The sequence below is a fragment of the Amphiprion ocellaris genome, chromosome 19, assembly GCF_022539595.1.
Source record: "Amphiprion ocellaris isolate individual 3 ecotype Okinawa chromosome 19, ASM2253959v1, whole genome shotgun sequence".
NCBI lineage: Eukaryota > Metazoa > Chordata > Actinopteri > Pomacentridae > Amphiprion > Amphiprion ocellaris.
The window spans coordinates 20,968,387-21,110,750 of record NC_072784.1 but is presented as its reverse complement, the minus strand read 5'-3'; the positions used below and the strand labels follow the sequence as shown (position 1 = coordinate 21,110,750).

General features: G+C 39.3%; 8 protein-coding genes, 2 long non-coding RNA genes and 1 pseudogene across 13 annotated transcripts in view; 5 read left to right on the top strand and 6 right to left on the bottom strand.

Moving 5' to 3' along the window:
- Positions 1 to 16,154, bottom strand: part of brd4 (bromodomain containing 4) — a 30,181-nt gene extending 14,027 nt beyond the window's left edge. Inside the window, exons 1-2 of the mRNA XM_023288611.3 lie at positions 15,498 to 16,154; positions 2,642 to 3,032 (exon numbers count right to left, since the gene is read on the bottom strand). Of these exons, the coding sequence (XP_023144379.2) occupies positions 2,642 to 3,032; positions 15,498 to 15,595 (489 nt within the window). The 5' untranslated portion in view covers positions 15,596 to 16,154. The remainder of the gene's footprint in view (positions 1 to 2,641; positions 3,033 to 15,497) is intronic.
- A 10,259-nt stretch (positions 16,155 to 26,413) lies between these two features.
- On the top strand, positions 26,414 to 28,942 carry LOC111580745 (protein PET100 homolog, mitochondrial). Its single transcript, XM_023288619.3, has 4 exons — positions 26,414 to 26,924; positions 27,103 to 27,189; positions 27,302 to 27,334; positions 27,750 to 28,942. Exons 1-4 carry the CDS (start codon positions 26,898 to 26,900, stop codon positions 27,837 to 27,839), a joined length of 237 nt encoding a protein of 78 aa, XP_023144387.1. The 5' UTR covers positions 26,414 to 26,897; the 3' UTR covers positions 27,840 to 28,942.
- A 1,762-nt stretch (positions 28,943 to 30,704) lies between these two features.
- stxbp2 (syntaxin binding protein 2) lies at positions 30,705 to 45,245 on the top strand. 2 transcript variants are annotated; one of them, XM_023288614.3, is made up of 19 exons: positions 30,705 to 30,802; positions 35,230 to 35,279; positions 35,367 to 35,448; positions 36,035 to 36,111; positions 36,225 to 36,300; positions 36,403 to 36,506; positions 36,791 to 36,939; positions 37,026 to 37,110; positions 37,660 to 37,790; positions 37,915 to 38,022; positions 40,133 to 40,190; positions 40,286 to 40,351; positions 40,556 to 40,636; positions 42,249 to 42,390; positions 42,877 to 42,983; positions 43,068 to 43,166; positions 43,291 to 43,376; positions 44,283 to 44,440; positions 44,538 to 45,245. In XM_023288614.3, the coding sequence occupies exons 1-19, from the start codon at positions 30,766 to 30,768 to the stop codon at positions 44,615 to 44,617; spliced, it is 1,776 nt and encodes a 591-aa protein (XP_023144382.2). In that variant the 5' UTR covers positions 30,705 to 30,765; the 3' UTR covers positions 44,618 to 45,245. The 2 variants fall into 2 exon arrangements, with proteins under 2 accessions (XP_023144382.2, XP_023144381.2); XM_023288613.3 differs by having other exon boundaries at positions 30,706 to 30,802; positions 44,280 to 44,440.
- Positions 45,246 to 45,393: 148 nt separating this feature from the next.
- Positions 45,394 to 52,110, top strand: LOC111580740 (uncharacterized). 2 transcript variants are annotated; one of them, XM_035956499.2, is made up of 14 exons: positions 45,394 to 46,200; positions 46,548 to 46,691; positions 46,785 to 46,925; positions 47,041 to 47,200; positions 47,532 to 47,686; positions 48,101 to 48,250; positions 48,418 to 48,562; positions 48,758 to 48,837; positions 48,993 to 49,151; positions 49,399 to 49,552; positions 49,641 to 49,789; positions 50,156 to 50,308; positions 50,712 to 50,750; positions 50,844 to 52,110. In XM_035956499.2, exons 1-14 carry the CDS (start codon positions 46,147 to 46,149, stop codon positions 51,099 to 51,101), a joined length of 1,941 nt encoding a protein of 646 aa, XP_035812392.2. In that variant the 5' UTR covers positions 45,394 to 46,146; the 3' UTR covers positions 51,102 to 52,110. The 2 variants fall into 2 exon arrangements, with proteins under 2 accessions (XP_035812392.2, XP_035812391.2); XM_035956498.2 differs by having other exon boundaries at positions 45,547 to 46,200; positions 48,668 to 48,837.
- LOC111580735 (myosin heavy chain, fast skeletal muscle-like) lies at positions 51,685 to 56,002 on the bottom strand (annotated as a pseudogene).
- A 130-nt stretch (positions 56,003 to 56,132) lies between these two features.
- LOC129347598 (uncharacterized) lies at positions 56,133 to 70,739 on the top strand. Its single transcript, XR_008599796.1, has 2 exons — positions 56,133 to 56,789; positions 56,883 to 70,739. It is a non-coding gene; the product is annotated as an uncharacterized LOC129347598 (long non-coding RNA).
- Positions 70,740 to 74,294: 3,555 nt separating this feature from the next.
- Positions 74,295 to 85,749, bottom strand: LOC111580729 (myosin heavy chain, fast skeletal muscle-like). Its single transcript, XM_023288597.3, has 40 exons — positions 85,600 to 85,749; positions 85,246 to 85,468; positions 84,974 to 85,117; positions 84,708 to 84,864; positions 84,567 to 84,594; positions 84,364 to 84,478; positions 84,183 to 84,275; positions 84,037 to 84,100; positions 83,853 to 83,951; positions 83,656 to 83,759; positions 83,423 to 83,561; positions 83,187 to 83,305; positions 82,933 to 83,082; positions 82,676 to 82,846; positions 82,284 to 82,590; positions 81,861 to 81,937; positions 81,684 to 81,771; positions 81,463 to 81,580; positions 81,234 to 81,357; positions 80,995 to 81,131; positions 80,603 to 80,858; positions 80,149 to 80,391; positions 79,807 to 79,983; positions 79,576 to 79,721; positions 79,373 to 79,463; positions 78,889 to 79,278; positions 78,238 to 78,364; positions 78,047 to 78,165; positions 77,696 to 77,892; positions 77,387 to 77,570; positions 77,133 to 77,298; positions 76,914 to 77,038; positions 76,488 to 76,796; positions 76,204 to 76,407; positions 75,959 to 76,084; positions 75,672 to 75,842; positions 75,441 to 75,545; positions 75,270 to 75,365; positions 75,049 to 75,180; positions 74,295 to 74,396 (listed from the first exon to the last, which is right to left on the bottom strand). Exons 2-40 carry the CDS (start codon positions 85,447 to 85,449, stop codon positions 74,379 to 74,381), a joined length of 5,820 nt encoding a protein of 1,939 aa, XP_023144365.2. The 5' UTR covers positions 85,450 to 85,468; positions 85,600 to 85,749; the 3' UTR covers positions 74,295 to 74,378.
- Positions 74,295 to 108,561, bottom strand: LOC111580733 (myosin heavy chain, fast skeletal muscle-like). 2 transcript variants are annotated; one of them, XM_055005313.1, is made up of 41 exons: positions 108,512 to 108,561; positions 108,258 to 108,307; positions 107,942 to 108,164; positions 107,670 to 107,813; positions 107,416 to 107,572; positions 107,224 to 107,251; positions 107,024 to 107,135; positions 106,843 to 106,935; positions 106,704 to 106,767; positions 106,377 to 106,475; positions 106,191 to 106,294; positions 105,954 to 106,092; positions 105,718 to 105,836; positions 105,463 to 105,612; positions 105,201 to 105,371; positions 104,809 to 105,115; positions 104,291 to 104,367; positions 104,114 to 104,201; positions 103,914 to 104,031; positions 103,671 to 103,794; positions 103,437 to 103,573; positions 103,066 to 103,321; positions 102,628 to 102,870; positions 102,339 to 102,515; positions 102,081 to 102,226; positions 101,879 to 101,969; positions 101,395 to 101,784; positions 101,152 to 101,278; positions 100,949 to 101,067; positions 100,557 to 100,753; positions 100,248 to 100,431; positions 99,994 to 100,159; positions 99,683 to 99,807; positions 99,259 to 99,567; positions 98,962 to 99,165; positions 98,711 to 98,836; positions 98,424 to 98,594; positions 98,162 to 98,266; positions 97,997 to 98,092; positions 97,766 to 97,897; positions 74,295 to 74,396 (listed from the first exon to the last, which is right to left on the bottom strand). In XM_055005313.1, exons 3-41 carry the CDS (start codon positions 108,143 to 108,145, stop codon positions 74,379 to 74,381), a joined length of 5,817 nt encoding a protein of 1,938 aa, XP_054861288.1. In that variant the 5' UTR covers positions 108,146 to 108,164; positions 108,258 to 108,307; positions 108,512 to 108,561; the 3' UTR covers positions 74,295 to 74,378. The 2 variants fall into 2 exon arrangements, with proteins under 2 accessions (XP_054861288.1, XP_023144369.2); XM_023288601.3 differs by lacking the exon at positions 74,295 to 74,396 and adding an exon at positions 97,508 to 97,628.
- A 4,119-nt stretch (positions 108,562 to 112,680) lies between these two features.
- Positions 112,681 to 117,289, top strand: LOC129347599 (uncharacterized). Its single transcript, XR_008599797.1, has 2 exons — positions 112,681 to 113,296; positions 113,990 to 117,289. It is a non-coding gene; the product is annotated as an uncharacterized LOC129347599 (long non-coding RNA).
- Positions 117,290 to 118,075: 786 nt separating this feature from the next.
- LOC111580732 (myosin heavy chain, fast skeletal muscle-like) lies at positions 118,076 to 129,516 on the bottom strand. Its single transcript, XM_023288599.3, has 41 exons — positions 129,460 to 129,516; positions 129,206 to 129,255; positions 128,890 to 129,112; positions 128,618 to 128,761; positions 128,364 to 128,520; positions 128,172 to 128,199; positions 127,972 to 128,083; positions 127,791 to 127,883; positions 127,652 to 127,715; positions 126,937 to 127,035; positions 126,748 to 126,851; positions 126,511 to 126,649; positions 126,275 to 126,393; positions 126,019 to 126,168; positions 125,760 to 125,930; positions 125,368 to 125,674; positions 124,850 to 124,926; positions 124,673 to 124,760; positions 124,473 to 124,590; positions 124,239 to 124,362; positions 124,005 to 124,141; positions 123,634 to 123,889; positions 123,189 to 123,431; positions 122,900 to 123,076; positions 122,642 to 122,787; positions 122,439 to 122,529; positions 121,955 to 122,344; positions 121,712 to 121,838; positions 121,509 to 121,627; positions 121,117 to 121,313; positions 120,826 to 121,009; positions 120,572 to 120,737; positions 120,225 to 120,349; positions 119,816 to 120,124; positions 119,532 to 119,735; positions 119,322 to 119,447; positions 119,035 to 119,205; positions 118,835 to 118,939; positions 118,647 to 118,742; positions 118,402 to 118,533; positions 118,076 to 118,204 (listed from the first exon to the last, which is right to left on the bottom strand). The coding sequence occupies exons 3-41, from the start codon at positions 129,091 to 129,093 to the stop codon at positions 118,187 to 118,189; spliced, it is 5,817 nt and encodes a 1,938-aa protein (XP_023144367.2). The 5' UTR covers positions 129,094 to 129,112; positions 129,206 to 129,255; positions 129,460 to 129,516; the 3' UTR covers positions 118,076 to 118,186.
- A 12,835-nt stretch (positions 129,517 to 142,351) lies between these two features.
- The window catches only part of LOC111580731 (myosin heavy chain, fast skeletal muscle), an 11,073-nt gene continuing 11,060 nt past the window's right edge, over positions 142,352 to 142,364 (bottom strand). Inside the window, exon 41 of the mRNA XM_023288598.3 lies at positions 142,352 to 142,364. This exon is cut by the window's right edge and continues 116 nt beyond it. The gene's annotated coding sequence lies outside the window, so the exon portion shown is untranslated.

The following is a 142,364-nucleotide window of genomic DNA, read 5'->3' as shown; positions in this document are numbered from 1 at the left end:
CTTGGAATTCAAAAGGTTAAAGCGAGATTTCACTTTTGGTTGCTCCTCCTTTTCCGTCCCCCTTTAAAAAAAAAAAAGTTACATTCCATGAAGAACTATTTAAAAAAATCTGCTGATCATGTACTGTTTGAGGTTATCACCGTGAATTATTTTTCCTGAATCCGTTTCCGAATATTTGTATTATGGAGAAAAACTATCAGTGTTAAGTAGAGTAACAGAAGTGAGTGCACCCCTGTGCAACACTAATTAAACTTCAACTGATTCAATATTTTATCACCTTACAGTAATCACATTATTTATAGGTTGAACGTGAAGATATTTTCTCTGATGTCAAATTAAAGACTAGCAGTTTGGATTTATTATATTTAAAATACAGGCCCCACAGTAAAAATTCAATGCAACAAAAGTCAGAACATCTTTCATCTTTCTTCCTCTCATGTTCTTTATTTCTGAAGACAGTCCTCCTCAGTATGAAGGATTAATGTGTTGCACAAATTTCTAAAGCATTGTTCTGTCATTCTTCAGGGACTATTTTTTCTAGCTGTTCCTCGCTGGAGGGGGCTGTGTTGCTCTATTATTCTCTTTAAATACCTCAAAGGTGTTCTGTTGGATTGAAGTCAGGCAACATACTTGGCCGGGTCAAAATGTTCACTTTTTCCTTCTATAGAAACTCTTGCGTGATTTTGGCAGAGTGCTTTGGACCCTGAACTAGCTGGAATATTGTTCTTCTGCCAAACTTTGGGAAGCTGGGAGTCATCTTGTCAGCCAGTATTTTGGCATATCCACAGGCATCCACGCTACATCTATAAATATCATCACCCAAACACCTTTTGCACTTACGCAGGCCCATATCATCACACTCTCACTTCGTCTTTTACTGTTGGGACTAGGCATTGATTGTTTTTGTGTCCAAGCTGTCGAACATGCTGGAGCCTATCTGTGACTTAATTGTACTCCCTGCGTGAACACCACTGATAAGCAGTTGTTACTATTATACTACTTTTGTTGTCCCCTGGAGTCCACTTGGAGGACTTTGTTCCATACATGTGCAGTGAATTGTAGCTACGTATTCCGCACAAGCACACTACTGCCAAGCATGCAAGTAATTGCTCTTGTACTATCATCGCTGCATGGGCCCACGTGGAGAAGATGGACTTTATGTCATGCAGACCCTCGAGCATTTGCATTTCAAAGTATAATACTAGCCTGAGCTGAACAAATTCACCTGGTTGTGTCATTTTGAGAGGACGATCACTGGTCAAGAGGTGTAGAATTACCCATAAAACCACTAGCTGCGGTCTTATGGCTAATTCTACACCTCTTGATCATGACTGCAACAGTGTTTTGACTGATTTCTACTATGCCACAGATACTTCCTGTATCCTTTTCCATCTTTGCCAAGCCTTAGTTTTTTCACCTCCTCTGGTAATTCTTTGAGTGGACGCATGATACAGACTTGGACATAGACACAGCCCACGGTTTCAAAGTTGAATAAAATTGTGGTGTATACAGAGCATTTCTTAACAATTTTAGGCTAATCAGAAATCACGCATGTGCTTCTTCTTTCCAGTGATCACACATTTCTTAACATGTGGGTCAGAGATCACAGGTACATTTACTTTTGTTACATTTAGTTTCTTTGGGACCTGAATTTTCAATATAGTCTTTTCAAAGTATTTGTTTCTAGTGGTTAGTCAGCGCAAAGGAAATACTCCACTGATTATCTTAAAAATAACAGAATTACTGAGAGGTGAGTCTGGTCTTGTACCAATCTGTAACTTAATCTAATGAGACAAAAGACAACCCCAAATCCCTAACCTCAATTTATTCAAAAAAAAAAACCCCTGTTGCTACACATGCTACTACTTTATCTAGCTGTTTCTGCTGACAGCTTGTCCGTGTAGCATTTATCTGTGGAAGTTAGTGTTTCACATAAATTTGCTGTGACCATGCAGGATGACAGTGTAATAGCATTACATGAACAGGGACTCTATTTTACTTGTTTTTCTTTTGTGACAGCAAACACAACACACGGACTTTTAGTGACTATTAAGCTTATCCAAACACATTACAACTGACTACAGCAACTTTACTACTGGTATAGCAACATGTAACTCTGACAACCTGCTGGTACTTCTCTCACAAACTAGAACAGATTCACTTCCTAAAACAAACCCACTAGAAACTGAAACAGTGAAAGATTTGCTTAAAGTGATAGTATGTATGTATTATCAGGTAAATGTACTATGGTATTAAAAGGCAAAGTATTCATGCAGAAAAATGTCTCCCTTGACGGTTGTAAAACTCGGATTTTACTCGTGTAGCTTCCCTAAAAGACTCTGAATTACATTTTTTAAGGGCGAGAATCGACAAACATATTCAGAGTAATTAATATACAAATGGTACCCAGTTGTATACAATCTTGATGTATTTGATATTTAAGTGATGCTGTACAGTGAGGTACTTACTTCTGCTGTGTATGGAAAATGAAAGGAGTGAGTTGGGTGGTTTGCATATGAATAAATACAACATACATGAAGACAAAAATGTGTGGATGCTGAGAACCTGTTGACAGTCTGTATCAACCAAAGTATTGAGGTATATGGCATTGTACACATAGAAACAAAGTACTCGTACTCACAGGCAGGTTAAGTTTTAATGCATCCACTGGTGCATGAAAAGGCCAAGCAAACTGGTGCTTCCACAGGGATTTGACCACCACCTTAAGCAGGTACTGAAGCTGATTGGTCTGGCGTTTTTGTCTGTTTGGATCGATGTAGTCTGGGGGTGGGGGATTGCCCGATTGTTGGGCCTGCCCCTGACTGCTGCTGCTGCTGCCCGACATCTGCGCAGTGTCCAGGCCATCCCCCATTCTGGCAGGGTAGGGCGTGGGCTCGGGCCCCGGAGCTGGAGCTGGAGCAGGGGCAGGGGCAGGGGTAGTGGTGTTGGCAGGACACCAGTTCAGTCTTGGCCCCGGCACAGACTCCACTGACAGAGCACCACTGATCCCATTGCACTCTTCACTGGACTCTCTGGAGAAAGACAAAAAACATACTCTTATCAGAATGACTGTAAACACTTTCCTTTATTACACTTCATTTTGTTGTTACACAATCATTAACAACATTTTACGAAAGTTATTTACCAGTGCAGTCTTTGCCACACATTAATGTATTTGTTGCATCACAATCTCGACATTGACCGCAACATATCGATTTTCTATCTTTTTTAAATATTTAAAATCAAATTTAATCCTTTTTTTACTGCAGAGCTGCACACAGCCCACTGATTCCCTCAGTCCCTCTCTCACAAACACACCGTCAACAGACTTGTTTGTGAATAGTCTCTCCTCTCCACCCATACTGAATCTAAACACGAGCATACACAGAAGGAAGAATTGCTGTTGGCTTCTCCTGGCAGAAAAGACAGCTGCTGATTTCTTGATGAGAATCAATCTTGACTTCACAAATGATTGGTATCATGAACACCTCTGCACAAATTTGTCCAAACCTGATGCATCTAAACACAACACACAAAGTAAATCATAGAGACCCAACATTTAATAAAAAAAAATTAGCAAGCATGTTGAGAGCCTAACTAGTAAGGACAGCAACAAGTTAACATTAGAAAACAGCTGGGTTGTCAGGATTAGCATGTATCAACTGCTCAGGCAAGAGGACAACATAATGTTAATTTTTTAACTCTGATACTGAATGCTTGCTCTCTCAGTCCAGATGAATACTGAAAATTATTGTTTAAAGACTCAAAGAGGCTTGTTCTGAGGAGGTACAAAGACATTCTGGACCAGGGGGGTTTTCAGTCATTTGATACAAACAGAAGCAAGAGAGCACTGTACTTTGTTTGTTTGAAACAAAGTGAACTAGTGTAGGTGTACATATTTTTCATATTTACTACTGTTCAAAAGTTTGGGGTCACTTAGAAATGTCCTTATGTCTGAAAGAAAAGCATTTTTTTTCAGCGAAAATAACATTAAATGAATCAGAAATCCAGTCTAGACATTGTTTATGTGGTAAATGACTATTCTGGCTGGAAATGGCTGATTTTTAATGGAGTATCTCCATAGGGGTACAGAGGAACATTTCCAGCAACCATCACTCCTGTGTTCAAATGCTACATCGTATTAGCTAATGGTGTTGAAAGGCTAATTGATAATTAGAAAACCCTTGTGCAATTATGTTAGCACATGAATAAAAGTGTGAGTTTTCATGGAAAACATAAAATTGCCTGGGTGACCCCAAACTTTTGAATGGTAGTGTATGTATTTGTCATAAAATACTTCGCAATGGAACTGAGCACTACTTATACTGCCATTGCTGCTGAATTATAGTTTGTCAAGTATGAATATAACTTAAACTCATGTGATTCCATTTGTCCTGACAGACTACAGCCCTGCTTCATTTATGGGTTGCAGGCAAAATATGTGCACAAATGCAGAGAAACTTGTTAAATTACTCCCAAATTAGTCTGAATAATAAAAAAGGTGACAAAACACTTATAGTGCCTTCAAAAAGTTAACTGAAGGCATCTTATATTGAGCATTTAAAACACCCATTTGACAAATCTAATGCATTTTCAGTAGCACCTAAGTTGGTAAAATACAAACCCAGAAAGCTACAAGATACTCTGGTGAATAAGATATTCAACAGCATGTCTTAAACATCCAAACATGGTCTCAGCTGTGTTTAATGCTAACATTTGATGTTTCCTGTTTACATTTTACTAGAAGTTCAATGTACTGCCTCTCAGCAATACACATAATTTCACACAAGGTCATGACAATGAATCTATCAACAATGGCTGAGAAAGAAAACAATTGAGACTGTAGAAAATCACAGTTCATGCCATGGCAATGAAAAATATAAATTTCCTGATGGATTGTCAAGTAAAATATAAAGAGTCAATAAAGACAAATAAACGTCTACTGAGGGACAATGTTACTAAAATTCTAAAAACATCACTGCAACACTGAACTTCTCTTTGGTTCATTCTTTGGTATATTCCATATACAGCTTAATCTAGCTGGTTTTCTTGTACAGTGGAATGCTATGTCCTACCATGTCAGTTTTTCACCCCACCTTTGAGTGTGGCTATTTGGAGCAGCTATAAACATGTCAGCACATATTATTTAGTTATTTTTGAGCATTCCCTATGCTAAAAATGTAATGATAAGATACTGTAAATGAGATACACAGTACATTTCTTAAAAGGTAACAGCACCATCATAAAATAATTACCGGTACATCACATGATAACTAGGGCATTAAATCCTCTTGTGCAATTACTGAATAACTGCATAAAAGATTTTATATTCATTGTCTCTTTTAGTCTGTACTTCACTTTTGGAAAAGAAATGTTCTAAGGAACACTGGAAATATTGTGGCATCTTGACTGTTAGATATTCAGTGCAAAGATTATTTCTTTTCACATATTTCAAAATCAATATGCTCATAGTAATTTTTTTCGATTGTATGCACGTCATCTATAATTAGATATCGAAGGATGGTGCTGCTTCTGCCTTACATGTTAATGGGATAACACCTTGAAAAGAGAATTGCAGTGACCTGAGGTTTCCTGTGATACTACATTCCACAACTACATCCACATGAATCCATTTTTGTTTTAAAACGCACAACTTTTACATAATTTACACTTAAGAGTCCACACATCCCTAAAATTAGGACTTTTAGCAAACTTTGCAGGCCACATTTTAGCTTAAAAACTTCAGGACCGCACTTTTGCAAATGATGACTGCATTCGTTTTTTGATTGGGTCTTTTTAGGCACTGCCTGTCCTTTCGTGATTCCTCATGCCCTTGTCATGAGACCTTACTCCGGGACAAAACAAAGACATCGGCCTTCGACCACTGATTATTACAACTGCTGCTGACATTGTCATCTATGCTAAAAATGTAAATAAAGACATGTAATTACGCAAAAAAATTCTACAATTAATAATGCTACTACTACCTTCATGTGCAGGAGCAAAGCTGTTACTCAACAGCTCCCAATCTACGTTTTCCACTGGCCCAGCGTACATGAATGGTCATGTAAGATGCAAATTAATTTTTAATAATAAACCCGATAGACTTCTCATCCCTCTTCTCTTTTTTTTCTTTGAAGGAATCAATGATTGTATAAACATAGTAGGACAAACTGTTCCGGACTGAATGCTAACATAACAACAATAGCTATCATGTAGAGTACTCCAACGACTGTGGGCGATTAGTCACAGAATCAATGCTGACGGCATCAATATCTTAAACTGATGCACGTTTTTAACATTTTTCCCCTAAAATAATTAAATTCACTGTAATGTAACTCACAGAACTTCGTATGTCTATGCAATTTATGCATAATGACAACAGTCATTTGTGGCTCAAGACATCTCTTTTCAGTGTAAAAGTTTCCAAAGACCCAAAGCTTTAAATATATAGGTATACTTAAAAAGTTAAGATGAAACAATAACGTGGTCTGTACACTGTGCAAAGCTTCAATGGCACATCACTGCAGCACTAGAGCAATACATGGACATCAGAGGAGAAAACACAGAGGCATTTTTCTAGAAGATGCACTGCCTATTTATTAGCAGTCAGTGAATATCTTTTGTTCTTGTAGATGCTAAATACACCCTTTAAGCCATGAAGTTATCTTCTTGCCATTTTAGAATTTTCATTGAATAAATGTTTGAGAAAATGTTAACTTCTTCCACTTTGACTGATGTGTTGTTTGCCATCTAACTATTATTTTAGGAACTTTATAATCGTTTAGATTAATCGATAATCTGTAAAATAGCCAATAGATTGATTTATAGAATTTTTTTTCTTATTGCAGTGTAATTCTTCTACACTGTAATACATCATTTCTACATCTGACAAATTCGCCTTTTTTTTTTGGAGGTAATGTATGATTTCATTTACTATTCAGATTCACACAGTTTCAATTAGAATACTAGGATTATGCTGTGGTGTCCCCAAATCCCAAAACTTACTCACAACCTTCTGATTTATATTATAATTCAAAATGACAGTGAGCTGGTGGAATGGAAATCTCTGTGTGCTTCTGGGTACTAGGATGGGAAACTGGAATGACTTGAATAATGTATTTTTTAGGACCATATCAATTTCAATTCAGGAAAAAAAAAACCTAAATCATGTGCAGTAAATTAAAAGTTGGCATCTTCTTACTCCGGCTATGAATCTAAGGCTAACCGTCAACCAATTAAAAAATGACACCACAACACATCTACACAGTATTCAGCAGAGCTCAGATGTTTAGTCTTGGTCTCAGCATATGTGTGCGTCTTTTTAATGGATCTTTGTCTTCACACTCTGTCTCAGGACCTGGGAGTGTTTAGGGATGTGGGTGGACAGGGTTGGAGAGTGGGGGGTGAGCTGGCGTCATCTGGCAGCTGAGAGACTACGAATAACTACATGCTCAGTCCTACACGTCCTTTCCTAGGAACATCACATTCAAATTACACACAAAGGCTGTTAAGGCAACAAGGCCAAATAAAAACGTAGAAATATTCAACTAAAAATAGACTTAGAGAAACAATGTTGTGAAATAAAAAAAAAAGCACTGATCACAAGACTGTGCATTCAAGCCTCTATTTGATTCAAGTTCGTTTCCCAGCCTCACACCCTGAAGTCCACCCACACAACAGAGTCTGAAAAGATAAACACACCACTGTATAGATCTGTGACTAATCTTATTCTTGATGAGTCATTTTCTGAGAAGAGGGAAGTATTTGTGCACCACATGATCACTGCCTTGGCTTCCCAGAGGCCCTTCAACTCAGACTAACTGGCCAACATGTTGAATGACCACACGTGAAAAGAAACAGCACTGGTCTAAGTCAGATGGTACTCTTGTGGCTGAAAGCACAATGATCAAACAAACAGAACAAAACAAAAAGAAAAACAACAACACAACAAAACGAAACAAACCGGTAATGCATACTTTGATGTTAAGTTCCAGCTCAAATTTCTGGCTAAAAATCTTAGTTTAAGATTTTGTTAAACTGGCTTAATACAGAGATTACAAAACGACAATAACTAAAACAATCTTGTCCTAAAGACTTTCAATGCAATGTGTAAAAATAATGCGAAAAAGAAACTTTATTTCTGTCTTTCAGTTTTAACATCTTGCAAATCATCCAGTGTGTGGGGTTCTGGGCATAAACTAGGAAATAAATGGCAAAAAATGCTAGAGTGCGCTGCCCTGTCATTGTAATAAAAAAAAAAAATCGTTACATAGATTGGCTTTTGACCGCTGGCACAATGAATCGGGAGGCTCTTTCATTTCCTACCTGTTATTAGGAAGGGAAAAAGTGAGCAGGGCACATCAATACTTCTTTGACAGTATTGTCAAGAGCTATTGCACTCCACTGCACCTAACTGTGAAGGTATTTATGATATTGTGTCTAGCGGCTAGAGGGCTTTGTGAAACAAAGGGGCTAGACTCTAGCCCCTTTGTTTCACAGCCTGCACTAGACAACTTCAGTTACATTAACTTTTGCTGAAGATATTCCAATTTTTATGCGTCTAACAGCCTTCATCATCAGATCTACATTAACTGATAACTGGTTGTCAAACACATGAAAACAGCTACAGAGAGACAGAAACTGTAAATGTCTTACCGCAGATGACATTTGCAACATTTGTCTCTTCCAAGCAATCATAAGTAAACACTCTATACCTTCTCTTCGGCTGACAAAGTTTTAGTTGGCGTTGTTAGTCACGATTATCCCACTCCCATTTCCTGACATAAGCGGTTCCTGATTCTACACCTTCAAATTTGGTCCTTGAACAGTTTTGGCTGAAAAGGGGTGGGAAAAAGTCGGGTGGCCGATAAAACCAGATAGACTGAGCCGGGCTAAAGAATGCTAAATATTCTTTAAAAATGTGATAGCTTTGAGAATCATAAAACATTTTTATACTTCCTTGACAACAGGTAGTACTCTGTTCTGTAGCAGCTGGGTTTTGATAGCATTTTTAAAATTGTGACACAAAGGCCAAAAAAAAAAAAACTGTCCTTGGTGAAGATTATGGGGAGAAAGCACAATTTTATTTAGAATAACACAGCACAAAAATAGTTCTAGTCAAACTAGATTGACAACATTAGGGCAAGTTATCAGTAAGTCAGGTTAACTTTCCAGGAAGATGAGCACTGCCAACATCACAAGTTTGCAATCATAGCTGTAAAACGAAAAGTAATATGTGTGTGAGTTCATCAAAATCTTTTAACTGCTGTTATTTAATTTATTAATCACCAAATGTATTTCCTGACAACTGCTTGCCAAATTAGTTTTAGCATTTGAGTAGTTTACACTTGTGTAATGGAATGCTGTGTCTGAAAGGTCATAGGCAAGTTAAGACCGCTTCAGAGAATTAGGGTTGACTGTCCATGGGAAAGAATAAATTAATTGTACATATTAACCTGTGTAAAATTGTGTATAATGTCGATTAATCAACTTATTTGATTACTTGCAAATCCCTAGTTGGCGGTGAAGATGATGACACCACATGCTCTGTCCAAACACTGCTGCAAGCAAATTAAAAAGGAATTCTATTTAGCGTTATTACTGAGATGTCATGGAAATTTACTATTGCTCTAATAGCATAAAAATATCAAAGGTTGGTAAGTTAGGGAAAAAGTAGCAAGTAAGAAGTAAGGCTGAACCTGAACTCGAGTTGTAACTCACAATTATTTTCATTGTCAATTCATTGTTGATTATTTTCTCAATTAACTGACTGACTGAAGAGGTCAATCAGTGTTGCCCAAAGCCCAAGATAACATCCTCAAATGTCTTGTTTTGTCCATAACCTAAAGATATACAGTTTACTATTATAAAGGAGTAGAATAACCAGAAAATATAAAAATTTAAGAAGCTGGATTAAAGGATTAAGATATTTTTTCTCTTTACAAAAAGAGAATTCACTGATAATCAAAATAGCGAAGAACTTATTTATAGTTGACAACAAATAGATTATTCGACTAATTGTTGCAGCTCTACTGGCAACACACAAGAGGCAGCATTTGCCAGAGACACAAGCAGGTACAGCAGGTAGGGATGTGAGACAGACAAAGACCTCTGAAAATCTTTTACAAGGACAAAGTCAAAAAAGATATGAGCCAGCACCAGCTGGCCTCCAAAGCTGCAGGGAGCAAAGTCCCATCATATACACACAAATACTGCCAGATGGTCCTAAACAACTCATTAACATCAGTGCCAAGCACACTCACAGTGACAATCATTGACATTACAGCACTGTAACAATGACAAGTGTAAACAAACTTCTTGTCACATAGAGACAGATGCAATAAACAGGCAAACAAGGATGACACCCCTTGTAGGATTCAGGCATCTGCAATACAGATATGCAGTACACAGTATTTAATGAAACAATACTTTCAAATGACGTCTGTAGTGCCACTGACAATAGTCTGGTTTGTTGATACCTAGTGCTCCTCAAAATTCTCGCTCACGTGCACAACTGAACACATAAAAATTTGCGTGCAACTCAAGTTTGTAATCTGCATGTTCTGACATGTTCTATTTGTATTTATATCTAATTTACCTAGCTTTCATGTACATTTGTGAGAGAACCATGAAAATCCTGTACTATGTGTCTTTACATAGACACAGGTTTTCAATCACCTTGCAACATGGTAACTGTATCAAGACTATGTGTTACCATGAAAAATTCTTCTTAATTGATGATTGATGATACTCTAACCTGCTAGGATCAGCTGACCATAGAGACACTTAACCCTTTGATGCACAACATGGGCCAGAAGTGACTCATATTCAATGGAAAATGGGTATCTCTTGACGCAGGTTTTGCATCAAAGGGTTAAGGACAATACCATCTACTATCTCTTCAGGAACTATTATGATAGTCAGCATAAAGTTTTCGCTAATGTTTTCTGCTAAGTCATATAGATTACGTAACGAAGACAAGTATTTGATTATGCCTCACTGAAACACCGAAGAAGTGACAGAGTTCAGAGCAAAAGGTATTTGACTTCCTTTAACTACTATATTTATGATTCATGATATGACTGTGCATTGCATTACTTTACCAGGGATTTATTTACAGTTTAAATTTCTGAAATAACTTACTACACAGCCTGTATTATACTTTCTGCCTGATCTAGGTTTTGCAGTTTGTTAAAGAATAACCTCTTGTAAATCCCTGACACTGTACGTCTGTTATGTTAAAAAGTGATTTAAGGACAATCTACTGTAGGCATAAGGAAGCATGTACAGTAAAGCAATTTTTCTGAGATCAGCCTATCTTTTCAGCTACGATGCTATGTGAGCATTGCATGCTTACACTATGCTAAAAATGGCAGCAGAATGACAAGGCGCTCAGCATCTATTCCACATCCAAGACTTGAAAAATGTTCATCTTGCATAAAACACGGCACTTGTCACTATAATTTTTTACCCAGCCGGCCGTTCAATACTACACTGACCAGCCATCACATTCTGTTTGAGCAAGTGTTGAACGACGACTAAACAATAATGGAAGAGCAGTCAATATTTTTAGACTGAGTATTCATGTCTTGATTTCTGGATGGCCACATGATTAATGTGACAATACAACGCAAAGGATCATTTCACCATGGGTCTACCAGGTCAGCTAGAGTCAGCTAGTTGATCAGTTCTTGCAATTACTTCTGCAACCATTCTTTATCATGGCAACAAATATGTGTAAAAATAAACACAGTGCCTCTAAATTATCCAGTAGTCCTTGTTGGGCATTTTCAGAAGGGCGCATTGCTTTTTCAACTGCATTAAAAATGGTTAGGTACAGAGTCTAAATGTCATGCAGCGTTTTCACCCAAACAGTCCCAGGAATCAACAAGCCTAAACATGAGGCTTTTCAACTCAGCAGGTAGAAGTTTTTACATTGAATCTCCACTGAATCTTAAGAACGACAAAGGATTATGCTATATAACAAAGCAGTGGTTTGGTTTGTGACCTGCATTGTCATTTGTACCAAGACAAGACAAGACAGAAGCACAACAAATATGAAAAAAGCTGACGTTTGGGTTGTTGTCTTTGCTGCTCTTTAAAACGCTACAACTGATGTTGATGTAATATTTGGAAAGGGATCCATCTGAGCCCGTTTCTTCTGGTCTCCTTTATGTTTTAGTAAGGAACAATAACAAACTTACTACCAGTAAAGTGAAGTTACAGGTTAATTCTTTTGTTTTTTTCATTTTTCTCAACTATATTACTGCCATTAAAACATAAATGGCATAAAACCATTTCTAGTTTTAATAAAACATTCCCTAGTTTCAATATTTATACTTACAGGAATATTATTAAGAATACCTTAATATATTATTTCATTTAAATATTGATCTGTTAATTATTTTTTCAGTAAATACATTTACTGTAGAACATCTCATAAAAACACTGCCTTCTGTCGCTCTACTTACAGGCCATTTAATTTGTAAATACAGTGTACTTAGAGTAAATCAAGACCAAAACTAGGTAATGATGTCAAGCAGTTATGTTAAACAAACTGTACACAATACACTGATTGTTAAGAATGCCTTATTTAAGGTACAATTATTTCTCTGCAAATGCAACCATTAAAATAAGAACATTCCTAAAATTCTAAAAACATTTATTCCTAAGTGTATATGTCACATTTAAGTTAATAAACACATACGTACTTTAATCCACAATTCCACTGCATTTAAAGTGTTACTGCAGTTTTGGAAGCATCATATTGATTTTTGCTTTCATTTTAATCTTGAGTAAATCTTGATGTCGATGTCAGTTCAGGATAAACCAGTCTCAATGACCTGCTGTCCTGGTGAAACAGCAATGTTGGCATGTGACACTAATCAAGGCTGCAGAAGTCCCAGACAGAGATCAATCAAAGAGTTCACCTCCTGCTGCTGCATGGCCTACATCGTTTTCAGCTCTGGAATAACAGTTGACCTTTAACCTGGACATACATCACTGCAGACTGCTGTGGAATGTTTTCTGGGGAGGAAGTGGTTCTAGTTACTAGGGTGGGGGTTCTCACACCAGGAAATCTGGTCCTGCGTGTAGCCTCACAATGACTGTCCTACATGAAAAGCGGAGAAAAACATAATAGCAAGACGTCTGTGTCCCCCGTGAAAGTAAGCTATTAATCATTCATGCACGAGAGTGGGGGTCGATTTCAAGCAAAAATGTAGGCCTGCGGATTCCACTTGAGGCACCCACTAAGTGTCAGAATGATGGCTTATGTTTTTCCTGAAAGCAACAAAATAAATAATTAATGGGTCTACAGTGACAAGGCCAGGAACGCCACTCCCTGTTTATTCACCACCCTTTCACTCTTTCATAAAACCACTTTCAACCAGTCTCTAGCAAGCAGCTCTACTCTAAATCCACACTGTCTGCCACTATACGTTAATGTATTGATCCTACTGACGTTCTTATTCATTGGTCTCTTCGCACTTTTGTCTTAGATTGGTTAGTAGATGGTTATTTTGTTTATGACTGTCTTCTGAGCTCACTTGGTTTTAATAAGTAAATGGGTTTAAATTGGCTTTACTCTAAAAAATATTGACAAAAGGAAACTTTCTTCTGAGGTGAGGTAAGGTGAATACAGATACAGATCATTATCCCTCTGAGAATCATGTGTAGAGCAAGGAAGAAATGAATAACAAGATATGCCCTATGATAAAGTAAAAGAATCGTTCATCAATCATCATTAGGAATTGAAGTCATCATGAAAATGTACTGTAACCAGTTACTGTAGTCCTTAGAGTATTTCCCTGGCACATCAATTACAAGTGTTTTTAGTTGCATCAAGCCATACCAAAACAATGATGGCACACCACAATGCCAGACAACAATACTAAGGTATAATGTGGTGCTTTCCTTTGCTGTGACACTGTCAGTTTGTGGCCTGTGACCCTCTAACTTAAGAAAAAAAGAGAAGAAATTAATGGAAAAACAATGAGAAACTACACTAAATGAGTGACACTGTGATTTCCTAAGCAGAGAGCTGTTTTTCTCCGCTGATGATTCAAACGTGCAAACAGTATCAGCCACACCAAAAATTACTGGAAAAGGTCAGCAGCAGACCACTGCCTATGACCAGATGGCATCTCAAGGACAACTGTTGATTCAATGTGTTAAAGCCCTGCATGCTGTGCTCTTCAATACAGCTAGTAAACCGCCTAGAATTATATTTCATCATGTCATCATTTGTGAATAATGACAGGCTAAGTCTAAGCAGCAAATTGAAATGTGACAGCATTATTTAATTAACTGAATAACCAAAATAATAGAGAGCTAATTAAATTCATGACCTAAACAGTTTACTTGTGCTGCTGGAAAACACACAATAAAAAGCTTTAACGAGGGGAATACATGTAGGGATTTTTAAAGAGTTTAAATGATTTATTATTCATCACTGACTGATGATCTCTTAGGATAGGTTAAGCTCTAAATTTGCATATCTATTTCAGACTGTGGAGTGTAACTTCTTTCTTTCAAGAGACATTAAGTATTTAGCAGGGTAAGATATTCTTAGTATGCTTTGTATCATGTGTGATTGGCCTTTTGCTACCTTTTTTGAGCACCTCTGAAACATGGCTCAAAGAAAAACAAATGTTGCCGATGTTTCTATGGCAACACTTGTTGGCCAGAACGCTATATTTTAATTCTCGATGGTTCCAGATCCTAGAATTGGATGCTTACCAATTCAACAGTAATCACCCGTGACCTGTTCTACTTTAGCTTCTCGACAAATTCAAGCAAAGTACAAAGTGGTCTTTATTTTCATCTGTCTGATCGCTTTTTAAAGCAGAAATGATTAATTCTAAAAGGATTTGTTGTTTTCGATAATTCCCTGAATGGTTGCCAACTTAAAGAAGTTACCCTTGTGTTACTTACAAGTACTTTAGATATGAGTCAGTGCATGAGCACGCGAACTGACTCAAAAAGTCTAACCATGAGTCAGGCACATAACAGGAAAAGGCAAGAATCATGTTGGTTCTTTGAAGCGAAACTTCCAGCTGGTTAGGATAAGCAAGTCAAACCCTGCCAGGAATTAGCAGACATTTCTACTACAGCCACACACACACAAACAACCCAACTCTTCCTCCGTAGTCCCCCTTCCACCATACCCCCCTCTCTCTCACCAGGAGGTAGGTTCATGGCTTCTGGTTGAAATCTGGATAACAATACTATTTTCAACACAACACTGAAGACATACTTCTAAACTGGATTGGGGAGCTAGGCCAGGGAAAACCTAAGATAGTGCTGCCCACATGATAGTCCCAAGAACCATAACTCCAGGCTGTGCTTAATTCTTTTTCCTCCTCAGCTTTTTAACCATGTATTCAAACTGATAACATTTTGTATACACATAGATGTTAAGACAACAGAAACTCTAAAACATATCTGAAAATTTCAAACTTCAAAGGAGAATCTTTTTCTTCAAATAACATTACCTTTTTACAGAGACTGAATGTGCAATTTTTTCCAGAAGGGCATCCAGTTTTTGAAAATCCAGCAAATCGTTTGACTTGGCATGCATTTTGTAATCCATTTATGAATTCCACTAAACAAAAACAGAAACCAAAAACCAGAACTGGGCACGAAAGAATTACACAGAAGTTTGTTTTTCCTTTTCTCTCATCCAAAACACAAAAGAGATTTATTCTTCAGGCTCCAGTATGTATCCTAAAATCCCACAGAACACGGTGAGTAATCCTTAGCGTAGTCCAAGCGGAGTTTGAGGGTGGCTGTTCCAGGAAGAAGGCCTCTGCCTGGAAACAGTGTGTCCAGGCAGGGAGGAGAGGCTGTTGGAAACCTACAGCCGGCAAGCTGTGTTAGCTGTGTGAACCGGTCCTCTCTCTACCCCATCCCCCTCTCAGTAGTACAACGGCCCAGTTGCCACAGGCTCTTCGCTCCATTGTGTGTCCTCTCCAGGGCCTCCCCAACTTAAATGGACACAAGCAGCAACCAAGAGGTAAAGAAGGAGGAGAGGGGAAGGCGAGAGAGGGGAGAGGGCTCCGATAAGATCCTGGAGGAGCACTTTATTCCTCTAGCTCGCTCTCCCTCTCTCTAGCACAGGCAGACCAGCATGCAGTTACTCAACAGTAAAAATGGCTCTGCTGCTTCCTCATTCAGCAAGCCTCAGCCCACACACCCCTCCCTCTCTCTCCTACACGCTCTCATTCCACCCTCCCCTCTTTCCCCATCAATAGCTTGAGGTCCTTGCTCTCTCCTCTCTCTCTTTCTCACTCTGTTACACCTTTAACACCCCACCCCCTTCCTGTCTTTTTCTCTGTCCATTTCATCATGCCCCACCCCCACTCGCTCTCTCCCCTTAGAGTAATCTCGTGTATGCCTTCCCCCACCAATTTAAGGACTCCCTTATCAGTGCTCCATCCTTTCCTCAACCAGCCCAACAAGCATTCGTATTGTGGTCAGACTACTTCAATACTTGTTTTTCCTCGTGCAAACTGTTGAGTGGAAAACATATGACAATAAGCCAGATTTATGCAACCAAATCTGGAGTCCTAGAAACATCAGTGTACCTCTAAATCACATTTAATTCAAAGAACTTGATCACAGTTAGCAAAGTGATCACTTCGTCAAAAAAGTCAAACTTACTGAAAAATGTAGATTTATTGATGCAATCTACAACACTCATAAATTCTAAAATTTCTTGATTTGTACTTATTATTCTGAAATCTTACAAATGAGAATTAGTTTTTTTTTTTCTCAATCCAGTTTTGAATTCTGTCCTTGAACTATCTGTGCAACCCACGCCAGATTGTAATTTTTCCATATGTGTGAATGTCAGTCTGCTTGGTTTTCTGTCTGTGTTGGCCCTTGACCAAGGTGTATTCTGCCTTCACTCTAAGTCAGGTGGGATGGGATACAGCCCCCAAGCAACCCTAGAGAGGATAACACGGGGCATGGATGGATGTAATTACAGTAATTGATTTCAATACTCTCACTGCCAACAACATGCATGAAGGCAGAAGCTGCACAGTGTACATCAAGACTACAGGTAAACTTGTCACAAATCTGAATGCAGGGTATATCATAAGGAAGTGGAACAATAACAAATGTGAAGAAACCAAAACTGATCTGAAGTGTAACAGGCTATATCCACACTAATATGTTTTACTTTTGAAACAAATAACTTTTGACAAATTCATGCCTAGCATTCACACTACTCTAGTGTTTCAGAACCCCTAAAATTAAGACTTCTGTGAACACTGATGAGTCCGTCTTACTTTGAAAACTTCCAAAAATTTTTGGAAATGAAAACTCAGACACCCATGTTTGCTTTCCCATAGGATTGTAAATATCACTTCGTGTTTCTCCTTGATGCATCATGCTCCTATCTAGTGAGCTTTTTGTAGAAGACAATGAAAACATCAGCCGTGCCCGTGGTTAACCCTGTATGGACAACAAATTCCATTCATTGTTTATCTTATTATTATTATTATTATTATTACTGACAACTGCTGGACAGTTAAGGAAATCTCGTGACTTACTTTTGGTCATACGTAAAAGCTGGCTTCATTAGTCTGTTTAAATGATTAACATAGGTCACTTTACCGTTAATGTTCTTTATGGTTTCATTCAGACTTACCCAGAACCGTGACAGAGAAAACCATGGTATGAATGCAATTTTTGTCATTCATACAAGATTGGACAGTACATCAAGTAATGTATGATAGATAATAATGGATTCTGATAGCCTAGTTTATTTATGATTTATTACACAGAAAGTTCTGTTCATGTGGGATGATAATTTGACTACTTTTTTTAGGAACAGTAAGATAAATATTACAATTACAATTTCATTTAGCAGATTGTATATATCTTGACAGCTGTGATGATGACTCCCATGTAAAAAATGATTTAACTGTAGCTTATACACTATGACTCTGTCTGTGGCAGCCCACCTGTCTGATGTGAAGAAAGTACACAATGTGACCTGCCATTAGATCCTGACCCAAGGCTATCTTGTTTTTGCATTGGGAATAATTTATTATTTAAAGTAATTACTGAAGTTACCTATCTTTCTATCTTCATCACAGTACATTTTTATTTTTATGGACATTTCAGACTGTGATAGATGTGAAATTGTACAGAAAGGATAACTAAAAAGGTGTTGTGATTTTGGCTTGCAAGCAGTGTCTTTAGTGCTCTCTGACATTTTTGGTACTGAAATGTGGATAAAGTCTTTTTTATCTTCTTGAAGTACATTACTTGTGGAAACCTATCTGTTAATGCATGGCATGCTACTAGGTCTGACCTAGTAAGATTGCTGTTGCTACGACAAAGTGACCAGGCTGCTCATTCAGACAGAGTTCAGTTCAGTTTCTGACAGATTAATTGCAAAGGAGTGAATGTCTGAAACGGGCTTAAGCAACCAAGTCCCTGCTTTTTGTTTACATCGGCATCTGCATGCCCAGTGTATGTGAACGACCACCTGACGTGTTTTCAGGTGTGTTAGTATGCACTGAGATTAATGTTGGAATGGTGCTAAAACATGTGTCTGTACAGAGATTGTTTTCTTTTTACAATTAAAGCATTAGTGTGGATGTAGCCACAGAGTGTGTGATAGAAAGAATGCAACAAAGTGAGACCACCCACTGGGCATTCCTGTAGCAGAGCAGCCTCCAATAAGTATGCTCATGACAGTACGGTATCCACACTGGATTGGCAGCAGAAACAGGAATTTTCACAAAATAATTAATGCTTTACTGTCTAGATTAATGTAATTTAAAATACACTCGAGGCCATATGCTTTTAGTTCATTTCAGGCAAGATCTTTTTAGGAGATATAACACAGTAATTCACAAAATCAAGACTCGAGTTCACCAAAAGGTCAGGTAAATTCCTAATGACAACTTGTAATATAACTACCAAAGTAAAAAGGTAATTATATTACAAATATACTACTTTTATATGAGTACATGTAGTCTCATATAATATGCTAAAAGCCTATAAAAGAGCCAAAATGAACAAGAATCCTTCTGTGTAATGGTAGAATCAATCTACAGATGTAGGCATAGCTGCAAGGCAGGAGTCACTACTCAAGATGCAATCTCAAAAAACAGATGGGACATACAAAAATCCTCAATTAATTCCTCTGAGTTTTTGTCTTCACTACAATATACCCAACTATATTGTATGCTTAATATACAGTTCCAGAGGCAAGTTGACCACTGACCTCTCATTTCTCTATCAATCTTAAGTCTCATATGCATAAAAACAGACACACCCTCACTTTCAAAACTGGTCAGATGTCAAGACCTCAAGAGATCAGGCAATTAAAGAGCCACGCTGTACAATGTATCCTGGTGAGTTGTTGAGTGCAGTGCACAATGTTTTCTCATATTAAGCATGCAGCAGCAGCACTTTGTTGCAGCAGCCACACTGATGGTGTCCTCACAGACCCACTTCGCTGTCCACGTGCCATATCCACCATTCCCAGAGACAATACAGCAGCTGCCAGAGTGACAAAGCTCCAACCTACAGCAATTCAGAAAAGCCCAAACCGATGGCCGTGTCGCTAGAAGGGTGGGGGGAGATCGTATTCAGACATAGCGAAGAAGGGAGGGAGGGGATGATAGCGAGAGCAAGAGGGAAAGCAAAAGGACTGCATTGAGACTGGGGGTTGGGAAAGAGGGAGACTGGGTAGTACACAGAGATTCTCCAAGAAAGTCTGTGAGTGCTTCCATTAATCATCACAGTACCGGAGCAGCTGAAATCTACAGGGAGCAAGAGCAGAGAAAACAGGGAATAGGCAATTTGCCATGAGAAGCTGTAGCACACACGTGTGTACATTCATTTATATGTTGTGAAAACAACATAAAGAAAACAGGTGGTGAGAGATGTACATAGTAGTAATAAACCATAGCCATTTCTTATTTGGGAATTTCAAATGTAATAAAGAATGCCTCTGTAGAAAAATGCTGCTTTTTTACATCAAGACCTGTGTAACCCCATGCATTTCTGACATCTTGCCTTAAATTCAACAAATATTTTATACACCTGTGTATTGTTTACACTAGTGCAAAACACAGTCACAAGATCCAGGGTGAGGAAACTGCCAATCCAATTCACAGCGGCATCAACTTTACTAACATGCTCATTTGTAGGAATACCCTTTAGCCTGTGAAATCAGTTCTATAACTTTTTTGTACCAATGAGAGATCTTCCTGAAATATGAATCAAATCAGTCTGATGATATCATCAGACTGATATGATTATTTCATCTGGATTTTTTATTTTTTTTGCTTCAGGCAGATCTCTCATAGGTACAGAAATGATCTCATCAGGCTGATGATATCATCAGGCCTATCTCAGCTTAGCCTTGAAATTAAAATTTTCTCAGAAAGCACTTAAGTGGGCATTCAAAAGGCAGGGGGATCAAAATAAAGAAATGCCGGGGCACACTCCTGACTAAAATTACTGTCTCGTGTTGCAATTTTAACCATTCATTTTTAATTTGTGCTTTTTAAGTGCTCCAACTTTCTGATTATGCCAACTGTACTACAGCATTGGCCATTGGGACATACCTCTGTTTTGAGGCCACGGTTCAGTAAGTGTTCTGTACTGGGAAAACATGAAATACGTGCTATTAAACTGGCCGCAACCTACCCTACTAATAAAGTGTTATGTACTAAATAAATATTCTTTCAAATAAAATATAATAGAATAAAAAATCCATTAAGATAACAAATTCAGAAGATTACCCGTGCTTAACCTGTACCGAACGTGTATTGACATTAGCAGCTTTCAGCTTCACACTTTGCCTGTGCAACACAAATATTGTTTCAAATAAAAATACATAATATCCGTTAAAGCACAGCATTTAGAAAATTAACCACTGGAAATGCATCAATACAGTCATTTGACTCTCAGTATCCCTAGATGTCCTCCCATCAGTCGGGAGAGCGACAGCAGCAGATGGATAACTTGTGACAACTGTAGGTTGTGTTTGTTTATAAAGGGATGGTATGACCTGCTGGCTCAAATACGAACATGAGGGAACTTCGTAATGTGGCTCAAATACTGTCAGCATGTGGTTAAACCTGTATTTTCAACAACAGAGACTGTGCGCATATCTGTTGCTATAAAAACACTTATGGTATTTGCTATCACTTTGGCCCAGTCTGAATTGTTAATAAGAGGTTAGTTAAATGCTACAGGAAGCTGGTTTTGCATCCTCACTTTTTTCTTGCACTACTGCCATCTAAAATGAGTGAGCTCGTTCAACATGCAACCACTTACATGGTCAATCACAACTGAACAATGCTGGCATATAACTTTGGTTCAATCCAACTATTTTTGCCTATCATCATTGTAGTTACTTGAAAAACTGTAGTGTTCCCACACAATGGATCATTACAGTCACACCCTTTAGAGCACTTTCATTCTTTGTACTTTTATAATTGAGGATATTACTTTCAAAGAAGATCTGGACCTTTCAACTCATTTCGTTCCTTCAACAATGTGGGCACAGATCACTCAGTTATTACAAGCTCAAAACTAAGATTATGTTATTCTAATCATGATCCACCTGGAACTTATTGAGGTTTTATTGAGATTTATTTTATGATTTATGATGAACTGTGGTGGAATAATCATAAAAGTTTTAAAAGAAATGTTAATGGCAACAATAAATTTAGATCTGATCAGCATAAAGATAGAATAATGAGCAAAAACTTATGGACTACTGAATGTTTTGAACAGCACATCTGTAAATCTTCTAAAGTATTTAAATTGTGCTTAAGCCCATCAAACATTGCTTGGGACTGCCTGAAAATCATTATATATAAGGCAATATATAGTCTTTAGATGGGCTATAAGAGATATTTTAGATCAATAATTAAAATAAGGCATTAAATGATAATGTGAAATAAGTCACAAGAATGATCACCTAATTCTGCAGGTCATCTCAGGTTTATAGTGGTTTTTGCTTATTGTTTAGCTGTCCAAGCCACAACTCTACAGTTCTCATTCACTCTTAGTGCTGTCAGTGTTGTTTACAGCCACAGCAGGAAACTGTTTTTAGGGAAGAAGCAGTAGACTACCTGCTCAGTACCAAATAGTACACACACAATGACTAGCAAGTAAATATAGTAGGTGGAGAAACAAAAACAACAACAAACATTTCCTTTAGAAGTTGACAGAGACCAAAAACAAAGCTAAGAGAAAGTAAATTGAAGTGACTTACACCCACCAGGTGGACTGAAACACAGACTGATAACTGTTAGATGTTTAAATAAGCAATTGTGTACTACAAGTTTGCCCTATCAATTTAAAGGTGATGCTACATCAAAGTTGCGTTCACCACCCAGTTGATTATCTGAAATATGCAGGCATTCTCACAGCTTATTTATGTTCTTGGGTCTAATCTCATGAGCAAGTACACTGGAGAATATACCCTGAGCAAACCAGTGAGAAATGTCAGGCTCTGTTGCAAACTTGACAGACCAACAGATGTTGCTCAGCACATTTATCCAGCTGATGTCTAAACCCTGCTTCACATCTTGTCTTATCCCGTGCAGCGGGACACTGCTGATCACAGTGGCAGTCAAGATGAAATCAGGTCCTGACCCAAAAAACTAACAACTGACGATATACGTTTGTATATTTTTCAAGCTACTCTGATCATTAATAGTAGCACATGCGTGATCAATACCTACTGAGAAGCATGAGGAGAAGAGGATAAAATTATTGCCTTTGAAGTGTGAAAGTTGTAACGACTACTTCCAAATCAAACAGACCAGACTAATGCTTCTGAAAAATGTAACCAGCTCTTGGTACATTGCCATATCTTTGAAATAGGGCTGAGTGAAGCTTTGACTGAATTGACAATGTTTGTAAGATGCTGTTAGTACAACACTGAGGCATGGCTATGCGCACAGGTTTGTGAGATGGACTGTATCAATGCCTACACTGGGTGAACTTCGGAAAAAGTATGTACAAATTCAACATAATAATTAATTACGCTTCCATATAATTGAATTGTGATTCAGTCTCTGAAAATTACATGGGTGAGTCGCAAGTAAATCAACTGTTGAAGTGACCAATATTAAAGCGTGATTGTAAGTGATAAAGAACACGGTCTGATTCCAATGATGCGGAAGTCTTAGTCAGACTGGGCCTCACAAGCAAATCATCACAGATAACATTACAAATTAAATTAACATACAAGCATAAGTTAAAAAAGCAATAGTAATTACCGGTCCTAAGAAAAGACTAAAGAACGCACATGTAATTGTCTATTATATCTCAATACGTCAAAGTATTATTTAAAAAATACACACACAGACACACACCCACAGAGCCATAGACACGCACACAGAGTTTTCATGGGACTGAAGAGAAACCAAAAACTAACATAGTTGTAGTAATTCTATGATTCAAAAGTGATAAATGAAGCACATACACTCACACACACTATAATAGATTTTGTTCGCTCGCTCATTTGTTCTCAGACCACACTCTCCTTTTCATTCGGGGGTCATTCACAACTAGGCCAAGGATGGTGTTACCATGGCAACTAAACCAGAGAGACCAGGACCAAAAAAGAATTTTAAAAAATAAAAAAAAAACACAAGAGGTGCAAGAAAAGTATGTTCAACTCTGGGAACATGTTTAACATGCAGCCTACCTAGTATCTTCAAGCACTATAAACCAATCCGCAAAGCTATGGTGCATCTGATCAATGCCATCGAGGAAAATTAATTGGAGTAACATGATTAACAACTCAACCCTCAGAGCTTGTTTGATTAATGGTAACGCCATGCCCTTCTACCCAGGTCAGGTTGGTCATCTATGCGAGATTAGACAGAACACCTAGCAATGTATGATACATACTAATGCACTAATAAATAAAAGATGCTTGACCAAAAAACTGACCAGTTTATATATGATTTCCTAAACAATGGTAATTCTGTCCATGTATGATGTTAATCTAACCACAATATTACAAACAGTTAAATAACAATATCGCAACAGCAGGAATGGAACTCAGAACTCAACCCTCAGCTTATAAACTGAGACTCTGGGTATAGCAGCTTACCTGTCTGAGGTGAAAAAACATACACATTCCAACGTCCTGTTAGATCCTGACTGATCTTGTCTCCATGTCAGATAATTTATATTATGAACAATATATGAAGTTACCGCCACTCTTGTTCTATGTGCATAAATACATACAACTTAAGTTTTGGGGACACACATACAGATCTGACTGCTGCAGCAGGCATTTCATACACCCAGAGGAAAATCTACTACAAACAGCTAAAAGCAACATACAGAACTTTAACTCCTGTTATTGTTATGTCAAAAAAAAGAATTACATTCACTATTGGTGAATATCATTAAGCAGGCCTGTAAGTTTTTTTGGTATCAGTAAAATTGTTACTGTTTTTTTTTTTTTTTTAAATATTAGTTTACTAGACTAACAAATGTGAAATTTTAGAGCAAAGTGAATGCGCTCTGATGTTTTTAGACCAATGTTGGTGCTGAAATGTGGAAAACACCTTTCCCACGTCATCTTACACAACACAAAGTACCACTGTGGCTATCTGTTTATGTGAAAGCATGTGCAGTTGAGACTTGTGTCGTGTTGGAAGTGATATGGAAACGTTACTACGTCCAACCTAGTAAGATTGCTGTGATGACTTTTACTCAAAAGGCCACAGGTTAAGGTGGAATCTGATTAACTGAAAGGAGTGTATGTCTGAAGGAAGCTGTATAGCTGGCCAGTGATAAGTTAATCACAAGTCACTCAGGCTTTGATTCTTTCCGAATCCATAGTAACAGACTGACAAAATATTTCTGAAGGGATGTTGCAATGAAAAGGCATGAGTAAGCGCAGTAACAATATGTTCAGAGCTTTAAACTGCTTCTGTTTTTGTGCACCTTTAGGCAAAGCAGCCTGTCCAAATATGCATGTGACTGCAGGTAAAGAAGTGTCTGTCATAAGATACACTGCTATGTTGTTCCACATTTTGCGTCCAACTACAACAGCAATAGTACATCTTTAAAATCAACAAGCAAAGTTACAGGTCTGTAAAGCGGGGATATTTCTTAGAAAGAAACAGCAAGACAGTAAACTAAGTAACGGGCCTCAGCGGTAGTAATCTATTGAAGACACAGGTCGGACGAATGCCACTGCTTTGTGTCTATAATAGTCGGTCATATTGGTGACATAAGCAAAATACGTCCAAACACGCCTGTCTAGCATAGGGAACATTACTGGATGTGGCGAATACAACGATAAATTGCAGAGTAATGACTGCTTGCGAGCGACCATCGTCGAGGAGCCAAGATCCTAGCGTTAGGCCACAGGGCATATATTATTGCTTGGGTTTCATAATGGACGTCAGTGCCATGCGCAGCACAACAGAAAGCAGACCAAGATGAACGCATTTTGTCATGAAGATCATGGGACCAAGCTTTGTAAAAATCACCACCAGACCTCGATTTTCTGTTATCTGCTCAATTGACTGCATTCTCAGCAAATAGCTTCAGTCTGAGTGTGCGCCATCATCACCGTGACGGCGTCACCGTCTCCCACAACACAAGACAGTCGACGAGCAAACTAGCATTAGCTGCCCAACACGGTGGTCGTGCCATTATCTGTTGAACTATTTGTACCGTAATTGGGGCCAGCAGTGGGTGAGACAGGCAAGGGATGTCAGAGAGACACACAATGTAGGTGCGGTTATTGTGTCTTTTGATAGACAACTGCCAACTAGCTTTAGCTAGCAAGCTAGCTATCCAGAACAGGCCGCCGTGCAAGAGAACGGTCTCAGTGGACGCCGGGCAGCAGTGCTACCTCTTAATTCTTACACCGCTGTTACCGTATGTCCTGCTGTCTACTCAATTAGTTCACTGAGACAACATGACTGGCAGAATAATGTTGGAAACAACGGCGTTTACCTGGGTTTATCAGGTTGTCAGGGCGCGCGGGATCTTTCTCTCCGAGGATCCTGAACACCTCTCGTTGTGGATGACGTCACGCGTATGTCTTCGGACGAGGACGTAAAGAGCGCGTCACGGACTGCAACTTCAGCGGCAACTGAAGAGGAAATTATGCTCAGTGCACCAGTATGAAGACTGGAGAGTTATTGATAAATATGCAGTTTAGTTTAATTTAAACATTATGAAAGATGCAGTATATGGAGGTCCATAGAACTACCACTGAATATTAATTAAGGCCTAAAATTCTGCACTGGAATGTGCAAAAGTCGCAGGACAGATTCAGTTACAGATACTGGTACCATTGTAACCGATTGCACCAGTATATGTTGCTAGACCCATTTCCCCTTTAAATCTGAAACACGACATAGTGAGTGAAGTGACTAGTTGTCACAAACAGTTACCCAAAGTCGTGGTCCTTATCATGCAGACGTGAATAAGTGAAAGACATGTTTTTTCCAAAGACGAGACAAGAGTTCCTGATGTTTCATTGCATGACTAATTAGTTTCGGATCAGTTGAAATTGACTGAAGGGCCATTAGCTAAAATGCACAGAGAATCCTCTGGACAAAATCAATGGTTTGGAGCCCCTCTGTGGACAACCGTGGTTCGACATGCCTTCATTAAAACAAAATGCAAATCAAACGTAAGATTAAGATTTTTTAAAAAATATCGCGAGGCGAAAATGTATATGAAAATCAGGACTTTAGTGTCCCTCTTTCTGTTAAAAATATGTATTTCTTACAACACTGACGCATGCGTCCTGACTTTCACGTGACTGGACCTTATCGAAACCCGGAAGTACTCTGAAGGTCTTTGGTAATGGCTGGAGTTTGGTAACAGTTCAGCGTTCGAGGTCCGTAGTAAACGTGAAAATGGGTGTTAAAATAGAGGTGTTCAGAGTAAGTATCACATATTTTAAAATGGTGTGTATTGATATTCAGTATGTATTTTTGTTCAGGTTTAAAATGGTGCGAGTTTCCTTGGTTTCGTTTGCTGTTTTGCTAATCATTACCATTAGAGTAACACTCATGTTTTCCACTGTAAGTCACTGGTCGGTCTTTCTGATGTGTTAAACAGATGATGCTATATCTGTCCTTTCCTGTGACCATGTTTTGGATCTCAAACCAAGCAGAGTACTTTGAAGAGTATATAATAAAAAGGAAGGTCAGTAAGAATTTTAAAGTTTTCGAACATGCGTATCAGTTGACTGAAGTGTTGTTGTAATAACGAATGTCTTCTTTCTCTGTACTGTCGTGATTTTTTTTATGGTATTCAGAGGGAAATCTTCCCCCCTGACGAGGAAGTGCAGGTAATCTATCTATCTATCTATCTATCTATCTATCTATCTATCTATCTATCTATCTATCTATCTATCTATCTATCTATCTATCTATCTATCTATCTATCTATCGTTAGCACCTCATACTGTGAGTTAAAAAGCTCTTTTTTCTTTTTGTGCAAGGGTTTTATGTTTTTTTTTCAATTTGATCAAAGGAATGACACAAGAAAAACACCTCTTGCTACTTTTGTTATTTTAATATTTCAGTCAAACTGATTGTTAGATCATACTGAGAAGTCATACCTGTATTTTATATACTTCATTTCTATCTGCTATTTGTTTGACCTATTCACAAAAAGGTGTGTTTTAATGAAGTCTGCTTTGAGCTACTGCTGTGCAGCACGATATCTGATAATAGTAATATTTGTTCTGTATTTGTTTTCAGAGGAAAGAGTTGGAAAACTTCAAGGAGCGAATGCGAGTTCGTAAGGAGCAGCGGATATTAAAAAATTTTTCTGAGGAATCTGAGAACTGAACATAATGTGCCAAACAAGGCAATACTGATGCAGGATTATCTGAAAGTGATTTTTGGACAGAAGAAAAAATGGTTGGACTGGAGTGAAACCATGTCACTTTGGAAGTCTCTGCAAAGATCCAATATCCTACGGTGTGCTGCAAATTTTCAAAGAATGACTTATATGCCTCCTGTTGTTTCATTTTGATGCATCTGTTTCACACAAGACTGATCAAATCCTAGAGGGGTTTTATCTTTAAGTTTCTATCATTACACTGTCATTAAATAATTATTGTATTTGTACAGCTAGTGACATCTTATGTAATTATTATTTATTTTGTAAGGTGCAGTGCCTGTAAGTCTGTTCCGCTTGTTAGATTTTGTTTTCATGTTTCAAATTTTGCAACATTGAGTCACAGATGATGTAGTTAGGCTTTTTTGAGACACATCAACAGAAAGATATTCAGGTGTAAAACAAATCTTTATAAACTCAAATAAAATTAAACAAACACGTAAAACACAAAGTAATTGATTTTGTCCTGAAATTTTCACCTGCTTTCCCAGTGCTGCTGTAAATTAGTTCACTGAAAACCACGCAGACAGCCTCATGACCTCATCTCTATAAGCAGACTCATCTCTGAGATGAGCCCGACAACAGTGGTCGTCAGCAAACTTATATCCCTGGTACCTCTCTTCAGGTCAGACTTGGTTGGGGGCCAAGTCTGACCTGTCCCCTAACCTGACGGCTGTGTTGAGGCTCTTGAGGAGAGTCTGGACCTCACTACTGGCCATTCAGGGTTTCTGGTTGGAAAAAACCTGGATTCGTTTGTTGGCAGTGACAGTGTCAGCATAGTTTTTGATATAGAAAAGTACAGTGTCTGTGAATTCCTGTAGGTTGTGATGTTCAAATAATTCCCAAAAAGTCCATGCAAAACAGTCCTGCAGCCGACAGAGAGCTCCCTCAGGCCATGTTTGTAGTCTTTGTCTCTGGCTTTGTTTTCCTTCTGAGTGGGGTGCATATGGGGATGAGGGACAAGCAGAGATGAACAGAATTGGCAAGATGGGACAGGGGACTGGCTCTATAGGTATGTTTAATATTTGAATAAACGTGATCCAGTGTTTTATCCCCTCTGGTTGCACCCATTTGTGCCTGTAGTATCTGTTTTTTGCTCTATATCAGAACTACCTTAATTATGACAGTAAATCTTTGTTTTCATCAGACAAAAAAGCATCTTTCAACTTAGACACTTCCTTATACCTTCTGGCAACCATTAGTTCAAATATTCTCAATATTTGTTAATGGTATCTTGCTTACAAGACTAGTTACTTGTACCAGTGTAGAGGTTCTAACTGTTGCTTTTTCTTCATGATTTTTTCCTACCTTACAGCTACAAGTATGCTTAATCTAAATTCTCACATCTTTACCACACGCTGTTTTTTACCTTGTGACATTCAAAACAATTGGGTTTGTCTGCTCAGTTCAAGGCTTAAATGGTTGAGACTCATATGCAAATGAGAAGGAACACAAAGCAAAGCACTTTCATTTTCTTTAAATTTGCTCCTTGTTGAATTGTGTAGTTTATGCCCAGCAAAGAGATCAAAAAATATGATCATTAGAACCAAAGATATGAACATAAGTTATCTGAGGCAAGTAAATTAAATGAAATAATGAATACATCTGTGATAAGGTACATGTCATACATGACTAGAGTCGAAAGAAGGGGGAAAAAGAGAAGAACGCCATTGTCTAGAATAAAGTGATTATTACTTAGAAGGGTAGTCTTTTCCAGGTCATTCCAGGTTTTGATTTGTTCTTCTTTGCTGGTCGTCAGAGTGATTCTTTGATAGGGACTTCAGATTGTACTGGTGATGATTCAGTTGTGTGATAATTTACATGAAATACATGTTTTCATTAATAACTTTGTGAGGGAGGATAAACACTATAGGAACCAATTATGTATATACTTAACATCTTATTTAAAGTTTATTCATTTACATTATTTCCTCCCTGAATGAAGTTGTGTTTTTATATGAAGGTATTTCTCATGTTACTGTATGAACATTCTATATGGACATATTTCTTATTTCAAGATGTCACCCTATTACTGGTGCATTGCTGATTTGGACTGGACTTTCCACTGGACTCCCTCACTCGTTCCCTTTTCAACGCCTCTAGTTTGGATGCCTTTAAGCAAGGCACACTGCACACTTTGTAGTTACAATTTGTTTTAAGAGGTAGCACTTGTTCCCACGTCCTTAACATTACAAGTTCATAAACCATTTTGATTGTGACACATCAGGAGCTTCTTCAGAGCAGTGCAGCTATTTAAGATCTTTTAGGACTGTCCTCGCTTTGTCCAGACCCTCTTATGTCTTGGACGTGTCCCTGCAACAACCAACCAACTGCTGAACTTTTCATCCAAGTGTTGAAGTGCTGAAATGTTTTTCCCAAGGCTCACCAGCTGATACCCTCAAGTATATTTGGCAGTGTAGAGTGGATGTTTTGACAGTCTCACGAGTCACTCAGAAAAGACTGCATTTCCTTCCTGCAGCTGTCTCAGTTTCATAGCTATCATTCATTTTGAGAGTCTGATTCAAACTACAAAATTCTTTTTTTTTTTTTGAAATTGTGATATACTGATAAATACTGCTCTTATTTAAGTGATGAACTAGATGGCTAAGTGATATGTTAGTGTACTTACACTTGCCAGCTACAATCAGCGAATAGTTACAGTGAATCTCCTTGCAAAGAATTTGTTTAAAACTAAAATAAATCACAATTAATGTAGTTTAACATGCTTCACACGACTGCTATTTGTTACAACCATACAGTGCGCATGAGGTTGTTGCAGTACTAGTATCTGACAGTAGGGGGCAATATATTACCTATACAAGCTGTATACGTGAACCAAGGAAGTGACCGACTATCCAGCAGCCTGCCGTCAAGATGGCACCGAGTGGACTGAAGGCGGTAGTTGGAGAAAGTAAGTGACACGTTCGTCGTTAATTATCTTATTTCAGAAACTTATTGTGACTAAAACACCTAGGCGACATGTTTGAGCTCATCTCGTAGCAACTTAATAAACCGATGCTCAACTTATCACTCTAAACCGCGTTGGGGACGTCGGTCCACCAAATGTTTCTTCCTGCTTCGCTCCTAATTGAAGTACAAACATTACCTGCGTCAGTGATGTTGCTTGACAAGTCGTGGACACAATGTGACATTGCTGTGTTGAGTTGGTGACAGTATTTCGAGAAGAAGTTGTGTTTGTTTTTGTGGCGTTGGGCAAACGTAACAATAAATGGTTGCGACGTTAGTAGCTGCAAATGTTGTGATAAGTCCAGGTTGTTGGCTAACGCTAGCTAGCTCAACTAAAAGGAAGTTCCGTCACTTGAGATGGACTCAATCAGCTGGGACATTTACGCTGTAAACCGTAATTAATCATCAGCTAAGTCACGAGTTTTGTTACATAAAGTTTTTACTCCCCGTGTGTTGTTTCCATGTTCTAATAAGTGTCTTCAGTAACGTTATAGACCAATGTTTTGATAGTTTTTCCTAAAGTAATATAAGATGTAACAATGTGACAGCTCATGCATTGTCATGTTATGATTAAATATTGGGGGTTGACATGTCATGGTGTGGGGTTTACTGAGCACCAAACACTGGCGAAATTAATGCTTCAACGTGTGCCTTTTCTCCATCATCTTATTGGAGAAATTGATTCATTTTTATGAAACAAAACAAAAACACATGATTCAGGCAATTATAATGGAATTTTCAGTGATTCATTACAATGTACAGCATTGCTTTAATACTTCAGTGTCATTGCCAGTATTGCCTCTTACCTTTTCTAATTTAGCTTGATATTTTTGCAGTTACTAATAGCCATCAATCCTTGCATTATCTATACACCGCTTAACTCTCATTGGGGTCACAGGGGCAGGAGCCTATCCCAGTTGATTTAGGGCGAAGAGGACACCCTGGACAGGTCCCCAGTCTGTCACAGGGCTACACACAGAGACAAACAATCACATTCGCATTCACACTTATGAACAATTTAGAGTTATCAATTAACCTGAGCATGCTTTTGGACTGTGGGAGGAAGCCAGAGTACCTAGAGAAACATGCAAACTCCATGCATAAAGATTCTGGGAAGGCGGGTCGCAGTCTTCTAACTGCAAGGCGAAGGTGCTAACCACTGTGTCACTGTGCAGCCCAGTTACTAATATGTCATACTGCTATTTTTTTCTGAGCATATCCGGCATAAGAATGTCTTTCAGGATTAATACATTTTTATTTTATCTTACATAATACAAAAAGACTGTCAGGCATTCTGTGTTGCTTTGGAGTATTCCTCCTCCTATAGATCAGCTATTCTCATTTCATATTAGCCCAGTGTGCCAGTATTCCTTCTTAAACTTCCTTCTTGTTAAGTTGATGGTTGATTATTTGATTTGCACCACACGGCATTCCACTCACCATTTCTCCATGTTAGCTCTCGCTTCCACTGCTGGTATTACTTCTACCCCTTCCTTTGTTAGTTTGTTTTATTACAATTTCCTGATTAATAATTTGTAAATCATGATCAGCTTACCTGACCAAGTAGGTGAACACATACAAGGAATTTGACTTTTTTTCTTTGCTCTCAAAGTACTTACCAACAAAGGTATCAGGCTGAAAGGACAGTATGTTTTTATAGTATTGTGTACAGCTATAGAAGAGGATGTTGAAAGTTAACCAAGGTTTAGTGCAAATTGTGCTGGTGATCAGAATAAATATAGATATTAACAATACATACAGTGTTATTATATATACATGAGGTAGGTGGCTTTGCTGTGTGCATTTCCCTTGTTTATCGCAGCAGCACAACTTAGTTTGTAATGAGGAGGAAATGTAAGTGTTTTAAGTACTGAGGGGGATGTATCCACTGCATCACCCCTGAAAACTATGCATTGCATATTCACAAGTCTCTACAAAGACAAATGACATTATGTAATGGAAGTGTTTATTTAACAGGACACGGAGTGTATTCTGTAATCTGTTATGGGTTGAAAGTAAGTGTTTCATCTGTTCACAGCTTAAAGATAAATAGCTGACAGCAGTTTTTCACTGTCAATGGTTAGCAGATGTTGGAGATTGTAAATTTTGCTCTTGTAAAGAGTAATATATAGAATTGTTGTGTGAACACACTCCCTCACTCAGAAGTGCTGAAATCATCAGGTGTGCTCTGGTAGTACAGGTACCTCTGACCTTGTCTACATCAGAGATCAGACAACAATGACTTGCTGTTTGCTTGTAGTGATCCTATTACCTATTTATTTCACTAAGTTTTAGATTGCTTGCATCACTTCTTTTTAAATTCTCAGTACTAATGTGAATATAAAATAACTCTGCTTAAGCAGTCTGGAAAAGGAAAACATAGAGTGACGTTTTTAATGGTTTTATTGTGATGCCTGAAAACATCATTGTCCACACAGGTTGGGTTTCCATTTTGGTGGTAGTGTGTAGAGCCTCTTCCATGTCACTGTTGAGAATGTCAAAATCTGTAATCATTAGTGGTAAATTCCGAGCAGTGACAAACTAAAGTCATATAAATCCTAATACAGCATTCTATTAGAAGTAAAACAAGCCTCAGAGCAATTTTGTATGCAAAAGGATTTTTTTTTACTTTATGCAAAATCCTGAGACTGAGGTCCTTTGGAGTGTGCAGGACTCTGCTCAGGACATTTTATGACTCTGTGGTAGCGTCTGCTATTTTCTATGCAGTGGTCTGCTGGGGAGCAGGGAGCACTGAAAGGGACAGAAAGAGACTAAACAGACTGGTCAGGAGGGCTGGTTCTGTCCTGGACTGTTCCCTGGACTCCATAGAGGAGGTGGGTGAGAGGAGGATGTTGTCAAAGCTCACATCCATCATGGACAATCCCTCTCACCCACTGCATGACACTGTGGGGTCTTTAAGCAGCTCCTTCAGCAGCAGACTGAGACATCCACCCTGCAAGAAAGAGCGCTATCGCAGGTCCTTCATCCCATCTGCTATAAGACTTTACAACATCAGCATCACTGGCTGATGTTAACATAAACTGGACTATATCATTACCACCCCAAACCATAAAATTTGCACAGACATTCTTGCACTGCACATCTTTGCACTTTTAAACTTTATTTTTATTTTTTCTGTTAAAAATTTTGCCACCCTTGTATATATTGTAAATAAAACTGCTGTAACAATGTAAATTTCCCCTGGAGTGGGGAGAAATAAAGAACTTTATCTTATCTTTATCTTATCTTATCTTATCTTATTGGAAAATCCTTGCTGGAAAAATTAGCTGTTCATTTTTCCTTTTTTTTTTCTTTGACCAGTCGTCAACCAGAAATCAAATAGTATTTTGTTGCAATTTATAATATAGTGATAGCAATAATAGTTAACTGAGAATAAAGAGCACTAATGATTTTCTTTAAGTTCTGATTTGAAGTGCTTACTTTAGCTTATGACATTCCCAGCTAGTTATGTCATTCACCCAGTTACATGTTTTTGTAAAAATAAAACTTCTATATGGCTCCGTCTTGTGTCGTATAGATTCATTGCCATGTTTTTAATAAAGTCAAACAAGGAAGTGGTGTGATGAACATGATATCACATTGGTGTAGTTCTTCAATTGTATGTCTCATCCCTCGCTCCTTCCTTCTGTGCACTATTAAAAGAAACCGACAGTTAAGTGCTAGGAGATTTAAGGCATGGGTCAGGATTTCCACAAGGATAAATGCTAAAGTGGTAAGCTGCCCAGATGTTATGAAGAAAATAATGGCTTAAGCAATAGCCATGCTAACTATAATGGCTTATAGTGTATGAAGTAGGTCTTCTACTTTGAAGTTTTGTTGGATTGAGGATATTTTGGGCACTGGAAAACACAACAGAAAACCATATGTTTTGCAGTTTGTTTCAGCTGCAGTAAGTACCACAACTCAGCTGTTGTGTCTATGACGTCACTGGAACAACTATGCTTTTGTCTGGTCTTCATAATCTCCTCAGTATAACATCAGGAAGTTGCACCCAAGTGACTTTTAAGTGCAAGAGCTAAATATGGTACTTCCTAGTTTTAGACACTAAAACTTCACCAGTTTAGTATTTCTCATCCTTATTTCACCTTACAGTAATTTAAACGTAAAGCACAGAGGGAAAGTTGTCAATTTAGCCACTTTAGAGACTATTAATTAAAGCACACCACTCGATTTGCAGAGATTATAACTTAAAATGTTGTGTTTTCTTTGTCTTACACATATTGTTGTGGTTATTGCTATATTAAACATATTGCTAAAATTGCAACACTTTTATGCAAAGCTAAATTTGTTTCCTCAGAGGTAACAGATAATTCTTTAATCGTACGTGAATATTTTTCATTTCATCTACAGAAATCCTAAATGGTGTCATTAAGAGTGTAAAAAAGGATGGAGAATGGAAGGTAACAGTTACACAATAAGAAATAATAAAACCCCTGATGTTGTTTCGCAAGGTTTCTAATTCCTGTTGATCTTGTATTTTTCTTTAGGTCCTTATTGTGGATCACATGGGCATGCGAATTCTGTCCTCTTGCTGCAAGATGTCTGATATTTTGGCAATGGGGGTGACCAGTAAGTAGACGGATAATTATTGGCTTGCATCATAAGGAGCAGTTGTGTACTTAACGGATAAGACTTTGTATTCGACAAGGATATTTACAGTATATGCTCAGAGAGAAATTTTGTTTTTTTTAAATGAATTATAGTGTTGCTCTGGACATGCAAAAAATACTCACCCTCTTCCCTACCTTATGTCTGTGTAAGGGTACACGCTGCAATACCTGCTGTTCTCATAAATGATTTGACACTGATTGATTGTATTAAAATGAAGATGTAGCTCATGCAAAACAGCATTCATATTTAAATAACCCACTTTCTGCTGACAAGAATAACCAAGGTACTTGCTTATACCTTACAATAGTGTTTTTTAATGATTTGTTTTACAAATGCCTATGCTGTAAGAGGAGCTGTAGTTAAGGAAGAAATGCCCTTTCAGGTTGTTATTTATTCCAGCATTTTCTAAATTTGATCTGGAGCTGGTGTTTTATTTCACTCTATTTTGTCGTACGCAATGATAATACTGATGTTTTATTTTCTGCTGCACATGACAGTGGTCAAGTCAGATTAATGTTACATTCCTATCTTTTCTGCTTTTCAGTTGTGGAAGACATCAATAAGCGCAGAGAGCGCATCTGCAGTTTGGAGGCCATTTATTTGATTGCACCTGTGCAGAAGGTTAACTGTTGTCTTTTCCTCAAACTTCTTTTTTTAATATTAAGATAATCAGTGCTCCGTAAGTTTTTTCTTATTTTGTAATCTTTTCAACAAAAATATGTTCTCAATTACAGTCAGTTCGTGCACTTATCAATGACTTCAAAGACGTGGGCTTCACCTACAAAGCAGCGCACATCTTCTTCACTGAACGTAAGATTGGAAAAATATTTATAACTTTATTCAAACGCTTGAAATTACAAAATATATAGAGTATAATTTTAAAAAAGCCATGCCATTTGTATGCTTCCATAGCATGTCCAGATGGCCTTTTCACCGAGATTGGAAGATCCAGAGTTGCCAAAGTTGCAAAGACTTTAAAAGAGATCAACATTGCTTTCTTACCTTGTGAGTCTCAGGTGAGGATTTTTCTCCTTTTTATTTAATCCAAATAGGCTTTTTGGTCACACAAGTTTCAGTCACTTTTGTATACCTCAATTGCTGTCTGCTGCAGCTAAAACATGGTTAATGAGATTCTTAAGAGTTAAACAAAACATTTAGGAAATATACAGTCCCACTTCTTCATGGATTTGTTACTATACTTGATACCTTTTACACACAGTAACTTTTACAATTAATGTTACTGAATATGAAAGTGTTTATGTCATGACAGGTAAAACCTTAATCTGTCTTATCCCTGCAGGTATTCTCCCTGGATGACCCAACCTCGCTCTACTCCTTCTACAGTTCTAAGCCAAATGAAGAAAAAGACAAAATGATAGAAAATCTGGCAGAGCAGATTGCGACTGTGTGTGACACGCTTAAGGAGTACCCTGCAGTTCGTTACCGCAAGTACGGAAGCCTGTCTTGAAAGTAAATTGAAATCTGCCCCTGAATTTACTTGCTCATTCCAAGTCATACACCGTTCTGCCTGTTAGGGGACCTGAGGAGAATGCAAGATTGGCTGATGAGGTCTACCGGCGCCTGACTGCTCACAAAGCTGACAATCCAAGCATGGGAGAGGTTAGCAATTCAAATATTCACAAAAAATGGTGAAAAGAATTTTTATGCTGCTTTTTTTCCGCCCTTTTCTATACAAGCGAATAAACTTCTGCCACTCTTTTCCTTTATAGATTGTGGATATTTCTGTGGTTTCTGGGTTTTATTTTGTGTTGATTGTTTTTCTCACACTTTGCTGGGCCTTTCCTTTTTCCCCTTCTTGTTTTCTGTCTTTCTTAGCTGACATTTCCTTACTCCTGAGATGGGTCTCTTGACAGGCATGTATTACTGTTCTCATTTTGCCCCCACACATTTAAAGTGTATAAACATGCTGTGCTGTCTAACAATTCTCTGCATTTCTTTTGACTGGACTTAATATTGCAAGTTTGCTGAAATGCTGCATCAGGTGGTGATACTGAACAGTTGTAAAAGCTGATGAGAAATTCACTGCATGACAGGTTGACAAAAACTCTGAAGAGCTGTATGGTTTGTGTATTGTAGACAGGATGATAATTATGGATTAAATAAGTCTAATTAGTACTGATTGATGTCCTTAATGTTCTTTGGTTTTAGGGTCCAGACAAGGCGCGAACTCAGCTACTGATTGTTGATCGTGGGTTTGACCCAATTTCACCGATTCTACATGAGCTGACCTTCCAAGCAATGGCTTATGACTTGCTAGATATCAAACAGGACATCTATATGTGAGGACACATTTTGCTTTAACATTGACTGCTGTTCATTTTTTTGCCAGGTTTATGTGCTGTCTTCGGGATACCACTTCTCCATAATAATTTGTGTTTATGTGTGTGCTTTTTCAATGTTTAGGTATCAGACAACCGGCATTGGGGATTCAAAAGAGAGAGAAGTGTTACTCAATGAAGATGATGACCTCTGGGTTCAGCTCAGACACATGCACATCGCAGATGTCACTAAGTAAGTTTGTTACAACTACATCTCTGTGAGAGAACTGCATTCTTACTCTTTCCAACAAATTATGGACATTTGCTTTTACCTGGTTTTGTGATGCTATTTTAAAAAAATACACCTCATCAGAGTTTGATATTGTTTATTACAATTGCCATATAATTAAAAGATTCATTTACCTCAATACCATATTATGGATATTAATGAATTCACCTGTGCTAGTCATATTTTAGTCCGTTGTCAGACTGTAGTGGGAAAGTTGTCGCAAAGATGGTGCAAAATGTGTTCTGCTTTCCTAACAAAATATGGTCAGTTTTCAAAACATTAAATCTACAAACATTTTTGGCTTTAAATTAGACCCTCTAAGTCAAAACTTTAAATTATTTATAGAAATGTGCAGTAAGTATGTCTATATGCAATGTGAGTCACAGTGGTAGAAAAATTTTCGAACACCCCATGCATTTGGTGAAATGTTACATTAAGAATCACTCTTAGGTCTTCAAGTTCAATTTCTTATAGTACCGTCACAGCCAGAATACTAAACAAATCCTGAAAAAAGCCATTAAAAACTAAAAACTGATTGGTTCCATAAAAATGCATAAAAAAATATGAGTTCTGGGTCATTTTTGTACCAGTGATCCACTAATGAAGGTCATGCTTTTTATCAAAGACACAATTTTTGTTGCCGTGCTTAGTGTCTATATAAAGCCAGCACATTTGAAAATTCTTCAGAGACAAAAATGGCTAAAACAAGGAACCTAATGCAGGAAACACGCCTGAAGATACAGATTCTCAGCCAGGAAGGGTACAGCTGCTGCCAGATAGCCAGGAAGTGCAGATGCAGTCCTTCAGCAGTTAGATACACTCTGTAGAAATACAGACGAACCAACAGCTTGGAAGACAAACCAAGATCTGGGCGTCCAAGGGTTTCTTCAGCAAGAAATGACCGCATCCTGATCCACATGTGCAGGAAAAACTGCTGAATGACATCACAGGAGCTTCAGCAGCAGTGGTCAAACCAAACTGGTGTCCAGTGTTTCACCTGCACTGTACGTGATCGATTTTTAGATCATGGCTAAAGGTCTTACAAGGCTGTCAAGAAGCGCCTGATCAGTGAGAGACAGAGGTTAGCCCAGTGTCGTTGGGCCCAAACATACAAAAACTGGACAGCCAGGAACTGGAAGAAGATTCTGTGGTCAGATGAGTCCAGTTTCCAGCTTTATCTTCCTCCTGCTAATGTGAGGGTACGCAGAAGGCCAGGTGAAGCATTATCTCCAGCATGTACAGTACCTGCTGTCAAGCATGGTGGAGGCAGTATCATGGTTTGGGGATGCGGTGCTGCTGGTGTTGGTCATCTCACTGTCTGTGATGCACATTGAACTCTGCCATTCTAGAAACCCACATGCTCCCTTGTGCACATGCACTGTTCAGTCGAGGTCAAACTGGATGTTTCAACAGATAATGCCTCTTGCCACACATCCAGAACCAGTAGAACTTGGCTGCAGGAGCTCAGTATCCAGGTCTTAGAGTGACCATCTCAATCCCCAGACATGAGCCCCACTGAAAATCTGTGGTGGATTATCAAAAGGTCTGTTTCAAAGCGTAAACCAAAGAATTCAGAAGAATTTAAATAAGTAATTCAAATTACCCCTCAACAGAGTGAAAAGCTCGTGGGGAACATGCCAGCCAGGATTAGAGCTCTACTGCATGCTAATGGCAGGACTACTAAATATTAATTTGATGATGTGATGGTTTATTTATTATTTTGTTCCATTTTGAACACACTCTGTTATTTGTTGACTTTGATACTGACAATGTTGAGAACTGACACACTGATACTGTCAAGAATGTAGTTTTGTTAGTTTTTCTTTTAAACAATAAATTTAAAAAATATAATTTGTATTTGTTTTGTGTCTGTCTAATGCAGCCACACCTTTTGAAACACAAAAACGATTTTTCCACAAATATTGCATGATAATACTTGAGATTGTGTAAAATTGTAAACTTTTTTCCACCATTGCATGTATGTTTAAAAAAATGTAATTCTGTTTTGTGCACATTAAATATTGTGCTAATTAATTGTTTTCTTGTAGCTAATCATTTTCTAAACACGTTGCAGGAAAGTGACGGAGCTTCTTCGCACTTTTTGTGAGAGCAAGAGAATGTGCACTGACAATGTGAGTGTTATGTACATTGCCCATTCTCCTTCAGTTATTACCGATGTTTTTGATGTTATGTTGCATTTATTTTTAAAAATATTTTTGCATTTCAGGCCAACATTAAAGATCTGTCTCAGATGTTGAAAAAGATGCCACAGTATCAGAAGGATCTGAGCATGGTGAGTGAGATGAAGACAAGAAAACTTATTCCCTTCTCTTAGTCATTTTTATATTGTAGAGATAGAATTCTGATCAGTTGTATTTAAGTTGATGATAGCATCAGTTTTTGCCTCTCTGAATTGGTTTGAACATAGGTTGTGTTGATTTTTTTATATTAGATAAAAAACAATAAATAAATAACAAATATCTATTTTCCTTCGCAGTACTCCACTCACTTGCATCTAGCTGAGGCTTGTATGAAGAAATTCAAGGCCTCTCTTGATAAACTTTGTGAAGTGGAACAGGTCAGTATCCTCATGGAGTGAAATTAAAACTGATATTAATCTTTTATTAACAGCATCAGCAAAATGTATTTGCACACAAACAGTATTGTCATCATAACAACAAACAGCTCCTATAGATGAACAAAAAGATAATAATGTTGGTTGCTTCTGATTGTACTGTGATAATCCAGTTCTGTTGTTGTCATGTACAACAGTTGCAGGCATAAATAGAAACATGATGTTTTCTTTATCCGGCAAGAGAAAGGCACTGTGGGCTATCGAACCCAATGGTCTGCTCATGCATTTTTGGCAAAACAGGCTGTTAGTTTCTAGCTTTTATATCACAGAGGATCAACTGAAACGTCCCACTGTGTTACACTAAGTATCTTAGAGAGAATGTCCGACATGAAATCGCTCTGCACACTAAGTGACCTTGACGTGATAACGTCCTTATTTATAGCTCCACTGGGTTATGTTCAAATGCTTCTGGCCCAGTCTGGTGGTATTTAATGGAGAATCATAATCGTAATATTGCATAAGAGGCTTGGGACTGGACATCAACATCCATATCTACAGAAATGCAGAAGAAGCTGTTGTGTCATTACTGTAAGTGTAAAGGCATTTAAGAGCGCACATTTACCGCTTGGTAATGTAGAAATCCTTCCACCAGCAAGAAGCTGGGATAATGCCATAGTCCAAACCAGCGCCAAATGCCAGTGTGTTGTTTTTATGGGCCAGACATGCTTTGTCTCCCTGAGGGGATGTATTCAGCCACATTTAGTCCTGTATCCGATGAGTCACAGGCACACTTGAAATGATAAGCAATGCATGGTTGTAGCATTATGAGATGCAAGTGTTAATGGGGCCTTTTTGTATGACTAAATCACTCAACCGCACTAATGGATTGTCAGCATGTCTGAAAGCTGCCTCTTTAATCCAGTAGGCATGTTTTGGCTCTAAGATGGACCGTGCCATCCAAACAGCAACAGTTCTCTGTCAGCTGTCATGTGTTTAAATGTTGTGCATTGTTTGGGCTTTCCAGTACAAATGTACGTGTGTAATGTTGTAAACAAAATGATCTTTCACTTGTTCACAAAATGTTTGCTTTTAATTGGCCTTAACAAGGCTTAGACCATATTTATCATAAGGCTTAGCAAAAGTGGAGTTTTTTTTCAGGGAGATCTTGCAGTTGCCAGGATTGCATTAAAGGAAAATCCCAAAGCTAGATTTAAGTATAAAAACCCAACTTAAGTGGCCAATATTTGGCATTATTTTTGACATATTTAATAGATTTCAAATGCAACTCTGGAATGCAATCCGGGACAGTTTATACTGAAATATTCCTTTTCTGTTTGGTGAAAAAAAAAATTGTAAATGTTTTGAAATTATTAGAAAGATCAGTTTTGACGAGATGTAACGCCAGCATCAATCTTTAAGTAGTTTAGTGAAAGGGTCAGAGTGATTTTCCAATTGCAGGTCATAAAAGCCTAAATATAGTAAGGCAAGAAGTGGAATAAAGCAGAGAAGCAAAAAATTCTGTGTCAGTTGCTCTGTGAGTTGTCTGTCAGCTGACTGGAGTTGATGACTGAGATTTCAATAGAAGCTAGTAGTTAACCGGGGCTGTCCTCCACAGGACCTGGTAATAGGAGCAACTCCAGATGGGGAACCTCTAAAAGATGCCATGAAGAGCATTGTTCCTGTGCTCCTCAACAATGAACTTGAACCCTACGACAAAATCCGCATCATCCTGCTGTACATATTCCACAAGAAGAAAGGTGTGTCCCTGTCGTAGCGCTTTCTAATGTTTGACTTTTGAAAATCGACTTTTTAAAAACAAAAGAATATTCATGTGTGACAGTTCATTACAAATAATACCAAACAGCCACAAGTTTTTAAACCATTAGTAGGTTAGCTTAATGACATTGATCGTGTCACTAGAATCTAATGCACTGGTGGGACACCTTGGGTCTTGGGAATTGAAATGGACATTGCTTTCACACATACCTAAACATTGTTCCACACCAAGTTCTAAACTCCCCATATCCCAGTCTGATCGAGCATCCATTGTATGCACTGAAACAGCCCAAATCCAGAGATATTTTTCAGTACAAGGTGGATCTACACAAAATTAGGAAGATGGTTTTAATGTTGTGGTTCATGGGTGTAGTCTAACCAGACTTTGTCATTGAGTGAAATGCAGGTTATCAAATGTTATTGTAGTCTTCACAGTGTTTGCTTTAAAAGTTTGGTTTTCCATGTAGGCATCACAGAGGAGAACCTCGCCAAGCTCATCCAACATGCGAACATTCAGGCTGACAGCAACATTATCACCAACCTGGAGAACCTGGGCTGCAACATAATAGCTGGGGTAAAGTTTTTGATGTTTAGTTACTTTCTAAGTGTTCAGGAACTGTACATTTACTCTCTCAGTATTTGTCATGTTGTTTGATAGGGCAGCAATGCAGGGAAAACACTGCCAGAGCGTAAGGAGCGCACAGGGAGCACTTATGACCTCTCCAGATGGACACCCATCATCAAGGATGTCATGGAGGTATTATTGTCTGAGTGAGATTTCAGATGTTGGTAGTACATCCTTTTATTTTTGTTTTCTTCAGTTTTTGTAATTGTTTTTTTTTTTTTTTTTTTTTTACACCATCTGTCTGTCTGAATCACAGAATGTCATAGACGACAAACTGGACAAACGGCAGTGGCCATTCATCTCTGATCCTGCTCCCATCAACACAACTCAGACTGCAGTCAGGTGGGTTCTTAAAGCTGAAAACTAATATTTGAAATGCATATTGTGACTTATCAGAGTTCATATGTACGTAGATAAGATGAAATCAGTTTTTAAAAATATTTTGTCTGGTGTTCCAGGGAAATATTTGTTTGGGCATTTGTCTACCATTTTTCCTTTTTGTTTTGGTGTTTAAAGCAACAAAAATATTAAGTGGGGTTGCAGCCAGATAACATTATCAAGCTTTTATCCCTGTAAATGAGTTGGATGCTAGCTTTTGACAAAGTGAACTGGAGTTGAAGAGGTGAAATCAAGTCAGTTTTTCTTTGAAAACTCTGTAATCCCCCCGGGAATTCCTACCACGGTGATGATGGTGTTTATAAAAAGCACTTTTATAGACCTGGGTTCTTTCATAATCTGTATAATGCACAATGCTTGTCTGCTTCCTTTTAAGCAAAGTGCAGAATTAAAGATGAGTAGTCATTAATAGTAACACTGTAATATGGGCTTTATAAAACCGGATACGGCAGGACATAGTAGAGGGTTTAATTTGACCTGTTTTTAAATATTATGAAACTGATTAGCATACCGACAAAACATATACAACTGATTGAAACCACATTGAAAAGAAAATTGTTTGTGTTCTGTTTTGGTTTTCAGTTTTTTCCTGTTTTACTGTGGCACGATGCTATGATACCACAACTTTATTTTGAAGATTTTCCAAGATTCACATTTTCTCATTAGGATCAATTTCATGACAATACTGTATCCAAAATAAGAATTGTGAGACTGTTGTGTTATTTTTTTTTCACTATTTGCTATCAACAAAGTGTCATCATTAAATAACTGGAACTGACTGCTCACAGCAGGCCTTAGTTTAAGCAGTAGTTACTTGTTGCTCAATCTTTTGATTGGATTCTTTTACAGCAGTGCACGTTTTGGACACTGGCACAAAAATAAATCTCCACCAGAATATCGCACTGGTCCTCGGCTGATTATTTTTGTGATTGGTGGGGTGGCACACTCAGAGATGCGTTCAGCTTATGAAGTCACCCAGGCCACCGATGGGAAATGGGAAGTGCTGATTGGTAAGCAATTGCTGTTGAAGAGGTTGTTCCAAGATTGTATTTATTGTTTTTTGTTTTTGTTTTTTTTAAATCAAACATACCATTTTTTCCTTGCCAGGATCATCTCACATTCTGACTCCAACTAGCTTCCTCAATGATCTGAAGAGTCTGGACCAAGTTCCTAATCCTGATTGTTAGATAGACCCAGAGCAGGGAAAAGCACACTGGAATAAGGGTTTAGTTACACTTTAGATTACTGGTTTCTGGTATTCTGTTTAACGTCTTCTACATCTGAAGTGAAACATGAAGACACGTAGCCATGGAAGGAAACATTTGTGATTATTTTATTTTATGCTGTTCTTTTTGTTGTGTGTTGTGAATTGGGTCCTGTAAACCGCTGTGATTGCAAATGTTTTAAAATATTTAATTAGACATTATTGATACTGTGATTATTGTACTATTCTAATTCAAATTCCTATTTTTGTTACTATGTATTTGATTGGCCAAATTATGTACTGAGAAATTGTATCATTCTCACAAAACTAGATCATCTCATCAAATGCCTTATTCAGGTAAATTGTAGTTGATTGCAAGTCAGTAGAAATATTTATCATATAGTCAGTAACATTAAGTGCATAAAAAATGTTTCTCTCTAGGTACTTCTTTTTTCCTCATCTAAGAAATTTCATCTCAGATGAAACAACTGCTGTAATGAAATCTTGCACATTTACTTTTTACTTTAATATATTGCTGGGAGCAAATATGGTGGGTGTTTGTTTCTTTTTCGTTAAAAATGAGCAATAAACTAAATTTATTTTACTTTTAATGTTGTGTCTTGTGATTGTCCTTCACATTGCCTGCAGATTTTTTTCAATTGTGTGATGAGATCATTTCAACAACTTTCAAATGTATCTTATGCTTGTCAAAGATACCGAAAATGATTTAAAGTCATTATGGAGATATTCTGTATCAGCTTGTTAAACCATCTCTGATATACTCTCCTAATATCTTTGTCTTGACATGAATACTCAGATTTCTGTCTGGGAGGTCACTTTCCCCCTATGCTCTATACAGAAACTTTATTTTTCTATATTTTAAGGATCATTTTATTTCTCTCCATTTTGTGAGTACATAATTTTATCACACTTTATTTTTCAGGGTGTTTACTTGAATTGTTTCCATCTCATTCAAGTTGGAGTTTAAATGCTTCCACTTTTGAAAATTAAGACTAGCTTTATTGAACAGTACAGTGAAAAAATGTTTCCTGCTGTTAAGTGTATCTGCACCTGGGCATAAGCTCTTGCACCATATAATGACAATGTGGGGCATCAGAATGCAAACATGAACTTTAAGTAAAGTGTTAGGTTAAAAGGGAAAACTCGTACACCTCCCAGTGAAATAGATCATCCCTCCCCATGCTGAGGATTATGTTTTCATCTGGGATTACCGATGGTGATATTAAGAACGGGGCACTGGCTAGGGTCTTAATGGCAATGGGTTAATGCTCATAAACTCTATTTAAAACCCTTCTTCCTTGTCATATCCAGTACGCATTTGGAGTGGCATCAGTCAGCATCATCATCATTTCTGTCACATATAATACAGTTCCACTGAAGAAGTGTTGAATGGATTCTAGTCCAATTACAGGACGTACTTTCGTATAACACTGTCTTATAATTTTTGTCATTTTCAGTGAGGGACTATTTGGCTTTTTTGTAGAACTTTAAATGATGGCATCTGCTGGAGAGGACCCAAAATCAGAGGCTACTGACATCGAGAGGGTAGGACGTTTGTAGCTTGACACTGATATTAAGTTCTGGTATTTGGTTCTAACTGTCTAGTATTAAAAGTTGTGTATTTTTTTGTTATTTCATACAGAATTGTACAATTGTTCAAGTGAAGTAAATATGTTACTGTATTAAGCTTCTCCATGGCAGGTGAATTATTTCAACTTGTTCATCATGTAATATACTGAAAAAGGATTTTATTTAGAGTAGTAACATATTTTCCTGTTAATAGTTACATTTGACAATGAGCCAGAATAGTTTAGGAAAACCGATTCAAACTGAAAAATTTAAGTTGTTATAGTTCTTACTGTTTGCTCATCCTTTTATCCAATGTTCAACAGGAATCCCCAGAACAGAAGCAAATTCTGAGCATACTGAATTACTCACAGCGTGGACGAATGGAAGAACAGCGCTGCGTTTTGAAACCTGTTAATACGACACAACACCTTGATGTACAGGCATCATTGCCTGGATTTAACTACCAGGTACTAGACTAGAGACTGTAAAGGGCTGAGGGCACAGGTGGTGTGACGAGCAAATGACTGAATTCTTATCCAAAATGTGACTTGCTTTCTCAGGATCCTGGGAGTAACAACCATCATGGCTCTGCGCCTCAGATCTCTGTGATTGAGAGTACACCAGATAGAGACAGGAAGCTTAATTTGGCAGGCAACCAGTTAGAGGTTCCTTCTCAGCGTGACCGCTCCAATTCCATAAAGGTCTGCTCTGTCCAACTGTGCCATTTTGATGGCTGCGATTGGCTACAGATTTCCTCTACTCACTTTATTGATATTGTGTTACTAAATGTTGTTCCGCCTCATTTATCCAACAAAGTCAGAATCAGCTGAAGAACAACAGAAGTTCATGAATATGATCAGCCATGGCCAGCGTGGACGGATGGACGACCAGCGCTGCACCCTGGACCTGAGCAGGAGCGCCCCTTGCTCACCTAAACACACAGACAAAAAGCCTGCTGCAAGTACATCAAATGCAGGTGACTGATGATGCATCCACACAGACACAAATAGCATACTGTACATACAGTATTTAACGATTATATATTAATCTTACTATTGTATGAATGTGTAAATGAGTACATTGTAGTAAATTGTGTCCTATCTGAATAGGTGGACGAGTTCTAGAGTTGTTTCTTCAAACTTTCATGCTAATAAATGTGACTGAATTGAATTTAGTTGAATTTCTTTTTCATTTTCAAATTTCCTTTTATTTACAAATTCTTTCTGGCAGATCCAGGTGCAAAGGAGGCATTTTTTGAAAAGTGCATTGTATTGCTCAACTGTTTTACTTTGTCTTTTTGTTTTCAGATCCTGATACGTTCTTCAACCTTTTGGCAAACACTCAGAGCCGACGGCTTGACGACCAGCGAGTGTCTCTTTCAACATTACCAGGATTAAATACAGACAATAGCACTTCCCCTGGAGATTCGGGCTACCTATGTTACATGGTTTCCAAAGTGCAGGTTAGTACTTCCTTTTTCCAAAGAAGAAAATACTTCCATCAGTTGGTGTTAAGATTTTAGAGACTGTAAAGACTCTGAGTCAGACTTTAAATGTTACTCTAAAATAATCTTAGAATGTTAGAAAAATATTACAGAAAATATGTAGTTTGTAGAATTCCAGAAAAAGTCAAACAGCAATACATTTACTACAAGTAGTTTTACTGTTCCCTTTGCTTTATTTATTGCTTTAAGATTAATTTCATGGAAATGGCACTTTTTCACAGATTTTGAGGGCTGGGATACGTCATGTTAAAAATCTGTCCAGCTGACAGTGTATCATTCTAGAGCTAAGAATGTTAAAATGACACTCTTGTTTTGTGAAACCTTCAAGAAGTGTGCCTATAGATTAAACATGCTGGCCTAATGTATTTTCAGGGTTCCAGAATGGACGACCAGCGGTGTTCACTACCTCTAATCCGAACTCCCGAGACACCAAAAAAAGATAATTCTGCATCTGGTATAGACCCTTCAGCCAACTCAGATGTAGAACAACCAAAGAATAAAGAGAACACATCTCCGAAAAAAGTAGGTGTTCAGGTCATTGGTAGCATTTTTAAATCCAGAGGGTAAACTGCATTTTAAAAAAAAAATCCCCATTTATAACAATAAACATGTTCCCATTTCTTTTTGATAGAAAAAGAATGTTTCTAATTATTTATTCATAAGCCTCAATATGTACTGTTCTCATCTAGGTCTTGAGTTCAGCTGACCAAGACGAATTTTTGACCATAATGAGTAAAACCCAGCGAGGCCGAATGGATGAACAGCGATGTGTCTTAAATGTTACTCCCCAGTCCACACCTAAACACCAGTCCAGTCAAAGCACAGTGTCCCAAGGTTAGAATAAAGCTGTTTTTTTGCATCTGCAATGTTTTTTTCAGTGATGATAATTGTGTATGTATTTGATTATAAAGTTAATATTTCATTTTTCCACCGTCCCAGGCCCAGATTCAGAAAAGTTTTTTAGCTTGCTGGCTAACTCTCAGAGCCGACGGCTTGACGACCAACGAGTTTCTCTTCCTTCATTACCAGGGATAAAGAACGGAGGTACCACATCAACTGCTGCTGACAAGGATGCAAACTACTTGTGTTACATGGTTTCCAAAGTCCAGGTTGGCCCCATATGTGGTCTATCCATTTCATCATTGTCAAAAGTGTTGTTGACAGTTGTTATTGTTTTGTTCTATAATGTGTTCACATATTTTTATGTTTAAGAATACATCGACCTGCTTTCATTACAACAGTTAATTATTTTTTTCTTCTACAGGGCTCAAGGATGGATGAACAGAGATGTTCTGCACCACATGTCTTCCAGAATATGGGAACCTCATCAGCTCAGCAAAAAGACCACAGTTCAGACGCATCTGGTGAACCTCCCCAGAGATCTGCTTCTTTTAACGTTGTCAAAGACAACCAACCTTCTCAGGTCAGATGTCATGCTGCCCATTACTCCGTTTATAGTTTTATCAATACTTTTCCTGTCCTGAAATTCATACATTTTTGTAGTAAGTCATTAAAACCCTAGTGATGGATAGGGAGGCTCGTCCTCCACAGTGTTTTAAAGGCAAAATGTGGTTGTTTACTTCTATCTTAAGTGGCAGCCTGTGTTTGCTAAGCTGTTTGTGATTGGTGGTCCCACTTCTTATTGATTTGATTTCTTTAAATCATTTTAGGAGCAGACTGCGGCTGATCAGGAGCAATTCCTGAAAATTATGAGTCATGCACAACGTGGACGTATGGAAGAGCAACGCTGCTCTTTACAACCCAGTAGAAGTACACCTGCCTCACCCACACACAATGGAAGTGCTTTAAAAAATGAAACCACAGGTCAGAAAAACCACAAAGGACACTTAAGTTCAAATAAGTCTTTTGTTTCTCTGAGTTGTCAGAAATAACTCATGACTCTCTGTAACAGGTGGAGAAGCTGATGCATTCTTCAAAGCCATCGCCTCCAGTCAGGCAAGACGGCTTGACGATCAGCGTGTTGCACTTCCTGGCTTGCCTGGGATAAGTGGAAATTCTGAAAGAAATAGAAATAGTCCAAATAAAAAGGCTGAAACCCCAGTAAGTTACTCAACATCTAAGTCAATGATTATGTGAACATTAAGTCTACTGACAAATGTTGCTTAATGTAGTTTAGTGTCATTTTTATGTTACACTACAAAGTGAATCCACACAAGACAGTGTAACTCAAGAAACAAACATGGCAGAAACATTATACTTGGACCCCAGCTTTCTCCTATTGTATGCTGATGAGATTGAACATTTTTATGGCTCCAAATGTAGATTCTGTTCTAGAGACAGAGAATATTAATGCCATCAATATTTTATTTAAAGAAAAAAATACAATTGAGGTAAACGTAATCAAACAGCTCTTGTGATGAAATGCTCAACAGCTCAACAACCTTGTTTGGGTTTGTCTTCTGTAAGGCCTCTCCACCTCATATCACAGTGGCTGAGTGTACACCAACAACATCAAGGAAAAACTGTTCTAGCCCAGAATCTGACTCCACCAGGACCATACCCAAATCTGCTTCATTCACCCCTGAGACAGAATATGAAAAGTTAAATTCTTCAGCACAGGTAAATTGTTCACCTTAAAATGGAACTGTGTTTTAATTTCATTAGTTGTGTGTGTGTGTGTGTGTGTGTGTGTGTGTATATATATATATATATACACACACATATATACTTGGTTGCTTTTTATACTAGCTTACTTGCTCTAGGTGAAAAGCCCTGTGATCGGCTAATATCTCCCATTATGGGCTAGATTGTTAAACAGTGGCAAGAGGAGATGGTCTAGTTTCCTCTCAGACTACTTATGATATGCTGAAAGGTTAGTATGATACTTTTGCCCAGTGATGCCAAAAAAGTACTGCCGAGTCTTGCTTTAAGTGAGTTTAAAATCTAGTCTGTGACCTGGTCTGTAGCTTGTTGTCCACTGCTTCATGAATGATGATTTTTTATTATTTTTTTTTTTTTACAGGTGACAGTGAGGGTGTCAATGAGCTTTACACCTCAGATGGTAAGCTGTGCCACAACATTTTAAGCTAATTGTCCAAAGTTATTAGAAAAAGAGGTGACTCCAACAATTATTTGACTGTTGTATCTGTCAAAGGTACCGAAATATGCCCATCAGCCAGTTCCATACCCGGAAGTCTTCTTAACTCTTGGAGCCCCAGGAGAAAACCTTGTGATCCCTCTGAGCCCAGTACCTGGTAGACGGCTGTCCTTTGACCTAAACCTTGTCCCCAGAGAAGATGTTAATTCCAGGCACTGCTCTCCAAGCCATGCAAGTCCCAGGAAAACCCACTCAAGGCAATCATCCCCCAACAAAAAAAAAAAAGATAAGAAAAACAGTGGCAACAAACATTAGTCAGGTATGCCACATTGTAAATGATATATGAAGGAAAATAACTGATTAATGTTAGATGTTGGTAACTGGCTAGGAAAATAGAGGACTGAACATTGAAAAATTATATTAAAATAAAATTTAATTGGTAGTTTTCATATACTCAGTAATTAGAAACGCTTGCTAGAGTAGAACAAAAGATTATTCTGTTTTTATTGGGTTAATTGTTAAGGCTTTTTTCCTTTGCTAGTTAAATGTTTAATTGTCTGTTATGTTGTGGGTAATAACTCATTGCTTTGCTTTTTCAAATGTAAATGCATTCCATAAAGTAAAAAGTGAAACCGTTTTATCTGCTTCTCCAAAGACGGCAATTGCTGGTTAGCTGGAATTAAACCCACAGGTCTGGCAAACTGTGTGAAACCATGACAAAAAAAGCATAAGAAAACACACCACAAACTGAATCTGGCTAGTGATAGAAAATATTTGATCACAGTTACATGTGCAATATTCATATTAATGATTCTAACAGAGTTTAATGTATTGTTATCAAAGCTAACTTGGTTGTACAAGGTTGACCATGAATGCAAGTAAAGAGAAAACATACCACTTCAGAAATGTATAGCATTTATTGAAGATTTACAGAAGAAAATATTCAGGGGCTCATATTGTATGAGCTCTTAATTGCCTCAACTGGATCTTGTGTCTTATTCAGCAGAGTCACTTCCCTGAAAGTAAGAGAAGATATGTGTACATTGAGGTAGTGTTTGTAGAAATTTATGTAGGAATACAATTGCATGCAGTATGCACTGATAAAAAAAAAAAAAGGAAAGCAATATGTTATGCAATGATAAGACTTGAGTTAAAGTTTGGGGAATATTGCTCTGCAACTGGGCGTTCATTTCAGAAATCATTATGGATATTGTCCTGATATATATGACATTAGAACTTATAAATCATGGCTGTTTAGAGGAAGTATGTGCATATAATTAATATACGATACTGCCAAAGAAAATAAAACGTTACCTTTCCAACATCACGGCTCTTGGCTCTCAGCTTGTTGACCTGGGACTCAGCAATGTCAGCACGCTCCTGAGCTTCCTCCAGCTCATGCTGAACCTTTCTGAGCCTGGACATGTGGGTGTTGGCCTGTTCCTCCTGTGAAGAGATTACAGTTACGCTGACCTAGTTACAGATCACTTAATGGTGACATTACGGATCCAGCTGTAACTGATATATATATATATATATATATACTACCATTCAAAAGTTTGGGGTTTCTTAGAAATGTCCTTATTTTTGAAAGAAAGGCAGTTTTTCACAATGAAGATAACATTAGTCAGAAATCCAGTCTAGACATTGTTAATGTGGTAAATGACTATTCTAGCTGGAAACGGCTGATTTTTTAAATGGAATATCTACATAGAGGTACAGAGGAACATTTCCAGCAACCATCACTCCTGTGTTCTGATGGTACATTGTGTTAGCTAATCATGTTGAAAGGCTAATTGATGATTAGAATTTGCCTGGGTGATCCCAAGCTTTTGAACAATAGTGTATATATATATACAGGGTGTCCCCAAAAAAATGACATCATATCATCACCTAATAATTTGTTTAAAATTTTGCTCTTTTTGCTCAAAAAAGTGTATGGATTGGACATGCTAATGATGAAGACAACGTGCTATTCATAATGGCCCCCATGCACACCTGACCTAACACTTTGCAGTTTCTTCCTGTGGGGTAACATGAAAAGACTGGTCTATATCCACCACTTCTGACAACATGCTGCAGCGAGTGTGGCAGGAACTCCACTACCGACTTGATGTGTGCCGCGTCACAAGCGGTGCATACAGTGAACATTTGTAATAACTTTGGAACATTATAAAATTACCATCCATTATCTATACACCGCTTAATCGTCACTAGGGTCGCGGGGGGGGCTGGAGCCTATCCCAGCTGACTCGGGCGAAGGCAGGGGACACCCTAGACAGGTCGCCAGTCTGTCGCAGGGCTACATATATAGACAAACAATCACTCACACATTCACACCTACGGGCAATTTAGAGTAATCAATTAACCTCAGCATATTTTTTGGACTGTGGGAGGAAGCCGGAGTACCCGGAGAAAACCCACGCATGCACAGGGAGAACATGCAAACTCCATGCAGAAAGATCCCGGGAAAGCCGGGACGCGGACCAGGGATCTTCTCGCTGCAAGGCGAAAGTGCTAACCACTACGCCACTGTGCAGCCCCCTTTATAAAATTACCATCTCCCAGAATTTTTCATTTGAGATTTGTTGAGTAAAACATTTTATGTCCAAAATACATCCTATTAGGTATCATTTCTCCTGACCATGTAGTCACTCCGATATGGACATTTCAAATGATGTCAATTTTTTTTGGGACACCCTGTATATGTGTGTAGTTGACGTACAGCCTCTTCAGCTTGTCTCTTGTAAGCCTTGACTTTGAGCTGCAGCTTATCCACCAGATCCTGAAGTCTGGTCACATTCTTCTTGTCCTCCTCAGTCTGCACAGAAAAAGGATTGTTACTTATAGTGTTACAGCAGAATCAGGGAGTAATTATAATAGCTTTTAATGAAATTAGTTACCTGGTAGGTCAGCTCCTTCACTCTCCTCTCATATTTGCGCACTCCTTTGACAGCATCAGCTCCACGTCTCTGCTCACCTTCAACTTCAGCCTCAAGCTCACGCACCTGTAAGGTGATGATAAATGGTTTAATTTATGTACTTGGGTTTGAGCACAATGAAAGCAAGCCAGGGTTTATGAGATGTACTTAGTGTTATGTTCACTCATATATTAGTTTTTTATAATTTATACAGAGTTTATACCCTGGACTCCAGTTTCTGGAGCTGCTTCTTGCCACCCTTCATGGCCAGGTTCTCAGCCTCATCCAGACGGTGCTGCAGGTCCTTGACTGTGACCTCCAGGTTCTTCTTCATCCTCTCCAGGTGAGCGCTGGTGTCCTGCTCCTTCTTCAGCTCCTCAGCCATCATGGCAGCCTGAAATGATTTAATGTTTTCTATGTAATTCGCGATTTATAATAGACGTGAAAATATCACAACATGGAAACAGCCAAAAAGATAAATACAAAGAAGAGTTATAGACATAATCTCACATCAGTGATAGCCTTTTTGGCTTTCTCCTCAGCATTTCTTGCTTCCTGAACAGCATCATCCACCTCACTCTGGACCTGGACAAAGTCAGCCTCCAGCTTCTTCTTGGTGTTCAGAAGGCTGGTGTTCTGAATGATTAAAGAAATCATGTAATAGAAATAAAAGTTTAAAATAGTATTTGCAATGTATTTTCAAGAAAGATTTTTTTGTGAATGAATAAAATCCAACCTGAGAGTGAAGCAGGCCAACACGCTCACTAGCATCAACCAACTCCTGCTCAGCCACTTTGCGTCCTCTCTCAGTCTGCTCCAGAGCAGCTCTCAGCTCTTCAATCTCAGCCATCATCAGACCATTCCTGCGCTCCACCATGGCAACCTGCTCCTTCATGTCTTCCTGTCCTCTGACGGCATCATCAAGGTGCAGTTGAGCATCCTGAAAAAAAGAGGAGTTCATGTTAATTTTCATTATTCTCAAATTGTTTGTTTTTAATCCACCAGTCACAGAAAACTTACCTTGAGCTGTCCCTGGACGTTCCTCAGTTGTTTCTGGGCTTCAGCAGCCTGCCTGTTGGCATGGCTCAGCTGAATCTCCATCTCATTCAGGTCTCCCTCCATCTTCTTCTTGACTCTCAGGGCATCATTCCTGCTCCTGACCTCAGCATCAAGATTGCTCTGCATGGAGTCAATCACCCTCTGGCTGTTCCTCTTGATCTGTTCCATCTCCTCATCCTTCTCTGCCAGCTTCCTGTCGACCTCACCTTTGACCTGGTTCAGCTCAAGCTGAATACGAAGAATCTTGGATTCCTCATGCTCCAGTGTGCCCTGCAAGAAAAGTCAGTTAAGTACCAAAATGACAGTTCAGTCATGATGACAAAACACATTTGACATCAGTTGGATCGGGTGGCAATGTTTACTATTTGTCACAATAGTCAGCAAAGTTTAAAAGGTATTACCTCAGCTTCCTCCAGGGCAGTTTGAATTTCAGCCTTCTCACTTTCCACAGTCTTCTTGGCTTTTTCCAGCTCATGGATGCTCTTTCCAGTCTCACCAATTTGTTCAGTCAGATCAGAGATCTCCTCTACAGAGTTAACACAACAAAGATAATTACTCATAGACTCTTTACAGCTAGTAATGACTGATTATTTGCTTTTAATGTCAATAACAATGCACATACGTTGAAGGTTCTTATTCTCTCTCTTCATGGTCTCCAGCTGATCCAGAGCCTCCTCATAGGAGTTCTTCATCTTGAACAACTCAGTGCTGAGAGAACGAGCCTCCTTCTGTGCTCCCTCCAGTTCTGCCTGGCCCTCCTCATACTTCTGCTTCCATTCTGCCAGGACCTAGAAACACAAAGAAGTAGAATATTTTGTCTGGGATTGGTGAAGTCTTGTGTTGAACCTGGTTTTGTTTTTTAATGCAAGCACTGACCTTATCAAAGTTCCTCTGCTTCTTGTCAAGGTTGGCAGCCAGAGCGTTAGCTCTCTCCACATCAATCATGAGGTCCTCCACCTCACCCTGCAGCCTCTGCTTGGTCTTCTCCAAAGAGGCACACTTGGAGTTCACAGCCTCAATGGATTCCTCGGCCTCCTGGCAGGCGCTGGGCAAGCTTTTTCCTGTGGTGAGCAAAGAGTCATCTTTGCTTACATGGACATGCTTTCACAAAACAAACAGATTTACCAGGTGATTTTTCTGATATGGAAAGGCAAGGGGTTTTATTTACTTGGCCTCCTCCAGTTCCTCAGTGCGCTGGATAGCATCAGTCTCATATTTGCTTCTCCACTGAGCCATATATATATATATATATATATATATATATATATATATATATATATATATATATATATATATATATATATATATATATATGGGTAATATGAAGAGACACTAGTATACTGTAAGTATTTAGCAATCTGATTGAACTGTGATGACTGCCATTTAATAACAAAAACACTAACCTAAAAAAATATTTATCTTACACAAGTGTAGCCTTTACAAAATACAGTCATCGTTTCCTCAATTAAAGGTTTTAGTCACAGGAGGATGTAAGGTTCTTTCTCTGAACCCCATGTATGAGTTTCATCTCGAAGGCAGCCGTCTTGCCTTCTTCTGCCTTAAAGCTGCAGTAGACAAAAATCTGAAGAATGCCAATCCTTCCCCTCTTGCATATCAAATACCCTGCTCTCTCAAGTCCTCCATCTTCTCCATTGCACCACCACAACCTGCACTCACTGTGGACTTGGTTGCTTTTTATACTAGCTTACTTGCTCTAGGTGAAAAGCCCTGTGATCGGCTAATATCTCCCATTATGGGCTAGATTGTTAAACGGTGCCAAGAGGAGATGGTCTAGTTTCCTCTCAGACTACTTATGATATGCTGAAAGGTTAGTATGATACTTTTGCCCAGTGATGCCAAAAAAGTACTGCCGAGTCTTGCTTCAAGTGAGTTTAAAATCTAGTCTGTGACCTGGTCTGGAGCTTGTTGTCCACTGCTTCATGAAATGATGATTTTTTATTTATTTATTTATTTTTTTTTACAGGTGACAGTGAGGGTGTCAATGAGCTTTACACCTCAGATGGTAAGCTGTGCCACAACATTTTAAGCTAATTGTCCAAAGTTATTAGAAAAAGAGGTGACTCCAACAATTATTTGACTGTTGTATCTGTCAAAGGTACCGAAATATGCCCATCAGCCAGTTCCATACCCGGAAGTCTTCTTAACTCTTGGAGCCCCAGGAGAAAACCTTGTGATCCCTCTGAGCCCAGTACCTGGTAGACGGCTGTCCTTTGACCTAAACCTTGTCCCCAGAGAAGATGTTAATTCCAGGCACTGCTCTCCAAGCCATGCAAGTCCCAGGAAAACCCACTCAAGGCAATCATCCCCCAACAAAAAAAAAAAAGATAAGAAAAACAGTGGCAACAAACATTAGTCAGGTATGCCACATTGTAAATGATATATGAAGGAAAATAACTGATTAATGTGAGATGTTGGTAACTGGCTAGGAAAATAGAGGACTGAACATTGAAAAATTATATTAAAATAAAATTTAATTGGTAGTTTTCATATACTCAGTAATTAGAAACGCTTGCTAGAGTAGAACAAAAGATTATTCTGTTTTTATTGGGTTAATTGTTAAGGCTTTTTTCCTTTGCTAGTTAAATGTTTAATTGTCTGTTATGTTGTGGGTGATAACTCATTGCTTTGCTTTTTCAAATGTAAATGCATTCCATAAAGTAAAAAGTGAAACCGTTTTATCTGCTTCTCCAAACACAGCAATTGCTGGTTAGCTGGAATTAAACCCACAGGTCTGGCAAACTGTGTGAAACCATGACAAAAAAAGCATAAGAAAACACACCACAAACTGAATCTGGCTAGTGATAGAAAATATTTGATCACAGTTACATGTGCAATATTCATATTAATGATTCTAACACAGTTTAATGTATTGTTATCAAAGCTAACTTGGTTGTACAAGGTTGACCATGAATGCAAGTAAAGAGAAAACATAACACTTCAGAAATATATAGCATTTATTGAAGATTTACAGAAGAAAATATTCAGGGGCTCATATTGTATGAGCTCTTAATTGCCTCAACTGGATCTTGTGTCTTATTCAGCAGAGTCACTTCCCTGAAAGTAAGAGAAAATATGTGTACATTGAGGTAGTGTTTGTAGAAATTTATGTAGGAATACGATTGCATGCAGTATGCACTGATAAAAAAAAAAAAAAAAAAAAGGAAAGCAATATGTTATGCAATGATAATACTTGAGTTAAAGTTTGGGGAATATTGCTCTGCAACTGGGCGTTCATTTCAGAAATCATTATGGATATTGTCCTTATATATATGACATTAGAACTTATAAATCATGGCTGTTTAGAGGAAGTATGTGCATATAATTAATATACGATACTGCCAAAGAAAATAAAACGTTACCTTTCCAACATCACGGCTCTTGGCTCTCAGCTTGTTGACCTGGGACTCAGCAATGTCAGCACGCTCCTGAGCTTCCTCCAGTTCATGCTGAACCTTTCTGAGCCTGGACATGTGGGTGTTGGCCTGTTCCTCCTGTGAAGAGATTACAGTTATGCTGACCTAGTTACAGATCACTTAATGGTGACATTACGGATCCAGCTGTAACTGATATATATATACTACCATTCAAAAGTTTGGGGTTTCTTAGAAATGTCCTTATTTTTGAAAGAAAGGCAGTTTTTCTCAATGAAGATAACATTAGTCAGAAATCCAGTCTAGACATTGTTAATGTGGTAAATGACTATTCTAGCTGGAAACGGCTGATTTTTTAAATGGAATATCTACATAGGGGTACAGAGGAACATTTCCAGCAACCATCACTCCTGTGTTCTGATGGTACATTGTGTTAGCTAATCATGTTGAAAGGCTAGTTGATGATTAGAATTTGCCTGGGTGATCCCAAGCTTTTGAACAATAGTGTATATATATATACAGGGTGTCCCCAAAAAATTGACATCATATCATCACCTAATAATTTGTTTAAAATTTTGCTCTTTTTGCTCAAAAAAGTGTATGGATTGGACATGCTAATGATGAAGACAACGTGCTATTCATAATGGCCCCCATGCTCACCTGACCTAACACTTTGCAGTTTCTTTCTGTGGGGTAACATGAAAAGACTGGTCTATATCCACCACTTCTGAAAACATGCTGCAGCGAGTGTGGCAGGAACTCCACTACCGACTTGATATGTGCCGCGTCACAAGCGGTGCATACAGTGAACATTTGTAATAACTTTGGAACATTATAAAATTACCATCTCCCAGAATTTTTCATTTGAGATTTGTTGAGTAAAACATTTTATGTCCAAAATACATCCTATTAGGTATCATTTCTCCTGACCATGTAGTCACTCCGATATGGACATTTCAAATGATGTCAATTTTTTCTGGGACACCCTGTATATGTGTGTAGTTGACGTACAGCCTCTTCAGCTTGTCTCTTGTAAGCCTTGACTTTGAGCTGCAGCTTGTCCACCAGATCCTGAAGTCTGGTCACATTCTTCTTGTCCTCCTCAGTCTGCACAGAAAAAGGATTGTTACTTATAGTGTTACAGCAGAATCAGGGAGTAATTATAATAGCTTTTAATGAAATTAGTTACCTGGTAGGTCAGCTCCTTCACTCTCCTCTCATATTTGCGCACTCCTTTGACAGCATCAGCTCCACGTCTCTGCTCACCTTCAACTTCAGCCTCAAGCTCACGCACCTGTAAGGTGATGATAAATGGTTTAATTTATGTACTTGGGTTTGAGCACAATGAAAGCAAGCCAGGGTTTATGAGATGTACTTAGTGTTATGTTCACTCATATATTAGTTTTTTATAATTTATACAGAGTTTATACCCTGGACTCCAGTTTCTGGAGCTGCTTCTTGCCACCCTTCATGGCCAGGTTCTCAGCCTCATCCAGACGGTGCTGCAGGTCCTTGACTGTGACCTCCAGGTTCTTCTTCATCCTCTCCAGGTGAGCGCTGGTGTCCTGCTCCTTCTTCAGCTCCTCAGCCATCATGGCAGCCTGAAATGATTTAATGTTTTCTATGTAATTCGCGATTTATAATAGACGTGAAAATATCACAACATGGAAACAGCCAAAAAGATAAATACATAGAAGAGTTATAGACATAATCTCACATCAGTGATAGCCTTTTTGGCTTTCTCCTCAGCATTTCTTGCTTCCTGAACAGCATCATCCACCTCACTCTGGACCTGGACAAAGTCAGCCTCCAGCTTCTTCTTGGTGTTCAGAAGGCTGGTGTTCTGAATGATTAAAGAAATCATGTAATAGAAATAAAAGTTTAAAATAGTATTTGCAATGTATTTTCAAGAAAGATTTTTTTGTGAATGAATAAAATCCAACCTGAGAGTGAAGCAGGCCGACACGCTCACTAGCATCAACCAACTCCTGCTCAGCCACTTTGCGTCCTCTCTCTGTCTGCTCCAGAGCAGCTCTCAGCTCTTCAATCTCAGCCATCATCAGACCATTCCTGCGCTCCACCATGGCAACCTGCTCCTTCATGTCTTCCTGTCCTCTGACGGCATCATCAAGGTGCAGTTGAGCATCCTGAAAAAAAGAGGAGTTTACGTTAATTTTCATTATTCTCAAATTGTTTGTTTTTAATCCACCAGTCACAGAAAACTTACCTTGAGCTGTCCCTGGACGTTCCTCAGTTGTTTCTGGGCTTCAGCAGCCTGCCTGTTGGCATGGCTCAGCTGAATCTCCATCTCATTCAGGTCTCCCTCCATCTTCTTCTTGACTCTCAGGGCATCATTCCTGCTCCTGACCTCAGCATCAAGATTGCTCTGCATGGAGTCTATCACCCTCTGGCTGTTCCTCTTGATCTGTTCCATCTCCTCATCCTTCTCTGCCAGCTTCCTGTCGACCTCACCTTTGACCTGGTTCAGCTCAAGCTGAATACGAAGAATCTTGGATTCCTCATGCTCCAGTGTGCCCTGCAAGAAAAGTCAGTTAAGTACCAAAATGACAGTTTAGTCATGATGACAAAACACATTTGACATCAGTTGGATCGGGTGGCAATGTTTACTATTTGTCACAATAGTCAGCAAAGTTTAAAAGGTATTACCTCAGCTTCCTCCAGGGCAGTTTGAATTTCAGCCTTCTCACTTTCCACAGTCTTCTTGGCTTTTTCCAGCTCATGGATGCTCTTTCCAGTCTCACCAATTTGTTCAGTCAGATCAGAGATCTCCTCTACAGAGTTAACACAACAAAGATAATTACTCATAGACTCTTTACAGCTAGTAATGACTGATTATTTGCTTTTAATGTCAATAACAATGCACATACGTTGCAGGTTCTTATTCTCTCTCTTCATGGTCTCCAGCTGATCCAGAGCCTCCTCATAGGAGTTCTTCATCTTGAACAACTCAGTGCTGAGAGAACGAGCCTCCTTCTGTGCTCCCTCCAGTTCTGCCTGGCCCTCCTCATACTTCTGCTTCCATTCTGCCAGGACCTAGAAACACAAAGAAGTAGAATATTTTGTCTGGGATTGGTGAAGTCTTGTGTTGAACCTGGTTTTGCTTTTTAATGTAAGCACTGACCTTATCAAAGTTCCTCTGCTTCTTGTCAAGGTTGGCAGCCAGAGCGTTAGCTCTCTCCACATCAATCATGAGGTCCTCCACCTCACCCTGCAGCCTCTGCTTGGTCTTCTCCAAAGAGGCACACTTGGAGTTCACAGCCTCAATGGATTCCTCGGCCTCCTGCAGGCGCTGGGCAAGCTTTTTCCTGTGGTGAGCAAAGAGTCATCTTTGCTTACATGGACATGCTTTCACAAAACAAACAGATTTACCAGGTGATTTATCTGATATGGAAAGGCAAGGAGTTTTATTTACTTGGCCTCCTCCAGCTCCTCAGTGCGCTGGATAGCATCAGTCTCATATTTGCTTCTCCACTGAGCCACCTCACTGTTGGCCTTGGACATTCCTCTCTGCAGCTCAGCCTTGGCCTCCTGCTCCTCCTCAAACTGCTCTCTGAGCAGATCACAGTCATGGCGAGCTGACTGAACAGCATGGGCCAGGGCATTCTTTGCCTATAAATTTATTATAAGAAGCATTAACCAATTAATTAATTCTGTAAATGTTTTTTAGTACATACACAAAACACAGAGTATCTTTTCTTCAGATAGTTATTTAACCTTGTTAACAAAGAAACAGAATTTGACGTTTCCATTGTTGCCCGACTCATTCCTTCGAATCATTGGTAGATCCATGCTTCATCCACGTATTGTTAAAATCAGTCATAGTCGAGACATCATGTATACACATCACTAAACTTGATTAATACAGACAGCCAAATACATGCAATCTATGGACATTGCAATATAAAGCAGGCAATACAAATATGAAGTCTGGTACCTTCACTTCCTCCTCAATGTGTCTCTTGAGCTCTTCAATTTGTTGAGTGTAGGCCTGTTTGCCTCTGGTGAGCTGGGAAATAAGAGCTTCCTTCTCTTCAATCTGGCGAGTAAACTCACCTGAAAATGAGAAAAAAAATAAGATTAAGATATTTGTGGCTTCTTTCAGAGCTAAAATAAAGTGAAAGATGTTTTACAATTAAAGGAGAATAAACAATTTGAAATAACTGGACAACATATATGGAAATGTGAATTGTCTTTAAATGGGACCTTATGTAATACATTAGTACAGGTAGTAACCAGCTAAACCATCTTAAGATATAAATAAACTGGACCTAAACTTTTCCTAATTAATATAGTAGTATACATTTTGCACTTTTGAATACGCACCATTCTCTGTCTGAAGTCTTGCCCTCTGTGCACTCATGTCATTCAGCTGGCGAACGTTCTCATCATTTTTGGATTTGATTTCATTCAACTGGTCTTCAAGAGTTCGGCACATTTTCTCCAGATTGGCCTGTAATTGGAATACAATTAATACAACTCAAGTCCAGTGAACATGTAACTTACTGATCAGCATTTCTAGCTATTCTCCACTTTAAATGATGATGATAGTTGAAAAAATCTCATTGTCGTTTCCTCTAAAGAATATTGAATACCTTTGCCTTGGCAACAGCCTCCATGTTGCTGGAGAGGTCATCAATCTCCATCTTGTACTCACTCTTCTCCTTCTCCAGCTTCTGCTTGACACGCTGAAGGTTGTCGATCTGCTCTCCCAGCTCTGCAACGCTGTCAGCCTGCTTCTTGCGGAGAGCTGCTGCAGTAGCTTCATGCTGCAGGGTGGCTTCTTCCAGGTCACGACGCAACTTCTGGAACTCAGCCTCACGCTTCTTGTTCATCTCAATCTGAGCAGCTGTTGCTCCACCAGCCTCCTCAAGCCTCTCACTGATCTCCTCAAGCTCCCTGGAGAGATCAGCTCTCTGCTTCTCTACCTTAGCTCGAGCAGCCCTCTCAGCCTCAATCTCCTCCTCCAGCTCCTCAATGCGAGCCTAGAGTTGATGATGGTTCCATCAAGAAGATTTAGTGACTTAAACATGCTGTTTTAGAATGTGAAATATTTGTATAGAGGTAAAATAATGATACCTGGAGTTCCTTGATCTTCTTCTGAAGCTGAGCACCAAGGGACTGTTCATCCTCAATCTTGCTGAGGAGCTGGCTGGTCTCAAAGTCCTTCCTTGATGTGGGGAACAAAAAACAATTAGGCCTAACACAGTCCCATTCTGACAGGCATAATGTACTTCTATGTATGAATGCAGGAATATTGATATCTAAATTTTGTCACTTACTTCTTGAGTTTCTCCTCAGATTGCTGCTTGTCATTCTCCAGATCCATTATGGATTCCTGGGCCAGTTTCAGATCTCCCTCAAGCTTCCTCTTGGCTCTCTCAAGGTCCATGCGGAGCTTCTTCTCTTGCTCCAGTGAGCCCTCAAGCTATAAAATAAGGCACTTTGAGTTTGTACAGCGGAACCAACTTAAAATTTCACTGTACTTCAGTACCCTCAGTATATAAACTTACATCATCCACTTGCTGTTCCAGCTTTGTCTTAGCCTTGGTCAGAGTGTTGACTTTGTCTTCCTCTGCCTGGAGGTCATCCAGTGTCTGCTGATGGGCCTCTTGGAGGGCTTTCTTCTCCTTGGTCAGCTTGGCAATGGCTTCATCTTGAGAGGCCATCTCTTCTGTCAGGTTTTTCACCTGGAATTAAGTGCAAAGTTTAACTTACCTCTTAAGCATTATGTTAAATAAAAGAGTTTAATATCCATCTCAGTCATTAAATTCATTTAAAGAGTATAACAGTGTGTATGATTATGTATATATATATATTTCTATGCTATGTAAAACAATGTCAAAATGAAATGAACCTTGTTTTCTGTGGCATGTTTCTCCTTCTCCACTTTGGCCAAGGTGAGCTCCAAGTCATCAATGTCCTTCTTCAGCTCAGAGCATTCATCCTCCAACTTCCTCTTCTTGGCAGTCAGCTCAGCATTGATTTCCTCTTCATCCTCCAGTCTCTCAGTTGTCTCTTTGAGTTTGGCCTCGAGCTGGATCTTGCTCTTAATGAGCCCCTCACACCTTTCCTCAGCATCAGAGAGGTTTTCAGTTTCCTACAGAAAGAACATATGTGTGGTATTACTTTGACTGAAATATGTTTAAAATTGTAGTCAGTGTATTGTTTATGTGTAATTACAACATTAATAGTAATTTGTATAGAACAGCAAAAAAGGATAGTAAACATCTGACTATAAACGATCACATGAATATACAGTTAATTTTTCAGCAAAGTGAACATCACACATATTTTCCATGTCACTTACTGCAGCCACTTGGAGTTGCAGGTCATTCTTCTCCTGCAGCAGGGAAACCATCTTCTCCTCCAGCTCCTTCTTCTTGGCTAAAGCAGTAGCCAGGTCTGTCTGCATCTTCCCATAGTTCTCCTTCATCTGCTGCAACTCCTTCTCAGTCTCAGCACTCTTCAGGAGAGGCTTGATCTTGAAGTACAGATGCATCCATGGCCAGTTCTTGACATTCATGAATGAGCGGATGTTGTACTGGATGGTGAAGATTGCATCTCTACAGAAGTAAAACTAATTAGTGTCTAAATATTGTTTTGTTTAACATCACATTCTAATATTTCGCTGGCAGTTTTGTATCAGCTGTATTGTAGTCCTACCTCCTCTCCATCATCTTTACAAACTCTTTCCTCATTTGGTATCCTCTGCAGAGAGCCTGAGTCATTGTTACAAGTGTAGCTAGTTTGTCATCTCTCATCTCCTCAAGGGTACCCAGCAGACCAGCTTTGAAGAACACCTATGGTGTCAAATCAGCAGACTCAGTTGTCTGTACACATAGATACAACTGGATATACTGTAATTATAACCAAATTCAATACCATTAGTGTAAGATCTGTACCTTAGTGTGTCCAAACTTGTACTGAGTGTGGTCCACATCAATGGAGCCCAACAGCTTCTCTGAAGCTTTCTTGTTGTCAATGAACTGTCCCTCAGGGATGACACTGGCATTCAATACTTTGTATCTGCAAGGTAGATTTTAGTCCTTCATATTATACATACGAAACAATATGGTGGTTCCACTGACATCACTGTTTTTCCTGAAAACTATACCTTGTTTTTTTAAAATTGAAAATGCTGATTACCTCTGCTTGAAGTCACCGTAGAGGATTCTGCTGGGGAAGCCCTTTCTGCAGATTCTGATGCCCTCCAGCACACCATTACACCTCAGCTGGTGGATGACCAAGAAGTTCTCCATAAGACCTGAGAGATGGAAATTCATAGTTTAAAGCACAGCATTATTTTCATTACTGTGCAGCATACTGTAAGACTGTGGCCTTCTTACCTGGGGTCTTTGATTCATTGGGAATCAGGCAGCGGACAAAGTGAGGATGGGTGCTCCTCAAGTTGGTCATCAGTTTGCCCAAGTTCTCCTGTGGATCAGTATCATGAGATAATAGGTCAATATGACTTCAATGTAAGATTTTCAATTGTTTTCCCAAAAAAATGAAACTTTACACACTCTGAAAAGAGCGGACACAGTCTGGAAGGAACCACCCTTCTTCTTACCACCACCCTTCTTGCCACCACCACCAGAAGCCTCTGTTTTCCAAAACATTGAAAATTAGAATCATCACCACAGAGCAGTAATCAACTCGTTACTGGTCATGAACCCTATGTAACAGATGCAATTATTACCTGTAACTACACTTATGGTACCTCACTGCACTTACTAATTAGATCTTTATGGATTGCACACTAGCTCAACCAATTTGCTCCATATGTTGTACCAATAATAGGAAATAACATTGTTCACGATTATAAAAATATTCAAATCAAACCACCTGGTATGACCTACAGTTTATACATTTGTCAGCAATATCTATACAATAGTTCTAATACAATGAAGTACAACATCCTTATCACTTTATTCCCTTTTATTTCTTACCTTCAGCTGAGGCATGGGATGCATATAGGAAAGCCAGCAGTTTGTTTGCAGACTTCTGGTAGAGCTGTACCACTGAGTCGTTCAGTGGGTCCTTGTTCTTGTCCAGCCAGCCAGTGATATTGTAGTCCACTGTACCAGCATAGTGAACCAGGGAGAAGTGAGCCTCAGCTTTGCCCTTTCCAGGCTTTGGCTTCTCAAAGGCCTTGGTCTTGCCAAGATGCTGATCATGCAGCTTGTTCTTGAAAGAAGTATCTGTTGCCTTGGGGAACATGCACTCCTCTTCAAGGATGGAGAAGATGCCCATTGGCTGAGAAGAATTTACAATTCGTGTTAAAAGTTTCCCAGCACAAGCAACCATTTTACCATCAATCAAGACATATTTGGTTATGTACCTTCTCGATAAGCTCAATGCAGGCAGCCAAGTCCATACCGAAGTCAATGAACTCCCAATCAATACCTTCTTTCTTGTACTCCTCTTGCTCCAGGACAAACATGTGGTGGTTGAAGAACTGTTGCAGTTTCTCATTGGTGAAGTTGATGCAGAGTTGCTCCAAGCTGTTGAACTATAATTAAAGGAAAGTGTTTAATTTCATGGCAAAATAGTATTGATCTTTAAAACTGCTTGAATATTTTTCAACTTCTCACATCAAAGATTTCAAATCCAGCGATATCCAACACCCCAATGAAGAACTGTCTTGGCTGCTTTGTGTCCAGCATCTCATTGATACGGATGACCATCCACAAGAACATTTTCTCATAGACAGACTTGCACAGAGCGCTGACAGCATTGTTGACCTAGAAAGAAAGATTTTAGAGATATTTTTATCCACCTGGAAAGTGCTGTAATATCCTAAATATTATTTTAATTTCACAAGGTGAAGCAGTTTGTTTTTTCATTACCTGTGGGACGGTCTGACCTTTGGTCACAAACTCATTGCCGACCTTGACTCTTGGGTAGCACAGAGCTTTCAGCATATCAGCTGAGTTCAGGCCCATGAGGTAGGCAATTTTATCAGCCTCTGATTAAAACAGCAAAAATGTTTTAGATTTAAAAATGCTATCTCAACAATATGACATAAGATACACAATCAATATAGTTGCCATTCACAAGATTACTGAAGAAGTATATCATATTTTATATTGAATGCTTGTTGGCAGTAACTGTTAGTCCCATTGCATTGCTTTTGTTATGGCTGTCTCATTCTTTTGGTTATTTATGGCTTGTCACTCTTTTGTTTTGGTACTAATTACATTCCAACTGTAATAGTTATTGCTTGCTACTACTTACACATCTGATTGTTGATTGCCAGACTGTCTTTGCTGGTGAGGTGCCACTAGTTTGCATTAATCAACGAATTCATTGCTGTAGCAGTGTTAGGATTACAATATTGTGGCACGAATTGATGCAGAAAACCCTTGCTTTGCGAGGTGATTGAATTTTTTTTCACTTGCTATTGCATCCTTTGGTATTATGTAAAGCAATGCAACATAATATGAGGGTGTAATATCAAAAAATGTATTATTTACCCTCAGTGCCATCAGGCTCAGCCTGCTCCTCCCTCTGCTTCTGCTTGAACTTCATGTTGCCATGATGCATCACAGCACCGGTCAGCTTGTAGATGCCCACTTTCTCCTCACCGCTGAAACCCAGGATGTCAATAGCAGTCTGCAATGATAATGAGACCAAATTATTAGTACTTGAAAGTTTTCCTGCAACTATATTAAGTATAGGATCCAACTCAATCACTGACTTACATCTGTTGCCATGAACTCCTCCACATCATTGATGCTCTTGACAGTGATTTCACCCTGACTGATCATTGGATAGTCATATGGATTGGTGGTGATCAGAAGAGCCTCTGGAAGAAAGCAGAGGAAATGCATTAGTGGGCACATATTTTTATTAATTTTCTTTTTATTTATTTATTTTGTTATAACATACCCAGAAGCTCAGGCTTGTGTCCAGTCATCAGCTGATAGAAGATATGGTAGCTCCTCTCAGCAGACAACTGGAAGGTGACACGGGACTTCTCCAGCAGATCTAAGAGTATTTGACAGATAGACAAAATCAAACAATGCAAGACATTATATTTGTACACTACTAATGTTGCCAAATGCAAATTGATAGTAACTACAACTTACATGTTTCAATATCCGCTGAGGCTAGCTTGCCAGTAGAGCCAAAGTGGATTCTGATGAATTTACCCTAAACATTCACCAGAAAATGTCAGTTTAACTCTGGGTATCAATAAATATAAGACATTTATGTAAAGGTCTGTAATATAAATACTTACGAAACGAGAGGAGTTGTCATTCCTCACAGTCTTGGCATTACCATAGGCCTCCAGCAGAGGGTTGGCTGCAATGATTTGATCTTCCAGCGAGCCCTACACAGAGAAATTATGAAGTTGTGTACAAACAACAACAATTAAGTGTGGCAAAGATGTTTAGCAGTCAGTCTTACCTGGATTTTTCCTGATGACTCAGCTTTCTTGGTTCCAGCCACTGCAATTGTTGCAAAGTACTGGATGACACGCTTGGTGTTGACAGTCTTTCCAGCACCAGATTCTCCGCTGGGGATTTAAAGGAAAATCTTTACTTAGCAATACAGTCATGAAATTCCTGAAGTATTCTTCGTGACATGTTGTTTAATACTCACGTAATGAGGATAGACTGGTTCTCACGATCTAAAATATAAGCATACAAGCTTAAGTTAAACTTGTATTTGACATTCTTCTTTGTCTCTTCCACCTAAATTCTGTTGTAACTTTGATCTTACCAGTGAGCATGAACTGATAGGCATTATCAGAGATGGAGAAGATGTGCGGTGGAGCCTCAATCCTCTTCTTGCCTCTGTATGCCACAACAACCTGAGAATCGTATACAGGAAGCCACTTGTAGGGATTCACGACGACGCAGAAGAGACCAGAGTAAGTCTGTGGTATCAAAGACAAAAACATCATCAGATTTGATGTGCAGGCTTTACAGATAGAAGCAAACTATATTATGAGGTTGAAACATACGTAGATCATCCATGATGCAAAACGCTCTTTGAGGTTATACAACACAGCAGGCTCGTTGAGGTGGGTCATCATGGCCATGTCCTCAATTTTATCAAACTTTGGAGGATTCATGGGATGGATGTCGTCCTCTTTTACAGTGACAGTCTGAATAATAAAAACAATTAAACACAAATTTCAGTGATTAATTGCTGAGATCATACTATAGTTTAATGAAATTGAGATAAAATAGAACTTCATTAATCTCTGAGGAATATCTTGAATAATCTCACTCTATTTTGTTATGAGTTTGATTCAAAGCGTTGTTACCCTTACCTTTCCTGTAACTGTCTCAACCGTGGCTTTGCCACCCTCTCTTTTGAGCAGTTTACCCTTGAGGTACATCTCATCAGTATCAGTCACAAAGTAGGCTGTTTTGGCATCAAATGGAGCAGTCTGGGCCTCAATCCTCTCTTTCTCTGGCTTCCGGAGGTAAATGGCTGCAGGCCCATAGGCCTCCATCTCTGCGTCCGTGCTCATGATGGCACTTTAGATGGCTGAAAATAAGAGGTTGCTGAATTTCTATTGCATTTATTAAAATAACTATTAACATGCTAGTGATAGGCGTATTGGGTGATGTGTTTTGAAATCGGGATATTACCAAAAATAAAACTACAATTTACCTCCTTTGGTCCCAGCAGAAGATGGAATATAGTCAGGTATGTTGCTCTGATGCTATAGTCAAGCATGAATACAAAGGTTATTGAGGTTTCTATTAGTTTCAAAATATGTGCATTTAAAAAATAAATCCACACTGCTTTGAAACATGAAAACACTAATGTATTATTAAATAAAGATTTTTGTTTGCATGCAGAGCAACAATAAGTTTGTGTTCACATTACAAAGCCACTAAAGTTAATAGACCTACCTGAGGTGGAAGCCTACCAGTTATTGTCAGAGTCCTAAGCTGTCTCTTTTATAGAGGGAGGACTGTCTCCTCAGTAGGTGTGCCCTGCTCAGTTTGGTCATGTATTCTTGTCATGTTGTCGCTAATCCTGTGACATTGACATTTATGGTGATTATACTCCCTTGTAAGCACAATTGTAACAGTGGGTATTTTTTCCTTGTGTCTAAATTGAATAGACAAAAGGTGCAGTGCTGCTTAAATAATTTTAAAATGTATTAATTGCGTAAACAATTACTTTTAGATCTAATGTTACACATATATTAGATTTTCTTACATATTCATGATACATCTGAAATTTATATGCATACACAGATTTTTAAAAGAGCAGCACTGATGTTGGTGTTGTTAAAATTGAGATATTCTATTATTTGCTATTCAACAAAAACACAAGTTTGCATTTTGTAATTTATTCTCACGTTACATGTTTTTCTTTGTGTTTGTGTGAAAGACTTTGTGACTTTGTGTTTGAGAAAGCTTCATAAAAATGAAGAAATAAAGCTTTACTTACTTTCTTTTGGTTTTGGAGAAGCATGGAAATGTCCCTGGTGTTCAGTTGCAGTTCACACTTCAGGTTTGGTAGACCAGTAAAACAAGGTCAGACATTCTGTTCATGGCCATAGATTTAAATAAAGATTTTAGCATCTGTGTATTGATTCATTTTGTCTGTAGTCCTAAAATATGTAATTTTTATTTTTATTATTTTTACCTTTTATTATTTTAGCATTTCACCATACAATTGTAGGTCACCATATATCACCCAGTCATCCTTAGGGAATGTTTTGGGAATATTGAACAGAGATTCCAAATGTTTGTCCACGAGGAAATAAATGCATTTATGCATGCATATATATATATATATATATATATATATATATATATATATATATATATATATATATATATATATATATATATATATATATATATATATATATATATATATATATATATATATATATATATATATATATATATATATATATATATATATATATATATATACATATACATATACATATACATATACATATACATATACATATACATATACATATACATATATATATATATATATATATACATATACATATACATATACATATACATATATTAAGAGAGAGAGGAGGATGAGTTTTCAGTATGTTATTAACATACATGTCTGTCATCTACTTGTTTCAATAGTAAATGCAAATGTCCTAATGCTTTTCAGTGTACTGGACTACAGCATGGCGCAGGCTGTGGTTTTGGAGAAGCGTGTAAATGTCACTGGTATACAGTTGCAGGACAAGCACACACATCTCAGATGTCTGAAATAAAATTGAGGCTGAGCACCATTCCATAAAAGCTGAGGAGAGATTACATATCATCTTGGAATGGAGTGGACGAACAGTTGCCATCTAGGCTGGGATAAGACCCAAAATAAGTCCTATGCCAATAAACAAGATGCTAGAGATGCCAGAACGGTAATAGTACCATGAATGAAAACTGTATCCAGGATTAGAGTTAGTTAAAATTTGAATATATAATAAACCAAGTAAAATAAATATGTGCTTTTATTTTTCTTCTTTGCGAGAACACTTTGATGTATTTTTAAAACTGGATTGTTGAGTGAAGGTGTCTTATTGCTTTTATATTTACTTAACCTTCTTTCTTCAAAAAAAGATGACCTTGAGGAATGTCAACCATGTGACCTCAATAGGTAGATGGGCTATTGTGCAAACATGTGTTGCACACATGCTATTCAAGTAAGGTCAAAAGGCTTCAGTTTTTTCAGTCAGCCTGAAAAGCATGTGTCTATAATGCTATTCAAAGAAGGTCGAAGGTCTTGGTCGTTTTTTTTGTCAACTTGTTTGAGTGAAGCCCTGGTATGCTTAAATACATGACACGTTATATTTGTACAACAGAGGGTGATAATTTCAATATGTTGTTTTGGTTAAAAACTGTTTGTCCACCTACATGTATCATATGCAAGTAGAATCTGTCCTTTCATCTCTCTCGCTCTCTCTCTCTCTCTCTCTCTCTCTCTATACATATATATATATATATATATATATATATATATACATATATATTTATTTTTATATATATATCTCTATATATATATATATATATATATATATACATATATAGTTAATTTCTATCTATAGCTGGAGCTTTATTACAAATGGTATGTATACGCTGTACTAATTTGAATACACAAGTCCATTGTGTCTCATCTCTGGTGACACAGTGCAACAGCTGTTGCAAATTGGATTAAACCTCTTCAGAAGTCACCTTTAACGGGGAAATTCCAACTTATATTTGTCATTACAGTTATTTATATTTGTCTAAAAGGAAACATCTATCATAAATTTGATGACATGGTGCTTCGTGGTGATATCTTCAAAAACTACAATAAACTATAATTACACGATTAAAAATATAGGGTAGATTAGGGTTGATAAGTTCTGTTTAAATATTTTGAAATGCTAATTGTACTTTTGACACAGAAATTTTTTTTCTGAATACACTCAAATTGATCTACATGCATTTTCAGGGTACATGTTAGCATTTGAGTTTTTTTTTAAATTTTATTGTAGTGAGTAAAAGCTTAAACTTATCTTTCATTAATTCATGTGGTATTAGTATTAATTGGCATTAATTGTAAATTGCATGCTTTAGTTTAAACTTACATATTTAGGTTATAATACAACTATGTAGAACAAAGTCTTTTTTAGAAGGTGAAGAATGGCACAAGTGAGGACAGACTGTCCCGACTGACCTTCTCCTCTGTATGGCCTTGTGTCTGTAGATTCTTATAGATGAACCCCCTCCCCAGGCCCTTAAACTGAGATAACAATGTCAAACATGTCTGGCAAGGAGGAGCCTGAGAAGGTTTAAAAGAGTGCCAAATTGTTCTGCGACAGGGTAGTGTGACACAGAGAGAACCAAACGTGGTGCGGTTTAGACTCTCACTCTCTTTTCCCTCTTGTGTTTTAGTTTTCCTTGTTATATGCTTTCAGAATAAAAGATATTGACAGAACAGGGCAAGATCTCCATTGTGCTCACTTTGTACGACTGAGATTTGAGGTGTTATACAACTGACAACCTAACTCAACAGTCTATCGTTCAATTTAGTAATTTTTGATAAGGAAACACAAGAAGGAAAACGAAAGGTGAAAGAGGTGAGCCTAACTGTAAAGCTTACTGTATATGCTTGAAAATATTTTTGCACGTTTACTGACAAGCGAATTCTAATTAGCATGCTAAAATAAGCCTATTTTGTCTTTTGATTTGTGTTCCTGATATTTGTATTTGTTATTATAGTACAGAAGCACAATGGTTTTTGAAACCCTTGTGAAGTAAACAGTACTTGACTCATTGTAGACACTTGAATCAGGTGGCTATAAATGTAAGCAGCGTCAACGAAAATTCCGTGACAAATGTGCTTTGAATGACGCATGAAATAACACTGCTGTAATTACTTTCTTTACAGTTCAAGGATATAACTACAGCATGCTAAATCAGTCCAGCTTTCAATAAAGACATACTGACATCTATCTTACAAAGAGGGACAAAGCTTGAGTCTGCCATATGATACTTCCAGTGTCTTGCTAAACAAAGGAAACTCTCTTTACGTCAAATGTCTTGGTGGCCACTCCCCTGCAGTTGTCTGCTAGTACAACAATGGCCAGCTCCTTAAAATATCTTGGCACACAGATGGACAATCAGTTAGTGTCCAGTATTCACATAAATAGCATCTGTTCCAAGGTCCAACAACACCTGTGTTTCCTGTGGCACCACAAATGCAAGAGCCCCTTTAACTGCTGATAATTAATCCTTCCTGGTTGCACAGCCTACAGTATATAGTGTATAGTTACATCCATGTCCTTCACATTGGGATTTTCTATTATGGCGGTCACCCTAGTTATACCATGTAACTAAATAAAGCAGTCATAAAAGAATTTTCTTATATTATGTGCACTTCAAAGATGGCAAGATGTAAAGGAAGACTGAAATGGTTGTCAGGCTGTTGTGCAATAAAAGCCAAGTCAAAACTAGTTTCGTGTCTCAGTGAACGATCCTATGTGAAATTTTTAAACAGATGGCTTCAATGATATCAAGAACCCTTAAATCTGGTTCTTCAGTTGTTTCAGTTAGAGTGTGCTAGTTCAATACACTGAACTTGTCTTGGGAAGGAAAAAAGAAATAAAGCGACAGTACAATCAAGAGTTCTTTATTTAATACGTATGCATCACAACAGATTTTCATATTTTATGAACTCTGTTGCTCAGATGTCGTCTCCTACTCTGCAGCATCAGACTGAAACAAAGAATGGAAAAATAAAATTGTTAGTGATGTTTGTTCTCCAAATTACAAAGCAACATTATTACTATCACTAGCCTGTGAGACCTTTCTTATTTTAAATAAATCAGTCAGGCTGTGTTTGCAAATGAGCTCTGTTGGCAAGAAGTACTAGTCATAAATTTAGAGTGCTATTAAGATTCGTATTCATTTATTTTGACTGTCACATTGCTGGAGTCTCAGAGCATTGAGCACTCCAGCCAACAAGTAGCCGCAGGAGAGTACTTGAATGCCTACAATGGTTTTCAGCTTATATTAAGCCAATTGTCATTCCACAACAGTGAATGTCTCACTGTTACAAGTGCCACTGACTCACTGTTAAGTCCTAACATAATCTTGAACAGCAACTTGTTAGTGGTTGCAGCTGAGTCAGCCAGACTGTATCAGATTGCATAGCCCGATTCTTAATAATACCAGTACTACTACTACTAATAATAATAATAACAATAAAAATAATAAAAACCAATTGCTCCAGGTCAGTTTAATTTAGTGAATCATAACAATATTAGTATAACATATTAGTCTGGCTTGAGTCATTTTGGCCATCAGTATAAGTATTCTTGTGCAATTGTAATGTTGTCATCGTCAACCAACTGAACAAAACTTTTACCTTTCCAACATCACGGCTCTTGGCTCTCAGCTTGTTGACCTGGGACTCAGCAATGTCAGCACGCTCCTGAGCTTCCTCCAGCTCATGCTGAACCTTTCTGAGCCTGGACATGTGAGTGTTGGCCTGTTCCTCCTGTGAAGGATGCAGGGTTATAGCGACAGAGTTGCAAGGCAAGATTGAATTCACTAAAAATGATGTGTAACATAAAGTGTTTAACTTACGGCCTCCTCAGACTGTCTCTTGTAAGCCTTGACTTTCAGCTGCAGCTTGTCCACTAGATCCTGAAGTCTGTTCACGTTCTTCTTGTCCTCCTCAGTCTGGACAGATAGATAATTGTTACTGAAAAGGTATCAAGGAATAATTCTGTTAGTTTGTAATGAAATTACAGTTACCTGGTAGGTCAGCTCCTTCACTTTCCTCTCATATTTGCGCACTCCTTTGACAGCATCAGCTCCACGTCTCTGCTCAGCTTCAACTTCAGCCTCAAGCTCACGAACCTGTTAATTGATGATAAATAATTCAAGTTTTGTACAAGGATTTGAGTACTAAGAATGAAAGGCAGGGTTTATGAGGTACACTTAGTCTTATTTTTGTGTCTTTTAGAATTTATGTACAGCTTATACCCTGGACTCCAGTTTCTGGAGCTGCTTCTTGCCACCCTTCATGGCCAGGTTCTCAGCCTCATCCAGACGGTGCTGCAGGTCCTTGACTGTGACCTCCAGGTTCTTCTTCATCCTCTCCAGGTGAGCGCTGGTGTCCTGCTCCTTCTTCAGCTCCTCAGCCATCATGGCAGCCTGAAATGATTTAATGTTTTCTATGTAATTCACAATCTATAATAGACGTGACATTGTCACTGTATGGAAATAGCCAAAAAGATGAATACATAGAAGAGTTATAGACATAATCTCACATCAGTGATAGCCTTTTTGGCTTTCTCCTCAGCATTTCTTGCTTCCTGAACAGCATCATCCACCTCACTCTGGACTTGGACAAAGTCAGACTCCAGCTTCTTCTTGGTGTTCAGAAGGCTGGTGTTCTGAATGTTCAAGGAAAGTCATATAGTATAAATTATAAGTTTAAAATAGTATATATAATTTCGTTGAAAAAACTATTTCTTGTGAATCAAAAAAATCAAATCAAATCAAAAAAGCCAACCTGAGAGTGAAGCAGGCCGACACGCTCACTAGCATCAACCAACTCCTGCTCAGCCACTTTGCGTCCTCTCTCGGTCTGCTCCAGAGCGGCTCTCAGCTCTTCAATCTCAGCCACCATCAGACCATTCCTGCGCTCCACCATGGCAACCTGCTCCTTCATGTCTTCCTGTCCTCTGACGGCATCATCAAGGTGCAGTTGAGCATCCTGAAAAAAAGAGGAGTTTACGTTAATTTTCATTATTCTCAAATTGTTTGTTTTTAATCCACCAGTCACAGAAAACTTACCTTGAGCTGTCCCTGGACGTTCCTCAGTTGTTTCTGGGACTCAGCAGCCTGCCTGTTGGCATGGCTCAGCTGAATCTCCATCTCATTCAGGTCTCCCTCCATCTTCTTCTTGACTCTCAGGGCATCATTCCTGCTCCTGACCTCAGCATCAAGATTGCTCTGCATGGAGTCTATCACCCTCTGGCTGTTCCTCTTGATCTGTTCCATCTCCTCATCCTTCTCTGCCAGCTTCCTGTCGACCTCACCTTTGACCTGGTTCAGCTCAAGCTGAACACGGAGAATCTTGGCCTCCTCATGCTCCAGAGTGCCCTTTGAATGTTTTAAACAACTGGTATTAAAAGTCATCATACAAAATTCTATATGGTCCTGGCAAGGACTGACTTGATTTAATGCAGTGAAATTTTTGGCATTTTGAAAGTGTGTTACCTCAGCCTCCTCCAGTGCAGACTGGATTTCAGATTTCTCAGTCTCAACAGTCTTCTTGGCTTTTTCCAGCTCATGGATGCTCTTTCCAGTCTCACCAATCTGCTCAGTCAGATCTGAGATCTCCTCTGAAGTTGAAAAAAATAAAAATAACACAAATAGGTTGTTGACTTGTCTTGATTTATATTAATTCATATATGTCAGAATGGTGTGGAAGCATACGTTGTAGGTTCTTGTTCTCTCTCTTCATGGTTTCCAGCTGATCCAGAGCCTCCTCATAGGAGTTCTTCATCTTGAACAACTCAGTGCTGAGAGAACGAGCCTCCTTCTGTGCTCCCTCCAGTTCTGCCTGGCCCTCCTCATACTTCTGCTTCCATTCTGCCAGGACCTAGAAACACAAAGAAGTAGAATATTTTGTCTGGGATTGGTGAAGTCTTGTGTTGAACCTGGTTTTGTTTTTTAATGCAAGCACTGACCTTATCAAAGTTCCTCTGCTTCTTGTCAAGGTTGGCAGCCAGAGCGTTAGCTCTCTCCACATCAATCATGAGGTCCTCCACCTCACCCTGCAGCCTCTGCTTGGTCTTCTCCAAAGAGGCACACTTGGAGTTCACAGCCTCAATGGATTCCTCAGCCTCCTGCAGGCGCTGGGCAAGCTTTTTCCTGTGGTGAGCAAAGAGTTATCTTTGCTCATATGTACATACTTTCACAATAAACAAGATAAATATTAAACAAACAGATTTAACTGGTGATTTTTCTGATATGGAAAGGAAAGGGGTTTTATTTACTTGGCCTCCTCCAGCTCCTCAGTGCGCTGGATAGCATCAGTCTCATATTTGCTTCTCCACTGAGCCACCTCACTGTTGGCCTTGGACATTCCTCTCTGCAGCTCAGCCTTGGCCTCCTGCTCCTCCTCAAACTGCTCTCTGAGCAGATCACAGTCATGGCGAGCTGACTGAACAGCATGGGCCAGGGCATTCTTTGCCTAAAAGACAACATTAGATGGATGAAATGTAAAAAAAAAGACACAACCAGGTGATGTTGCTATTTATGGTCATTGTCTTTACCCCTGAGGTCTCTTGGAACAAAGCATTTGTTTCATTTTGACAGATATTGCTAATTTGTTTTGAAGTATATACCTTCACTTCTTCCTCAATGTGCCTCTTGAGCTCCTCAATCTGCTGGGTGAAGGCCTGCTTGCCTCTGGTCAGCTGGGAAACAAGAGCTTCCTTCTCCTCAACCTGGCGAGAAAACTCACCTGCATTGAACATAAAAGTATTAATCCTGGATTTAATCACCCACAAATTGCCTATTATTGTAAGTCACTTACCATTCTCTGTCTGAAGTCTTGCCTTTTGTGCATTGATGTCATTCAGTTGACGAACATTCTCATCATTTTTGGCTTTGAGCTCACTCAGCTGGTCCTCAAGAGTTCTGCACATTTTTTCCAAGTTGCTCTATGACAACAAAAACAAGTTTATCAAAAGTCATGTCAGAAATAAATATTTGGGTTTACTAAGAGGCATCAAAACTAAACACATCAATCTCAGTGTCTGAAAGAAGATGTTTAGAGTTAGAAGTTAATTCACTGTTAAGCAATACCCATTGTGCTGTAAAATTTGAAAAAGTTTCACAAGCTTCATCAGTTGACAGTACTTCAAAGTGTTTCAAAATGTGATTTGTTTATTTTCTGCAAATTTTGCTTAAGTTTCCTCTTGATGTAAAGTATTGCCACATGATTTGTGTCATTGACCTCTATTGGAATATTCTATGTCATTGTACGACCTACAGATACAACAGCATGTGTATTTTTCCTGGAATATTTGCGACATGTTCTTCAGTATGCAATGAAAATTCCTTAGTTTGGTACCAAGCCTCAATGAATGGTCTGGGTCTATGTGGTAATATTGGCATTGTGGCCAAACTCTTCCAACTTAGGAGAAAGTAGCATCTCTGTGTTACAACCTTTATGATCTCTTACCTTTGCTTTGGCAACAGCCTCCATGTTGCTGGAGAGGTCATCAATCTCCATCTTGTACTCGCTCTTCTCCTTCTCCAGCTTCTGCTTGACACGCTGGAGGTTGTCGATCTGCTCTCCCAGCTCTGCAACGCTGTCAGCCTGCTTCTTGCGGAGAGCTGCTGCAGTAGATTCGTGCTGCAGGGTTGACTCTTCAAGGTCACGACGCAACTTCTGGAACTCAGCCTCACGCTTCTTGTTCATCTCAATCTGAGCAGCTGTTGCTCCACCAGCCTCCTCAAGCCTCTCACTGATCTCCTCAAGCTCCCTGGAGAGATCAGCTCTCTGCTTCTCTACCTTAGCTCGAGCAGCCCTCTCAGCCTCAATCTCCTCCTCCAGCTCCTCAATGCGAGCCTAGAGTTGATGATGGTTCCATCAAGAAGATTTAGTGACTTAAACATGCTGTTTTAGAATGTGAGATATTTGTATAGAGGTAAAATAATGATACCTGGAGTTCCTTGATCTTCTTCTGAAGCTGAGCACCAAGGGACTGTTCATCCTCAATCTTGCTGAGGAGCTGGCTGGTCTCAAAGTCCTTCCTTGATGTGGAGAACAAAAAACAATTAGGCCTAACACAGTCCCATTCTGACAGGCATAATGCACTTCTATGTATGAATGCAGGAATATTGATATCTAAATTTTGTCACTTACTTCTTGAGTTTCTCCTCAGACTGCTGCTTGTCATTCTCCAGATCCATTATGGATTCCTGGGCCAGTTTCAGATCTCCTTCAAGCTTCCTCTTGGCTCTCTCAAGGTCCATGCGGAGCTTCTTTTCCTGCTCCAGTGAGCCCTCAAGCTATAAAATAAGGCACTTTGAGTTTGTACAGCGGAACCAACTTAAAATTTCACTGTACTTCAGTACCTTCAGTATATAAACTTACATCGTCCACTTGCTGTTCCAGCTTTGTCTTGGCCTTGGTCAGAGTGTTGACTTTGTCTTCCTCTGCCTGGAGGTCATCCAGTGTCTGCTGATGGGCCTCTTGGAGGGCTTTCTTCTCCTTGGTCAGCTTGGCAATGGCTTCATCTTGAGAGGCCATCTCTTCTGTCAGGTTTTTCACCTAGAATTAAGTGCAAAGTTTAACTTATCTCTTAAGCTTTATGTTAAATAAAAGAGTTTAATATCCATCTCAGTCATTAAATTCATTTAAAGAGTATAACAGTGTGTATGATTATGTATATATATATTTCTATGCTATGTAAAACAATGTCAAAATGAAATGAACCTTGTTTTCTGTGGCATGTTTCTCCTTCTCCACTTTGGCCAAGGTGAGCTCCAAGTCATCAATGTCCTTCTTCAGCTCAGAGCATTCATCCTCCAACTTCCTCTTCTTGGCAGTCAGCTCAGCATTGATTTCCTCTTCATCCTCCAGTCTCTCAGTTGTCTCTTTGAGTTTGGCCTCGAGCTGGATCTTGCTCTTAATGAGCCCCTCACACCTTTCCTCAGCATCAGAGAGGTTTTCAGTTTCCTACAGAAAGAACATATGTGTGGTATTACTTTGACTGAAATATGTTTAAAAATTGTAGTCAGTGTATTGTTTATGTGTAATTACAACATTAATAGTAATTTGTATAGAACAGCAAAAAAGGATAGTAAACATCTGACTATGAACAATCACATGAATATACAGTTAATTTTTCAGCAAAGTGAACATCACACATATTTTCCATGTCACTTACTGAAGCCACTTGGAGTTGCAGGTCATTCTTCTCCTGCAGCAGGGAAACCATCTTCTCCTCCAGCTCCTTCTTCTTGGCTAAAGCAGTAGCCAGGTCTGTCTGCATCTTCCCATAGTTCTCCTTCATCTGCTGCAACTCCTTCTCAGTCTCAGCACTCTTCAGAAGAGGCTTGATCTTGAAGTACAGAGACATCCATGGCCAGTTCTTCACATTCATGAATGAGCGGATGTTGTACTGGATGGTGAAGATCGATTCCCTAAAAAATTTGAATTAAGTTGATCTGTGTTATATATACAATAGCACAGGGCTTGCAGGTGCACAAAGAAACAAAAGAGCACAGAGAGTATGTACTGATATTGCTGACATTTCTGTATGTTGTATGATAATCCTACCTCCTCTCCATCATCTTTACAAACTCCTTCCTCATGACATATCCTCTGCAGAGAGCCTGAGTCATGGTCACCAGGGAAGCCAGTTTCTCATCTCTCATCTCCTCAAGGGTACCCAGCAGACCAGCTTTGAAGAACACCTATGGTGTCAAATCAGCAGACTCAATTGTCTGTACACATAGATACAACTGGATATACTGTAATTATAACCAATTTCAATACTGTTCATGTAAGATATTTACCTTAGTGTGTCCAAACTTGTACTGAGTGTGGTCCACATCAATGGAGCCCAACAGTTTCTCTGCAGCTTTCTTGTTGTCAATGAACTGTCCCTCAGGGATGACACTGGCATTCAATACTTTGTATCTGTAAGATAAAATTATGTTATATTTTCTTCCATATTTCCTGGTGTTGAACATCACAGTACATTTTAAATCATCATGATTTGTTTGTCCAGAAAAGTTTTGTCACCTCTGCTTGAAGTCACCGTAGAGGATTCTGCTGGGGAAGCCCTTTCTGCAGATTCTGATGCCCTCCAGCACACCATTACACCTCAGCTGGTGGATGACCAAATGGTTTTCCATAAGGCCTGAGAAATAGAAAATTTCACATAAAGTGTAATATTTCTTTTTGTGCTTTTTTGTATCACAGTGTAGTATTTTGTGTAAATAGTAAGACTGTGGCCTTCTTACCTGGAGTCTTTGATTCATTGGGAATCAAGCAACGCACAAAGTGAGGATGGGTGCTCCTCAAGTTGGTCATGAGTTTGCCCAAGTTCTCCTGTGGATCGGCAGCATGAGATGCTGGGTCAGTATGGATTCAATATGAGATTTTCAATTGTTTTCCCAAAAATATAAAACTTTACACACTCTGAAAAGAGCGGACACAGTCTGGAAGGAGCCACCCTTCTTCTTACCACCCTTCTTGCCACCACCACCAGAAGCCTCTGTTTTCCAAAACATTGAAAATTAGAATCATCGCCACAGAGCATTAATCAATTTATTACCAGACATGAATCTTGTGTAACAGATGCAGATTCATACCTGTAACTACAAACTTATTGCACCTCATGTGACATGATAAACTGCACTTACTCATTTGATCTCTCTGGCTTACACATTAAATTTAACCGATTTCCAGCAATATTGTAGCAATAATAGAAAATAACAACATTAGCTATTTATAGAAAATTTATAGTCAACCCATGTGGTCTTTCCCACAATGTGAACATTTATCTGCAGTATCCATACAGTAGCTTTACTAGAATGATGTACTACAATCTTTTTTCTTACCTTCAGCTCCAGCATGGGATGCATATAGGAAGGCCAGCAGTTTGTTTGAAGACTTCTGGTAGAGCTGAACAACTGAATCATTCAGTGGGTCCTTGTTCTTGTCCAGCCAGCCAGTGATATTGTAGTCCACTGTACCAGCATAGTGAACCAAGGAGAAGTGAGCCTCAGCTTTGCCCTTTCCAGGCTTTGGCTTCTCAAAGGCCTTGGTCTTGCCAAGATGCTGATCATGCAGCTTGTTCTTGAAAGTTGTATCAGAGGCCTTGGGGAACATGCACTCCTCTTCAAGGATGGAGAAGATGCCCAATGGCTGAGAAGAATTTACAATTCATGTTAAAAGTTTCCCAGCACAAGCAACCATTTTAGCATCAATCAAGAAATGTTTGGTTCCGTACCTTCTCGATAAGCTCAATGCAGGCAGCCAAGTCCATACCGAAGTCAATGAACTCCCATTCAATACCTTCTTTCTTGTACTCCTCTTGCTCCAGGACAAACATGTGGTGGTTGAAGAACTGTTGCAGTTTCTCATTGGTGAAGTTAATGCACAGTTGTTCCAGACTGTTAAACTACAATATGGAAGTACATAATCATTCATTTGAGTATTATGTGTCTATATATAATCATTGCTAATTTTATTTTAATATTAACTTACATCAAAGATCTCAAATCCAGCAATATCCAACACCCCAATGAAGAACTGTCTTGGCTGCTTTGTGTCCAGCATCTCATTGATACGGATGACCATCCACAAGAACATTTTCTCATAGACAGACTTGCACAGAGCACTGACAGCATTGTTGACCTAGAGGAAGAGATTTCAGCATTGAAAAATCACAATAATATGCTGAATTCAAAATGCTAATATTTCAAAAACAAACTTGAGGCATCAAACTTTATTTTCATTACCTGTGGGACGGTCTGACCTTTGGTGACCATCTCATTGCCGACCTTGACTCTTGGGTAGCACAGAGCTTTCAGCATATCAGCTGAGTTCAGGCCCATGAGATAGGCGATTTTATCAGCCACTGAGGCAAAGACAGAATATATGCACTAAATACCCAATACTTTGATACATTAATCTGATACCTGTCTTCCACGTCATGATACTTGTACAATGTCAGTTACATTATTTTATCAATTACCCTCAGTGCCATCAGGCTCAGCCTGCTCCTCTCTCTGCTTTTGCTTGAATTTCATGTTGCCATGATGCATCACAGCACCGGTCAGCTTGTAGATGCCCAACTTCTCCTCACCGGTGAAGCCCAAGATGTCAATAGCAGTCTGCAATGTAAATGTAGCAAAATTTTTCAATTAAGAGTATTTGAGTTTTTCTCGTATTATATTAAATATATGTCCAACTAAATTATTGACTTACATCTGTTGCAATGAACTCTTCCACATCATTGATGCTCTTGACAGTGATTTCACCCTGACTGATCATTGGATAGTCATAGGGGTTAGTGGTGATCAGAAGAGCCTCTATAAGAGTACAATAGACAAACAAAGCATTGTTGTTTGGTGTTTTTTCTTTACTCTTTTATATTTGAACTTCACAATAATGTTGAAACATACCCAGGAGCTCAGGCTTGTGTCCAGTCATCAGCTGATAGAAGATATGGTAGCTCCTCTCAGCAGACAACTGGAAGGTGACACGAGACTTCTCCAGCAGATCTAAGAGGAACAAATTCAGGTCAAAACCCTGGGGACCACATTTCATTCCAGATGAACATAAACTCTCACCATGGTTGGAACTTACATGTTTCAATATCAGCTGAAGCTAGCTTTCCAGAAGAGCCAAAGTGGATTCTGATGAATTTACCCTGGAGAGTCATTTTATTAATAGAATCAGATTTTGTAATTTAGCAACAAAAACAAGCCTCAAGATACTTTTTGTTAACTTACAAAACGAGAGGAGTTGTCATTCCTCACAGTCTTGGCATTACCATAAGCCTCCAGCAGAGGGTTGGCTGCAATGATTTGGTCCTCAAGGGAGCCCTGCAAGCGAGGGTGTGAGTTACTTGAGCTGTACATGAATGTAAACCTTTCTCTGACAAAATCTTTCATCTTAAACAACCAAATTTACCTGCATCTTGCCAGGTGTTGGCTCAGCCTTCTTTGAGCCTCCAAGAGCTGCAATTGTTGCAAAGTACTGGATGACACGCTTGGTGTTGACAGTCTTTCCAGCACCAGATTCTCCGCTGGGGAATAAGAGACACATTGTCAAGGTTCAGCTTCATGATCATAAAGTTTATGAATGTTTAACATACAAGTTTGTGTTATACTCACGTGATCAGGACAGACTGGTTCTCACGATCTAAAATACAAACATACATGCTTCATGTCAGTTTTGTTTCTGTTGTTCCTTTATTAAGCTTACATTTAAATTTCTGTTTTGGTTTCTTCTAGCTCTTGTAACTTTGATCTTACCAGTGAGCATGAACTGATAGGCATTGTCAGAGATGGAGAAGATGTGGGGTGGAGCCTCAATCCTCTTTTTGCCTCTGTATCCAGCCACAACTACAGCATCGTACACAGGAAGCCACTTGTAGGGATTCACAACGACGCAGAACAACCCAGAGTAGGTCTGTCATAGTGAAGGGCATCAACGTTGTTTCAAAATTTTCATAAAAATTTCATTAAATTAGAATTACATTTGTATTACATGACACTCTTTAAGGCGAAGTAAAACTTACGTAGATCATCCATGATGCAAAACGCTCTTTGAGGTTATACAACACAGATGGCTCGTTGAGGTGGGTCATCATGGCCATGTCCTCCATCTTATCGAACTTTGGAGGATTCCTGGGATGGATGTCATCCTCTTTTACAGTGACAGTCTGAATTGAAAATATGTTTTTTAAAAATCACCAAGGAAATATTTCATGTGAATGCATAGCAGATGCATGCTATTGAAAACAGGATGAAATAAGCCAAAGAAGGTAAAATGAAACCAAATTTTATCTACCTTTCCTCCATCTGTCTCAACAGTGGCTTTGCCACCCTCTTTTTTCACCAGTTTACCCTTGACATAGAGTTCTTCGGGATCAGTCACAAAGTAGGCTGTTTTGGCATCAAAAGGGGTGTTTTGAGCCTCAATCCTCTCTTTCTCTGGCTTCCTGAGGTAAATGGCTGCCGGGCCATACTGCTCCATCTCCGCATCTGTGCTCATTTTGGCACCTTAGTAGAGACTGAAAATATGACAAGTTCACACATAATATAGCTGTGGTAATTTCACAAAATCACTCACTGAAATATTTTTCAGCAGATTAACATGACAGATATTTTTGTATGAATATGTAATTTTTAGTAAACCACCTACTTCACTGAATCCCAGCTGAAACTGATGTCTTATGTAGCCCCAAGATGCTGTAAAAGAAAGTGACATGGATAAAATTACTATCACTGTTTTATTGTCAGTTTTATATTTCACTCACAAAAATAAAATGTGTTCTTTTGATATAATGATGTTAATTCAACTTTAACAATCAATTAAACAAAAATAAAATGCATTTATGTAAGAAATACATACACCAAAATGATTCTCATCAAATAACTGACTCCACTCACCTGTTTCAGATGCCTGTCAGTTCCAGTCAGCGTCTAGAACTGCAGCTTATATATGCTCAAGAGTACATGCTCAGCACAAGCGTGCTGCCCTATTTGGTAAAGTACAGTGTGTTCATCATCTTGTTGCTCGACAGTGATGTGCTCATCACTTATACATTCAATCTTTATTTATACATGCACATGATGTTTTCCTGTAGTTAAAATGTAAATACAAATGATCTGTCATTAAGTTACGTGCTGGATCAAAAGTGTGGAAAAACAAAAATACGGAGATAATTTAATAGGTACCCTATAGATTTATAGTAAAGAATAGAAAGTACTCAGTTACATGTAAACAGATTTTATTGTAAAATAATAAATTAGAAAATATTTTTAAATATTTAGTTTTCTAATATATACATACTAGTGAGATGATCGATAAATGTTTGAATGCATTTTTTTTTTTAACAGATGTTTGAAAAAGCATCATTATATCATCAGGGTATTTCCTGATATTAATTATTTAATTATTAACACTTGATTAATTAATTCCTCAGTAGCTACTATGTCTGCTATGTTCACAGTTAACCTAATACTACATAGCAAGAGTGCATAGAATAATTGGAAAATGTTTCTTTTATTAAAAACAGAGACTTATTTGAAGATCAGCATTCAGTTGACACGCTTTATTTATTTTTAATATCACAGCCAGTGCTGTGTCGTAATATTGGAGAAGCATCCGAATGTCACTGGTGTATAGTTGCAGGAAACACATGTCATAGATATCCGATACTGATGCTCTTTCTGTTAACGTTGGAGGGGTGCTGTAGGCCCCCTAGAAATGTAATATAAGGAGAGTTGCCAACTGAGATAAAACCAGAAATAACAACCACATAAAAAGTATCGTTTTTTAAAATTATTTGCTTATTAGTTATTGCAGTTAAGAATGAAGATGCAAATTTTGAGTGTAAGAAACAATAGAGTGATCTGTGTTCACAGTTGCTGGCATCCACTTGCATTACATACATGGCTGCTGACAGAAGTGGCTTATAATTCACCATCTTAACAGCAGATCACAAGGCATTACTGTAGTCAAAAATAAAATGAGGGAGGGAGAAATCATCCCACTGTGGCAGACAGTGAAGGATATATTTATCAGTCATATCTAAACATGTTGATAATTAGATTGCTTTACATTTTTTTGGTGTTCAATGCTTATAGCGATTTCTTAGATTTACTTTCCACACGTGTTTCTGGTATCAGTTACAATTTTCTGATACATACATCATAAGTCCATTTTTAATGTGTTAAGACACTGCTTTTGGGCTTGGGCATTGGTCATTGCAACTGAAAATACATAAAAGTCTGCCTTTCCCACCATTTGTTTTTAGCACTGGCAGAATTTACATCCATAGCCTCTTTCTTAGAACTGATTAGTGATGAAACTGATAAGTAAAGCTGTTACAACCTAAGCTACAGGATGCAAGGAGAAGATAAAGTCTCTGCTTACTCTCAGGCTCTTTTTGTTGACACAGACTTTCAAGTTTATTTTGAGATGTGTATGTTGCATGCACAGGATTAAACAGCTTGATTGACATGTATGATAGCAACAATACAGTAGTCTGTGGTTGTTGCTGCACTTGACATTACCTTTTTGGTTGCTTTGAGTTTGCTTATGCATTTGCTGTGTTGTATGTGTGAACACTCTCTTTGAAAAATGAAGTTTTACTTACAGCTTATGTTATCGTTCAGGTCAAGATGTTACAGCACAGTTAAAGTCAAACTATGCAAAGGCCATGATACTAGCATGATTGAAATTTCCCTTTTCCATGGATCAAACAATATGTTTAAACTGGTGAAAATGTACTTTTTAGATTTCAAATATAGCTACGTGTCCTATGTTTTTACCTTTGAGTATGTAAAGATGTATTAGAAGGGTGTGGCTTTACTAGTCACTTTAGACAGTTAAGGCACTGCTTGCCAGAGGAGACGTGTTAGGGGCCACCCTTCTTACTCAGAGAAGTCAAATACCACCGTTTTGCCAAAGCTGCTTGCACCCTGGTTAGACGCACAAGGTGTCCTTTTTCATTGGTATCACTTAAGTAATAAATACCAATAGACGTTTATGAGTTTTGCAGTTAAAAAACTGCTGTGGGAGGATGCTGGAAGAGAAGTGGTGGAATAAGTCACAGAACTCACTCAGGAGATTGAGCTTTGTGTCCTGTATGGGACCATTTTTTCCACTTAGTTTCTTTTTGTTTTGTTTTTTTACTTAAGTTTCCACTTGGTGGTTGGTTAAGTTTAGGCACCAGACGTTTTGGTTCAGTTTAAGGAAAGACCATGGTTTGGGTAGAGGTTACCTATGACAACATTAGGCACAAGATTAACAGCTTCTTGCCTGAAAAGGAGCAATAAAGACAAGAGGAGCAGACATCATTTTGCTACTTTCTCATGGCATCTACTTCTGCAGGTCTGACAGACTACTCTGCATCTTCAAAAATGACACTAGAGGGTACCCAGTGCATTTTAATGTGACGCCAAGGGGTCCTGCATTGGTACGTGACGAGCTGGAAATGAGACTGTGGGTTCTGAAGGACCACAAGATGTCATTGTAACATGAATGAAGTTAAAGAAGGAGCGATCCCAACATCTTGGTTTCTTGAAATCAAATTGTCAGTTGCTTTTGTGGTCTTTCTTAGTAGCAGATCACCACATTACTAGACTGTATGCATCTATTCTGACTGAACAGCATAAAAATGTCTCTACAGAGAGATTCAGCCTGCTATGTGTATGCCACTATCTGTGTTTTCTAAGGCATCACATTTTTAGGACAAAGAGAAAAATGTATTACAGTATTGTTGGCATTAGAATTTCCATTGAATATGACCTTCATTTACTTAGACTATGGAAGCAAAACACTTCTTAGGTTTTTATTGACCTTGCTGCTGTGAGGAGACTGAGGTATTTGGAAAAAAAACTTAAGGCAAAATATTGATTCCAGATTTGAACCAATACATTCTGGGCTCAATAATCCTATCTTCATTTTGCTTTCTCTATTAAAATGTTGTATACACAACAGTGAATTATTTTCTGAACCTGATGGAACTTTAAATATATGGTTGTGCGTTTACTATGAAACTAAATCAGATTTTACCATGGGCATGTGTAAATAATCTGATGACTGCACATATGTTCTAAAAGGGTAAGGTGATAAAGTCTGATCAAAGTGGAAAGGCATTTGCCAATTTTGTTCTCATGTGTCAGTATAAATCCACATCATGGACTTCTTCAGACTTCAGGGTCAGTTGGACACCAGAGACACTACAGACATGAGTGCTACTGTCCCCTTGTCTTGAAATGGCCCAGCCACTGTGTTAGCATAGAAAACACCCTAAATGACATTTTTTCAACTTGAAATTCAATGACTTATTCTAAGGTGACCCCAACATTAGAAAAAGTGAAACACTGTATTTGTTTATATTTTCATCAAAGCTGTACATCACCAGGGTACAAAGATTATCTTCAGGTAAAGGTAAAGGTGTTGTAAAGGTGCTGCAGATGACAGCACCACCAGTTCTCTCTTTGCTGAAGCCATGAGTGCAGATTTCAGTACCCAGCAGGTCATAGATCAGATTTTTTCACACATCCAGGAATAACAAGAAGGACTGTAAAACAAATACTGTGCTGCACATGTGACAAAAACATTTGTAAAGTTCATGCACACACACACTACTGACCTACAGGTGCTAATTAGAGTTTAATATGTTCTTCATATTTTTGTTCCGCATCTATTATTTTATTTTATTCTTATTATTGTTGTAGGTTATGCACCATGTGGGTGCGAGCAATGATTCAAAAGATGTGAGAAGACTAGTATTTTGTAGTTGTTTTGTAATTTTCCATTCCATTGTTTCCCTTCAAAGATGCGTTTCAAGCTACTTTCTGCACATTTCTGTTACTTTCTTAGGATATACAAGTACTATCTCTTGCTAAACAAATAATGTTTACACCTGTGCAGTACCTTTAGCAACAATAATAGTGATGATGAACCTCTACTTTAGTGAAGAGAACAGTTAAAACATGTAAGATGCAATAAAAACGAGTGGTGTCCACTGATTAAATAAAGTCTTTTTGCCTTCTGAAGTGAAAAAACCCAGACATTCACAAAGTGTGTGATACCTGACAGATTGGTTCTTCATGTAAAATAGATTTTTGAGAATTCAGTGAAGCTGCTCTATGTTAGAGGCACAGTGGAGGTGGGTCATTTTTGACCCTGAGGACAAGGGAAGTGCACAGAATCTTAAGACAACATGAGTGTTAAGCATGCATGTTATTCAGGCACAGATGAGAACATTAACACTTTGAAACTAACTGATGATTGAGGAAAATCATCTCTTTGACTTTTCCTTCCAAAGTCTGTGCATATTTATCTATGTTATTGTTTTTTTGTTATTGTCAAGCTGAAACTTCAGGTTAACGTTGACTCAAACGACCAAAATTATGTTCATTTGTGAAATGCAGAGTGGGGTTTTATCTACTGCATGTAACATAACTGAACAGCTACAACAAAATGAAACATATAAAATATTAATATATATTTTTCTAAATATGATATTTCATTCCTTCTTGTGGCATGAACGAATCAGCTAATGGTTTGAGGGTTATTCATCTCAACATTAGGAGTCTTGTCTCTGAAATGGATCTTCTCAGAGCCTGGGTTATCACAATCAGAAATAGAAAAGCCTTTACTGCCAAGTGAGTACACACAAGGAATTTGATATGATTTATAGAGTTGCAGTACTACACAAACCAAATATTCTCACTGTTTCTGAAACATGGCTACACAGCAGGATTTGTGGTGATGAATTTTTAAAAAAATGGATGATTGTGTTCTGTTTACAGCTGCTTCTAGAGGAGGAGGGGTGGTTGCATGTTTCTGCAAATCTTGTTACTGAGTTTGTCATTCCTAAGGTAGCGCAAGTTAATTTTGAATGTCTTTTTATTGATGTCATTCTTCAGGATTACAAACATTTCATTATAGGTAATATTTATAGGCCCCCCACTGCTCTGACTGACTCATCTAGTGAATTTCTTCAGAAATTCAAATCTTAAATTTGTCCCTGCTTCCTTATTCAGTTCCACCAATATTAAAATGTGCTACAGTAATCCCAGTTTTCAAAGGTAGAGACACACCTGGTTTAAATAGTTATGGACCAATTTCTATTATTTTTATAATAGCAAAAGCTTTTAGGAAATTATCTTTAATTAATGATTGCAGTACATCAACTTGCTCAATATTTTATCTCTATTCCAATCTGGCTTTAGATGAAATTTCTCCACTATCACAGCTCTTCTGAAATGTACTGAGTATGTGTTATCATCCTTTAAGAAGGCCAGCTGTCAGTTGGGATTTTCATTGCTCTTTTTAAAGTCTTTAATATAGTCAACCGCTACCTCTGTTACGATTTCCAAAGGCTCAGGTGCGGGAAATGAGACGTCAGACCATTTCAACAATTTAACAAGATTTTATTGAACAGAAATTCAAAAATAGGACTATAACGATCACCGTGTGACCGGCTGATTAGCCATCATGCCATACAGCTGTGGGGGAACTAATGATTGGTTTGGCCGTTGCAGCTGGGGGTTCAAATTGATTGACGGACGTAGCTCCAGTATACTCCTGAATACTCCTGGATAGACTAGTGTTCTGTGGCTGCAGTGCAGAGTCTTGCCGACGGTGTCCTGGTTTAGCGGCGGCGTCATGCGCTTGTAGGGTCGGACAGCCGAGTTTTGCCTCTGTTGCCTTGTCGTTTTGCTTGTTTATTTTGTTGTTTCTTTCTTTTAGTTTGTAGTCGTTTTGCCTAGTTCTGTATCAGTTTGCTTGGTTCGAGTTTAGTTTTCTCCCCGTGTGTTTATCCTTAGGTTGTTGTGGCTGTGTTCTCTAGCTCAGTAGTCAGGTTTCTCCCCTCCATAGCTGCGTAGGGCTTGTGTGACTTCCAGTTTTAATAACTGCGTTTATATCAACATTAGTGTTTTGTGTGCTGAACATGTTTTTGTACCAAAATAAAAATTGTATTTATATTTTTCTAAACACGCCTCTGTATTAATTTGTGCATGTACCTGTGTTTAGTAGGGGAAACCCTCTGTTGAGAGGCAGGATTGTTAACATTCTTAGGGTGAAAGTCCCGAGGTGGCGTTGTCGGTTCTGTGTTAAAAGAAACCGGAAGACCCTCACCAGTCCTAACTTGGTTACAACCGGAAGACTACAACCGGAACTAGGAGTAACTACCGGAACAAAGGTACTCTGAACTCAAAGAGACACCAATTGGCGTGGAGGAAAACTACAGTAACTTTAACTAACTCACGTTTGGGAATTACCTAAGCAAGAAGTTTAACATAATTCAGGAACGTCGGAAGAATGAAGAAACTCTGAATTAGAATCCTAGAGAAAACAGAACAAATTCAAAAAGCTAACTTTAGCGACTAGACAAAACAGCGACATCAGAGAGCTCAAAAACACAGTACTTCTATCTCTGAATTAGAAACGAGGAAGCTACAAGAATGGATTGTTTGGCTGCGTGAACTACTGGATCCTCGGACTGGGCTTAGCTTTGACTAAGGAGCTGGCTCTCCAGGGAGGGGGAAAACAGGCTGGAATCCTTGGATGCAGTGGGGGGTCCGGATGGTGTGGGTTTCCAAAGGTGTAGAGTGGAGGAGCTGCAGCAGCAGATCAGACATGAGGGACGCCAGAGGAGAGAATCCGCACAGGTGAATTGGCCTAGGTGGAGAACGGAACAGCTGGGGAATCGTTACGGAGATGGACTTCAACCGAACACTGTGGTGACCAGGAGGAATGAAGCAGGAGTGGGAGGACCAGGTGCTGGAACAGAGGAGAGACAGCCAGGATTAACAGAGGTAAGTACAGATAAAATGACTTTAAGGCTGGAGTGAACGTGCGCAAGCTGTTACTGGGTTGTATCACGATCCGGCACTGAGAGGTGAGTGGCGTCAGGTTATATTGTGAGGCAGGTGAGGTTTGATTGGCTGCCTTCCTCCCGCTCCTGCACCAGCAGATGATTATTGAAGATAGGGAACACCTTGTCACTGCAGCTCCGCACACACCTGAGGAGAGAGAGAGAGAGGGGCGGAGGGAAAGGGAGAAAGCACTATCTGGTCCTGGCAGCCGCAGGCCTGACAACCTCTGTTCTTTGGTCTAACTCAAAATGCTCTCTGGTTTAATACTTCTTATTTTTCCTTTTTTAGGTTACTCAGCTTGATTGTTTTAATTGTGAGAACAAGTGGTCCACAAGGCTCCACTCGAGGGACCTTCCTTATTTCATTAATGACCTGCCTCTAATAAGTTCACATTGTTCTCTTCACCTTTATGCTGATGACACTGATACTTACATCTCCAACTCTGATATGTTAGAAATTCAGAATTCTTTACCATCCAGCAGCACATTTCTCTCTAGAATACCTTGATAGTCATGAGATTTCATTGTACCCTGCACAGATTCAAGACACCCTGTGCCAGATGCAGCAAAGCAGCCCCAGAACATAACAGAACCTCCTCCATGTTTCACAGTAGGGACAGTGTTCTTTTCTTGATATGCTTCATTTTTGTGTGTGTGAACATAGAGCTGATGTGCCTTGCCAAAAAGTTCCAGTTTTGTCTCGTCTGTCCATAGGACATTCTCCCAGAAGCTTTGTGGTTTGTCAACATGCAGTTTGGCAAATTCCAGTCTGGCTTTTTTATGATTTGTTTTCAACAGTGGTGTCCTCCTTGGTCGTCTCCCATGAAGTCCACTTTGGTTCAAACAACGACGGATGGTGTGATCTGACACTGAGGTACCTTGACCTTGGAGTTCACCTTTAATGTCTTCAGAGGTTGTTCTGGGCTCTTTTGTTACCATTCGTATTATCTGTCTCTTGCATTTGTCATCAATTTTCCTCCTGCGGCCACGTCCAGGGAGGTTGGCTACAGTCCCATGGATCTTAAATTTCTGAATAATATGTGCAACTGTAGTCACAGGAACATCAAGCTGCTTGGAGATGGTCTTATAGCCTTTACCTTTAACATGCTTGTCTACAATTTTCTTTCTAATCTCCTGTGACAACTCTCTCCTTCGCTTCCTCTGGCCCATGTTTAGTGTGGTACACACCATGTCACCACTACTTGTAACCCTATAAATAGGCCGACTGACTGATTACAAGTTTGTAGACACCTGTGATGCTAATTAGAGGGCACACCTTGATTGAACATATCCCTATGGTGACATTATTTTCAGTCATTTCTAGGGGTACCATCATTTTTGTCCAGGCCTGTTTCATGAGTTTATTCTTTAAAATAATTCTGTTAAACCACAGTTCAAAAGCAATGTCTGATTTTCATTGGTTCATTTTCATAGATTTTTTTGTTTATTAGTACTTTTGTCAGATTCAAGTTATTTCTGTGACCATTGTGGGTTTTTCTTTCATTAACCGAGGGGTACCAACATATTTGTCCACGTGTGTAGAACTTTAAATGTAAGCACAGGAGATTCACCTGCTTGGCATTTCTGCCTGTCGCACCTCCACCGATGCCATTGTGCAGGCTGCAGAGTTGTCAACCGGGAGCCACCCTTCTTTGATGTTTCGCCCCATTATTCCCGGAACATCTCGGGGTGGTGGGGCAGCGGTAGGGACGTCTCCCTACCACTCCCTGCAGCCTGCTTAGGATCCTTTTTTTCCCCATGCCTTGTCCTTCCTCCGGAGCCAGAGCCACAAGCTTCCCTGCTCTGCCTCCTCCGCCAGATCTCGGAGTGCCCGCTTCCTTTTGGGACCTGTTACTCCCAGAGTTTTCAGGAGCTGCTGAGTGGATGTCCGGTGAAGCTCCTGCACCCGACTTCCACTGGGAAAGTGAAAACTTTCCATCCAGCTTGCCGGCACGTGGCTGACAGTTCCGCATACCTCTCCTTCTTCCTCTCATATGCAGCCTCCATCTCTTTTTCCCATGGGACAGTCAGCTCTACCATGATCACTGTTCTGGCAGAAGCTGACCATAGCACAATGCCTGGGCGTAGAGATGGTGTGGTGATCTCTGGAGGGAATTTCAGCTGGCGGTTGAGCTTGGCTGCTAGCTGCCATTCACCACCTAGCAATAGGAGGGAGCGCCCGGCCTTGTGTGTGTGGTGCTGAGTCTCTCTCCCTTGCCTGACAAACTGGATCCACTTCGGGGCTCTAGATGTACCAGACCTGTTTGCTTCCAATCTGCGGATTTCCAGTGTCTCTGCCAGCTTGCGCAAGACCTTATCATGCCGCCATCGGTACCTGCCCTGCGACAATTCAGTCTTGCGGCCGGAGAGGATGTGCTTCAGGTTTGGGTTTGAGATGTTGCAGAGCTGGCAGGGTTCTTTGGCGCCATACAAAACCAGGAAGTTCCAGGGACTTGGGAGTAGGTCGTAGGTGGCCCTGATCCGGAAGCACAGTCTTGCCTGGGGTGTCCTCCACATGTCGGCCTAAGTGATGGTCCTGTTAGTCACAGCCTCCCAGGTGGTCCATCTTCCTTGTTGTTGTTGGCTCACAGCTGTGATCTTAAAGCCTTCCTCTTCCATCCTGACAACTTCAGAGATGACCAGATCTTTCCTCTCCTTCCTGGTGGCTTTGGACCATCTCTTTGGTGCTGCTCCCCATCCTAAGCCCAATCTGCCCTGTTGTGTGGAGCCAACAATTTCGTGGTGTTTTAGTTGGTCTATGGCTTGGTCGACTGCTTGAGTTATGTTCCACTTGTGTCCTGTTCGAACATGTGGCTTAGCACTTTGAATGGCTGGGTCTGCTGAGTCTCTTAGTTCAAATAAGAGTCTCACCTTCTCCTTTTTGTACCTCATGCTGATTGACTGCAGTGGAAGTTGTAAGGTGTATCTGCCAAAAAGTGCTGTGGTGGAGAAGCATTGAGGAAGGCCAAGCCATTTCCATATGAAATTGTTGGCTTTTCCCTCCATTTTCAGGACGGTTGTCAAGGTGATATCATTCAGTTTCAGAGACCACATCAGGCATTGGTGTAACGTAAACTGGTAGCACCAAACTTTGAATTTCCCTGGCGGGAAGCACTGGTTGATCTTGTGGAGCCCGTCCTGAAGTTGGGTTGTGATGGTTGCAGCCATGCTCTTATCTGACAAGTCAGCTGTGTATAGTCTGCCAAGGCTCCTCATGGGTTCTTCCACCAGTAAGGGAATCCTTTCGCCATCCACAGTAAAGAGGGTGTTGTCGTTCCTCACTCCCTTTCAGATCGACAGGCTGCGAGACTTTACGGGCTTGATTTTCATGCGGGCCCGTGTGAGCAGCTCCTCTAAGCGTTTGAGGAGTTTGGACGTGCAGGCTGCTGTTTGGAGGAGGGTGGTGACATCCATATAGGACCGTATGGCAGGAAGCCTTTGACCTGTCTGAGATCTCACTCCTCGGGCCATCTGCCTTCCTCCTGTCAGGATTACCTCAAATGCTGCTGTGAAGAGGATAGGAGAGATGGCGCATTCCATTGCTATACCCTTCTCCAGCTGGTGCCAACCAGTAGAGATATGCTGGGTTGTATAACAGACATATAGGTTGTTAAAGTAGTTTCCCACTAGGCCCTGGATACATGATGGAATGTGGAAGAAGTCAAGGGCATACGTAATGAGCTGGTGGGGAACTGATCCGAAGGCGTTCGCGAGGTCCAGCCAGACAACACGGAGGTTCGACTTACTGCACTTAGCTGACTGGATCTGCTCCCAGATCATCGCAGCGTGTTCCACGCAGCCGGGGAACCCTGGAACACCTGCCTTCTGGCAGCTGGTGTCAATGTACTTGTTTGCCAGGAGGTAGTTGGTCATGCGTCTGGCCAAGACGGAGAAAAAGATTTTCCCCTCCACGTTCAACAGGGCGATGCCTCTGAATTGCTTGATGTTTTGGAAATCTTTTTCCTTTGGGATGAAGGTAGTGACTGCTTTACACCAGGACGATGGGATGGACCGGGTTTTCCAAGCAACCACCATGAGTCTCCAAAACAGTTTGAGGAGTGTGGGGCAGTTCTTAAACACCTTATATTCACTGTGACGTCTGCAATATTCCTTCATCTCAAAGAAGTTGGACACTGCTCATTCCAAACAAAGCCCCTTCTGATAGGGATAATCTTCCTCTGTAAGATGTATTACCCATTTTTGTTGTTTCAGGACCTCTTTTCTTTCTCATTTTAACACAATCTGTGTATGCCTTTAATTTGGATGGTCTCTCAATTATTCTTCTCTTCAAATAATTTACTCAAACTGCTTCAGATGACAATGTATTTGTTGTATTCTTGGTCTTTGTAATTGGTTTCTTTTCCTTTGGTTGCTGAGGTTGGGGGGTGGGGAAGGGTGAGTGTGTGAGCTGACTGTAATGGTGTATCTGTAGTGTTTGCTGTACAGTGTTGTGTTTGAATTTGTTTTCTATTTTGTGTTCTTCGGAACCCTATGAAAATGAGATGCTCCATCTCAAGGGGCTATCCTTTCAATTAAATTCAAAATGTCTGATATTACCAGGTATGAAACAATGGAGTATGGATTTGATGTGATGTGTCTAACTGCTCTATAACTTGTTAACCTGATTAAACTCCACTCAATTCTGCTGTAGTGTTGCATCCATTTTGCATCAGAAGTTACAGGAAACACACAGTAAATGCAATTGACTAATATTGAAAAGTTTTATTGAAATGCTGCACTGTAAATAGTATTCAACAGATTGTTCATATTTTATGAATTCTGTTGAACAGTTTCATTTAGATGTGGTCTCTTATTCAGCAGACTCACTCTGCAAAAAAGAAAAAATAGAAAATTGTTAAAGTTTTAAAGGATATTTGGGGCTTTAATTTATCTTTAATAAGTATTTAAAGACCCCGTCAACCTGCATGCAGCTGTTTACATGACTTCAATTATGTGAATTGCTACCTTTCCAGCATCACGGCTCTTGGCTCTCAGCTTGTTGACCTGGGACTCAGCAATGTCAGCACGCTCCTGAGCTTCCTCCAGCTCATGCTGAACCTTTCTGAGCCTGGACATGTGCGTGTTGGCCTGTTCCTCCTGTGAAATGATTGCAGTGACATTGGCTTGATTACAAAACAGCTATTATTTGCAAAAAAAGGAAAAAAATAAAGATTAGTCACTTAAATATTCACTTACAGCCTCCTCAGACTGTCTCTTGTAAGCTTTGACTTTGAGCTGCAGCTTATCCACCAGATCCTGAAGTCTGGTCATGTTCTTCTTGTCCTCCTCAGTCTACAAGGATAAAGGATTGTAAGTAAAAGACAACTCATAGTACTGTGTTTTTGTAGTAAAAATATTTACCTGGTAGGTCAGCTCCTTCACTCTCCTCTCATATTTGCGCACTCCTTTGACAGCATCAGCTCCACGTCTCTGCTCACCTTCAACTTCAGTTTCAAGCTCACGCACCTGTAAGGTGATGGTGGTTAATTCATGAAAATGGAATGAAAGCATATACTTTTTCCTAATTCTTACAAAGCAAATAAATACTGGTAAATTTATTCTACTCCTTGAAAGTTTAATTGGCATTCTAAAAAATGCATTTTTCACAATATATAGTGTATACCCTGGATTCCAGTTTCTGAAGCTGCTTCTTGCCACCCTTCATGGCCAGGTTCTCAGCCTCATCCAGACGGTGCTGCAGGTCCTTGACTGTGACCTCCAGGTTCTTCTTCATCCTCTCCAGGTGAGCGCTGGTGTCCTGCTCCTTCTTCAGCTCCTCAGCCATCATGGCAGCCTGAAATGATTTAATGTTCTCTGTGTAATTCATGATCTATAATAGATATGACCATATCACTACATGGAAATAGCCAAAAAGATAAATACATAGAAGAGTTATAGACATAATCTCACATCAGTGATAGCCTTTTTGGCTTTCTCCTCAGCATTCCTTGCTTCCTGAACAGCATCATCCACTTCACCCTGGACCTGGACGAGGTCAGACTCCAGCTTCTTCTTGGTGTTCAGAAGGCTGGTGTTCTGAATGTTAAAAACAGTCACAAAAAATGCAATACTTATTTGTCGTGTAAAGAAAATCCCATTTGTTTATTCATTAGGTAGAAATAAATACATTATTTTTTTTTTGTGAATGAATAAAATCCAACCTGAGAGTGAAGCAGGCCGACACGCTCACTAGCATCAACCAACTCCTGCTCAGCCACTTTGCGTCCTCTCTCGGTCTGCTCCAGAGCAGCTCTCAGCTCTTCAATCTCAGCCATCATCAGACCATTCCTGCGCTCCACCATGGCAACCTGCTCCTTCATGTCTTCCTGTCCTCTGACGGCATCATCAAGGTGCAGTTGAGCATCCTGAGAACAAAAAACCATTAAGGTTAACCTTTATTATTTTCAAACAGTTTGTTTTTTATTTTAATTTTAATTCACCAATCACAGAAAACTTACCTTGAGCTGTCCCTGGACGTTCCTCAGTTGTTTCTGGGCTTCAGCAGCCTGCCTGTTGGCATGGCTCAGCTGAATCTCCATCTCATTCAGGTCTCCCTCCATCTTCTTCTTGACTCTCAGGGCATCATTCCTGCTCCTGACCTCAGCATCAAGATTGCTCTGCATGGAGTCAATCACCCTCTGGCTGTTCCTCTTGATCTGTTCCATCTCCTCATCCTTCTCTGCCAGCTTCCTGTCGACCTCACCTTTGACCTGGTTCAGCTCAAGCTGAACACGGAGAATCTTGGCCTCCTCATGCTCCAGAGTGCCCTTTAAATAATTTTAAATTCTTATATTAAAAGTCACTTGAAATAATGCTTCACTTCACTTGATTTATTGATATGATTCAGAGAAATCCACTTTATTTAATTTGAAAATATATTACCTCAGCTTCCTCCAGTGCAGACTGGATTTCAGATTTCTCAGTCTCAACAGTCTTCTTGGCTTTTTCCAGCTCATGGATGCTCTTTCCAGTCTCACCGATCTGCTCAGTCAGATCTGAGATCTCCTCTACAATACAAAAAAATCAGTGAGAGGAATTTGACTCAATGTAACCATTGTATCAAGGAAATAGTTTATGCGTTATACCACAGCAAAAGCTTATGAACAGCACATGTATTTGAATTTGTTAAATTTGTTGCTCCTTTAGCAGAATTGCTGAAGGAGCAACAAATTTAAATAGAAAGATTGACATACGTTGCAGGTTCTTGTTCTCCCTCTTCATGGTCTCTAGGTGATCCAGAGCCTCCTCATAGGAGTTCTTCATCTTGAACAACTCGGTGCTGAGAGAACGAGCCTCCTTCTGTGCTCCCTCCAGTTCTGCCTGGCCCTCCTCATACTTCTGCTTCCATTCTGCAAGGACCTAGAAACACAAAGAAGTAGAATATTTTGTCTGGGATTGGTGAAGTCTTGTGTTGAACCTGGTTTTGTTTTTTAATGCAAGCACTGACCTTATCAAAGTTCCTCTGCTTCTTGTCAAGGTTGGCAGCCAGAGCGTTAGCTCTCTCCACATCAATCATGAGGTCCTCCACCTCACCCTGCAGCCTCTGCTTGGTCTTCTCCAAAGAGGCACACTTGGAGTTCACAGCCTCAATGGATTCCTCAGCCTCCTGCAGGCGCTGGGCAAGCTTTTTCCTGTGGTGAGCAAAGAGTTATCTTTGCTCATATGTACATACTTTCACAATAAACAAGATAAATATTAAACAAACAGATTTAACTGGTGATTTTTCTGATATGGAAAGGCAAGGGGTTTTATTTACTTGGCCTCCTCCAGCTCCTCAGTGCGCTGGATAGCATCAGTCTCATATTTGCTTCTCCACTGAGCCACCTCACTGTTGGCCTTGGACATTCCTCTCTGCAGCTCAGCCTTGGCCTCCTGCTCCTCCTCAAACTGCTCTCTGAGCAGATCACAGTCATGGCGAGCTGACTGAACACCATGGGCCAGGGCATTCTTTGCCTGTTGAACACACAGTCTATGTCAGACAACCCAGTGCATGTTACATCAAAATGCTTTCGAGAAAAAATTGTTGAAGTTGAATCCCTAACACACCAAGTCAGGGAGCAATGCCTTGGAGTAACGCTCTGGAACTCTCTACTTAATAACTTTATAGTGAACTGTAATGGTATAGAAGGAGATATAAATTTTTCATACCTTCACTTCTTCCTCAATGTGCCTCTTGAGCTCCTCAATCTGCTGGGTGAAGGCCTGCTTGCCTCTGGTCAGCTGGGAAACAAGAGCTTCCTTCTCCTCAAGCTGGCGAGAAAACTCACCTGATAGAGCGTGTTTAAAGGTGATATTTATCAAAAATGATCATGACCGTGTTTCATAGCTAGTTTTCATTCCACATCACTTACCATTCTCTGTCTGAAGTCTGGCCCTCTGTGCATTGATGTCGTTCAGTTGGCGAACATTCTCGTCATTTTTGGCCTTCAACTCACTCAGCTGGTCCTCAAGAGTTCTGCACATTTTCTCCAAATTGCCCTACAGAAAGAAATTGTGATATATGTAGCGCATTTCGAGTACAAAGCTATTGATAGATTCATTTGTGACAGTTCATGTCGTTTCTGTGCTTGATGGAAGACAACCAGATCACTCACCTTCGCCTTGGCAACAGCCTCCATGTTGCTGGAGAGATCATCAATCTCCATCTTGTACTCGCTCTTCTCCTTCTCCAGCTTCTGCTTGACACGCTGAAGGTTGTCGATCTGCTCTCCCAGCTCTGCAACGCTGTCAGCCTGCTTCTTGCGGAGAGCTGCTGCAGTAGATTCGTGCTGCAGGGTTGACTCTTCAAGGTCACGACGCAACTTCTGGAACTCAGCCTCACGCTTCTTGTTCATCTCAATCTGAGCAGCTGTTGCTCCACCAGCCTCCTCAAGCCTCTCACTGATCTCCTCAAGCTCCCTGGAGAGATCAGCTCTCTGCTTCTCTACCTTAGCTCGAGCAGCCCTCTCAGCCTCAATCTCCTCCTCCAGCTCCTCAATGCGAGCCTAGAGTTGATGATGGTTCCATCAAGAAGATTTAGTGACTTAAACATGCTGTTTTAGAATGTGAGATATTTGTATATAGGTAAAATAATGATACCTGGAGTTCCTTGATCTTCTTCTGAAGCTGAGCACCAAGGGACTGTTCATCCTCAATCTTGCTGAGGAGCTGACTGGTCTCAAAGTCCTTCCTTGATGTGGAGAACAAGATGGAATTTACCATCATAATTCATACTGTTGTTGGAGAGTAATATGTGAGGTCCTGAAAAGACAATTGAAAACCAAAAGAAATAAAAACCTACTTCTTGATTTTCTCCTCAGACTGCTGCTTGTCATTCTCCAGATCCATTATGGATTCCTGGGCCAGTTTCAGATCTCCCTCAAGCTTCCTCTTGGCTCTCTCAAGGTCCATGCGGAGCTTCTTCTCCTGCTCCAGTGAGCCCTCAAGCTGACAAATGACAGGCAGTAAGAGTTAATTTCAGGCATTTAAGTATCTATACCATGGATCATTTATGTTCATGCAAGGTAAAACCATAAAGTCAAAACAGTTGTTTTCTTACATCGTCCACTTGCTGTTCCAGCTTTGTCTTGGCCTTGGTCAGAGTGTTGACTTTGTCTTCCTCTGCCTGGAGGTCATCCAGTGTCTGCTGATGGCTCTCTTGGAGGGCTTTCTTCTCCTTGGTCAGCTTGGCAATAGACTCATCTTGAGTGGCCATTTCCTCTGTCAGGTTTTTCACCTGAAATCATGTATAAAGTTTAACATCCGTCTGAAGCATTCATTTAATTAGGGGAGAATAACAATGTGGAACACTACATTTCTATGTAAAACAATGTCAAAATGAAATGAACCTTGTTTTCTGTGGCATGTTTCTCCTTCTCCACTTTAGCCAAGGTGAGCTCCAAGTCATCAATGTCCTTCTTCAGCTCAGAGCATTCATCCTCCAACTTCCTCTTCTTGGCAGTCAGCTCAGCATTGATTTCCTCTTCATCCTCCAGTCTCTCAGTTGTCTCTTTGAGTTTGGCCTCGAGCTGGATCTTGCTCTTAATGAGCCCCTCACACCTTTCCTCAGCATCCGAGAGATTCTCAACTTCCTACAATCCATGTAGAACAGACAATAAGTTAATTGCTAAATATTTTAACAGGGTGATATAACACATACTGTCTAAACAATCAGAAGATGATGCAGTTATGTGACATCTTTATATCCCACCTATATGGGACCACCAAGGTGGTCAGTAAGTGATGCACACGTGATAAAATTACACTTGGTTTGGTTTGATACTTACTGCAGCCACTTGGAGTTGCAGGTCATTCTTCTCCTGCAGCAGGGAAACCATCTTCTCCTCCAGCTCCTTCTTCTTGGCCAAAGCAGCAGCCAGGTCTGACTGCATCTTATCATAGTTCTCCTTCATCTGCTGCAACTCCTTCTCAGTCTCAGCACTCTTCAGAAGAGGTTTGATCTTGAAGTACAGCTTCAGCCATGGCCAGTTCTTCACATTCATGAATGAACGGATATTGTACTGGATGGAGTAGATAGATTCTCTGGAAGAAAGAACAATCAACACAAAATTAATGTCACATTTACTGTCTTGCAATGTTGTTGTAAAGGGGAACAATATCACACAGTATAAATGCCTGTGTTTTATTATTGTCCTACCTCCTCTCCATCATCTTTACAAACTCCTTCCTCATGACATATCCTCTGCAGAGAGCTTGAGTCATGGTCACCAGTGAAGCCAGTTTCTCATCTCTCATCTCCTCAAGGGTACCCAGCAGACCAGCTTTGAAGAACACCTATGGTGTCAAATCAGCAGACTCAGTTGTCGGTACACATAGATACAACTGGATCTGTTTATAACCAAAGTCAATACTGTTGGTGTACAATATGTACCTTAGTGTGTCCAAACTTGTACTGAGTGTGGTCCACATCAATGGAGCCCAACAGCTTCTCTGAAGCTTTCTTGTTGTCAATGAACTGTCCCTCAGGGATGACACTGGCATTCAATACTTTGTATCTGTAAGATATGATGATATAGTTACTTATTTTGTCCTTGTTGTCTTCTCAGTCTTTACCATCACAATACCTTTGAGATCATCATGAGTTACAAAAAAAAAAAAAAAAAAGTTTTGCCACCTCTGCTTGAAGTCACCATAGAGAATTCTGCTGGGGAAGCCCTTTCTACAGATTCTGATGCCCTCCAGCACACCATTACACCTCAGCTGGTGGATGACCAAGAAGTTCTCCATAAGACCTGAGAGATGGAAATTCATAGTTTAAAGTACAGCATTATTTTCATTACTGTGCAGCATACTGTAAGACTGTGGCCTTCTTACCTGGGGTCTTTGTCTCATTGGGAATCAAGCAACGGACAAAGTGAGGATGGGTGCTCCTCAAGTTGGTCATCAGTTTGCCCAAGTTCTCCTGTAGCGTGGTAGGATGAGACAATAGGTCAATATGATTTAGATATGATATTTTTCAATTGTTTTCCCAATATGTGAAACTATACATACTCTGAAAAGAGCGGACACAGTCTGGAAGGAGCCACCCTTCTTCTTGCCACCCTTCTTGCCACCACCACCAGAAGCCTCTGTTTGCCAAGACAATGAATATCACGATCATCACCACAAAGCAGTAATCAACTTATTGTCAGGAATAAATCATGTGTAACATACACAGATTCATGTCTGCATCTTCAAACTTATGGCACCTCATTGACATGATAAACTGCATTTAGTGATTACAGCTCTATCACTTACAAGCTCAGTTCAACTATTCAAATCACTGTACCAATTAAAGAAAATACCATAATTTGTAATATTATTTAAAGAACATTTCTACAGTGCCTTCAGTGTAAGAATTTGTCTGCAATATCTATACAACTCTTGACTCTGTTCCTTCTCAGATTTAGATTTATTTATTCTTTTACTGTCTGTTGTTGCTAGGCACTGCTCTCTATACACCAAGTCAAATTCCTTGTATGTACTCACTTGGCAATAAAGGCTTTCTGATTCCGATTCTTATTTCTTACCCTCAGCTGAGGCATGGGATGCATAAAGGTAGACCAGCAGTTTGTTTGCAGACTTCTGGTAGAGCTGAACAACAGATTCATTCAGTGGGTCCTTGTTCTTGTCCAGCCAGCCAACAATATTGTAGTCCACTGTACCAGCATAGTGAACCAGGGAGAAGTGAGCCTCAGCTTTGCCCTTTCCAGGCTTTGGCTTCTCAAAGGCCTTGGTCTTGCCAAGATGCTGATCATGCAGCTTGTTCTTGAAAGTTGTATCAGAGGCCTTGGGGAACATGCACTCCTCTTCAAGGATGGAGAAGATGCCCATTGGCTGAGAAGAATTTACAATTCATGTTAAAAGTTTCCCAGCACAAGCAACCATTTTAGCATCCATCAAGAAATGTTTGGTTCCGTACCTTCTCGATAAGCTCAATGCAGGCAGCCAAGTCCATACCGAAGTCAATGAACTCCCATTCAATACCTTCTTTCTTGTACTCCTCTTGCTCCAGGACAAACATGGTGTGGTTGAAGAACTGTTGCAGTTTCTCATTGGTGAAGTTAATGCAGAGTTGCTCCAAGCTGTTGAACTGTAATTATAGAAATAGGTCTAATATCATGGCAAAATAGGATTGATCTTTTAAACTGTTCCATTATCTCAAAGATATTTCAACTGCTCACATCAAAGATCTCAAATCCAGCGATGTCCAACACACCAATGAAGAACTGTCTTGGCTGCTTTGTGTCCAGCATCTCATTGATACGGATGACCATCCACAAGAACATTTTCTCATAGACAGACTTGCACAGAGCACTGACAGCATTGTTGACCTAGAGGAAGAGATTTTAGCATTGAAAATAATCACAGTAATATGCTGAATTCAAAATGCTAATATTTCAAAAAAAACTTGAGGCATCAAACTTTATTTTCATTACCTGTGGGACAGTCTGACCTTTGGTGACCATCTCATTGCCGACTTTGACTCTTGGGTAGCACAGAGCTTTCAGCATATCAGCTGAGTTCAGGCCGAAGAGATAGGCGATTTTATCAGCCACTGAGGCAAAGACAGAATATATGCACTAAATACCCAATACTTTGATACATTAATCTGATACCTGTCTTCCACGTCATGATACTTGTACAATGTCAGTTATATTATTTTATCAATTACCCTCAGTGCCATCAGGCTCAGCCTGCTCCTCTCTCTGCTTTTGCTTGAATTTCATGTTGCCATGATGCATCACAGCACCGGTCAGCTTGTAGATGTTGATTTTCTCTTCAGCGTTGAAACCCAAGATGTCAATAGCAGTCTGCGTTGCACAGGAAAGAAAATGACTTGTATTGACATTACAAAGTACAAGTATATATTAAGTGTAAGTCTAAAAATTAATGTGAAATGTGGTTTTACATCTGTTGCAATGAACTCCTCCACATCATTGATGCTCTTGACAGTGATTTCACCCTGACTGATCATTGGATAGTCATAGGGGTTAGTGGTGATCAGAAGAGCCTCTGGAAGAAGAGAAACAAAATTCATGACATTTTATTTTTAAATGTTGTTAAAAGTTTAAGCACAACTTGTGTGCCAGCATACCCAGGAGCTCAGGCTTGTGTCCAGTCATCAGCTGATAGAAGATATGGTAGCTCCTCTCAGCAGACAACTGGAAGGTGACACGAGACTTCTCCAGCAGATCTAAGAATTACAAATGAAAGTGTGGAAAACTGTGGTATTACAACACTTTCTTGAAGCTAAATCCAGAGAATCTGCCATCTTTCTTACATTTCTTCTTTCATTGTGTTGCTTTTCTCATTACTCCAGTGATCGCAGTCTAACTTTATACATTGCATGTATAAAGTTAGACTGATTAAACACATTTATTTTGGAACGAACACTATGATTTACCCAAGGGTCAAAACTCACATGTTTCAATATCAGCTGAAGCCAGCTTGCCAGAGGAGCCGAAGTGGATCCTGATGAATTTACCCTAAACAGTCAGATTAATTACTAGCATTGTATTTTTTGAAAACGGTAAGAAAACGTGTGTTACTTGATGACTTACAAAACGAGAGGAGTTGTCATTCCTCACAGTCTTGGCATTACCATAAGCCTCCAGCAGAGGGTTGGCTGCAACAATCTGGTCTTCAAGAGAGCCCTGCAGGAGAAGGTGTGACTTACATGAGCTGTACATGAATGTAAACTTTTCTCTGGCATAATCTTCCCTCTTAAACAATCAAATTTACCTGCATCTTGCCAGCTGTTGCCTCAGCCTTCTTAGCTCCCAGAGATGCAATTGTTGCAAAGTACTGGATGACACGCTTGGTGTTGACAGTCTTTCCAGCACCAGATTCTCCGCTGGGGAACAAGAGACACATTGTCAAGTTTCAGCTTCATGATCATGAAGTTTACAAATCTTTAACATACAAGTTTGTGTTATACTCACGTGATCAGGACAGACTGGTTCTCACGATCTAAAATACAAACATTCATACTTCACATGAGTTCCATCATCACTTTTCCTTTAATAATTGTATATTTAGTTAACTATTTTGTACTTAGTAGTAACTAAAGCATATGTTTGAGGTAATTTCTTCCATTAAATTTGTGCCAACTTTATTAGCAATTCTGATCTTACCAGTGAGCATGAACTGATAGGCATTGTCAGAGATGGAGAAGATGTGGGGTGGAGCCTCAATCCTCTTTTTGCCTCTGTATGCTGCTACACATGTAGCGTCATACACGGGAAGCCATTTGTAGGGATTTACGACAACGCAGAACAACCCAGAGTAGGTCTGTCATAGTAGAGAGTGAATAATATAAATACATCACATTTGAACATATAAAGATCTGGATGTTAGTTTAACAGTTATAATCAAAGTAAGAACTTACATAGATCATCCATGAGGCGTAACGCTCTTTGAGGTTATACAACACAGATGGCTCGTTGAGGTGGGTCATCATGGCCATGTCCTCCATCTTATCGAACTTTGGAGGATTCCTGGGATGGATCTCATCCTCTTTTACAGTGATACTCTGAATAGGAGATGCAGAAAGGTTCTGTCTATGAAAGATTTCATATTCTATCCATTTGAAAATGTGTTAGTAATAACAGATATAGAACATGTAATAGAAATAATAGGTATTTCAAATCATTCACCAACCTTTCCCCCATCTGTCTCAACTGTGGCTTTGCCACCCTCCTTTTTGACTAGTTTACCCTTGAGATACATCTCATCATTATCGGGCACAAAGAAGGCTGTTTTGGCATCAAATGGAGCAGTCTGGGCCTCAATCCTCTCCCTTTCTGGCTTCCGGAGGTAAATGGCCGCCGGGCCATACTGCTCCATCTCCGCGTCTGTGCTCATGATGGCACTTTAATGGACACTGAAAATATGAGAAGTTCACACAAAAATCTGAAAGTTATCCTAGAACCAACATTTGACAGAATTCTGTCAGCTTTTGTTTTATAGAATTTACCTCTGCTGATGCGAAACAGAATTCCTTGGTATCCTGTGTATGGCACAGTGCTACAAAATAAAAGTTTAATGTTGATCAATATCAGTTTTTATATCAAAGATTTTGAAAATATATTTACCATAAAAAACTAAAATCAAAACTGTCTAAGTTAAGGAATGTAACTAAAAAGAGAAACACTGATCATGTGACTTATTAACAATATTGTGGAATATTAATGTAACAGAGACATAGCATAGGGACAGTCCTGCACTCACCTGTCTTAGATGCCTGTCAGTTAGAGCAAATGGCCAGAGCTGCTGTTTTTATATACAACGACTCTGCTATCTCAGCAAATGCACCCTACTCGGTTTGGTCAGGAATGCTTGACACCTTGTTGCTTGATATTGATATGGTCACAGATAAATTAACAATCATGTTTCACTCTCAACATATATAATTAACATTTTACAAATATATATTAAAAATGCAAATATGTTTTAGTACTGTATTGGAATTATTAATACTCAAGAGCAGTGTTAAGTGAAGCAAGTATTAACATTTTGTTGTTAATGCATTCATTAAAAAAAACAGTATGACACAATCAAGCACAGTATCACTTTTAAATAATTATATTTCATTTATATTCAGTGGATATATAATCATTATATACATCATCAATCATTTTAAATGACTTAAATTCCTGTATTGTAACACAACATAAATGTTTAATATATCAACATAATCTTGACAGTTAATATGCTTCGCCTCTGTCTTGTTAAAAAAAACATGACAGTGTTATTTGACTGATTTATTGTGGCACTTGATTGAGCTTGTAAGAGCTGAGTGTTCTAGCAATGTCCACAGAATATCCACTAGTAAATTACAAAAGTGCATAGAATTGTTTGTGGTCTATTCGTTCCAGAAAATCTAGTGGGTGAAATCATTTAAAGCTGACACAGTTTATAGCTGGGATATGTGTGCCCTGTTCATTAATATCACAGCCAGAAACAAGTGCAGCCAGTAATGAGTTTTAAATTTGGAGAGGTGCTGAGATGCCTCTGGTGTATAGTTACAGGACTTGCAAATCTCAGATATCTGAAATAAAATTGGCTGATGGACTTTCCATTAACATTTGATAAGTGTTAGACTATCTCTTGGGAACGGACTTTAAGAAGGATTGCCAACTCAGATAACTTAACACCATTAGTATTTTTTCTGTAACAAAAAGGTTCAGTTTATGATTTTAATTTCTGACACACAGAGCAAGTGGCTGACTAATGTTTTAATTACAGGGAAAGTCTGGGATCATATCCAGGATCAACTTTCACTTCCAAGTTTTGCATGGACTTGGCTTATTATTTGTTATTTGTCATCTTACCAGCAGATCATGGGGTATTACCACGGTCAAAAATAAATCCAGGGAGGGAGCAGTGATTCATGTTTGGCATATATGGAAGAATATATTTATAGGACACATTTAGATATGTTGTTAACACATGTCAAAAGTTTAAAGATATTTATTATCTCAAATGATCTTTCCCTCCCTGTATTTCAGTAAAAAGTATCATGCCTCTATAGATAAGGTAAGGCCATAGCCAGCCAACAGGCAAAAATGTTTTGCACGTTTTTTATAGTTCATCTCAGGTCGGGTAGAATTGCTAGAAAAGTGCAGAGCAGACAAATTGCTAAGGATGTGCCACAACCAAACTAGGAAAATGATCAACTTGCTCCACTTGCTTTAGCCTGGCATTAAAGAAGAGTTCCTGACAGATACAGTGGTCTAGTGCTTTGCACAGTGTGCAACATTAAGGATTTACTTGCACTAAAAGTGACTGCATTCCTGAAAAAATGGGAACAATGAAGGTTCTATATTGCCCCCTTAATACTATAAGAACAGATGGAATCCCTTTTGTTTTCAGTTTTAGCCTGAGAAAAATCCCAAAATTCATTCAGTGATAGCGCCACAACTGTACAGTCAAGATGAAAAACCTCAGGCTTGATGGATAAGAGACATTTGGAAGAATTTTAAAATAGAAAGTCTCTTTCAGAACAGAGGGAAACTTAAAAATGCTCAGCAAAGACTCACATTTCTATTTCCACTCTCTATTTTCACCTATGTAGAGAATAAACAACAACCGTATACTATGGAGTCTGTAAGCCTGTTCAAAAAATTCTGACCAGCATCTGTATGAAACTTTGATGCAACAGAAATGAAATAAAACAAATACTACATAATTTTAGTTATAGTAGTACTAGGATGAGGATGACAATATCTCAGGAACTATTAAAAATAAAAGCCTGAAATTTTCACTGTTACTTCTCATCATGCCATATAGTGTCCAATCTGTTACATTGGACAAGTAGATCAAATAGTCTCTGATTATTGTTGCACTTAATTATAAAATATTAACCAAAGAAGTCAATTAAATGATACTTTCATTACCATAAGTACTAACAAGGCACTATATTACAAATAAAAGATACAGAATACTTTCTTACATTAAATATTTGGTCACAAAAATGAAAAGAAAGTTATTCAATTTGAGCTTTCACAATTGATCAAGCAGGGATGACAAAATGTTGCCAGGCAACCTAATTCAAGCAGAAAAGGGTTCTGGGGTTTCAAAATTGTTCTCCAAATCTCACAAAGAAAGTATATGTTTGTTTGTTTGTTTAATATGGACATATTTTTGGACTCCACTTTGTAGACATAAAACTTTAGTTTGAATTGTTATGTAGTTTTGTACATTTTCTTTCGTAATTGTTCCTGCATTATAGCATCATCAGGACACGTGTTCAAAGATGGAATTCCTCTGACTTATTTTTCAAATATATTTCAGCCTTTCCATGAGCAAAAACTATTTCATCTATCTGTTCAATATTGCAGACTCTGGATCTGCAATATTGTCGATCTGTGGATCAATGGCATGGCGAGAAATAGTGGTGAAAATGACAGCTGTGTTCTTTAACAGTTTCTGAAATATTCTTAGCTAAAAACATAATCAAATTTCAAAGCGCAAAAAAAAAAAAAAAAAAAAAAAAATTCTGAAAGACCCATCCAGCATAACATTATGACCACTGACAGGTGAAGTGAATAACACTGATTATCTCTTCAACATAGCACCTGTTAGTGGGTTAGATACATTAGAAAGCAAATGAACATTTTGTCCTCAAAGTTGATGTGTTAGCTGAAAAAATGGGCAAGTGTAAGGATTTGAGTAAGCTTGACAAGGGTAAAATTGGGATGACTAGACTGCCGCTCATGTGGGGTCTTCCCGGTCAGCAGTGGTCAGTATCTATCAAAAGCGCTCCAAGGAAAGATCAGTGGTGAACCGACAACAGAGTCATGGCCAAGGCTCACTGATGCACATGGGGAGCAAAGGCGACCCGTCTGGTCCAATCCAGCAGATGAGCTACTGTTGCTCAGACTGCTGAAGAACTTAATGTTGGTTCTGATAGAAAGGTGTCAGAATATACAGTGCATCTCAGTTTGTTGCTTATGGGGCTGCATAGCTGCAGACCAGTCAGGGTGCCCATGCTGACCCCTGTGCACCGTCCAAAGCACCAACAATTGACCCATGAGCATCAGAGCTGGACCATGGAGCAATGGAAGAAGGTGGCCTTGTCTGATGAATCCCGTTTTCTTTTTCATCAGATGGGTGGCTGGGTGTGCGTCACTTAACTGGTGAACGCATGGCACCAGGATGCACTATGGGAAGACGGCAAGCCAGCGGAGACAGTGTGATGTTTTGGGCAATGTTCTGGTGGGAAACCTTGAGTCCTGCCATCCACGTGGATGTTACCTTGACATGTAACACCTACTTAAGCATTGTTGCAGACCATGTACACCTTTTCATGGAAACCATCTTCCCTGATGGCTGTGGCCTCTTTCAGCAGGATAATGTGCCATGCCACAAAGCAAAAATGGTTCAGGAATGTTTGAGGAGCGCAACAAGCAGTTTGAGGTGTTGACTCGGCCTTCAAATTCCCCAGATCTCAATTCAATCGAGCATCTGTGGGAACTGCTGGAAAAACAAGTTCAATCCATGGAGACCCCACCTCACAAGTTACAGGACTTAAAGGATCTGCTGCTCACATCTTGGTCCAGATACCACAGGACACCTTCACTGGTCTAATAGAGTCCATGCCTTGAGGGCTTAGGCCTGTTTTGGCAGCAAAAGAGGGACCAACACCATATTAGGCAGGTGGTCATAATGTTATGCTCGATCAGTGTAGATTATTTGTACTTATTTTCTGAAAGGAATCCGTGAGAAGGAAGCTACTTGGTTTAGGTGTATTAGAATTAGGGCCTTTGCCATTATGGAGAAGCATAATTACTTGGTTACAGTTATAGAATCTCCTACCTTTGTGGATTTTATGCTTCTATAATCATGTCATCACGCCTCCTTCTTTGCTCCTGTTATTATAACAGCGTACTGTTTTTTGACTTACACATCACATTTTCTTTAAGTTTTTAAAATCAGATATTGATAAAGATCAACACACATGCAGCTTCCGTCTCTCTTTTCATGCTTCCATGTGAGGAACAGCTGTGGCTTAGGGCATTATGTTTTCAATCCATCCATCAATAAGTACGTACCTCTGTTACATTTGTCTGAATGGTCTTGTGAGCTTTCTCAAGAATGCCTTGAAGGAATTTCCTTAATTTGATTTAAATGTTCACTCGAACTCAACAATGAAGATAAAAATCAAAGTCACTGTGGCTGATCCCCCTCTCCTCCAGTCAGACAGCCATCCCAGCCAAGTTTGCTGTGAATGCGAGCCATTATCTAAGCAGCTCGTGAAAAGTTAATTACCATGCATGTTATATTTCGGTTTGTACCTGGATCATCTTCCATTGACTACAGTATTCTCGAACCATCTGAGCCCTGATCCATTCCGGTCTTCTTTCCATCACGACACTCTGGATCCTGGCCGCCACGTGTCGAATCCAGTCGTCTCCTGAGTTCTTCCCCATGCCACACCACCTGCACCGGCTTCTCACCACTACATCACCATTCGTCTTGCTTGTCAGCTAAGTTTCTTCAATCCTGAGCCAGGTTGGTAGCATTAGTATATTTTGTCATTTATTATTCTTCGTGTTGGTTTAGTGTTGAGTTCTGTTGCCGTATATTCGGTCCTTGTAGTTTTCTGCCACTTTCAGGTATAGTAGTCGCCGAAGCATCAGCTTTCGGTAAATTTGGAGTTCTCTTGTACAGGTATTGTGGTTTGCGTTGTCCGCCGTAGTCGGCTAATAATTCCGTTAGCTTCCTTCTATTTCCTTAGGTTAATTTGGATTCATTGGCACTCCATGTATCGGAGTTTGTTGAACCTTTGTATTTTCATCCTTGAGTATTTTGTCCATGTTAGTATTTCCTTGTCTGCTTTAGGTTACTAGTCTTCCCTAGGTAGTACCTACAGTGTACCTTCATTAGCTTTAGCATCTTTCATACTCAGTAGTAGCGCTAAGCTCACCAGTAGGGGCTCTGTTTTCTGTCAGTCTCACCATACCTTATCTATGGGTCATTGTGTTATATTCCAGTAACACATGATATTCGTTTTTCATTCCCTGCACCTGAGCTTCCTTGTGAATTGTAACATAGTTTGCTAATCCCCAAGATGTCAGTCAAAACAGTAATGTCTTCATGGATTTCCTTAGGGTTTATTTTCTTTTTATGTTACATATTTGATCACAACTCTGGCTTACTTCTTGTCCATTTTGTGATTTTCCTCTCACCTACTGATTTTCAAAGGGCATCACTAGCAAGGCGAAGCTCTCAATTTACCAGTCCATCTATGTTCCAACCCTCACCTATGGTCATGAGCTTTGGATAGTGACCAAAAGAACAGGATCGCGGATACAAGGGGCTGAAATGAACTTCCTCCGCAGGGTTGCTGGGCTCAGCCTTAGAGATAGGGTGAGAAGTTTGGACATCCGGAATTGAGCTCTGAGTAGAGCCATTGCTCCTTCGAATCAAAAGAAGCCATTTGAGGTAGTTTGGACATCTGATTCCGGGGAGGCTTTCTTTGGAGGTTTTCCACCTGGGAGGAAGCCCTAGGGCAGACCCAGATCTCACTGGAGGGATTATACATCTTATCTAGCCTGGGAATGCCTGGAGATCCCTCAGGAAGAGCTGGAAAGCATTGCTGGGGGGATGGACGTCTGTAATGACCTGCTTCGTCTGCTGCCTCTATCAACCCATAATGACAACAGTCATTTACTCCATAACGACTCCTTTATGTCCATGACAGGTGCCATGTCAGTCTTTAACAAACCCTTCTAATAAAGTTAATACCCAGTTAATGTACAAGGGAACCTTGAGTTTTTAGTAATTTTGCACAGACTTGCAGCACAATTTCTGTTATACACACGTTTTACATCCACAGTTCGGACATTAGAAACAAAATAGCACTCAAAGAGCGCAGTAGTCCACCAAGGTTGTTCATTCCCTGACCTTGTGCTGAGCACAGGCGTGTGTTATGCATATGTACATTCCGTACGGATACCGAATTGTGTGACCTAAATATGTAGCAGGCGGTGGGAATTGATGTAACTTGGAAACACCTCCACAATTTAATTAATTGTTCCTTGTATCATTCCCAAACCTCCGCAGCGGTGAATTTTCAGTAGGATCGCAATCATGTGATTGTCAGCAGGTAGCTGATGTAGCATTCAGTTATTGTCATAGTTACAGAGACACCGTGCCGCTATCTTGCAATGATACAGAAATCTTTAACAAATCCGTGGATTCAGACTATAAGCGGCATCACTGCCAAAATCTCATCACTTGGTCCTTGTGTCATTTCTGACCTTCCCTGAAAAATTCATCCAAATCTGTTAGTCTGTTTTTGAGTAATGTTGCGCACAAACAGATTCACATATTAACAGACAATCATTTGCTGATCATCACATAACCTAACTGTGTTCCTTGGCCGAGTAAAGATTTCATAACCGCCTGAACAGCTACCTGTCTTTCTTAAATAAGAAAAATATGTGACTGTTATTTGATACAGTTTTTGTCAAATCCAGCAAATATCTTCGCATGTTTCACTAGCTGTCCATTCAGTGTGTACTCTGTAAATGGGAAAAAACCAAACTGGCTCAAATCAATCTACACAATACTATCTTACTGTGTTTATGTTCATGCATATTCGTACTTGTATGCAGGATGGAAGGATATGGAGGGTAGGGGGAGATGTGGGTAGAGAGACAGTTTTAGCAAGAGAGAAATGTAAATCTGGAACATTATAACCATCTAAATATGCAAACTCGTTAAATATCAACAGTCTTTCTTCAGAACTGCCGACTCCACCTTTACACCTGAAGAGCTGTAATTGGAGCTCTATGGAGCGCAAAACATCACTTAAATATTTAAGTGTGGAATTCTATATAAACAGTTTAATTACTAACTTAAAATACAAGTTGAGCAACTTACCAAATTCCAGACATCCTAGCTGCAATGTATATATTAATGTATATGATATAATGAACCACTTTAAGTAAAATTCAATATAAGTCGAATTAAGCCACTGCAGTTTTGGAGAATAACATCAAAATGTTGTGGAGACTCAATGAGACTTGAAATTGTCCAACTGTTTAAAAAACATAAAAGCATGATCAATCTCGGAGGTTTAGATTGCCATTTGCTTATATTAGGAACTCAGGAAAGATGAAAAATTCTTTGCTGTTGAAACACAAATAGCCTATTATGGCATACCATAAGAGGCTATGAATGGCTGTCCTTAACTTATGCTGATGTAATACTTGTTTAACCTGTGTAAACAACATTTTAAAAATTAGGCTTTGTGTAGTTATTAAACTTTTAGATCTGAATCCCAGCTCTCTTACACTTGATTCACAGTACAATGCAATATACAAACTGTCAGCATGTCAATTTCTTTTGTGCGATTCAGTTGCTGGCTTTAATTTAATCACTCTCTTGCTCGTATCGAAATAGAACATCCTCCTCTCCTAAATCCCTTTACATTTAATATGGACATGAAATGTGCTGTGGGGGAGATATCAGATTTTGGAAGTAGCATGTGTAATTTATTTGATGACTGCCCACATTTTCAGCAAGAATAAGGTTGTACAGCATGATCAAAAATAGAAAGGCATTTGCAAGTGTGGCCTCATGTGTCAGAAAGCATAAACAGATGACAGGATTCTGGAGTGCATATAAGGTGGTCTATGTGCATTTGTGTGTGACTGATTTCATCAGTAATGTGTGGCTTTTGCCACATGCCCCATTTTACTATATTACAGTTGCAGTGATGTTACAAACCAGTTAGTCTAAAATGTATTGCTCATACAGTAAGTGTTTGAAGAAGCCTCTGAGTGATGTGCTGATATTTTGGCTTTGCTTAACTGTGAAATTGTTTTGTAGATCTTTCTGTGCCATTGATGCATGCTGAAATTTTTTCAAATGCATTGCTTCAAATAGGATGTAATGCTGCACGCTAAACTTGCTGTAATGGTGCAAAAAAAAACCTCACTTCTAAAATGTTAACGATTGTCTTTTGCTTGTGAATTAGCCATCAAGTTCATAATCTTTTGTAAGTTCTATTGGAAATTGCAAAACTGCATTGGGGAGCTTTAATTATTATTGTTTTTCATTTATTTTTTAAACAAAGATTATTAGCACGTTGACATTAAGATTTCAGATTTACATAACTGCATAGGCTAAGCTGATTCTTTTTTAAAATCACACTTCTTGCACAGCAAGATTATCAAGTTAATTTCCTCAAGAACTGACTGTGGAACAAGTTACATACTTTAGGGCTGTAGCAGGATCACATTAATGACAGTTCAGGCTTCTCACTTGTACTGCCTTGAATCACAGCAATGGCAATGTTCAAAAACACTTTGTGCATGTCTTTTTCTTTTTACTTATTTTTTGCTTTGTCTGTTTCAGCAGTAATTGATATCAGCTAAAAGAGAAAATACAGCTATAGCAAACACTTTCCAGACAAAGCATGTGGTGTTATTATGGCATTTGTTGGACATGTGCATTAAAACTTGGTAATAAAATTGTGTCTGTCACATCTGTCCAGCTCTGTCTGAAATATTGTTTGTGTGATGGTAAATTGATGGGAAGTAAGAGGTCAAAGTGAGCCAACTTAAGCCTAATTTGCTTCATGAAGTACAGTATGTTAGGTTTTTGCTTATAGACAGGTAGAACTTTCAGCTATGGACTTGAAATGGTGCGCTGTGGTATGGTCTAGCTTTTAAATGGACAGAAGTTTAAAATATCATCCAAATACACTCTGTATGGTTCCATCTAGACCACTCTATCTTAATTTCAAGCAAAATTGATTTCTGAAATATGTACCGTTCTGTTTGTCTGTGTGTAATATGAGAATATCCTTGTTCAGAAAGAATTCATTATCCACATATTTAATTAATGCTATGCAGAATGCTGTAAGTAGTTTTCTTAAATGTTATATGAAAAAAATGACAGTGTTTATGATCCATCCATATGCATAACTAACGTAAAAATCAGCGATGGTTCTGCAGGATATATGTGCCTGTCAGTGCATTTACAGTCAAAGGAGACCTTTCAAATTTTGCTTGTTAGATGTGGTGTATTTTAAGGTTCAACCTGACACTGCTATTTTTCACACTAAAAGCTATATGGAACACTGAGCAAAAGTGCTGTAAATACTTGACTAGACCTCATCCTGCAGATAGGAATCATGATTATTTTGAGGGAAGGAAGCTGCTCATGCTAAGCTGTAAGAGCTCTCTATCCAGCCATATTAACTAATGCATATTCACTGAACTAATGTGTTGTGACTTTATAGATGAATTTAAGACTAAATAATACAGAGCAGATATATTTAAATGGTAGTGAAACAGTTTATTGAATTAATATGCTGTTAGAGAACAATTCAACAGCTAGTTCATATTTTATGAACTGTGTCAAAAGGTTCCAAACCGATGTTGTCTCTTATTCAGCACTTTCAGACTGGAAAAAAGCAAAATACAATTATTCATCACATATTATCAACATTAAAGTTATCTGTTTCATGTGGTTATACATCATTTCATTGAACAAGTATTCACACATTTCATGCAAAGCAAATAAGAAATGGTGTATAGAATCTAAACAAAGCACCCCAGTAAGATAAGATCAAATCCGTATCAAATGGTCACTTAAATTACCTTTCCAGCATCACGGCTCTTGGCTCTCAGCTTGTTGACCTGGGACTCAGCAATGTCAGCACGCTCCTGAGCTTCCTCCAGCTCATGCTGAACCTTTCTGAGCCTGGACATGTGAGTGTTGGCCTGTTCCTCCTGTGAAGGGTTCAGAGTTACAGTATGTTGTATTTTTGCATCCCCTATCATATAAGTAAGTTTCCCTTACGTCAATATTGATATCTGTCAAAATCACAAAGCATTGCACTTACAGCCTCCTCAGACTGTCTCTTGTAAGCCTTGACTTTGAGCTGCAGCTTGTCCACCAGATCTTGAAGTCTGTTCATATTTTTCTTGTCCTCCTCAGTCTGGACAGACAAAGGATTGTTACTGATGAAGTGTAGACTTAGATAAAGTAAATTATGAAATAATGTTAGTTATTAAATAAATGAGTAACCACCTGGTAGGTCAGCTCCTTCACTCTCCTCTCATATTTGCGCACTCCTTTGACAGCATCAGCTCCACGTCTCTGCTCACCTTCAACTTCAGTTTCAAGTTCACGCACCTGTGACAAGATGACAGAAAATTTATTTGAGGTTTAAGAGAGATGCATTGTCAGATTCATTTGCTGTGAGTATTTACAACAGATACAGTTCATACCCTGGACTCCAGTTTCTGGAGCTGCTTCTTGCCACCCTTCATGGCCAGGTTCTCAGCCTCATCCAGACGGTGCTGCAGGTCCTTGACTGTGACCTCCAGGTTCTTCTTCATCCTCTCCAGGTGAGCGCTGGTGTCCTGCTCCTTCTTCAGCTCCTCAGCCATCATGGCAGCCTGAAATGATTTAATGTTCTCTGTGTAATTCATGATCTATAATAGATATGACCATATCACTACATGGAAATAGCCAAAAAGATAAATACAAAGAAGAGTTATAGACATAAACTCACATCAGTGATAGCCTTTTTGGCTTTATCCTCAGCATTTCTTGCTTCCTGAACAGCATCATCCACTTCACCCTGGACCTGGACGAGGTCAGACTCCAGCTTCTTCTTGGTGTTCAGAAGGCTGGTGTTCTGAATGTTCAGAAAAGTCGTGTTAAGTGTATCCAAGAATAAGGCATTTTTATACTGTTATCTTGTGAATTAATGACAACAAACCTGGGAGTGAAGCAGGCCGACACGCTCACTAGCATCAACCAACTCCTGCTCAGCCACTTTGCGTCCTCTCTCGGTCTGCTCCAGAGCAGCTCTCAGCTCTTCAATCTCAGCCACCATCAGACCATTCCTGCGCTCCACCATGGCAACCTGCTCCTTCATGTCTTCCTGTCCTCTGACGGCATCATCAAGGTGCAGTTGAGCATCCTGAAAAAAAGAGGAGTTCACGTTAGTTTTCATTACTCTCAAATTGTTTGTTTTTTATTCACCAATCACAGAAAACTTACCTTGAGCTGTCCCTGGACGTTCCTCAGTTGTTTCTGGGCTTCAGCAGCCTGCCTGTTGGCATGGCTCAGCTGAATCTCCATCTCATTCAGGTCTCCCTCCATCTTCTTCTTGACTCTCAGGGCATCATTCCTGCTCCTGACCTCAGCATCAAGATTGCTCTGCATGGAGTCAATCACCCTCTGGCTGTTCCTCTTGATCTGTTCCATCTCCTCATCCTTCTCTGCCAGCTTCCTGTCGACCTCACCTTTGACCTGGTTCAGCTCAAGCTGAACACGGAGAATTTTGGCCTCCTCGTGCTCCAGGGTGCCCTTAAAAATTCACACACATGAAAAACATTATCTTTTACTTGAGCAGAATCAAAATAGAGGGTTTCAAAAATGGTTTGTGATGTGGTAATCAAGATTATACTTCAGCTTCCTCCAGTGCTGATTGGATTTCAGATTTCTCAGTCTCAACAGTCTTCTTGGCTTTTTCCAGCTCATGGATGCTCTTTCCAGTCTCACCGATCTGCTCAGTCAGATCTGAGATCTCCTCTACAGAACAAGTAAAATGAAAATATGGTTAATAGCTGTCCCATGAGAAAAGCAGTAGGATTTTGTTTGGACAAGGCAAGGTGTAATATTTTTAAATTATTGTTTTCAGTTTCTGAGGTCCAGGTTGTCTTGTAACATCATTCAGGCTCATGAAATTTACTTGCAAAAGTCAGAGAATAATCCACACAGGTTACATTTATAATTTTCATGAGATTCACATACGTTGTAAGTTCTTGTTCTCCCTCTTCATGGTCTCTAGGTGATCCAGAGCCTCCTCATAGGAGTTCTTCATCTTGAACAACTCAGTGCTGAGAGAACGAGCCTCCTTCTGTGCTCCCTCCAGTTCTGCCTGGCCCTCCTCATACTTCTGCTTCCATTCTGCCAGGACCTAGAAACACAAAGAAGTAGAATATTTTGTCTGGGATTGGTGAAGTCTTGTGTTGCACCTGGTTTTGTTTTTTAATGCAAGCACTGACCTTATCAAAGTTCCTCTGCTTCTTGTCAAGGTTGGCAGCCAGAGCGTTAGCTCTCTCCACATCAATCATGAGGTCCTCCACCTCACCCTGCAGCCTCTGCTTGGTCTTCTCCAAAGAGGCACACTTGGAGTTCACAGCCTCAATGGATTCCTCGGCGTCCTGCAGGCGCTGGGCAAGCTTTTTCCTGTGGTGAGCAAAGAGTCATCTTTGCTTACATGGACATGCTTTCACAAAACAAACAGATTTACCAGGTGATTTTTCTGATATGGAAAGGCAAGGGGTTTTATTTACTTGGCCTCCTCCAGCTCCTCAGTGCGCTGGATAGCATCAGTCTCATATTTGCTTCTCCACTGAGCCACCTCACTGTTGGCCTTGGACATTCCTCTCTGCAGCTCAGCCTTGGCTTCCTGCTCCTCCTCAAACTGCTCTCTGAGCAGATCACAATCATGGCGAGCTGACTGAACACCATGGGCCAGGGCATTCTTTGCCTGTTGAACACACAGTCTATGTCAGACAACCCAGTGCATGTTACATCAAAATGCTTTCGAGAAAAAATTGTTGAAGTTGAATCCCTAACACACCAAGTCAGGGAGCAATGCCTTGGAGAAACGCTCTGGAACTCTCTACTTAATAACTTTATACTGAACTGTAATGGTATAGAAGGAGATATAAATTTTTCATACCTTCACTTCTTCCTCAATGTGCCTCTTGAGCTCCTCAATCTGCTGGGTGAAGGCCTGCTTGCCTCTGGTCAGCTGGGAAACAAGAGCTTCCTTCTCCTCAAGCTGGCGAGAAAACTCACCTGATAGAGCATGTTTAAAGGTGATATTTATCAAAAATGATCATGACCGTGTTTCATAGCTAGTTTTCATTCCACATCACTTACCATTCTCTGTCTGAAGTCTGGCCCTCTGTGCATTGATGTCGTTCAGTTGGCGAACGTTCTCGTCATTTTTGGCCTTCAACTCACTCAGCTGGTCCTCAAGAGTTCTGCACATTTTCTCCAAATTGCCCTACAGAAAGAAATTGTGATATATGTAGCGCATTTCGAGTACAAAGCTATTGATAGATTCATCTGTTACAGTTCATGTCGTTTCTGTGCTTGATGGAAGACAACCAGATCACTCACCTTCGCCTTGGCAACAGCCTCCATGTTGCTGGAGAGGTCATCAATCTCCATCTTGTACTCACTCTTCTCCTTCTCCAGCTTCTGCTTGACACGCTGGAGGTTGTCGATCTGCTCTCCCAGCTCTGCAACGCTGTCAGCCTGCTTCTTGCGGAGAGCTGCTGCAGTAGATTCGTGCTGCAGGGTTGACTCTTCAAGGTCACGACGCAACTTCTGGAACTCAGCCTCACGCTTCTTGTTCATCTCAATCTGAGCAGCTGTTGCTCCACCAGCCTCCTCAAGCCTCTCACTGATCTCCTCAAGCTCCCTGGAGAGATCAGCTCTCTGCTTCTCTACCTTAGCTCGAGCAGCCCTCTCAGCCTCAATCTCCTCCTCCAGCTCCTCAATGCGAGCCTAGAGTTGATGATGGTTCCATCAAGAAGATTTAGTGACTTAAACATGCTGTTTTAGAATGTGAGATATTTGTATAGAGGTAAAATAATGATACCTGGAGTTCCTTGATCTTCTTCTGAAGCTGAGCACCAAGGGACTGTTCATCCTCAATCTTGCTGAGGAGCTGACTGGTCTCAAAGTCCTTCCTTAATGTGGAGAACAAGATGGAATTTACCATCATAATTCATACTGTTGTTGGAGAGTAATATGTGAAATCCTGAAAAGACAATTGAAAACCAAACCAAAAAATAAACCTACTTCTTGATTTTCTCCTCAGACTGCTGCTTGTCATTCTCCAGATCCATTATGGATTCCTGGGCCAGTTTCAGATCTCCCTCAAGCTTCCTCTTGGCTCTCTCAAGGTCCATGCGGAGCTTCTTCTCCTGCTCCAGTGAGCCCTCAAGCTGACAAATGACAGGCAGTAAGAGTTAATTTCAGGCATTTAAGTATCTATACCACGGATCATTTATGTTCATGCAAGGTGAAACCATAAAGTCAAAACAGTTGTTTTCTTACATCGTCCACTTGCTGTTCCAGCTTTGTCTTGGCCTTGGTCAGAGTGTTGACTTTGTCTTCCTCTGCCTGGAGGTCATCCAGTGTCTGCTGATGGCTCTCTTGGAGGGCTTTCTTCTCCTTGGTCAGCTTGGCAATAGACTCATCTTGAGTGGCCATTTCCTCTGTCAGGTTTTTCACCTGAAATCATGTATAAAGTTTAACATCCCTCTCAAGCATTCATTTAATTAGGGGAGAATAACAATGTGGAACACTATATTTCTATGCAAAACAATGTCAAAATGAAATGAACCTTGTTTTCTGTGGCATGTTTCTCCTTCTCCACTTTGGCCAAGGTGAGCTCCAAGTCATCAATGTCCTTCTTCAGCTCAGAGCATTCATCCTCCAACTTCCTCTTCTTGGCAGTCAGCTCAGCATTGATTTCCTCTTCATCCTCCAGTCTCTCAGTTGTCTCTTTGAGTTTGGCCTCGAGCTGGATCTTGCTCTTAATGAGCCCCTCACACCTTTCCTCAGCATCAGAGAGATTCTCAACTTCCTACAATCCATGTAGAATAGACAAGATAATAGTTTAATTGCTTAATATTTTAACATGGTGATATAACACATACTGCCTAAACAATCAGAAGATGATGCAGTTATGTGACATCTTTATATCCCACCTATATGGGACCACCAAGGTGGTCAGTAAGTGATGCACACATGTGATAAAATTACACTTTGTTTGGTTTGATACTTACTGCAGCCACTTGGAGTTGCAGGTCATTCTTCTCCTGCAGCAGGGAAACCATCTTCTCCTCCAGCTCCTTCTTCTTGGCCAAAGCAGCAGCCAGGTCTGACTGCATCTTATCATAGTTCTCCTTCATCTGCTGCAACTCCTTCTCAGTCTCAGCACTCTTCAGAAGAGGTTTGATCTTGAAGTACAGCTTCAGCCATGGCCAGTTCTTCACATTCATGAATGAACGGATATTGTACTGGATGGAGTAGATAGATTCTCTGGAAGAAAGAACAATCAACACAAAATTAATGTCACATTTACTGTCTTGCAATGTTGCTGTAAAGGGGAACAATATCACACAGAATAAATGCCTGTGTTTTATTATTGTCCTACCTCCTCTCCATCATCTTTACAAACTCCTTCCTCATGACATATCCTCTGCAGAGAGCTTGAGTCATGGTCACCAGTGAAGCCAGTTTCTCATCTCTCATCTCCTCAAGGGTACCCAGCAGACCAGCTTTGAAGAACACCTATGGTGTCAAATCAGCAGACTCAGTTGTCGGTACACATAGATACAACTGGATCTGTTTATAACCAAAGTCAATACTGTTGGTGTACGATATGTACCTTAGTGTGTCCAAACTTGTACTGAGTGTGGTCCACATCAATGGAGCCCAACAGCTTCTCTGAAGCTTTCTTGTTGTCAATGAACTGTCCCTCAGGGATGACACTGGCATTCAATACTTTGTATCTGTAAGATATGATGATATAGTTACTTATTTTGTCCTTGTTGTCTTCTCAGTCTTTACCATCACAATACCTTTGAGATCACTATGATTTAGAAAAAAAATTTTTTGTCACCTCTGCTTGAAGTCACCATAGAGAATTCTGCTGGGGAAGCCCTTTCTACAGATTCTGATGCCCTCCAGCACACCATTACACCTCAGCTGGTGGATGACCAAGAAGTTCTCCATAAGACCTGAGAGATGGAAATTCATAGTTTAAAGTACAGCATTATTTTCATTACTGTGCAGCATACTGTAAGACTGTGGCCTTCTTACCTGGGGTCTTTGTCTCATTGGGAATCAAGCAACGGACAAAGTGAGGATGGGTGCTCCTCAAGTTGGTCATCAGTTTGCCCAAGTTCTCCTGTAGCGTGGTAGGATGAGACAATAGGTCAATATGATTTAGATATGATATTTTTCAATTGTTTTCCCAATATGTGAAACTATACATACTCTGAAAAGAGCGGACACAGTCTGGAAGGAGCCACCCTTCTTCTTGCCACCCTTCTTGCCACCACCACCAGAAGCCTCTGTTTGCCAAGACAATGAATATCACGATCATCACCACAAAGCAGTAATCAACTTATTGTCAGGAATAAATCATGTGTAACATACACAGATTCATGTCTGCATCTTCAAACTTATGGCACCTCATTGACATGATAAACTGCATTTAGTGATTACAGCTCTATCACTTACAAGCTCAGTTCAACTATTCAAATCACCATACCAATGAAAGAAAATACCATAATTTGTAATATTATTTAAAGAACATTTCTACAGTGCCTTCAGTGTAAGAATTTGTCTGCAATATCTATACAACTCTTGACTCTGTTCCTTCTCAGATTTAGATTTATTTATTCTTTTACTGTCTGTTGTTGCTAGGCACTGCTCTCTATACACCAAGTCAAATTCCTTGTGTGTACTCACTTGGCAATAAAGGCTTTCTGATTCAGATTCTTATGTCTTACCCTCAGCTGAGGCATGGGTTGCATACAGCAAGACTAGCAGTTTGTTTGCAGACTTCTGGTAGAGCTGAACAACAGATTCATTCAGTGGGTCCTTGTTCTTGTCCAGCCAGCCAGTGATATTGTAGTCCACTGTACCAGCATAGTGAACCAGGGAGAAGTGAGCCTCAGCTTTGCCCTTTCCAGGCTTTGGCTTCTCAAAGGCCTTGGTCTTGCCAAGATGCTGATCATGCAGCTTGTTCTTGAAAGTTGTATCAGAGGCCTTGGGGAACATGCACTCCTCTTCAAGGATGGAGAAGATGCCCATTGGCTGAGAAGAATTTACAATTCATGTTAAAAGTTTCCCAGCACAAGCAACCATTTTAGCATCAATCAAGAAATATTTGGTTCCGTACCTTCTCGATAAGCTCAATGCAGGCAGCCAAGTCCATACCGAAGTCAATGAACTCCCATTCAATACCTTCTTTCTTGTACTCCTCTTGCTCCAGGACAAACATGGTGTGGTTGAAGAACTGTTGCAGTTTCTCATTCGTGAAGTTGATGCAGAGTTGCTCCAAGCTGTTGAACTGTAATTATAGAAACATGTCTAATATCATAGCAAAAGAGTGATCTTTTAAACTGTTCCATTATCTCAAAGATATTTCAACTGCTCACATCAAAGATCTCAAATCCAGCGATGTCCAACACACCAATGAAGAACTGTCTTGGCTGCTTTGTGTCCAGCATCTCATTGATACGGATGACCATCCACAAGAACATTTTCTCATAGACAGACTTGCACAGAGCACTGACAGCATTGTTGACCTAGAGGAAGAGATTTCAGCATTGAAAATAATCACAGTAATATGCTGAATTCAAAATGCTAATATTTCAAAAACAAACTTGAGGCATCAAACTTTATTTTCATTACCTGTGGGACGGTCTGACCTTTGGTGACCATCTCATTGCCGACCTTGACTCTTGGGTAGCACAGAGCTTTCAGCATATCAGCTGAGTTCAGGCCGAAGAGATAGGCAATTTTATCAGCCACTGAGGCAAAGACAGAATATATGCACTAAATACCCAATACTTTGATACATTAATCTGATACCTGTCTTCCACGTCATGATACTTGTACAATGTCAGTTATATTATTTTATCAATTACCCTCAGTGCCATCAGGCTCAGCCTGCTCCTCTCTCTGCTTTTGCTTGAATTTCATGTTGCCATGATGCATCACAGCACCGGTCAGCTTGTAGATGTTGATTTTCTCTTCAGCGTTGAAACCCAAGATGTCAATAGCAGTCTTCGTTGCACAGGAAAGAAAATGACTTGTATTGACATTACAAAGTACAAGTATATATTAAGTGTAAGTCTAAAAATTAATGTGAAATGTGGTTTTACATCTGTTGCAATGAACTCCTCCACATCATTGATGCTCTTGACAGTGATTTCACCCTGACTGATCATTGGATAGTCATAGGGGTTAGTGGTGATCAGAAGAGCCTCTGGAAGAAGAGAAACAAAATTCATGACATTTTCTTATTTTTAAATGTTGTTAAAAGTTTAAGCACAACTTGTGTGCCAGCATACCCAGGAGCTCAGGCTTGTGTCCAGTCATCAGCTGATAGAAGATATGGTAGCTCCTCTCAGCAGACAACTGGAAGGTGACACGAGACTTCTCCAGCAGATCTAAGAATTACAAATGAAAGTGTGGAAAACTGTGGTATTACAACACTTTTTAAAAGCTAAATCCAGAGAATCTGCCATCTTTCTTACATTTCTTCTTTCACTGTGTTGCTTTTCTCATTACTCCAGTGATCGCATCTGTCAATCCTTGCCTAATATCTACCACTTGAAATTGTGGGGAGCTGGGAAATATTCTATCCCTGTAAGTACTCATAGAGTGCTATGTAAGTCTATATGTAACTTGCTACAGAGCTAACAGATTGCAGCTAGACACTCTGTCAATGTGTTTATCACTTGCCTACTCATGACCATGACTGCAGCCACACAATACCAATGCATATGCTGCCACACAGCATAAAACATGTCTTTATAAATGTTAACCTAATGACCACATGGCAGCCTAAATATGTAATTTTTTGCTTCAGTTGTAACATACCCACTTTAATACATAAACACAACTGCTTCTTCTTCCATGAATACTACATATTCTCATTAATCTGTTTTGCTACCCACAAGATTTTGATTGCCACACTTTATTCATTGCATGTATAAAGTTAGACTGATTAAACACATTTATTTTGGAACGAACACTATGATTTACCCAAGGGTCAAAACTCACATGTTTCAATATCAGCTGAAGCCAGCTTGCCAGAGGAGCCGAAGTGGATCCTGATGAATTTACCCTAAACAGTCAGATTAATTACTAGCATTGTATTTTTTGAAAACGGTAAGAAAACGTGTGTTACTTGATGACTTACAAAACGAGAGGAGTTGTCATTCCTCACAGTCTTGGCATTACCATAAGCCTCCAGCAGAGGGTTGGCTGCAACAATCTGGTCCTCAAGAGAGCCCTGCAGGAGAAGGTGTGACTTACATGAGCTGTACATGAATGTAAACTTTTCTCTGGCATAATCTTCCCTCTTAAACAATCAAATTTACCTGCATCTTGCCAGCTGTTGCCTCAGCCTTCTTAGCTCCCAGAGCTGCAATTGTTGCAAAGTACTGGATGACACGCTTGGTGTTGACAGTCTTTCCAGCACCAGATTCTCCGCTGGGGAACAAGAGACACATTGTCAAGGTTCAGCTTCATGATCATGAAGTTTACAAATCTTTAACATACAAGTTTGTGTTATACTCACGTGATCAGGACAGACTGGTTCTCACGATCTAAAATACAAACATTCATACTTCACATGAGTTCCATCATCACTTTTCCTTTAATAATTGTATATTTAGTTAACTATTTTGTACTTAGTAGTAACTAAAGCATATGTTTGAGGTAATTTCTTCCATTAAATTTGTGCCAACTTTATTAGCAATTCTGATCTTACCAGTGAGCATGAACTGATAGGCATTGTCAGAGATGGAGAAGATGTGGGGTGGAGCCTCAATCCTCTTTTTGCCTCTGTATGCTGCTACACATGTAGCGTCATACACGGGAAGCCATTTGTAGGGATTTACGACAACGCAGAACAACCCAGAGTAGGTCTGTCATAGTAGAGAGTGAATAATATAAATACATCACATTTGAACATATAAAGATCTGCATGTTAGTTTAACAGTTATAATCAAAGTAAGAACTTACATAGATCATCCATGAGGCGTAACGCTCTTTGAGGTTATACAACACAGATGGCTCGTTGAGGTGGGTCATCATGGCCATGTCCTCCATCTTATCGAACTTTGGAGGATTCCTGGGATGGATCTCATCCTCTTTTACAGTGATACTCTGAATAGGAGATGCAGAAAGGTTCTGTCTATGAAAGATTTCATATTCTATCCATTTGAAAATGTGTTAGTAATAACAGATATAGAACATGTAATAGAAATAATAGGTATTTCAAATCATTCACCAACCTTTCCCCCATCTGTCTCAACTGTGGCTTTGCCACCCTCCTTTTTGACTAGTTTACCCTTGAGATACATCTCATCATTATCGGGCACAAAGAAGGCTGTTTTGGCATCAAATGGAGCAGTCTGGGCCTCAATCCTCTCCCTTTCTGGCTTCCGGAGGTAAATGGCCGCCGGGCCATACTGCTCCATCTCCGCGTCTGTGCTCATGATGGCACTTTAATGGACACTGAAAATATGAGAAGTTCACACAAAAATCTGAAAGTTATCCTAGAACCAACATTTGACAGAATTCTGTCAGCTTTTGTTTTATAGAATTTACCTCTGCTGATGCGAAACAGAATTCCTTGGTATCCTGTGTATGGCACAGTGCTACAAAATAAAAGTTTAATGTTGATCAATATCAGTTTTTATATCAAAGATTTTGAAAATATATTTACCATAAAAAACTAAAATCAAAACTGTCTAAGTTAAGGAATGTAACTAAAAAGAGAAACACTGATCATGTGACTTATTAACAATATTGTGGAATATTAATGTAACAGAGACATAGCATAGGGACAGTCCTGCACTCACCTGTCTTAGATGCCTGTCAGTTAGAGCAAATGGCCAGAGCTGCTGTTTTTATATACAACGACTCTGCTATCTCAGCAAATGCACCCTACTCGGTTTGGTCAGGAATGCTTGACACCTTGTTGCTTGATATTGATATGGTCACAGATAAATTAACAATCATGTTTCACTCTCAACATATATAATTAACATTTTACAAATATATATTAAAAATGCAAATATGTTTTAGTACTGTATTGGAATTATTAATACTCAAGAGCAATGTTAAGTTAAGGAAATAATAACATTTTGTTATTAGTGCATTAATTAAAAAAACAGTATGACACAATAAAGCACAGTATCACTATGAATAAATTATATTTCATTTATATTCTGTGGACATATAATCATAATATATCACCAATCATTATAAATGATTTAAATTCCTGTATTGTAACGCAACATAAATATTTAATATACCAACATAATCTTGACAGTTAATATGCTTTGACTCTGTCTTGTTAAAAAAAAAAAAAAAAAAAAGTATGGCAGTTTTATTTGACTGATTTATTGTGGCTCTTGATTGAGCTTGTAAGAGCTGAGTGTTCTAGCAATGTCCACAGAATATCCACTAGTAAATTGCAAAAGTGCACAGAATTGTTTGTGGTCTATTCGTTCCAGAAAATCTAGTGGGTGAAATCATTTAAAGCTGACACAGTTTATAGCTGGGATATGTGTGCCCTGTTCATTAATATCACAGCCAGAAACAAGTGCAGCCAGAAATGAGTTTTAAATTTGGAGAGGTACTGAGATGCCTCTGGTGTATAGTTACAGGACTTGCAAATCTCAGATAATAATAAAAACTTCCTATAATTTAACACCATTTGTATTTTTTCTGTAACAAAAAGGTTCAGTTTATGATTTTAATTTCTGACACACAGAGCAAGTGGCTGACTAATGTTTTAATTACAGGGAAAGTCTGGGATCATATCCAGGATCAACTTTCACTTCCAAGTTTTGCATGGACTTGGCTTATTATTTGTTATTTGTCATCTTACCAGCAGATCATGGGGTATTACCACGGTCAAAAATAAATCCAGGGAGGGAGCAGTGATTCATGTTTGGCATATATGGAAGAATATATTTATAGGACACATTTAGATATGTTGTTAACACATGTCAAAAGTTTAAAGATATTTATTATCTCAAATGATCTTTCCCTCCCTGTATTTCAGTAAAAAGTATCATGCCTGTATAGATAAGGTAAGGCCATAGCCAGCCAACAGGCAAAAATGTTTTGCACGTTTTTTATAGTTCATCTCAGGTCGGGTAGAATTGCTAGAAAAGTGCAGAGCAGACAAATTGCTAAGGATGTGCCACAACCAAACTAGGAAAATGATCAACTTGCTCCACTTGCTTTAGCCTGGCATTAAAGAAGAGTTCCTGACAGATACAGTGGTCTAGTGCTTTGCACAGTGTGCAACATTAAGGATTTACTTGCACTAAAAGTGACTGCATTCCTGAAAAAATGGGAACAATGAAGGTTCTGTATTGCCCCCTTAATACTATAAGAACAGATGGAATCCCTTTTGTTTTCAGTTTTAGCCTGAGAAAAATCCCAAAATTCATTCAGTGATAGCGCCACAACTGTACAGTCAAGATGAAAAACCTCAGGCTTGATGGATAAGAGACATTTGGAAGAATTTTAAAATAGAAAGTCTCTTTCAGAACAGAGGGAAACTTAAAAATGCTCAGCAAAGACTCACATTTCTATTTCCACTCTCTATTTTCACCTATGTAGAGAATAAACAACAACCGTATACTATGGAGTCTGTAAGCCTGTTCAAAAAATTCTGACCAGCATCTGTATGAAACTTTGATGCAACAGAAATGAAATAAAACAAATACTACATAATTTTAGTTATAGTAGTATTAGGATGAGGATGACAATATCTCAGGAACTATTAAAAATAAAAGCCTGAAATTTTCACTGTTACTTCTCATCATGCCATATAGTGTCCAATCTGTTACATTGGACAAGTAGATCAAATAGTCTCTGATTATTGTTGCACTTAATTATAAAATATTAACCCTAAGAAGTCAATTAAATGATACTTTCATTACCATAAGTACTAACAAGGCACAATATTACAAATAAAAGATACAGAATCCTTTCTTACATTAAATATTTGGTCATAAAAATGAAAAGAAAGTTATTCAATTTGAGCTTTCACAATTGATCAAGCAGGGATGACAAAATATTGCCAGGCAACCTAATTCAAGCAGAACAGGGTTCTGGGGTTTCAAAATTGTTCTCCAAATCTCACAAGGAAAATATACACTATACTGCCAAAAGTATTCGCTCACCCATCCAAATAATCAGAATCAGGTGTTCCAATCACTTCCATGGCCACAGGTGTATAAAATCAAGCACCTAGGCTGCAGACTGCTTTTACAAACATTTGTGAAAGAATGGGTCGCTCTCAGGAGCTCAGTGAATTCCAGCGTGGAACTGTGATAGAATGCCATCTGTGCAACAAATCCAGTCGTGACATTTCCTCGCTCCTAAATATTCCACAGTCAACTGTCAGCTGTATTATAAGAAAGTGGAAGTGTGTGGGAACGACAGCAACTCAGCCACCAAGTGGTAGGCCACGTAAACTGATGGAGCGGGGTCAGCAGATGCTGAGGAGCATAGTGCCAAGAGGTCGCCAACTTTCTGCAGAGTCAATCACTACAGACCTTCAAACTTCATGTGGCCTTCAGATTAGCTTAAGAACAGTGTGCAGAGAGCTTCATGGAATGGGTTTCCATGGCCGAGCAGCTGCATCCCAGCCATACATCACCAAGTGCAATGCAAAGCATGGGATGCAGTGGTGTAAAGCACGCTGCCACTGGACTCTAGAGCAGTGGAGACACATTCTCTGGAGTGACGAATCGAGCTTCTCCATCTGGCAATCTGATGGACGAGTCTGGGTTTGGTGGTTGCCAGGAGAACCATACTTGTGGGACTGCATTGTGCCAAGTGTAAAGTTTGGTGGAGGGGGGATTATGGTGTGGGCTTGTTTTTCAGGAGCTGGGCTTGGCCCCTTAGTTCCAGTGAAAGGAACTCTGAATGCTTCAGCATACCAAGACATTTTGGACAATTCCATGCTCCCAACTTTGTGGGAACAGTTTGGAGCTGGTCCCTTCCTCTTCCGACATGACTGTGCACCAGTGCACAAAGCAAGGTCCATAAAGACATGGATGACAGAGTCTGGTGTGGATGAACTTGACTGGCCTGCACAGAGTCCTGACCTCAACCCGATAGAACACCTTTGGGATGAATTAGAGCAGAGACTGAGAGCCAGGCCTTCTGGTCCAACATCAGTGTGTGACCTCACAAATACACTTCTGGAAGAATGGTCAAAAATTCCCATAAACACATTCCTAAACCTTGTGGACAGCCTTCCCAGAAGAGTTGAAGCTGTTATAGCTGCAAAGGGTGGACCGACGTCATATTGAACCCTATGGATTAGGAATGGGATGTCACTTACGTTCATATGCGAGTCAAGGCAGGTGAGCAAATACTTTTGGCAATATAGTGTATGTTTGTTTGTTTGTTTATTTAATATAGGCATATTTTTGGACTCCACTTTGTAGACATAAAACTTTAGTTTGAATTGTTATGTAGTTTTGTACATTTTCTTTCGTAATTGTTCCTGCATTATAGCATCATCAGGACACATGGTCAAAGATGGAATTCATCTGACTTATTTTTTAAATATATTTCAGCCTTTCCATGAGCAAAAACTATTTCATCTATCTATTCAATTCAAATATTCTTAGCTAAAAAACATATTCAAATTTCAAAGTGCAAAAAAAAAAACATTCTGAAAGACCCATCCGGCATAACATTATGACCACTGACAGGTGAAGTGAATAACACTGATTGTGTCATTTTAACATCTACCTGCCCTGGGACTACAGATGAAAATTAGCCCTCGAGGCTAAATCTGGCATATTTACATGTGAACATTTCTTTACTCATGTTGATTAATATGCACTGTCCCGTCTTAAATAAATAAATCAATAAAATAAATAAATTATCTCTTCAACATAGCACCTGTTAGTGGGTTAGATACATTAGAAAGCAAGTGAACATTTTGTCCTCAAAGTTGATGTTTTGGCTGAAAAAATGGGCAAGTGTAAGGATTTGAGTAAGCTTGACAAGGGTAAAATTGGGATGACTAGACTGCCGCTCATGTGGGGTCTTCCCGGTCAGCAGTGGTCAGTATCTATCAAAAGCGCTCCAAGGAAAGATCAGTGGTGAACCGACAACAGAGTCATGGCCAAGGCTCACTGATGCACATGGGGAGCAAAGGCGACCCGTCTGGTCCAATCCAGCAGATGAGCTACTGTTGCTCAGACTGCTGAAGAACTTAATGTTGGTTCTGATAGAAAGGTGTCAGAATATACAGTGCATCTCAGTTTGTTGCTTATGGGGCTGCATAGCTGCAGACCAGTCAGGGTGCCCATGCTGACCCCTGTGCACCGTCCAAAGCACCAACAATTGACCCATGAGCATCAGAGCTGGACCATGGAGCAATGGAAGAAGGTGGCCTTGTCTGATGAATCCCGTTTTCTTTTTCATCAGATGGGTGGCTGGGTGTGCGTCACTTACCTGAGATCCTATTGTCTCAGTAAAGAGTGTGGTTGTGGTTTACAAAGACATGAAGCTTTCGGTGTAGATGCTAATGATTGAAGACAGCTGTTGGGCTCAGTACTATTTTGTGAAATGATAACGTGCATAATTGATGGATGCATGCATACAACTATCCATCCTTGGCCTCAACAGAAAATGTCAGATGTGTAAGACTGTTATTCTTGCATTATTTTCCAACATATTGTGTTCTTTAACTTCAATGCACTTGGTTCACCAGTGTTCAAGCTTCACTATTCCTTTGAGAAAGAAGGTCATATCTTCCAGATTCTCCTTAACAACATGCATGTCTTTATCATCACTCTGAAAATGGCAAATTGGGATTTCAATTTGGGAAACAGATAGAAGTCAGATGGTGCCAGGTTAGATGAGTGAGATGAATGTGACAACATTTCAAAGTCAAATTTGGCTGCTTTTGCCTTCTGTGCTGGACGGGCACATTGTCGTGCAGCAACAGCAGCTCCAAGCTTTCTTCTCCATTTTTCTTTGATTGTCTCTGTCAGTTGTCACAATTTGGAGTAGTCCCTATTTATGGTTTGAACTTTTGTAAGAAGCAAAGTGTGAGCAATCCCTCACTGTTATAAAACACAGAAGCCATCACCTTTCTGACAGATACCACTTGCTTGAATTTTCTGGGAGCAGGAGAAAAAATGTACTGGCTTTGATTCTTTGATTCAGGCCCAAGGTGGTAAACACATGTCTCTTCCTGGGTCACAAATGTCTTAAGGAATTTAGCTGGATGACCCAGAAAAAGAGTCAAAAGTGACTGAAATTTCCATTCTTTTCATCTGCTGGTGTCAACATTGGGGGCATTCATTTTTCAGACAGTTTGCTAATTCCCAAGATGTCAGTCAAAACAGTAATGTCTTTGTGGATTTCCTTAGGGTTTATTTACTTTTTATGTTACATATTTGATTACGGGCTGCACAGTGGTGCAGTGGTTAGTGGTTCCCTACTTTTTGCTTCTCCTTTGTAAATACTTGGCTCTTCTCTCCATTTTATATGAGTATAAATTTAATATATTTGGATTTTTGATGGGGCTGCACAGTGGTGTAGTGGTTAGCACTTTCGCCTTGTAGCGAGAAGATCCCTGGTTCGTGTCCCGGCTTTCCCAGGATCTTTCTGCATGGAGTTTGCATGTTCTCCCTGTGCATGCGTGGGTTTTCTCCTGGTACTCCGGCTTCCTCCCACAGTCCAAAAATATGCTGAGGTTAATTGATTATTCTAAATTGCCCGTAGGTGTGAATGTGAGAGTGATTGTTTGTCTCTGTATGTAGCCCTGCGACAGACTGGCGACCTGTCTAGGGTGTCCCCTGCCTTCGCCCGAGTCAGCTGGGATAGACTCCAGCCCCCCCCCCGTGACCCTAGTGAGGATTAAGCGGTGTATAGATAATGGATGGATGGATATTTGATCACAACTCTGGCTTGCTTCTTGTCCATTTTGTGATTTTCCTCTCACCTACTGATTTTCAAAGGGCATCACGAGCAAGGCGAAGCTCTCAATTTACCAGTCCATCTACGTGCCAACCCTCACCTATGGTCATGACCTTTGGATAGTGACCAAAAGAACAAGATCGCGGCTACAAGGGGCTGAAATGAACTTCCTCTGCAGGGTGGCTGGGCTCAGCCTTAGAGATAGGATGAGAAGTTTGGACATCCGGAAGTGAGCTCGGAGTACAGCCACTGTTCCTTCGAGTCAAAAGAAGCCAGTTGAGGTAGTTTGGACATTTGATTCCGGGGAGGCTTCCTTTGGAGGTTTTCCACCTGGGAGGAAGCCCTAGGGCAGACCCAGATCTCACTGGAGGGAATATATACCTCGTCTAGCCTGGGAATGCCTGGAGATCCCTCAGGAAGAGCTGGAAAGCGTTGCTGGGGCGATGGATGTCTGTAATGACTTGCTTCGTCTGCTGCCTGTATCAGCCCAGTCCCGGTTAAGCGGAAAAAAATGAATGGATGGATGAATCACTAGCAAGGAAGTGTCAATGAGCATTAGAGTTTTTGTAGACAGAGACATAAGGCTTTTTTGTATGTATTTCTGGGTGGGACCAAAAAGTTTTTAAGTACCCTTGCGCTGACAGAAAAATAATCTACATAAAATATTTTGATATTCTGCTAATCCAAACATTCCCTACTTTTTGCTTCTCCTTTGTAAATACTTGGCTCTTCTCTCCATTTTATATGAGTATAAATTTAATATATTTGGATTTTTGATGGGGCTGCACAGTGGCGTAGTGGTTAGCACTTTCGCCTTGCAGCGAGAAGATCCCTGGTTCGCGTCCCGGCTTTCCCAGGATCTTTCTGCATGGAGTTTGCATGTTCTCCCTGTGCATGCGTGGGTTTTCTCAGGGTACTCCGGCTTCCTCCCACAGTCCAAAAATATGCTGAGGTTAATTGATTATTCTAAATTGCCCGTAGGTGTGAATGTGAGAGTGATTGTTTGTCTCTGTATGTAGCCCTGCGACAGACTGGCGACCTGTCTAGGGTGTCCCCTGCCTTCGCCCGAGTCAGCTGGGATAGGCTCCAGCCCCCCCCGCGACCCTAGTGAGGAATTAAGCGGTGTATAGATAATGGATGGATGGATGGATGGATTTTTGATGTTGGTTATGAATTTTATGACTGTCTTTGTGGTCTGAAATTTTGAATTACCCGACTAAATAACCGAGAAAATAAAGACAGCATGACAAAAATATGTGTTAGTTGCAAACCCACTTTCAACATGAACATCCTGATCGAATGCATCTAAAACAACTGCATCTGCCATCTTCATGAAATAGTCACCGAGAATGCTCCCCCAACCGTCTTTAAAGACTTCCCTATACAAAACATTTACATAAAATTGGTTGGTTGCTTTCCTTCACTCTGCACTCCAATTCCTCCTAAAGAATCAGATTGCAGATTTGAGTTTAGACTGGCTGATTGTGTATTTTTGCATGTGTGTGCGTGTCTTTTTTTTTGAAACGCATTTTGGAATTCCACGTTTTTTATTTTATAGTTTTGATGTGTCTGGAAAATAATGAAAACAAAGAGAACCCACAACTTTTGAGGAAAATTCAGTCGTGTGACAATTCTTTTCGCTGTGCATTTCCTGATGATCTTGTAGCATTTAAATGTAGACATTTTTAGCTGTTACTTTGTGCATGAGGCAACCACATAACCTTGATTCCATCTGAGTCTTTAAATGTCACTTTAAGGCCAGGGATCGCGCAAAACACCCCCGGAGCTCAGATATAAGTAGTGACATGCAATGAAAGGTTACAGCCCTTCCTTTTATTTGTGAATTTTTTTTGAGACCATATAAAAAATTTTTTACCCAGTTAGTGGCTTTGGTTTAGTAGATGCCGTTCTATTCAGACAAGAAGACTGAGTTATGCAGAAATTTTAGGACCCTTTGAAATTCAAGTCTCTGCAGGATTATTTTAATTTCCTCAGATACCATCTACTGTGTCACATGATGAAATATGGTGTTGTAAACAATTAGTGGTAACACTGTATTTAAAGCATAGAGCATTAGATATGATATGACACCATCATAGACACGACACTGACACCGGTTTGATAATTAATCCTATGTTGATGACAGATTACATTTCGGGAAATGGTCAAATTGTCACAACAGAGAAATCTCAATGTCAGCTTTCTTTTCAATAAAAATTAAAGACTCAATGACACATAATGACAACAGTCATTTACTCCATAACGACTCCTTTATGTCCATGACAGGTGCCTTGTCAGTCTTTAACAAACCCTTCAAATAAAGTTGATATCCAGTTAATGTACAAGAGAACCTTGAGTTTTTAGTAATTTTGCAGACTTGCAGCACAATTTCTGTTATACACACGTTTTACATCCACAGTTCGGACATTAGAAACAAAATAGCACTCAAAGAGCGCAGTATTCCGCCAAGGTTGTTCATTCCCTGACTTTATGCTGAGCACAGGCGTGTGTTATGCATATGTACGTTCTGTACGGATACCGAATTGTGTGGCCTAAATACGTAGCAGGCGGTGGGAATTGATGTGATTCAGAAACACCTCCACAATTTGATTAATTGTTCCTTGTATCATTCCCAAACCTCCGCAGCGGTGAATTTTCAGTAGGATCGCAATCATGTGATTGTCAGCAGGTAGCTGATGTAGCATTCAGTTATTGTCATAGTTACAGAGACACCGTGCCGCTATCTTGCAATGATACAGAAATCTTTAACAAATCCGTGGATCCAGACTATAAGCAGCATCACTTCCAAAATCCCATCACTTGGTCCTTGTGTCATTTCTGAACTTCCCTGAAAAATTCATCCAAATCTGTTATTTGTTACGCACAAACAGATTCACAGATTAACAGACAATCATTTGCTGATCATCACATAACCTAACTGTGTTCCTTGGCCGAGTAAAGATTTCATAACTGCCTGAACAGCTACCTGTCTTTCTTAAATAAGAAAAATATGTGACTGTAATTTGATACAGTTTTTGTCAAATCCAGCAAATATCTTCTCATGTTTCACTAGCTGTCCATTCAGTGTGTACTCTGTAAATGGGAGAAAGACAAACTGGCTCAAATCAATCTACACAATACTATCTTACTGTGTTTATGTTCATGCATATTCGTACTTGTATGCAGGATGGAAGGATATGGAGGTTAGGGGGAGATGTGGGTAGAGAGACAGTTTTAGCAAGAGAGAAATGTAAATCTGGAACATTATAACCATCTAAATATGCAAACTCGTTAAATATCAACAGTCTTTCTTCAGAACTGCCGACTCCACCTTTACACCTGAAGAGCTGTAATTGGAGCTCTATGGAGCGCAAAACATCACTTAAATATTTAAGTGTGGAATTCTATATAAACAGTTTAATTACTAACTTAAAATACAAGTTGAGCAACTTACCAAATTCCAGACATCCTAGCTGCAATTTCTATATTAATGTATATGATATAATGAACCACTTTAAGTAAAATTCAATATAAGTCGAATTAAGCCACTGCAGTTTTGGAGAATAACATCAAAATGTTGTGGAGACTCAATGAGACTTGAAATTGTCCAACTGTTTAAAAAACATAAAAGCATGATCAATCTCGGAGGTTTAGATTGCCATTTGCTTATATTAGGAACTCAGGAAAGATGAAAAATTCTTTGCTGTTGAAACACAAATAGCCTATTATGGCATACCATAAGAGGCTATGAATGGCTGTCCTTAACTTATGCTGATGTAATACTTGTTTAACCTGTGTAAACAACATTTTAAAAATTAGGCTTTGTGTAGTTATTAAACTTTTAGATCTGAATCCCAGCTCTCTTACACTTGATTCACAGTACAATGCAATATACAAACTGTCAGCATGTCAATTTCTTTTGTGCGATTCAGTTGCTGGCTTTAATTTAATCACTCTCTTGCTCGTATCGAAATAGAACATCTTCCTCTCCTAAATCCCTTTACATTTATTATGGGCATGAAATGTGCTGTGGGGGAGATATCAGATTTTATAAGTAGCATTTAAATTTATTTGATGACTGCCCACATTTTCAGTCAGGATAAGGTTGTACAGCATGATCAAAAATAGAAAGGCATTTGCAAGTGTGGCCTCATGTGTCAGAAAGCATAAACAGATGACAGGATTCTGGAGTGCATATAAGGTGGTCTATGTGCATTTGTGTGTGACTGATTTCATCAGTAATGTGTGGCTTTTGTCACATGCCCCATTTTACTATATTACAGTTGCAGTGATGTTACAAACCAGTTAGTCTAAAATGTATTGCTCATACAGTAAGTGTTTGAAGAAGCCTCTGAGTGATGTGCTGATATTTTGGCTTTGCTTAACTGTGAAATTGTTTTGTAGATCTTTCTGTGCCATTGATGCATGCTGAAAGTTTTTCAAATGCATTGCTTCAAATAGGATGTAATGCTGCACGCTAAACTTGCTGTAATGGTGCAGAAAATCCTCACTTCTAAAATGTTAAAGATTGTCTTTTGCTTGTGAATTAACCATCAAATTCATAATTTCTCGTAATTTCTATTGGAAATTGCAAAACTGCATTGGGGAGTTTTATTGTTTTTTATTTATTTTTTTTAAACAAAGATTATTAATGCATGTTGACATCAAGATTTCAGATTTACATAACTCCATAGGCTAAGCTGATTCTTTTTTTAAATCACACTTCTTGCACAGCAAGATTATCAAGTTAATTTCCTCAAGAACTGACTGTGGAACAAGTTACATACTTTAGGGCTGTAGCAGGATCACATTAATGACAGTTCAGGCTTCTCACTTGCACTGCCTTGAATCACAGCAATGGCAATGTTCAAAAACACTTTGTGCATGTCTTTTTCTTTTTACTTATTTTTTGCTTTGTCTGTTTCAGCAGTAATTGATATCAGCTAAAAGAGAAAATACAGCTACAGCAAACACTTTCCAGACAAAGCATGTGGTGTTATTATGGCATTTGTTGGACATGTGCATTAAAACTTGGTAATAAAATTGTGTCTGTCACATCTGTCCAGCTCTGTCTGAAATATTGTTTGTGTGATGGTAAATTGATGGGAAGTAAGAGGTCAAAGTGAGCCAGCTTAAGCCTAATTTGCTTCATGAAGTACAGTATGTTAGGTTTTTGCTTATAGACGGGTAGAACTTTCAGCTATGGACTTGAAATGGTGTGCTGTGGTACAGTGTAATTGATTCAAAATGTTTATATGATGTCTATGGACAGAAGTTTAAAATATCATCCAAATACACTCTATATGGTTCCATGTAGACCACTCTATCCTAATTTCAAGCAAAATTGATTTTTGAAATATGTACAGTTCTCTTTGTGTTACATGAGAATATCCTTGTTCAGAAAGAATTCATTATTCACATATTTAACTAGAAAAGCACCCAGAGAGTGCAGTACTCCAGCGAGGCTGCTCAGTTGATGTATCATTTCCGACGGATGAAATCTTGAATAAAAAATGACCTTGCGCTGAGCACAGGCATGTGTTATGCATGTGCATGTTATGTATTTATACCGATTTGCTTATAAATTACTCTTATAAAGTTCTGTTGATCAGTTCACTTTTGGCAAGCCTTTGTTTTGCTAGTGTTAAAATAACTGTTCCCTCCAATGCTTTTATTTTGAAGACGTATTTTTAATGTTAGGGGCATTTATTTTGTCACTATTCCAGTGGCACAGGAAGTGTTTATCTAAGAAGCAGTTTCTTGACATGACGAAGACTGCCGAAAAGTCCAAAAATTCATGTAAAGATGAAAGAATATGGTTCCACGCTGTTGCTGTCTAGCAAGGGATGTGTCTAAACTTAGAAGCACCTAGCTGTAATGGAGACAAGCTCTTCCGATGAAGAAATGAGTGAAGGACGGAAAGGTGAATTTGTGTTCAAAATAAGGCTGATGGCTGAACAAAAATAAAGGCTTTGTGGGACTCAGAAACACCCCACAGTTTAATCATTTCCTCCTTGTATGATTTCCAACTGATAAATCACAGTCATTTTGTAGTAGGATCGCAATCATGTGATCGTCAGCAGGTGACTGACACAGTGTTCACGTCATGGCCGGCAGCTGTATCTAGCAATGGGAAATCTTTAACAAATCCGTGGATCCAGACTATAATCTGCATCAATGCCAAAATCTAATCAGTTGGTCCTTGTGTCATTTCTGACCTTCCCTGAAAATTTCATCCAAATCTGTTGGTCCATTTTTGAGTAATGTTGCACATGGACAGACAGATTCACAGACGAACGTAGGCCAATCGTCACATAACTCTGCTGTTCCTTGGTGGAGAACTTAATGCTATGCAGAATGCTGAAAGCAGTTTTGTTAAATGTTTTATGAAAAAAATGACAGTGTTTATGATCCATCCATATGCATAACTAACGTAAAAATCAGCGATGGTTCTGCAGGATATATGTGCCTGTCAGTGCATTTACAGTCAAAGGAGACCTTTCAAATTTTGCTTGTTAGATGTGGTGTATTTTAAGGTTCAACCTGACACTGCTATTTTTCACACTAAAAGCTATATGGAACACTGAGCAAAAGTGCTGTAAATACTTGACTAGACCTCATCCTGCAGATAGGAATCATGATTATTTTGAGGGAAGGAAGCTGCTCATGCTAAGCTGTAAGAGCTCTCTATCCAGCCATATTAACTAATGCATATTCACTGAACTAATGTGTTGTGACTTTATAGATGAATTTAAGACTAAATAATACAGAGCAGATATATTTAAATGGTAGT

Bases quoted from the DNA above. Each gene is read 5' to 3' on its own strand.
- LOC111580745 (XM_023288619.3), top strand. From the start codon at position 26,898: ATGGGTGTTAAAATAGAGGTGTTCAGA. The intron at 27,190-27,301 runs GTCAGTAAGAAT...TATGGTATTCAG, and splicing joins AGTATATAATAAAAAGGAAG to AGGGAAATCTTCCCCCCTGA. The intron at 27,335-27,749 runs GTAATCTATCTA...ATTTGTTTTCAG, and splicing joins CCCCTGACGAGGAAGTGCAG to AGGAAAGAGTTGGAAAACTT.
- LOC111580733 (XM_055005313.1), bottom strand. From the start codon at position 108,145: ATGAGCACAGACGCGGAGATGGAGCAGTATGGCCCGGCGGCCATTTAC. The intron at 107,252-107,415 runs GTAAGATCAGAA...TTTGTATTTTAG, and splicing joins CTATCAGTTCATGCTCACTG to ATCGTGAGAACCAGTCTGTC. The intron at 107,136-107,223 runs GTGAGTATAACA...CTTGTTCCCCAG, and splicing joins AACCAGTCTGTCCTGATCAC to CGGAGAATCTGGTGCTGGAA.
- LOC111580740 (XM_035956498.2), top strand. From the start codon at position 46,147: ATGATGGCATCTGCTGGAGAGGACCCAAAATCAGAGGCTACTGACATC. The intron at 48,251-48,417 runs GTAGGTGTTCAG...GTTCTCATCTAG, and splicing joins AGAACACATCTCCGAAAAAA to GTCTTGAGTTCAGCTGACCA. The intron at 49,152-49,398 runs GTCAGATGTCAT...AAATCATTTTAG, and splicing joins AAGACAACCAACCTTCTCAG to GAGCAGACTGCGGCTGATCA.
- LOC111580732 (XM_023288599.3), bottom strand. From the start codon at position 129,093: ATGAGCACAGACGCGGAGATGGAGCAGTATGGCCCGGCGGCCATTTAC. The intron at 124,142-124,238 runs GTACATATCGTA...TTGACACCATAG, and splicing joins ACAAGTTTGGACACACTAAG to GTGTTCTTCAAAGCTGGTCT. The intron at 123,890-124,004 runs GTAGGACAATAA...TCTTTCTTCCAG, and splicing joins GTAAAGATGATGGAGAGGAG to AGAATCTATCTACTCCATCC.
- LOC111580729 (XM_023288597.3), bottom strand. From the start codon at position 85,449: ATGAGCACAGATGCGGAGATGGAGCAGTATGGCCCGGCAGCCATTTAC. The intron at 81,358-81,462 runs GTGACAAAACTT...TTTATCTTACAG, and splicing joins TACGGTGACTTCAAGCAGAG to ATACAAAGTATTGAATGCCA. The intron at 75,843-75,958 runs GTGAGATTATGT...AAATCATTTCAG, and splicing joins CCAAAAAGGCTATCACTGAT to GCTGCCATGATGGCTGAGGA.
- stxbp2 (XM_023288613.3), top strand. From the start codon at position 30,766: ATGGCACCGAGTGGACTGAAGGCGGTAGTTGGAGAAA. The intron at 37,791-37,914 runs GTGAGGACACAT...TTCAATGTTTAG, and splicing joins ATCAAACAGGACATCTATAT to GTATCAGACAACCGGCATTG. The intron at 43,167-43,290 runs GTATTATTGTCT...TCTGAATCACAG, and splicing joins TCATCAAGGATGTCATGGAG to AATGTCATAGACGACAAACT.